The following is a 141,481-nucleotide window of genomic DNA, read 5'->3' on the forward strand; positions in this document are numbered from 1 at the left end:
GAGATCTGCAGCATTTGTTTGTGTGCAGATGCTCTCTCCAAGCTCTTTCTGTCTGCTTCTTCTTCTGCCCATGGAGTCAACAAGTGGAAATATGGACAACGCCACTCTGCCATTGCAACTCTAACCCTAAAACCATTTAATTTATTAATTCCTTATCATTTTAATTTATACATTTGCCAATTGATAAATACATATACGGTTCTCAAGAAATAATAAGCAATCGGTCCATTCCTAACAGGCACGTTTTGAACGGGCGCTGCACTAGTTAATTCAGATACCAAATCAGTGGAGTCATTAGTGGCCTGTGAAGTCTGGAGCAAAACGTTTTCAAAAACATGTTTAGCTGCAGTGTCATCTGAGAGCAGAAAACATCTCTATCAACAACTGTGTCCTCATGAAGTGTCACTTCTGAACCCTCCAACCAGTCTGACCAGTGTAAGGAACATAAACAAGAAGTACGAATAAATAATCCTGCTTTTTTCTGTTCTTTTTGTTATGTTCCTTCCCAGATACCAGTGGCCTTCACGTGGAATTAAAGTCCGATGGCAAAACTTTCCTTTTGACAATGATAGATCTGAACCAGAATCTGTACATCAAGGTAACTGCTCTGTCACTCTTCATGAAGTTCAATATTTTACACACACCATGTGTGATGTTCCACAGATAATAGTATACTATCACAATAATTGTCTCCATGATGCTCTCTGTATTATTTCTTGTTTCTTGACATGACACAGGTGTACAACTGTAAAAGGACAACTGATGACTTCATGGGCCTTGTTAGTGTGATCCTGAGTGATCTAGGGATTGACAAGTGAGTACCTCAGTGAGAGTATGTCAGTGTACACACTCTCCCAGACTTTTGACCTGTACTGCATGTCTGCAGCCATTTTATTGCAAAAATTCTTCTCGTAAACATCTGCTAGTTATAAGTTTTCCATGATAGTAAACTAAACATCTTTGGGTTTTTGACTGTTGGTCAGACAAAAACATTCATTTGAATATGTTAATTAGGACTTCAAGGAATACTCATGGTATTTTTGCACTATTTTCTGACTATTTATAACACACACGTTAACAACAAATAACCTCAATATAAAGTAGTGCTGCAACCATTAGTTGATTAATTGATCAACAGAAAATTAAAAATCGCAAACTATGTTGATAATTTATCGTTTTGGGTCTTTTTTTTCTTTCTTTTTTTATAAAAGCCAAATTTCTCTGGCTCTCCAGCTTCTTAAATGTGAATATTTTCAGGTTTCTTTAGTCCTCTGTAACAATAAATTGAATATCTTTGAATTGTGGACTGTTAGTTGGGACAAAATAGGACATTTTAGGTTGCATTTTGGGCTTTTGAAAACAGTGATTGACATTTTTGGACCAAACAACTAATCGCTTAATCAAGAAAATAATCAATCAATAATGAAACTAATTGTTAGTTGCAGCCCTGATATAAAGTAAAACAGTTTGAGTTTTAAAACTAAAATTTTGACACAGAGTCCCTCTTTAAGACCGAGGCCACACGATAGAGGATGGAGGCTAGTTGACATTGTATTTCAGTGCTGCAAATTGCATCAAATTTGCAATCGATCAAATTATGTGGTGTAAACTTGAGCTGCTGCAGCCCCCAGTTGGTAATCCAGCCTTAGTTAATAGCTTTAGTTTCATTTTCACTATTTGGACAATTTGGGACCATTTCTTTGCTAGAGAGTAGTTCCAATAAAAACTGCGAATGACCCAAAGGGGCACTGATTCTGGAAAGAGATGCTACTGTTGAATTATTTGGTACCACTTTCTGGGGCATCCTTTATAAAAGGTTTATACATAAGTAAGAGCTTTATTTGTGTTTAAAAATAATTTACTTATGCTTTAGAATAACTTTTGGGTTGCAAGGTACAGTGAGGAAATGTTTTTGAACTCACACTTTAAACCCTGATAAAGAATTCAAGTCATTCTGCTGTTGATCACATTGTTGGTTAATGAAATATGTCTTCTTTTTCAATTCGTCCCCACACAGACACTCTTCTGACATGGTGTTCATGCAGAACCTTAACCAGCCATACATTGGCTTCTTGGAGAAACGCCTGGCCGTTGTCTTGACATTTATTGAAGGTACATGTGAGGAAGTGATGTGGGTGACTGATGGAGCCAGACTTAACCGTTAGGTGTCAGAGTTTGCTTTTAGCTACTCTCCAATTTATCTTTCAATGGGTTTTTTTTTGAAGGAGCTACAGTGTTGTTATTACTATTTACTATTACTGTTACTATTTGCCTCCCACCTGATTTACACTATTTTTGCATATTTGTCACACTTAATTGTTTCAGATCTTCAAAATAACAACACCAACAACAACAATAATGATAATAATAATAATAATATCAGTGTCCAACATAACATTTTTTCTCCACTTGGCATGTAGATCAGAGTTTTATTGGTCCTTGTATGTTTTCACAGGTTCAACACCTAAAAAAGAAAATAACTCTTTTTTTCCACAATTTTGATGATTTATTATACATAATATGTACAAAAGTGAAGTTCCCTTTTGATTTGGTTGTTTTCCTCTAGTTATGGATATGTAACGTTGATATATTACACAAATATGCAAAATATAAAATTAGGTACATATTGGATGTAGGTTTCTCCATATTTTGTATAAAGTCAGAGAGTATGGAATACAAAGGAAGAAGAGAACAGAATTTATGATAATAGCATGAATGACCTTGATATCAAACTCTTAATAAAGAGCTGAGACAATGCTGAGAGATCTGCAGCATTTGTTTGTGTGCAGATGCTCTCTCCAAGCTCTTTCTGTCTGCTTCTTCTTCTGCCCATGGAGTCAACAAGTGGAAATATGGACAACGCCACTCTGCCATTGCAACTCTAACCCTAAAACCATTTAATTTATTAATTCCTTATCATTTTAATTTATACATTTGCCAATTGATAAATACATATACGGTTCTCAAGAAATAATAAGCAATCGGTCCATTCCTAACAGGCACGTTTTGAACGGGCGCTGCACTAGTTAATTCAGATACCAAATCAGTGGAGTCATTAGTGGCCTGTGAAGTCTGGAGCAAAACGTTTTCAAAAACATGTTTAACTGCAGTGTCATCTGAGAGCAGAAAACATCTCTATCAACAACTGTGTCCTCATGAAGTGTCACTTCTGAACCCTCCAACCAGTCTGACCAGTGTAAGGAACATAAACAAGAAGTACGAATAAATAATCCTGCTTTTTTCTGTTCTTTTTGTTATGTTCCTTCCCAGATACCAGTGGCCTTCACGTGGAATTAAAGTCCGATGGCAAAACTTTCCTTTTGACAATGATAGATCTGAACCAGAATCTGTACATCAAGGTAACTGCTCTGTCACTCTTCATGAAGTTCAATATTTTACACACACCATGTGTGATGTTCCACAGATAATAGTATACTATCACAATAATTGTCTCCATGATGCTCTCTGTATTATTTCTTGTTTCTTGACATGACACAGGTGTACAACTGTAAAAGGACAACTGATGACTTCATGGGCCTTGTTAGTGTGATCCTGAGTGATCTAGGGATTGACAAGTGAGTACCTCAGTGAGAGTATGTCAGTGTACACACTCTCCCAGACTTTTGACCTGTACTGCATGTCTGCAGCCATTTTATTGCAAAAATTCTTCTCGTAAACATCTGCTAGTTATAAGTTTTCCATGATAGTAAACTAAACATCTTTGGGTTTTTGACTGTTGGTCAGACAAAAACATTCATTTGAATATGTTAATTAGGACTTCAAGGAATACTCATGGTATTTTTGCACTATTTTCTGACTATTTATAACACACACGTTAACAACAAATGACCTCAATATAAAGTAGTGCTGCAACCATTAGTTGATTAATTGATCAACAGAAAATTAAAAATCGCAAACTATGTTGATAATTTATCGTTTTGGGTCTTTTTTTTCTTTCTTTTTTTATAAAAGCCAAATTTCTCTGGCTCTCCAGCTTCTTAAATGTGAATATTTTCAGGTTTCTTTAGTCCTCTGTAACAATAAATTGAATATCTTTGAATTGTGGACTGTTAGTTGGGACAAAATAGGACATTTTAGGTTGCATTTTGGGCTTTTGAAAACAGTGATTGACATTTTTGGACCAAACAACTAATCGCTTAATCAAGAAAATAATCAATCAATAATGAAACTAATTGTTAGTTGCAGCCCTGATATAAAGTAAAACAGTTTGAGTTTTAAAACTAAAATTGTGACACAGAGTCCCTCTTTAAGACCGAGGCCACACGATAGAGGATGGAGGCTAGTTGACATTGTATTTCAGTGCTGCAAATTGCATCAAATTTGCAATCGATCAAATTATGTGGTGTAAACTTGAGCTGCTGCAGCCCCCAGTTGGTAATCCAGCCTTAGTTAATAGCTTTAGTTTCATTTTCACTATTTGGACAATTTGGGACCATTTCTTTGCTAGAGAGTAGTTCCAATAAAAACTGTGAATGACCCAAAGGGGCACTGATTCTGGAAAGAGATGCTACTGTTGAATTTTTTGGTACCACTTTCTGGGGCATCCTTTATAAAACATTTATACAAAAGTAAGAGCTTTATTTGTGTTTAAAAATAATTTACTTATGCTTTAGAATAACTTTTGGGTTGCAAGGTACAGTGAGGAAATGTTTTTGAACTCACACTTTAAACCCTGATAAAGAATTCAAGTAATTCTGCTGTTGATCACATTGTTGGTTAATGAAATATGTCTCCTTTTTCAATTCGTCCCCACACAGACACTCTTCTGACATGGTGTTCATACAGAAGCTTATTGGTTCCTTGGCGAAACGCCTGGCTGTCGAATACAGATTAATCGAAGGTACAGGTGAGGACATGATGTGGGTAACTGATGGGGCCAGACTTAACCGTTAGGTGTGAGATTTTGCTTTTAGCTACCCTCTAATTTATCTTTCTCCTGATTTACACTATTTTTGCATATTTGTCACACTTAATTGTTTCAGATCTTCAAAATAACAACAACAACAACAATAATGATAATAATAATAATAATAATAATAATAATATCAGTGTTTTTCTCCACTTGGCATGTAGATCAGAGTTTTATTGGTCCTTGTATGTTTTCACAGGTCCAGCACCCAAAAAAGAAAATAACTCTTTTTTTGATTGATGATTTATTATACATAATGTGTACAAAAGTGAAGTTCCCTTTTGATTTGGTTGTTTTCCTCTAGTTATGGATATGTAACGTTGATATATTACACAAATATGCAAAATATAAAATTAGGTACATATTGGATGTAGGTTTCTCCATATTTTGTATAAAGTCAGAGAGTATGGAATACAAAGGAAGAAGAGAACAGAATTTATGATAATAGCATGAATGACCTTGATATCAAACTCTTAATAAAGAGCTGAGACAATGCTGAGAGATCTGCAGCATTTGTTTGTGTGCAGATGCTCTCTCCAAGCTCCTTCTGTCTGCTTCTTCTTCTGCCCATGGAGTCAACAAGTGGAAATATGGACAACGCCACTCTGCCATTGCAACTCTAACCCTAAAACCATTTAATTTATTAATTCCTTATCATTTTAATTTATACATTTGCCAATTGATAAATACATGTATGGTTCTCAAGAAATAATAAGCAATCGGTCCATTCCTAACAGGCACGTTTTGAACGGGCGCTGCACTAGTTAATTCAGATACCAAATCAGTGGAGTCATTAGTGGCCTGTGAAGTCTGGAGCAAAACGTTTTCAAAAACATGTTTAGCTGCAGTGTCATCTGAGAGCAGAAAACATCTCTATCAACAACTGTGTCCTCATGAAGTGTCACTTCTGAACCCTCCAACCAGTCTGACCAGTGTAAGGAACATAAACAAGAAGTACGAATAAATAATCCTGCTTTTTTCTGTTCTTTTTGTTATGTTCCTTCCCAGATACCAGTGGCCTTCACGTGGAATTAAAGTCCGATGGCAAAACTTTCCTTTTGACAATGATAGATCTGAACCAGAATCTGTACATCAAGGTAACTGCTCTGTCACTCTTCATGAAGTTCAATATTTTACACACACCATGTGTGATGTTCCACAGATAATAGTATACTATCACAATAATTGTCTCCATGATGCTCTCTGTATTATTTCTTGTTTCTTGACATGACACAGGTGTACAACTGTAAAAGGACAACTGATGACTTCATGGGCCTTGTTAGTGTGATCCTGAGTGATCTAGGGATTGACAAGTGAGTACCTCAGTGAGAGTATGTCAGTGTACACACTCTCCCAGACTTTTGACCTGTACTGCATGTCTGCAGCCATTTTATTGCAAAAATTCTTCTCGTAAACATCTGCTAGTTATAAGTTTTCCATGATAGTAAACTAAACATCTTTGGGTTTTTGACTGTTGGTCAGACAAAAACATTCATTTGAATATGTTAATTAGGACTTCAAGGAATACTCATGGTATTTTTGCACTATTTTCTGACTATTTATAACACACACGTTAACAACAAATGACCTCAATATAAAGTAGTGCTGCAACCATTAGTTGATTAATTGATCAACAGAAAATTAAAAATCGCAAACTATGTTGATAATTTATCGTTTTGGGTCTTTTTTTTCTTTCTTTTTTTATAAAAGCCAAATTTCTCTGGCTCTCCAGCTTCTTAAATGTGAATATTTTCAGGTTTCTTTAGTCCTCTGTAACAATAAATTGAATATCTTTGAATTGTGGACTGTTAGTTGGGACAAAATAGGACATTTTAGGTTGCATTTTGGGCTTTTGAAAACAGTGATTGACATTTTTGGACCAAACAACTAATCGCTTAATCAAGAAAATAATCAATCAATAATGAAACTAATTGTTAGTTGCAGCCCTGATATAAAGTAAAACAGTTTGAGTTTTAAAACTAAAATTTTGACACAGAGTCCCTCTTTAAGACCAAGGCCACACGATAGAGGATGGAGGCTAGTTGACATTGTATTTCAGTGCTGCAAATTGCATCAAATTTGCAATCGATCAAATTATGTGGTGTAAAAGTGAGTTGCTGCAGCCCCCAGTTGGTAATCCAGCCTTAGTTAATAGCTTTAGTTTCATTTTCACTATTTGGACAATTTGGGACCATTTCTTTGCTAGAGAGTAGTTCCAATAAAAACTGCGAATGACCCAAAGGGGCACTGATTCTGGAAAGAGATGCTACTGTTGAATTATTTGGTACCACTTTCTGGGGCATCCTTTATAAAAGGTTTATACATAAGTAAGAGCTTTATTTGTGTTTAAAAATAATTTACTTATGCTTTAGAATAACTTTTGGGTTGCAAGGTACAGTGAGGAAATGTTTTTGAACTCACACTTTAAACCCTGATAAAGAATTCAAGTCATTCTGCTGTTGATCACATTGTTGGTTAATGAAATATGTCTTCTTTTTCAATTCGTCCCCACACAGACACTCTTCTGACATGGTGTTCATGCAGAACCTTAACCAGCCATACATTGGCTTCTTGGAGAAACGCCTGGCCGTTGTCTTGACATTTATTGAAGGTACATGTGAGGAAGTGATGTGGGTGACTGATGGAGCCAGACTTAACCGTTAGGTGTCAGAGTTTGCTTTTAGCTACTCTCCAATTTATCTTTCAATGGGTTTTTTTTTGAAGGAGCTACAGTGTTGTTATTACTATTTACTATTACTGTTACTATTTGCCTCCCACCTGATTTACACTATTTTTGCATATTTGTCATACTTAATTGTTTCAGATCTTCAAAATAACAACGCCAACAACAACAATAATGATAATAATAATAATAATATCAGTGTCCAACATAACATTTTTTCTCCACTTGGCATGTAGATCAGAGTTTTATTGGTCCTTGTATGTTTTCACAGGTTCAGCACCTAAAAAAGAAAATAACTCTTTTTTTCCACAATTTTGATGATTTATTATACATAATATGTACAAAAGTGAAGTTCCCTTTTGATTTGGTTGTTTTCCTCTAGTTATGGATATGTAACGTTGATATATTACACAAATATGCAAAATATAAAATTAGGTACATATTGGATGTAGGTTTCTCCATATTTTGTATAAAGTCAGAGAGTATGGAATACAAAGGAAGAAGAGAACAGAATTTATGATAATAGCATGAATGACCTTGATATCAAACTCTTAATAAAGAGCTGAGACAATGCTGAGAGATCTGCAGCATTTGTTTGTGTGCAGATGCTCTCTCCAAGCTCCTTCTGTCTGCTTCTTCTTCTGCCCATGGAGTCAACAAGTGGAAATATGGACAACGCCACTCTGCCATTGCAACTCTAACCCTAAAACCATTTAATTTATTAATTCCTTATCATTTTAATTTATACATTTGCCAATTGATAAATACATGTATGGTTCTCAAGAAATAATAAGCAATCGGTCCATTCCTAACAGGCACGTTTTGAACGGGCGCTGCACTAGTTAATTCAGATACCAAATCAGTGGAGTCATTAGTGGCCTGTGAAGTCTGGAGCAAAACGTTTTCAAAAACATGTTTAGCTGCAGTGTCATCTGAGAGCAGAAAACATCTCTATCAACAACTGTGTCCTCATGAAGTGTCACTTCTGAACCCTCCAACCAGTCTGACCAGTGTAAGGAACATAAACAAGAAGTACGAATAAATAATCCTGCTTTTTTCTGTTCTTTTTGTTATGTTCCTTCCCAGATACCAGTGGCCTTCACGTGGAATTAAAGTCCGATGGCAAAACTTTCCTTTTGACAATGATAGATCTGAACCAGAATCTGTACATCAAGGTAACTGCTCTGTCACTCTTCATGAAGTTCAATATTTTACACACACCATGTGTGATGTTCCACAGATAATAGTATACTATTACAATAATTGTCTCCATGATGCTCTCTGTATTATTTCTTGTTTCTTGACATGACACAGGTGTACAACTGTAAAAGGACAACTGATGACTTCATGGGCCTTGTTAGTGTGATCCTGAGTGATCTAGGGATTGACAAGTGAGTACCCCAGTGAGAGTATGTCAGTGTACACACTCTCCCAGACTTTTGACCTGTACTGCATGTCTGCAGCCATAACTTTTACATCTTGATGACATATGCCATATTGGAAAGGGGCTTTACTTTAAGTTATTGCAAACGCATGCTGTAAAATGTGACAATTAAATAAACAGGTCACCACAACCTAATTTGAAAGCTTATTTCAATCCAATTTTGTCATATCCACCTGCAGATCTCCATGGAAAACCTTCCAAGTCGGCAAGTCGACCATTCTGCTCTGCTCCGCTGCGCAAGACAAAGCTTTCCACATCTGCTGGTTCTGTAAGGGTGGAGTGACAAAAATACTGTAAGTGTTAAACAGAAAATCTGTCCACCCCTGGGAGGATTCAACACACTGCACACATGTAGTACCTCATATTTGTTCTTTGCCTAGAAAGAGATATGTTGAATAGATGAGATGATATGAATTTTACAAGCACAGTTTCATGTCAGCACATCAGCCCGGATTCAATCCTGTATTTAATTTAATGTAATTGTTGTTGTCCTGGACTTCATTATAATGAATTTGAGAGAAGGAGGGATGACTTCTTGTCAAACTTGACAGTTTGAACTTCTGAACCTGACCTTGTCCTTCCGACCACACCCACAAAGCAATCAGAAAAGCCTTTACGGGAAGAAAAGATCTGTCCCCCTCAACTTTATCCGTAACAATGTGGAATACCTGGCTTTGCGTCAGGACAGCAGACAGGTTGTGACATGTTTTGCTTCTCTTGCCACATATTTCATCCAGTCTTCACGAAACTTGGTACATACCATATTTAGAGGACCCCTAACACAACTTTTCATTTGTTTTTGGATATCACTTACAGTTGGTCTGTTATCGGTAAGCAAAATTTTGAAGGCATGGTCTGATACACTTAATGGTCAATAACTCAATACTGAATTGGACTGCAATCAAATTTGGGAACGTTATACACAAGGTGACATTACAGAAGTCTGTAACATTTCATAAAATTCTGCCAAAAGGGGGCGCTAAAGTAACTTTATAACATGATATTTCAGCAATTCTGTTGTCTTTAATGAAATGAAACTTGGTACACAGGTTTTCCATGAGAATCTGCAGGACATACTGAGTCATGGCACCAATAGCCCCACCTTGTGGTCATAAATAAAACACCACTATACAACTTATTAACTGCTACATCTCTCAAATGTAACATGTCATGGTGATCAAATTGTATTCGTACAGATGGGGATCCTAAGCAAGTCTTTAGTATTTTCAGCAATGCTTTGCGATTTATTACAGTTTTATAAATTCATGCGCATTTTTCCGCGGGAAATGCATTTCTAGTGTCAGTGTTTAATTGTATTGGGCTGACCTTACATATGTGAGTGCAATTACTTCTTCCCTTGGTATCTTTACCTCTGATGCAGCTACTGTACCTATAACTAAGGCACATTCTCTCAACTGCTCTTGTTCTGCTACATATACCATGACTATTCAGGGAATAGTCATGGTATTTTTGCACTATTTTCTGACCATTTATACGCTAACACACACCTTAACAAAAAATTACCTCAATATAAAGTCTTCCGTCCTGGTGTTGCTACAACATAGTTCAAATCAGATACTTTCTCAGTGATGGTGTATGGACCTGCATACTTAGCCTGAAAGGGTGAACCAACTATAGGCATAAGTGCAAGGACCTGGTCTCCTGGATTGAACTCATGGCGCTCTGTATGACGGTCATACAATTCTTTCATTCAACTCTGGGACAGGCACAACTTTTCTCTTGCCATGCAACCAGCCACAAACAAATGATGTCTGAACCCATTCACGTACTCAACCAGGTTAGTAAGTGGATTCATATCCACACAGTCTTCCTTCAGCACAGCCAGAGGGCCACACACAGCATGTCCAAAGACCAACTCATTAGGGCTGAAGCCTGTACTCTCTTGTACTGCCTCCCTTGGAGCCAACAGAAGCCATGGCAACCCCTCCTCCCAGTCTCTAACTAACTCTGTACAATATGCTCGCAGAAGAGACTTAAGAGTCTGGTGGAACCGCTTCAAAGCACCCTGGCTTTGTGCGTGATAAGCTGATGATTGGTTCTGCGTAATACGCAACAGCTTCAACACTTGCCTAAACATTTTGGACAAAAATGTGACCCCTGGTCACTCTGGACCACCATAGGAATGCCAAATATCAAAATGAACTTAGACAACGCCTTAACCACAACCTTCGTTGTAATTGACCTCAAGGGATACGCTGCCAGATATCTGTTGCTCTGACACATCAGTCCACGATAAGGTGTGTAAACGGTTCACTCACAACTGAAATAGGCTGCAGTGGTGCAGGCTTGACATTCTGATTAGGCTTTCCTGTGAGCTGACACACGACAGGTTTTAATATAGGCAGAAAGATCCCACTTGACACGTGGCCAAAAGAAGTGTTTAAGGATGTTAAGGTACGTTTTGCGCACACCAAAATGTCCACACTCGTTGTGTGCCACTTTCAAGACAAAAGGGCAGAATTTAACTGGCACCACCATCTGGAAAACGTCAGCATCCACTGTTTTCACCCGCAGGAACCCACTTTCTAAACAGCAAGCCATTATGCAAGAAGTATCTGTTGGAGGCACTACTTATCTCAGAGGCCGGCAAAACACGTTCAAATACTTCTTTCAAAGAAGAATCATTACATGTGACAGCGACACAGGAAGCTCTGACAGCGATGGGACCTCCAACATCATATCACTATCACCGTCAGGTGATACGTCAGGGTCCGACTTGCTCATAGCGCACAAAATTACGCATGATGGCAAGACTTCTGGACTGCAACTGGAGCTCTCAGACACAAAATCAGATGGACAAGATGTAACCACAGATGAGGGAGTTGTGTCAGTCCAAACTCTGCCACCAGCCAGACCGTTGCCCAAGATAAAGTGCACACCTTTGATCGGCAATGCTGGCCGCATACCAACAGCCATCTCACCATTAACCAGCTCACAGTTCAAAATCATCTTATGCAAAGGAACAGGAAGAATTTTCAGCCCCATCTCACGACTGAGAAGTCTCTCCAGACAAAGGCAAAATCGAGTCAACAATGTAGGAATCATAAGCCCCAGTATCCCTCAGGATTTTTATCGGGACCTTCACCTCATCTCCTACAAGTGACACAAACCCATCCCGAATAAAAGGAGTATAAGCTGCCAAGACGCCAGGTTCACAAGAATGAGAGGCAGGCACCTCTGAAACACAGCAGCTTTTAACAGGGGCAGCGAGTGCAGCAGGCTAGCTCTCATTCCCCTGGTTTTAGCCTTAAGCACAGGACAATCTGCCTTCCAGTGCCCTTTCTCATGACAGTAATTACAAAGGTTACTACTGTCAGAGTTGCCACCTGCTTTAAAGTCAGATTTCAAAGCAACTTTCTTTGAATGTTGCATCTCAACCGGAACAGTATCAGAATTATTTCCTCGCCCACCAAAAACATCACGCCCCACAGAACACTCTCTGAAACTGCTCTTGAAGCAACATATACTCATCTGCTGATACGGCAGCAGCAGCAGCAGTAGTGACTTTCTGCTCTTTGATATATTTTACAATGCGTTCTGGAAGAGAATTCTTAAGCTGCTCCAGAATCATCAAATTACACACATTCTCAAACGTAATGACATCAAGCGCAGTTAACCACTGTTTAAACTGAGTTGATAGGTCCCTGACAAACTCCCAGGACCTAAAGTGCTAGCGATATGCCTCGGGCACAAGTTCATATGCCTTAAGCACCGCAGATTTTATTTTAGAATAGCTAGACCTATCCTCAAGACTCAAAGATGAATAAGCCTCTTGCGCTTTCCCTCAGAGGACACACTGTAGCATAAGGGAGCAGTCTGCATCAGGCCAGTTTCTAGACTTAGCCACATGTTCAAATAACAAAAAAAAGTGTCCGGATCCCTGTCATTAAACTGAGGTAGCAAGTGCAAGTTATTCACATCAAAGCGATGCGCAGAAGAGCTGGCCACCTGTCTGCCCTGATCCTCACCAGACAACATGCCATCACTGACCAAAGCCGAGCGCTGCCTCTCCAAACCTAATTTTGCCCTCTCAGACTCCTGGCGGATTCTCTCTACTTCAATTTGCTTTTTTATCTCCAATTCCTGTTTCATTTTGTCATGTTCCATTTGCAAAACTAAAATCTCTTTTTGCTGCTCGAAAGTTAATCCATGTGTCTGAAATGGTAATGCAGCAGGACTTGGAGACTCTTCTTTCTCTCCAGGCATTAGTCCCTCCTCAACTAATTTTGTTTTTATAGCCGCTTTAATATTTTCTTTAAGGCGTTTGTCTCCGACAACCACCACGGAAAAATGCTCAGCAACTATGAGCAACTGCTCCTTTGTAAACAAATCCAATAACTCCTGAGATGGAGCAGCAATAAAGTCCTTAATTTCAGACATTTTCAATGTGTACAAAGCTGAGAAACTGAGAAAATCAAACTTTACGCACACAACCGGACCCGACAAACACAGCGTTTATCCGTGGGCACCAAGAGGAGTTATCCTCAACCCGGTTTGGAGTTTCCCTGCTATTTAAACACCAGTCCAACTAACTAAGCTCCCCCCTAGTCTTCATGTGGCTACTTATGGTGGGTACTTATGCACTAAAGACCACTGGATCAGGAGAGCGACTAGTGGGCTAGTAACCCTCCCGAAACCACGGACATGCTCCCAAGCAAAGCTTCACCCATGTTCACCACAACACTACCCCAAAACCAGCTCAACGAACTCAAAGGAGAATGTCACTACAGCCTACAAGGGAAAACTCTGCACCAGTTCACATACAAATACGCACAGGGCAACACAATGTCATCAGGACCCGCTGCTACCAGCATAAACAACGAGCAAAGAAACTAGTCTCTCCGCGAAATCAGGCAAGAAACAACACAACAAACGTTTCACAAAACTTAAGCCTTTCACAAGTTGTTCAACTTACCCTGCAAAGCCATCCCAGATGCATCATCCTTTCCCTCAAATCCATACACAGTCACACACGAGCAGACAATAGCTTACCTGCACAGGTAAACAAAGGAGCAAAGGCCCTGAGGGCGCCACGAGTGCTCTGGCGCAAAGGGAACAAAGGCTCAGAGCGTGCCACAAGCCCTCCAAACTTTACGCATACGTGCAGTAAATCCCAAGGTCTGTAGCACAAAAAACACCTACAATCCGTGCCATATAGGTCACAATCAATATATAGTGCTTAATTTTTAACCAATCCAAAGCTGCAAACAAGCAAAAAAAAAAGGCACAACTAGGTACCAAATACCCGAAAGTAGTAACAAAAACCACAAACTCACAAATCACAAATCACAAATCAATATGTCATAACCCAGCTCCTAGGCCATGACAAATATGGAAATGGACACAATGGATGGCAATAAAGTAAAGATATTTATTATCTCAAAGTAAACAACTGAAGCAGTAATTTGCAAATATGGAGCGTGTCAGTCAGTAACATCAGTCGTGTAAGTGTGGGTGTGTGAGTGATGAAGTGTAAGGTGTTGTGGAGTAAAAACAAAACCAGAATCAAACAAAACAAAAGGCCTGCGGCTGCTGGCTGGTGAGAGAGAGCCCGAACAACGCTGGGAGTTGGCCTTTTATCCTTTATGGCAGCATTAGGCACAAGTGCTCCAAATCCGGCTGGCTGCCACACCCACACTCTCCCAGGTACCTTTATAGACAAAAATATGATAAACACATTACCACACCAGCATCAACACTCCTGAGACAGGTCAGGCAGGGGCCGTCACATTCTTCATATTCACATTTTAAGATTGTAATCAAGGGATGTCTGCAAGGTGCAGAAACACAGCTCCTCCATTGCCTCAGAATTTCAAGTGGTTGCCTAAGTTTTGTGATGTTTGTGTGTGTTATAGTCATCCTTGAAGGTTCAGTTCTAGTTCAGTACATGTTGCACAAATTGTGTAAATTCCTCAGAAATGGTGCAAGACATTAAGAACACAAACAAGGAGTATCCCTGTTCAAAGCCCACTGTATTTAGCACAGTCCAATCCGTTGAGGTGAGTGTTGCTTTTACGGCGAGAGGTCCTAAAGTCTCCCCTTCGTCCACCTGATAAAAACACACTTCATTTGCGCTATAGTTAAACACATAGCCCCACGTGCCTCCCGCATCTAATCTCCATTCCTCTTGAAGAGAGGTAGCCAGAGGCGTCTGGATTCGACACAAATGTATAATACGTTTCATGGGCACAGGTCAAGATTCTTGATAACTCGCCACAGGCGTCTCACTGATCACCGTGGCTAGGGGAGCTCTCTTGATCATCTCGAGTTTTCCTGCATATTCCCGCTATTTCTTCATTGCTCGTATCAGGAGCCAAGGATTCAGATGTTCTCTTTGCCATGTTGAGGTTTTTTTTTTGATGCAATCAAAATGTTCAGTTTCAGTGATAAATGCGGTTAAACCCTCTCCTCTTATTGAACTTTTTGAACGCCAACCCACTTTCTTCCTGAATGGTGCATAGGAGGGGTCGGACTTCAATGATGTTGCACATTCTGATTGGTTCGTGGGTGGGGTTGGAAGAACAAGCTGGAAGGTCTGGCCTGAAGGTCAAAGGTCAGGTTCAGAATTTCAACCTGTCAAGTTTGATGAGAAGTCATCCTTCCTTCTCTCTTGAATTGTATTATAATATTTTGTCCAGCCCAATTTCCAAAAGGAGGAGAGAATATTAAAATATCTTTCAGTAGGATGTAATCCAGCACACCACCAAGTGCACTTACCATAGAGTTGGTATATTGGCTGTTTACAGCTGTACAGCTTTATGTATGTAGGGAATCTTGCAGTTGAACAATTAAATAACATAATGTTTAGCACATCATTTTACCTGTGAATTAAAGTCGAACCTTTTTGTTTTTCAGGGTAGAGGACCAGCAGCAGAAATATCCCTTTGGGCCTGCAAAACCAGCAATGTATAACAACAAAGACAAGGAAAAATGGTGGCGTACTCTCAAAACTCAGGTCACTGGGGCTGGATTGCATTTTACCAATATTCAGGATTTGATGACTGCAATTCTTTTACCAAATTACAGCCCCACTGAATCCAGTACTGGGAATGTAAAACAAAAAAATCAGGAGTTTAAAGACTTCTGGATAGAAAAAATAAACTGTGACAAAGGTGAACTGTACCGTGAAATAATGGATTTTTATTCAGATAAAAACATAGAATTAAATATTGATTCATTATATGTAAGAGAACTGTGGGGGTATTTAGAAAAAGACATCCTTAAAAAAGTTGGTAACAGTCAATATGGATTTGCTGTTGTTGTAAAAGAAGATGGTGTGTGTATGATTTCTGAAGACGTTCCTCCAGATTATAGGCGTAAACGCCACTCTGAGGTAATTTTAATTGAAGGAATTAATGAACTTCTCAACGAATTTGGAGCTGAAGTGACACTTATTTTAATTTATACACGCAACAGCCCATGTAAGCGGTGGGACGGCTCTTGTATGTTTCGACTTAAAGAGAGTGCCGATGAATGGTGCGCTAAATATGGAATTAAGACTATTGTGGGGTTCACGGAGTTTTGGGGATTATATGGTCTGAAGGATTTTAAAGACCTTTCGTATTCTGACATCTCATCTCCTGAAAATCCATTCCATCACCATTTTAAAGAATACAGTAGAATCCCGTTTGACCTGCAAGACAATTTCATAGAAAGCAAGCTTGTTGAATGCAGTGATAACAAAAACCTACAACAAAATACTGAGGAGGCTAGACGGAAACTGATTGATCTGGCAAAAAGTTCTGCCGTGATAGAAGAACATTTTGACCGTGGGAGGGAAATGATTGCTAGTTTCAAATTTCCCCCACAAGTCAATGATAAAATTTGTAAAATTCTTACAGACAAATGGCATGAAATAGTCGAAGAGACTTTCATGTCACATGTAAGACAAAAAATATATGAAGATTACAAAACAAAAGTGGTTCCATTTTTTTTTGAACAATTTAAGTTATATTTTGGAAATGACAGCCCGTTAATGTTTTGTAGATTGTAGAGACTGTTTAATATGGCCGTGAGAATGTACTGAAATAGTAAAGCCTACTCAAATTTATAAGTCTTTTCTGGGATGTTATGGCTGCCATAAATCCCTGCCTTGTGTGTGTGTGTGTGTATGTGCGCAGTCATTTTGCAGACACCATGCCTCTCATTGTTGTTGATGTTGTGAGACTAGTACGAAACACCCGCTGTTTAACTGTGCTTCTCATTGACGTTGATATCTGTTGTGAGACTAGTACGAAACACCCGCTGTTTAACTGTGCTTCTCATTGACGTTGATATCTGTTGTGAGACTAGTACGAAACACCCGCTGTTTAACTGTGCTTCTCGTTGATGTAGATGTCAGTTGTTGTGAAACTAGTATGAGGCACTCGCTTGTTACTTGGGGACTGGACCAGGTGTCACATCTTGCCTGGACTTAAGGTGTTTTTTTGGTGTTATGTTGTGTTCTGTATGGTCTCCTGGTTTTGCACGTTTGTTTAGTCCCTCGGTTCATCACTGCATCATTGGTTTGTTGGGTTGTGTGCTTGGGTTTGTGTTTGGTTTTGGATGGGTTAGTGTAGATGGCATTCAGTTTGTTTTCTGGGTTTTTGTTCTGTTTCATTTGTGTGTTCATGTACTCCTCCACACCTGCCCTGCATTTGGACTCGTTAGCCCTGCCCTGCTGTCTTCCCCACACCTGCCCTGTGTTAGCCTCATCAGCCCTGCCCCGCTCCCTGTGTGTCCTCAGCCAGTCAGCTCCCTGTATGTTCATTCCCCTCTCGAGTTCTCCACCCATCTCCCCACCTGCATCTCATCTCCTTGTTAGTTCAGTTTCTTTAAGTTCTGGTTTTCTGTTCAGTCTTTGTTGGATTGTTTTGTGCCTTCTGCTAGTTCTGTTCAGTCCTGTTTACCTGTCCGTGACCATCCACTATTAAAAGAGTTCTTTCATCATATCTGCATTCCGGCCTCTGCGTTTGGGTCCACTCCTGCATCTCCTGAGCCCTGACAGAACAATCCAACCAGAAATGGACCCAGCAGAGACAAACTGTTTTCGGGGGACCCGTCTGGCACTGGGGGGACCTCGATCAGCCAGATGGGCCTCCAAGCTTGCCAACCACCAGCACTGCCATTCGGCTTCCACTCCGGACATTCCAGCTCAGATGACTTTGCTTAAGTACTTTTATTATTAGGCATCTAAGACTGCTAGCAAGGAGCCAGCTAGCCGGCAGCCTGCCACTCCTGAGCCAGCACCAACCCAAAACCCCTACCTGGGCACCCGCTTGGCTCTGGGAGGCCCCCGGAGCGCCAACCAGAGGTCCGGTCGTCAACGCAGACGACCACACCGTTCCTTGGGTCACCTTGCCACCTGGCCTGTCCTCTCCAGCGCCTCAGAGTCTCGGCAACCCTCCGTCCCTGCTGGCGTGCGGCAACCCTCCGTCCCTGCTGGCGTGCGGCAACCCTCCGTCCCTGCTGGGCCAGCGCAGCTATCCCTTGTTCCAGAGCTGTGCCAGAGCCTGCAGCATCCCCAGTGGCGTCGCCGCCCGAGCCTGCAGCAGCATCCCCTTCTTCAGCGGCTCCGGCCCCCCGAGTGTAGTTCTATGTACCACTGATTGCACATACACACATTAGTTGTTTCTTTGTTAGCCTCATCAGAGCAGGGTTGCTGCTGTTCCTTGTATTTGTTTTCTAAACCATCTCCCACCTCTCCCTCCCTTTGTATCCTGTGATCTCACCACTGTCAGTTTTATTATAATTAAAAAAAAAAACCTTTTCTGAATTAATACATTTTAAAATTATAATAACTTTGGGTACCAATTGTAATTAGACTACTAATTACTATTGTAACTCAAGTATATTTTTTGTCTGGATCATTGTTCATTGCTCTGTCCTGAAGTCAATGAATAATAAAAATATTGTGTGACAAAATGTGTCTTGTCTACTCATAAACTGCATGGGGTCCAGTGTACAAAGTTCCCTGTTATATCAAAAACAATGTGGTGGCTTGTTGTTTGAAAATCATTTTAAAAGTGTCACCATTTCCATCATTACGTCCTAGCAGTTATTTTCATTCATATATTGAAAAATGCAAGGGTATTCATTTCAAGTTGGATCATAACCATTTGGGTGACATTTTTAACAATAGTGACACCTATAGTACACTGTCATGTGTTAGAGTGTGATGAAAATGTGAAGGTATTCAATCTGCTCAAAAAATCCTTAAGACTGCTAGAAAGTTAACTTGGTCCTTGCAAGGATCATTTGGACCGAGGAAAACAGAATACTGATTCTTTCGTATTTCTGCCAGAAGTACACAACGAAGTTTGTCATATCAGTGAAGAATTGAACAATGCAGTAGTTGTTGGTAAATGGTAAAAGTTGTTTCTAGAGAAAAGCTGCTGGATGTGATTATGATAGAATTTGATTAACTTATAAATGTAAACAATTATAAAAACAAAAGTTACATTAATTCTGATTGTCTCCTTTCTGTTAATCTATAAAAATAGAATACTTCTAGAGATCAGATCTCTGTCAGATCTCTTATAGCCTTACATACCATACATGCAGTAAGTATAAACCCTGTCCCAGCTCACAGCGAATGTGCACATATTACACCCATGGCTTGATTCCAGATAAATACAGCAAAAGGGTACAGCTGTACTTTTTTATTCATAATGATAATTTAGACTCACTGACCTTTAATGAAGTGTTGTTTGCACAGAATACACACATTCTGTCATTAAAAATTATTAGGCATTTAGACAGGTATGTCTGCAGAGAACTGCAAAAGTAGCTACAATAGCCAAAACTGACTTGACTCATCAAATCAAGTTGTCCGTTATCAACATAGATAATAAAGATTGTGTGTGCATGGTATACCTGCGCTTTGCATCTTGTATGTGTGCATATTCAATCCTTTCTCCAGGTCTCCACTACACAGAGGACGTCTGATGGTCGACATTCTTACAGAGCCTTGTAGCACGTTAAAGTTACTCAACATCTTTGCTCTGATCCACAGTTTTTTTTTTCGCAACGGAAAAAAGATACTCTCTGCTGGATCCTGTATGACTAATGCAGGACTATAAAGCACTTTGAAAAAAACAAAACCTACCATTGAGAAGACAGTAGTTGAAACTGCGGGATTACACAAGGAATCTAAATTATTCTGCAGGTTGTGTAGCCTATAAACAAATATTACACATCGCTGTTGTCATTGTCATCTGTCACCAAAACCATTATAAAAAAAAAGCAGCGAAGAAAGAGGAAAGACAAAAGAAGCCAGAGACCAGGGGACACACAGTCACATCCACATCTAGTAACATGCCAATTTATATTTTGTTTCAGAAGCCAATCACTGATGGAATAGCAGATTAAACTCACTGTGTTAGTTGTACTAGGATTCAAGTAAGATGAGACCATAGTAAATGTTAAAAATGACTCGATAAAAGAAGTACAGAACATTTTCAACAGTGATTTGTCAGCATTAATGTAGCGTGTATTCAATAACTAACTAGATTTGAAAGCAATCTATTCCTGGTAACCTTTGTCATATATAGATGTCATTAGGTTCTGGCTGATGTATCTACAGATAGGTAAGTGCTGCACCCATCTGCTTCTGTGTGTTTGAGCACTTTAATCTGGCAATGATGCACCATTGTTACATGACATCCTTGAAATCAGTCCTGCGGCTCGTCTTGTAACCTGACACTGAAACTGTAAAAACAAAAGAGACAACAGAGACTGAATAGAAAGGTTTGCTTTTCATCTTTCTGTCTTTTCTCCTGGCCTCTGATGGAAAGATCAGCCTCATTCTGCTAAAGGCAAAAACATTCAAGACATTCCCAGCACAATAATAAATATGACATAGAGCCAACAATTATAAGAGCCACGCATTTAAACTATGAATACAGTTTGTAAGGAAATAAATCTAATGCTGTCAGTAATCATCAGATAATTATCAAGAGTAATAATGCAGCTTTTGACTTTGACTTCAGTCAGCTGACTTTGACTCTTGGTTGCAAAAACAGTCCTGCAATTATCTGAAATATTGGTCATGATGCAAAAGTATTTTAAGTTACTCACATATGAAACCTTGACCTTTTTTAATACATGTTTAGCTGCCAGAAGAGCTGCTGTATCTCTGTCTAAAATTCAAATAAGCTTTATTGGCAGATCGGAAACCTATATTGCCAAAGCAGGACCGAAAAATTATAAACATTGAAAGATTATTGATTAATAATTATACAATAATATATAATAATATATCAACAATAAAATTAAATACAATATAATAAAATACATTTTTTCAGATGTAATCACACAGAAACATCTACTACAGAGCTTGTTTATCTCAGATTATGACAAGATTGAACGTATTTTACACCTATTACTGCACATTGACTTTTCTCTGCACATGGATAGTATAGTTTCTGAAGATCAGGGAGGCAGGCCGGGACTGGCAATCAGGACTGAACACAACACTGCCCTGCGTGCTGTGACAGCCAGGCAGTAGAAGTAGAGATGGAGAGAGAGAGTAGTTGGCAGCTACACGTTTCATTAATTGGCAGCAAGTGCATTTAGTGTGGCTAAATGACTTAGCAGCAACATGAAAAAAGAGGAAGGGTGGAGCAGAGAGGGAAAGAGAGAAAAAAAGAAAGGTAACTAAACATTACCAATGCGTCATCATCATCCCCTGTCAATATTAAAACTGCCAAGAAACTGGACAATCAATAATAAACGTGGTTGTTCCCTTTCTAATTTTCTCAGAAACATTCATGGCATAATTGGCATATCTAGTGTAGTTAATGTGGTCAATATTATTTGAAAATTATTATCAAGCTCATAATTTAAAATTATTGAGACAACACAATAAATCTGCTGTCACACTATTCAGGCTAACTTACTGTAATATGTTGAAACTTAAAGATCTGTGTTATTTAATGTTCAGTCCGGGACTGGATCCAGTCAAACCATCTGTGTAACAATGTGTTTGTGAATCTAATAAGGTTTACTGTCTTTTTGTTGACAGTGACTGAAAGGTGCTGATTCAAACCTATATTTATGTTCAACCTTTTTCGTTTCAGGGAAGGGGACCAGCTGGATGAGGATCATCTCTTTTGGGTGAAGATCTCTTTTCTTTTCAATTCGTTTCAGTTTTTCAGTTTTTTCAGTCTCACAAATGGCAGCCCCACAGTTCTTAAAAGAAATGATTAGCTGTGACAGAACTGAACTCTTCTCTTATGTAATGCAGTTCTCTTCATATGTAGAAAAAGAATTAAACATTGATTCAGGCTGTGTAAAGGAATGGTGGTCACCTCACCTGAGAAACAAACAGCGTGGACAACATGCATATGCTGTTGCTTTAATGAAAAATGGTGAGACTGAATATATTACTGAACAGGTCATCAAACCACGTCGATCAAAAGATAAAAACGGAATTCCTATACACGGTGAGGAAATTGTGATCAATGACATAAATCTTTTTCTACAGAACAAAGGACACCTAGTGGAGCGTATTTTCATTTATACACTCAATAGTCCATGTTTAAAGAGAGAAAAAGGCAATTATGACTGTTGTTCATTAAAACTTTTAGAGTGCACCAATCGATGGTACAGTAAATATGGAATCTCTACTGCTGTGGGGTTCACAAACTATTGGGGAATGAGTGGCCCAAATTTTTTTCATTTTCTCAGATATTCTGACGTCTCATGTCCCAGCAGTGTTTATTTCTCATATTGTGAGAAATTCAAAGAAAAACCTTTCAAACTGCACCATAAAGAGTTATCAAAATATGTTGGAAAAAGTCAGACCTACCAAACACTTCCAGATGTTCACCTGAAGCAGAAGCAGAGGAAAGGAAAAGATAGAGAAAATACTATCAGTTCTGCTCTGGACCACCTTACGAAACTGGCAAAACAGTCATTCGGTCTGAGAGAAGAACATTTAAAACATGGGAGGGAGGAGATTTCAAAGTTCAAATTTCACCCACAATTCTGTGATGAAATTTGTGAAACTTTGATCAATGGTTGGGATGAAATGGTCGACAATAGCGCAATGACACCTATAAGAACACAAATAACCTCCGATTTCAACACCGCAGTAAATCACCTTTTTCAACTTGTTCTGAGGAACAACAGGTCATTTCAGCTTCACCGCGACCCATCTGCTTAATCGAAAATCGCCGATGAAAAACTTCGATTGGAAATCGCCGAAAAGGAACTTCGAACGGAAATCACCGAAAAGGAACTTCGATCGAAAATCGCCGATAAGGGACTTCGAACAGAAATCACTGATAAGGAACTTCTATCAAAAATTGAAAATATTTAATTGAAATCTAAAGTAAATCTAAAATTGCAGGAACTTTGGGCACCAATTATAATTAGACCACTAATTATCGTTGTAACTCAAGTAAATCTGCACATTTGTTGTCAATGTTGCTGCTGAGCTTTTGTCAATACAGATATTTACAACTAAATACCGCCTCATGGGTGTATGCCTCTGCCAACCAATCAAGTTGCAGTTTACAACTGCAATTGACATGCTAATTTTTGCTAGCGAAAAACAGGCCTAAAACCATTAAAACATAACGTACACGCCTGAAAAACTGATCATCCGACTCATTGATGGGTCTTTTATTAAAACCAATTGCTGAACAAGAGTTTTTTCGTAGATCACAATGTTCAATTAACTTTAGTGAACTGAAAACACACTGAAATAGCAGCAGCTAGGTGTATGATTACACTATGTAAGCAATGTTGTTGCAGTGGTAGCGCCTTGTCAATCACAACATAGCCGCGCCGCGCCCTTAAGGCATACCCTTCTTTATTGTCCAATTTAAATGAAATGGGACCATAATTTACGAAATGAACATCATGCTGTATTGAAGAAGACTTAAAACTACCAATTTAGATCATAAACTCATTAGGAAACAGTTTACTTAGGTAATAAATCAAGAAGGTAATTTTTCTCATAGACTTCCATACAATCGAACTTCTTTTTGCAGCCAGTGGAGTCGCCCCCTGATGGCCATTACATAGAATGCAGGTTTTTGGCACTTCCACATTGGCTTCACTTTTCAGCCCCGGAGGTTGCTGCTTGGTCATGACCTGATAAACACTAAGACAAATTTAAAAACTGAAAGTAACAGCCTGCAGAAGCATGAACAAACAAGGCCATCTTGAAGTATTTGAATTCATATGAAAGGAATAATTATTTCAAACTAATAATGAATTTGAGGTTTTATTTGAAGGTATTACAAAATAATCTTCAAATTAGTGATTTTCTTTACAAAAGGGAAAGCTGATATCTTAAATAGCGTTACATAATGGTGACTACAGTAATATCAATATTACTTTGATTTTCTACAGTAACGTAATGGTTACTGTGATTTTCTAAAGTAGTGTGTTCACTACTGTGATTTCTACAGTATCATTATGATTACTGTGTTTTAGGCCTAATACACAATACTATTGTGTAAAAATATTCACAGTAATTAACTGTGCAGAAACACAGTAAATTACTGTGCATTTCACAGCCATTTTTTTTTTACAGTGTATGATTCTGGTGATTATTTCCAGTGAGAAACATGCTGTCTTCACTTAGAGACTATGCTTACATAGTACAGAGGACTGATAGAGAGTTTAGTCACATAAGTGAAGGGCAGGCGTTGGTTCTTCACTGATGGTTTCTTTTCTCTACTTTTCAGGCAGCAGCAGAGAGCAGTGTGTAAGTGTGGAGCAGCAGTGGAAAGGGACACACATCTACAGAGCTATTGAACTAGAGAGGTGGCTTGTCGGCAGAGTGGTCGGATAATCGGGCACAGCAATGAACTGGCAAGCTCTGTATCAAAAGAGACTTAATTCCTTCACCCTATATTTATTGGACTTATCTTTTATAATTTTTTTAATGATTTTTTACAAGGCCTTGGTTTTAGATTATGAGTTTTAATAACCTTACATTGTGCATACATATTAATTGAGTAATTTGTAAATAAATTATTCAACTCAAGTCTGTTTCCCTTGGGTAATTTCTACTGCTCACCCCTGTTAAAACGTACTTACAAGAGTCCGAGGCTCTGTCCTAGGTGGCGTTGTCATTCAACAAACCTCTTCCCAGGCCACGAAATTTGGTGTTGTCGGCAGGATAACAGGATTGTGAGCAGTGTTTTTACCCAATAGGACTCTTTTAAAATGAAAAATGATGATGCCCATCTACCCTGGTGCACCGTGTGTGCCAAAATTTCAAGGACATGATGGTGACTTAAAATATGGGGAATGGAAGGAGCAATTTCAAGGCCTCTTAGACACACAAAACTTGGCTGAACCACAAAAGGTTAGGATTTTAATGGGGGCTGACTAAGAGGCAAATCAGTGTTTTAGAGGAGGACTAACGAGATAGAGCTGCTAAGATTTTTGCTGCCCTCGATGACCTGTATGTAAAGAAATGACCTCATATGTCACCATGAACAACAATGTGTAGTTTAAGTCCCACTATTAAGCATTTTAAGCAGTATACAAACTGTATAAGGTGTACAGTATCTTGTCAGCAATTAATTAAAACTTCCCTTATGAAGACATATTTTATATTATTACAACTTATCTTCTTCTTAATGGCCACACTTGATATTTTTGTGTATATTGAGACAGTGATAAGGCAATTTTGTAGTTTTTACAAAACCACAAGAGTGTAAGAGACATTAGATTTATGATTTGTAAATATAAAATGCATCCATCTTTTAAAATTCACAGTCTTGCATTCAAAATGACTGAAAAATAAGTATGATATTTAAACCATGGTGAAATGAAGTACATTTACCCATAAGTACTGTACTTTAATACAGTTTTGAGGTACTTACTTGAGTATTTCCATGTGATGCTACTTTATACTTCCACTCCACTACATTTCAGAGGGAAATATTGTACTTTCTACTCCACTACATTTATTTGACAGCTTTAGTTACTTTTCGGATGAAGATTTGACACAATGGATAATATAACAAGCTTTTAAAATACAACACATTGTTTTGAAGTTTTTCTGTTTCTGTTCTGTTTCTCGGTTCTCAATAATAAATAATAGTAATTAATACATTAAGATAAATGCTGTATCACATTACAAAGATAAACAGGATAAACTCCAGCCTCAAAACAGACGTCCTGGCCCTTTAACGGTCACGTGGGGAGCGTCGTAACCTAGGAGACGTTTTGTTTACTTCCGGGTTGAAACCAGAGGGACAACAACACACCCGCGACACCGAGCAAAGCGGATTAACGTCCCGCAGAGATGGCAGGGGAGACTGAGGACGACATACCGGGTAAATAACGAATATTATCTCAACGTTTAACGCTTCAACGGGGTTATAACTTAACGTTTTCGATCTTTAACGGCAGTTAGCCGCCACACTAGTTCATGTTAGCTTCTATTTTAGCTCGCTGGCTAACGGAAAATACAACATTTATATTCACTTTCTCCGTGTTTACCTGTCAGTTAATCTGTTTGTTTCACCCTCATGACTAATCAAGTGTTTGGATTTTTCTATTTAATTTGCCCTCATCATTGTGCAATTTAAAAGTTCGTTTTTAAAAGAGTTGATTAAATATTAATACGTTTATTAGCCTGGTTCATATTACTGTCTTATAATGGTTTGGTTTTAATAACACAATGTACACATAACTATTATTCAGATCCTTTACTTCAGTAAAAAAAAAATACTTATAAGTAAAAGTCCTGCATGAAAAATCATACTGCAGTAAAAGTACATAAGTATTATGAGCTTGATGTAGTTAAAGTATTGCAGTAAAAGTACATAAGTATTATGAGCTTGATGTAGTTAAAGTATTGCAGTAAAAGTACATAAGTATTATGAGCTTGATGTAGTTAAAGTATTGCAGTAAAAGTACATAAGTATTATGAGCTTGATGTAGTTAAAGTATTGCAGTAAAAGTAGTGGTTTGGTCCCTCTGACTGATATATTATTATATATGACATCATTAGATTATTAATAGTGAAGCATCAGTGTTAGAGCAGCATGTTACTGTTGTAGCTGCTGGAGGTGGAGCTAGTTTACACTACTTTATATACAGTTAGCTAGTTTAGTCCAGTGGTTCCCAACCTAGGGGTCGGGCCCCTCCACAGGGTCAGCAGACAAATCTGAGGGGTCGTGAGATGATTAATGGGAGAGGAAAGAAGAAAAAACAAAGTTCTGATATACATATATGTATATATACCAAATATTTGGTATTTTCATTGGATCGTTGACCTAAATGATTAATGAATGAATTTTCTGTGTGTTGATGTTTTTCAGCAGTGATTATTTTTGTCATTTTCTCACAGAATCAGGAGCAGTTTTCACATTTGGAAAGAGCAAATTTGCCGACAACGTCCCGAGTAAATTTTGGCTTAAAAATGACGTCCCACTTAAAATAGCCTGTGGGGACGAACATACCGCCTTAATAACAGGTAAGAGTCTCCCCTCATGTGATGATCATGACACATTTTTCAGCACAATATACTGAATATACTTTATACAAAGTAAAGCTCTGATGCACCTGGGTCACAATTTACTTTGTTTTCCTGCTAAATTTTACCATAAAAATTACAAGCAGATGCAAAACGGTCACATGTGGTGATCTGTGATCAGTTTACTCTTGAGAGCTCAGAATAAAAAGACATATTTACATACGCTAACCCTCACGTGCTAATGTGTACAAGCAAATCCACTTGGATCACTGAGCAGGTCTCATATATTTCTGTCTGCACAATTGTGTCACAGTAGGATTTCTTTTTAATGGATCCAGTTAAATAATCCAAGGTTCCTTCTTTAGGTGGATCTTTACAAATGTTGTGCTTCAGTGTTTTACTGATCTTTGGTTATACATGACCAGAACTTAGTTATTTAGGTTACTTAGTTATTAGGGCCACATCCTGATTAATTAAACATGTCTAGTGATAAAGTGAACGGCTTGAAGTATTTTGGACTTGTGCAAAGAGGAAAACCATCATTAAACCTCAAACACGTCTCAGAATCAAGCTTGAAGTATCTAAAAGTTTTTAAATACTTGTGTTTTATCGCTGGTCTGAATCTTCTTAACAAGCTAAAAAGTCTTTTTACATTTAAAAATGTCTGTTTTGTATAAATCTTAACATATTGTAAGTGATGCTCAGCACTGAACTGACGTCACGTTCTCACTTTAAACCGAATCCTCCAACTGAAGAACCATAAAGTCTTTCAGGAGCTGCTTTCTTTGTCTTCACAGAAAATGGGAAACTCTTCATGTTTGGCAGCAACAACTGGGGCCAGCTCGGTCTGGGAACCAAAGTGACCGTGAACAAGCCCACTTGTGTCAAAGGTTGGTGTTTAAATAGCTTTCTGTTCTTTATTTGAGTCACAAAGAGAGAGTGTTGTGTGTTAAGTGCTGCCACTGACAGCTGACGTCCCTCCGAGGAGACGGGAAACTGTTGTTGGCTGGAATTGAACTCAATTAAGAAGAATGACACCTCCAGATCTGCAGATTAAATGTTAGATACACACTAAACAGCCAGTGGAAATTTCAAGGACTACAACTAACGATTATTTTCATTATCGATTAATCTGTCGTTTATTTTCTTGATTAATTGATTCATTTTTTGGTTTATAAAATGTCAGAAAACGGTGAAAAATGTTGATCAGTGTTTCCCAAAACCCAAGATGACGTCCACAACCCAAAGATATTCAGTTTACTGTCATAGAGGACTAAAGAAACCAGAAAATATTCACCTTTAAGAAGCTGGAATCAGAGAATTTGGACATTTTCTTCTTAAGAAATGACTCAAAACCGATTAATCAACTATCATAATAGCTTGCAGCTCTAGAAATTTCCAAATCCTCTCACATCTGAGCTCGTTGATAGAGATCATTGAAAGATAATCCTTAAAGACAAAACTACACACTATAGAGACACACAGACATCCAAATATGCACATTCACACACAAATAATGATTCTTATTACTATACAGGTCTATTTATCCAGGTTCAGGTCTTTTAGTTTTTGTGTTTGTTATTGATTTAAATATTTTCTAAATGTGTCTGGAAATCAAAATTCATATACAAATGTCAAATATACTATAATTCTAGGTGTTTCCCTTTAATATTATAAAAAACGAAATAATTTCAAAGCTCAAACCGGCGCTGTGAAGACGTTGGTAAAAAGTTTTTATAATACTTGAGTCATATACGAGAGAAACCCAAAATATAAAAATATAAAACTATAAGAAAAGCATCAGTCATCATATTATTTAAACATCTAGATACTTTCAGCTAACATGTGTATATAATATGCAAAATGTTAAATAAATTGTGCACTGAATCGCAGAAGAAAGATTGTAATCCCAATCATTGTTTGTGTTTTGTGTTGTTTTTTTATCCATTTTTATCTTCAGTTTTTGGGACGAACATTGCAAACCAGCTCTAGATATAAATGCTGTTAAATGTTGCATTGATTCATGCTGCAGTATATACATCCATATAGAAATAAACATTAAATAAAAGTTAATAAATGTATTTTATGTGAACGAGCAACTCAACTTTGTCTATAGTCCATGTTTTAAATAATGTGTTTATGTTTTTTTATCTTACTAAACAATCTATTCTCAGTATGAAAGAACAGTAGAAAGCAGTGTGTATGTCGTTGGAGGACATCCCGCTGAGAGAGAGCAGACGGGATTTAGTAATGATGGGATTATCCTAATTTTTATTGAACATGATGAAATCTGCCAGGAGAATATGTTATTATTAAAGTTAGTCCAACACTGCTGTGGAAGTGTTTCTGTGACTTTATCTCACTGAGGAAACCCTTTTATATGTTATTAGATACAGTATGAATGTGTCCTGTCGATGAGGAAAGCTGCAGATTTGTAATCCCAGTCTGGAGGGTCTATAATCTGCTCTAATCTAGAGAGAGGGACAAAGAGAAGGAGAGATAAACTGGGAGACAGTTTGCAAAAGTTGCTCATCAGGCTTTTGTTCTTCACTGATACATAAAATAAAATAAAATAATATGAAATTAAATGAAATTTCTACATGTATCCAGGACTCCCAGTAAACAGTTGATACTGGGTGGATTATACTGGAGAAATAAAGATAAATTAAACTTAAAATTGAATTGATTTGGAGATAACAGTCCTTAAAAATCAACTGCAGCTGTTGTTTGTTTTATTACATGAAAGCTGTGAGAAGAGCCTGAGTTAATGAATCTGACGTTATTCATGCGTTTATGGTTTTGTTAGAGTTGATGTGAATTTATGTATTTACATTTCTTTTGTATAATTTCAGCTCTGAAGTCTGAGAAAGTGCAGCTCGTGGCCTGTGGAAGAAACCACACTCTCATCTGTACAAGTCAGTATCTGATCCTAACGAGTCATTAAAGTTTAATTTTAAACACATCTGGACTGGAAATCTTGCTTTTTTTGTTGTTTTCTTTGTAGCTCAGGGGAAAGTGTTGGCCGCCGGCGGGAACAGCGAGGGTCAGCTGGGGCTCGGCCACTGCGAGGAGAGGACGGCCTTCCAGAGACTCGACTTCTTCGACTCATACGGACCAATCAAAATGCTCGCTGCTGGTTCGAACACCTCTGCTGCTCTCACAGGTGAGACTCAGACGCTGCGGTAGAAATGATTAATGTCAGTGTTTCTGGAAACAGAAAAAACACTTTTATACAAGCTTTTTTTGTGTAAATGTGCCACATATTAGCGGTGAACAGAATAAGGAAATAAATGTGCTGTAAAATGTCCTGAAGCGGTTGAAGTTTGGGTTTAAAGTTTGAAGTTAATCTGTATTGTTTTGTAACTGATGACTGTGGTAGAGAGCGGTAAGCTGTTCATGTGGGGCGACAACACGGAGGGTCAGATCGGTTTGGGGAAGGAGAGCCACGCCTCCTCGCCGCAGGAGGTCAGCGTAGGACGGCCCATCGCCTGGGTGTCCTGCGGATACTACCACTCCGCCTTAGTGACAGGTGAGCGGAGACGAGAGCCGCACCAACAGGCTTTATAAAATAAAAAGGTCCAGCAGGGGAACATCAAACATCTACAGGAAATCTGTCAAATTTCACTTCTCATTCATTCCAGTTATAAAAATCACACATCCTGACTGTATTTCTACAGTAAAATCATCTGAATTAAGTTTTTCATTTTTAAAGCATTGCAATGTTGACAAAAAAGTCAAAATTGGAGTATGTTTTAGTAGGTTAGACTTGGCTGAAAGTCCCAGAAATAATCCAGAATGTGAACCTTGAGATTTTTTCCAAAATGAACGTTGAAGCTGAACTTGTTTGATTTTGTTTCTGGTTTCTAAACTTTTGGCTCAAACAAATTAAAACTAAAATGTACCATAAATTGCGTCCAGAGTGACGAGTACATTTCACCATCACCCGTCACTGCTGCTTTAAAATCAGTGTTTTTTGTGGGAGTCTCTGTGAAACAGTTTGTTTCCTCCGTGTTCGTCAGCGGCTGGAGCTCTGTACACGTTCGGAGAGCTCGACAGCGGTAAACTGGGTCTGGGCACCGACCAGCTGGCCGGACACCGAGTCCCTCAGAAGGTGAAGAGCATCCCGGAGCCGGTGACCCAGGTGGCGTGTGGCGGCGGACACACGGTGGCGCTCACAGGTAACAGTAAAGTGAAATGATCTGTGTTAAAGGATCATTCTGGTGATTTTCTATATTTTTCTTCTTGTCAACAAATCTCATGTTTGGATCCAAACCAACGATGAACTGATCTACTCACAAGTATTGTGTGTGTATCAAAGCCTGATATATCTTATTCCTCCGTTGTTGTCCAGAAAACACGTCAGTGAGCCACACCGCTGCACTGGGTCACATGTTCCTCCATCATGAAGAGTTAGAAATGGCTCCAAAGACTAATAACAGCGTCATGTTTTCAGTCTCTGGAGAGTAGTTCTGTGTACGGCAGGTGCTACTGAGCATGTGCAGGAACTTGGCTTATTTATCAGACAGGATACACACGTAAATACTTGTTAGTAGATTAAATCATTGTTGGTTCGGCTCCAAACTTTGTTGACAAGAAGAAAAATGTAGAAAATCGCAGCTTTATCCTTTGAATTATCTTAAAACATTAAAAGCAATAACAATAAAACTAAGATGGAGACTTGATTTATGGACGTGATGAATCACAACAAAGCTTCTGCTTCCTGTGTGTCTTTCAGAGGACAACGTGTACACGTTCGGCCTCGGTCAGTTCGGACAGCTCGGTCACGGGACGTTCATCTTCGAGTCACGGCTGCCGCGTCCGGTCGAGCACTTCAAGAAGGGTCGGGTCTGTCTGGTGGCGTGTGGCGAGAACCACACGGCCGTCATCACAGGTAACTGACCGCTGATGGACAGCTGAAACATGATACTGATGGGAGCTTGAGAATTAAAATGTTACTGTACGTGTGTTCTCTTCAGATGGCGGTTTGCTCTACACGTTTGGAGACGGCAGACATGGGAAACTGGGGCTTGGAGAGGAAAACTTCACCAACCAGTTTAAACCAACGCTTTGCCCGCGCTTCCTCAAGTATAACGTTCAGGCAGTAGGTGTTTCTGCTTTTATTCATTTATATATTGTAAAGGAAAATAATACCGAGGTATGAGATTCAGATGATATTTTTAAAAAAAGTGGACGACATTTCAGGCTCCGTGCGGCGGCTGTCACATGGTGGTTCTGGCTCGGCCGAGAGACCAGAACTGCGGTGATGTCACCCTGGAGGAGGACGACGTGACGGAGGATTACCTGGAGAAGCCGTACGTGGAGCTGCTGGGGGACACGGCCGACTCGTCCACCCTGCAGAGGAGCCTCTCTGCCCGGGTTCGCAGGAGGGAGCGGGTGGGTACAGAGCATGGAGGCCGATAAAGCTGGTGCTGATACTGTACATTACTCATTTAATACTCACTTTCTTATACTGTTCTGGCAGATTACATTGAGTATAATGATTTAAAGAATAGAATATTTAAACATTTTCACATTTTTTTCCATAACTTTCAAGTATTTTTTAAAAGCTCAGAAGGAGACTAATTACTCAATCTCTTAAATCTGAATTTTCACATTCTTGCCTATTTGTTTTTTGGACATTTTGTGATGCCTTAATTAGAATTTAAACTGATGTTTTGGACGATATTTGGCTGCACAAAATGTGTTTTGTTTCTACTGTGTTTAGATGGTTCTTAGGGAAATGGTGGTCTCTGATTGTCTTTTAATTCACTTGTGCAATGTGTCATCAGTCTGATCTTCTCGACTGTCATGTTTTAATTATGACTTTAGATAAAATATTGAAATATTTACATTGTCAATAATGTTTAAAAAATTGAGTTTATTGTTTTGGAGGAGCTTCCAGTTTCAGACCGATACAAGCGAGTATTTGGACACACTTGTGCAGCGATTATTGGCTTAAATGAACGTGAAACTGATTTGCATCTTTAAAGGTGGCAAAGAAATACATTTCCAGAAAAAAATGCAACTTTTGAACTTTGAAAACTCAACTTTTGTCTTCTGTAAGCTCACACCACACGCTACAGCACCGTGTGACTTCTGACCAATCAAACGCTCTCCTAATCTTTCCCCACAGGAGCGATCTCCGGACCAGTTCGGCGCCATGTTCCGCACGCTGCCCGCCATGACGCCCGGCTACCTCCACCCGCCGCTGCCCGTCTCCAGCCAGACCATCCCGCCCAGACTGCCTCCACCTGAGCTGAGCCACAGAAAGGTGCTCAACGGCACTCACCAACATGGGAACGCAGGGTCAAACCACAAGGGTACCTACCTCACCTCCACCTCCTCATGTGTCCTCCAGGTTTAGGACAAAATTATACACATTCAAGTTAAAATATAGCGAAATCTAAAAGGAATTAAATCGTCTTTCTTTTATTTCCATTTTTGCAAATGGTTTATAGAGAGAAAGACAGAGCTTTCATTCAACCTCTTGGTTTCACGACTTCCTAATCAGAATATTTTCTAACACACCTGCAAGTATTCAGTTATCTCTATAAGAACTCTTTGATTTGAAGGAGCTGGGTAGACAGAAGGACATAAAGCCTCGCCAGTCGAATCAAAATCAAATCAATCAACAATTGCAGACTAATGCACACAAATGAAAATACATATATTAAGAGAAAAAGAGAGATGAAAGATTAAAATGTAATTGAAAATGCTAAAAGTGAAAAAAATATAATTTTATTTAAAGGACCAGTGAGTAGGATTTAGTGGCATCTAGTGGTGAGGTTGCAGATTGCAACCAAATGAACACCCCTCCCCTCCCCAAAGCATGTAGGAGAACCTACGGTGGCCATGAAACTCACGAAAAATACGAAAGGCACTCTCTAGAGCCAGTGTTTGGTTTGTCCCTTCTGGGCCACTATAGAAACATGGCGGTAGCGGCCTCCTCACTGCTCACTGTGTAGATATAAAGGGCTCGTTCTAAGGTAACGGAAACACAACGTGTATTTCCAGGAGATTATACACTAATTAAAACATACTTATGAATATTATATTCCATTTCTGCCAAGTCTGTTCTGCTAGATGCCACTAAATTCTACACACTGCACCTTTAATATTAATTAATTTAATGAATAATTAAATAGATAATAAAAGTATTTACAAAGCAAACAATTAAAAAGAAAAATCAAGTAATGTCTGAATGGCAGGATGTTTCCAGCAGATTGAAACTAAATGCCGTCTCCCCAAAAATGTTTGTTTCAACTTTGAAACAACTCAAGACTTGGTTGTCCATGTTCACACATTAAAAGCATGTAGAGCTTTAAAGACGAGTAAACAAATTTAAAAATCAACACGAAAAAAGGAACAATGGAGCAATGGTTCATTTTTCACACTGGAATCAGAAGTTTTCTTTACATTTGTTGTTTTTGTAAAAGAGCATGAAGTGCTGCTTAAAACCGGACTGGATCTGGCGTTGATTTGGCCTAACGTGCTGTTTTCTCCTTCATCAGAGCAGACAGGGGGCGAGACAGACAGCGTTGTGGAGAGCCTGACCGACACCGACAGCGTTAGAGGACTGGGGGAAACAACAGACTTCCTCAACATGGTGAGAGAGAAATAAATCCACCCTGAATGCCGTCTGCTCCGACACGTAGAAGTGGAAATGAAGCGCTCATTTCTCTTTTTATTCCCTCCTGATAGACGCATGTGATGAAGATGGACCCCAGTGATAAAACGCTCACACTGTCTCCAGTTCAGAAGGTAACTGAGTTTATTATCGACTCTAAGCTTCCCAGTCATTCTCCTTTCATCCTGTTTCTACTTTATTCCAATAATTTCACATTTTCAGAAAGCACACACTGTGAAGAGCATCAAGTCGCACAACTCTTCACCAAATGTTTACATCTATGATATCTTGCCTTTGTCAGGGTGGCGTCTGAAGTTGCTTCCAGTTTCCAGTTCACCAGTTTTTTAAATTCATGCATAGCTTTGTCTTCAAAAATTCAAAATTTTCTCAAATTGTCAGTAAAAAAATAGTAAATTTCTTACTCTCTAAACCTTTTTTTTTTTTTAAAATAAACCATAAAGCCATCAGTAATATCTTAGTCGACATCAACACATTCCTCCTTCAACTGAAATTCATTTTAAACTGAAAAATATGATCTACTACACGCAACACAAACAACCTCAAATCTACTTTTTCTTGTAACCCTCTCAGGCTTTAAGTACCCAGTTTAAAAAACTAAATCTAATGAATCTAAATATTTTTGTTGTCGATAAAGAAACCTTCTCACTCTCTATATATTTAAGGAAACAGACAACACCAAAAGGTTTGAGGAAGAGTTGTGCGACTTGATGGACTTTGCTCATTAATCCATCATAATTTTCTGATTTCTTTCTGTCTCTTGATTTTTCTGCATGTCTCTTTTCTTCTCTAATGCATGCCTGTTTTTCATCCTTTTCTTGCTCTCTCGTGCCCGGGATAGAGGAAGGGTAAGCATGGTAAGGCCTTAAAAACACAGAAAGAGAACCCAAAAAAGGAGAAAACGCTCTCAAAGCAGAGCAGTTTCTCTTCGACGTCTCCGTCCCGTAAGAGCGAGACCGTCTCTCCTCGCCGGGCGTTACCCACCGAGCTCCTGAAGAGCCACAGCGCTCGCTCTCTGGTCGCTCAGAGCCCACAGAGACAGAAGACAGCTGACCAGAACAAAGAGAATCTGATCATGGCTGTGGAGGAGCTGGAGGGGAGACGCAGTAAAAACAAACCTCCGAGCGTCGGCGACATTAGGAAGGCAGCGTCCAAGCAGCGGCTCAGGCCAGTCCAGGCGAAAAGCCAGCTGATAGAGGTCGGCAGGAAACTGGTGCCAGACTCTAAACAAAGTAAACACCCGGAAAGCAAAAAGACACGTTTAGGTTTTGGCTCTGAATCTGCTGAGGTGAAAGTAAAACAGTCTAAAAGCAAACCGACAGCCGTCAAAAGTGAACACGCAGGAGTGAGCTCGCCAGGTGGACGCAGTCAGTCAGTGAGCCCTCGACGGCAAAAATCTAAGGAGAGCACAGAAATATTAAAAGATCCTAAAAAATCAAAGAATGAGAAAAATAAAAAAGAGGCTCAGTCCAAGAAATCTGCTAAACAAACACCGGAAGGAGCTTCAACTCTCGGCCTGCTCGCCGGAGCTGCCTCTGTGGCCGCAGGATCAGCGTTAATCCGAGAGGTGGCGTCAAGAAGCCGCTTTAGCTCGCCGTCGCTCGCCGCATCTGAGAGCAGCCGCGGCGTCCGTAAAGACAGCGCGACGAAATCACAGAGCGAGGATTCTGGATCCGATGCTGCCGATTTTAGCAACAAATCCGCCGTCAGCATCAACATCATTCCTGCATCTGAGAGTCAAGAAGTCGGGACGAGTCAGGACGAGAAGAGTCAGGATGAAAGTGAAGACCAGACAGACTCTGCGACAGCCAAACGAGAAGAGGAAGAGGAGGAGGAGGAGCAGGGGCAGAAAACAAGTGCAGAAGGAAGCGATGGAGAGGAGGAGGTCAGCAAGAGTATTGAGAAAGACACAGAAGAAGAGGAGGAAGAAGATGAAGATGACAGCGACACTCTTCAGCCAGAAGATAAGTCAGACACTGATGTAGACGAGGAGGGAAGCAAGGGTGGCGAAGAAGATGAGAGCGCTGCTGAGGAGGAGGAAGAAGCAGAGGAGGAGGAAGAGGAGGAAAAGAGTGGGACGGCAGGAAGTGAAAGTGAAGATGAAGAGAAAGAGAGCAAAGGAGGGGATGTAGAAGAAGAGGAGGAGGAGGAAGGTGAGAAAGTCTCGAGTCATGAGTCAGAAAGCAAAGCAGGAGAGTCTGAAAACGAGGAGGAGGAGGAGGAGGAAGATGAATCTTTGAAGTCTTCGGAGGAGAGAGAAAAGAGTGACGTAGAGAGTTTGACAGAGGAAGAAGAAGAAGAGGCAGAGGAGGAGGAGGAGGAGGAGGAAGAGGAAGGTGAGGAGGACGAGGGTGAATTGGAAGAGGAATCTTCAAAGTCTTCAGAGGAGAGAGCAAAGAGTGATGAAGAGGAAGAAGCAGAGGAGGAAGAGGAGGAGGAGGAGAAAAAGGAGAGTAGTGCTGAGGAGGAAGAGGAGGCGAGTAGTGAGGAAGCAGAGAGTGAAAACGAGGAGGAAAGTGAGGAAGAGGATGAAGAAGGAGAGGAGGAGGAGGAGGCCGAAGAGGAGGAGGGGGAGGAGGAGGAGAGTGAAAAAGAAGAGCTGGCTGAGGAGGAGGAAGAAGAGGAGGCAGCAGAGGAGGAGGAAGAAGAGGAGGCAGCAGAGGAGGAGGAAGAAGAAGAGAACGAGGAAGAAATGGAAGAAGAAGAAGAGGAGGATCAAAAAAGTGAGGATGAGGCAGATGAAGAGGCAGAGGAGGAAGAGGTTGACAATGAAGATGAAGTGGAGGAGGAGGGGGAGGAAGAAGAGCAAGAAGAAGAGGAAGAAGAGAAAGAGGAGGAACAAGAGGAAGAAGAGGAGGAGGAGGAAGCAGAAGAAGAAGAGGAGGAGGAGGAAGAAGAGGAGGAGGAGGAAGAAGCAGAAGAAGAAGAGGAGGAGGAGGAGGAGGAGGAAGAGGTTGTCAAAAAGAAAAAGTCTGCAGAAGTAAAAAGACAAAGTGCTAAAACTGCGACTAGAAGTAAAAAGAGGTCAGGGGTCAAAGGTCAGGCAGCCGGAGAGTCAGAGGAGTTCTGGGACGATGTTTTACCTCAATACCTCAACCTGAAATAACATCAATCATTCAAATCTACTAATGATCATTTCCATTATTGATGAATCTTTCAATTAATCAGTTTATCATTTAGTCGCTCGTCACCAGTTCACCAATATTTTTTGTCGAACCAAATGTCCAAGATTTACAGTGATATAAAACTGCAGATAACCCTCTGGTTTTTATTTGATAAACGACCTTTTACATCAGCCGACTAATTGATTGATTAATCATTAACTGTTTCGGCACTAAAAGAAAAGTAAATCCGTGTATTTTTTCTGTAAAATAGTCTTTTGTCATCAGCAAAGAAAATCTTTTGAAATAGAAGGATGGACATAAACTGGAGAACTAATTGCTAATTAAAAATGAAAAAGTGAGAAGAGCGTTGGGAAAACATTTGGGTCGGGTCTTACCAGAAACACATATTTTAAAGTCAAAGAATTTTAGAACTGTTACGGTTTTATGGAAAAATGTTTGTTTAATCATATTTTCAGATCAGGGAAAGTTTTATCTCAAAAACTGTTGTTTTTTTTTACCAAATTTTCAGGTCAGATGTTACAAAAAGTTTCTTTTTTTACCTGAATTTCTGAGTTTTATCCAAATTGTCATGTGTTTACTTGGATTTTGTGCTTCTGAAAGCTACAAGAATCTGTTTACAAGTCTTTTAGGAGGCAGCAATTCCAAAACAAAGAACCACATCCCTTCAGTGCTTTCAGCCACTTATCAACAGTGCCTTTCACCTCATACTTCTTTAATTTTAATAACATTGTCTAATTTATTTCACATTTCATTAATGCATTTCTATTTTTATTTGTTGTTTTAGGAATGTTTTATTCAGAACTGCTTTTTCCACCCGTTGCTCATGTAGTTGCTGTAAAGTGAAATCTACTTGTTTCTTCTTTCTACTTTCTTTATCCACGTTTGCTTTATTAATTTCTGTGTTTTCTAATAAATGTGTTGTTTGTTTTATATTGTGTTTGTGTCTTGTTCCACAAATAAGTTTAAGAAACTCAACAAACTCTTTAAATTGAAATCCTAAAAGAAAATGTGCTGGTTGCTGGTTTTATATATATGTTGATATATATTATATGAAAGTAGAAAATATTATTTTGAAGAAAACCTTACTTTATTGTCTCCTCCCTACGTTAAGCTAAAAAAGCTGAAAAAAAAGGATTTTTGTAAATATTTGGATATTTTTGTCTCTTAGTTGTTTCCAATCTTTTCTACTTTGCTGTTTTTTTTTATTCAAATGTCTGTTAAGCTACTGTCAATGAACCTCAACTCTACATACACAGATACTTCACATTAAAAGCCTTCCAGCAGCTCAAATGGCACAAATGTTTCACAATTTTAATGTGAAACATCTGTGCAGGAAGTGTTGAGTTTCATTGACGGTAACAAAACAGCGATTGAAAAAACAACAAAGTAGAAGAGTTTGGAAATAATTTTGGAACATAATGAAGACATGATTTATTTTATATAATAACAGAGGATAAGACAATTAGTAAATGAAAATAATGTTTCTGTTATAAAAAGAAAGCAAGTACAGCAGACTGTATTGAATTTTTGAAGTAATTCAACACTCCCTGTATGTGGCCTTTATCAGCAACCAGCCTTTATTTGTTAGTGCAGGGTATTATTTGAATACTGTTTATTTTATTTGAGAATATATGTTGAAGAATGTCTTTATAAGTCCTCAAATCCAGTCCAGGAAACTGGATAAACACTTTTATGTGAAAAATAACTCGCCATACCGCAACACTTTCCATCCGATTACACTCTTTTCCTCTGTCTAAGTGTTTGATTGGCCGGTTTCAGGAGCAGGTGGGGCTTGTTTTCTTTTTCCAGTCACGTCATTGTCTTTGTGATTATAATCCTTCCTCCTGTAATCCTCCTATAATCATTCCCTGCTCTAGTCTGCACTGCTTGTCTGTTTACTGTCTTCATTCAGCACTTAAGATATTGTGAAACTGTTATAGAAAGCCTCCAATTTCTGCTCTTTAGTTAAAAAAATGTCCCAATTTTATAGCGTTGTATTTTAGTATTTTATTTCCTGCCACACTTTCCTGCTTTCCTCTTGTTCTAAATCCCATCCCTCTGTCCGTTTATATATCAAGTTCAAAATTATACTTCTTGTAGTTTTAAAAATATATTTATTTTAAAAGAAGATGAAAATTTGCCAAAAACAAAACATCTATTAAACTTTTTGGTGGATATTTTATGTCTTTAATTCACTTTTATCTGTCAGGATTTGACAAAACCATTTGCTCAGACGTGGAGTAAAGGTAAGGAAGAAGAAGACGAAGAAGAAGACGAAGATGAGGAGGAGGAGGAGGATAATGTTGATGATGAAGATGTGGAAGATGAGGAAGAGGAGAATGATACTTCGGCGGAGACGGAGGGACCGTCCTCGCAGAGTTTGGAGGAGTCGACAGAGAAACCAGCAGAGGAGACTCTGAGTCTTGTAAATAAGTATTTAAATCATTAAAAATCTAGTAGTGAACATTTTTTTTGACATTTTTTTAATTTCAAGTGATTTTTCCAGAAACCTGAAGAGCTGAAAGAAGAATCTGTACCTGATGGAGAGCAAAGAGGTAAACATTTGTTCTCTCTCAGCAAAAAAAACTACATAGTTTTCCTCCGATTCTGCATCCACAAAACACACAGATTTGCTTTTTAACAGCAGCAGAAATCACAGAGGAGCCGGACACCACCGCTGAAGAAAAGACAAACGATGGCTCCAAACCAGCCAATGGGACAACAGACAGCAACTCAAAGAGCCAATCAGGTTCCAACAAAAAGGTAGAAAAACATTCCTGCAGATAATCAACATCAACTTGAGTGAAAACAGCAGCTGTTTTTTTTTCTCTACAGAAATTTCAAAGTATGAATGATAAAGAAAAAAATAAGATAAGACACTTTATTAATCCCCAGGAGAGAAATAATATACAAATAACTAATAAATCAAAGTTAAAAAGCCACTGTATAAACATAATTAATGTTTTGTATATACAAAACCAAAAGTGTGCCATTAATTTCTGAATAATATAATAGATTTTTTGGAAATAATATGAATATTACAAGAAAAAATAACTATAGTATTCATATATAATATACATATATTTTTATGTTACATACTTTTTAGTCTGATCTGCCTAAATGCTTCTGCAATATATCCACTAATAAAAATCATCTTTATACTATAACAAGGTTACAAAGTGCAAACAAGCATACTCAGAGTAATATAAACATTAAAAAAATAAGAATATATACACAGAAGTTTTCCCGAGTTTTTATTTTCTTTAAACTGTCTTGTATTTCTGTTTTTATTTATTTATTATTATATTTTCTTTTATCTTACATTGCTGTAATTGGTTTAATCTGTTTCATCATAAAATTATAAATTATTTTATAATTTGTCGATCTTAATTTGCTGGCTTTGTAATTTGAGTTTTTAAAAAGTGCTCTTTAAATAAAAATATTATATAATATATTATTATACACAACACCAAAAATGAATTGAGTAAAAATATAGATACAGAAAAAAATCAAAAAAGCAATTTTATAAATAAAAGTAGGTTTAAAAGAGTATTTAAGAATCTGAGAATCTAGACCTGCAACGATTAGTCCAATAATCAACGATCGATGATTAGTAGATCAACAGAAAACTAACGGCATCTATTATGGTCATCAATTAATCTTATAAGGAGATTTTTTTTAAAGCAAAAATGTCAAACATTCCCAGATCAAGCAAGTCATTTGCGAGGATTTGCTGCTTTTCTTAAGTCTGATGTGTGAAACCAGGGAATTTCAAGACGTCTTTTTGGATTTTTAGGAAATTGTGATGAATTCACTGTTTTATAGAGGAAACAATTAACCAAATAATCAAAAAATAATTGTTGGCTGCAGCTCTATAAAACAGTATGTGGAACATTGGACACTTTGGTGTTAAGACGGCTAAAATGTTATGACTACATTTGTTCTGTTGCCGTCATGGAAACTACACAGGAAATTGACTGTATTTTATGGGTCTGTAATTTCCCAACAATTTCCCACGTAATCCTGTACTATTAAAAGGAAAAAGTTCTGAGAGTTATTTGTCTTCAAACACAGATCTCTCCTTTGTCGTCCTCTCAGCTCTCTCTCTTCAGACGGCTGTCCTTCTCCAGGTCAAAGCAGACCAGCGACAGGGAACAAGCCCCGGCGGAGGGCACCGGCGGCGGGGACGCAGCCGTCCAGGGAGAGCCTCCGCCCCCAGCTGCTGCCGGGAGCAGCGACCGGGGAAAAGCACAGCAAAGGCCTCGCTCTGAAGCCTGCGCCGTCCTGTGATTCCCAAGAACTAAACTCTCAGGTGGCGTCGGTTATCTCGGAAAGTGAGACCAAAGTGTGAAAAGGTTCATTCACAGCAGTTACAGTAAACTCCAATAGAGACCCAGAAGGACAGTTCAGCACTGCTTGTCTGTTTACTTTCTTTATTCAGCACTGAAGATAATGTGACACGTGCACAGAGAGCACCCATTTTCTGCTGTTTAGTTAAAAAAAACACGCCGATAAAGGTGGGAAAATTACCGCAATGTTTTTCTTATCCACAGGTCATTTTGAAAAGTACCAAGCCGTCCTATTTTTATAGTGTTGTTGCAGGATTTTAGTAATTTTCTTGACTTTTCCTGTCATACTGTTTGGGTCTTTTCCAGTCATAATTCCTGCTTTCCTGTTTTTCCCAGAGTGACAGGAAACACAAATGTGTCAGAACTGGCTGGACTACCAACCCAGCAAAGTGGCCCCAGAACCCCAAAAAGCTCCAGGTTTACTGTGTTTAAACTGATATGTGCTAATTTATTGAAAATTTGGAAGTGTGCTCTACTAAAACACATTATCAGCTGACATGTAAAGGTACCCTGTGGAGCTTTTGACCACTCGTAAGTCTATGGAACAATGTTGTTTTACAACTGCGTACCTGGGTTGTTCTTTTAAACCTGACCTTTAGGCCTTGTCCCTGTGCCGAAAAAAAAATCTGGCTTTAAAACCTTCACTAATTCAGTTTAAAGTTATATGTAGCATATTCCTAAATGATCATGCTAATATGCAGCAAATCAGGGGCTATCATCAGAATATCTATAGAAACGTCCGTTTCTAAATCAGTAAATACACTATTTCTTTCAACATGCTATTTTAGTGTATTTTAGCTCTGTCGAGGAGAAACTGTGAGTGTTTCAGGGACAGAAAGTCACTGTTTATAATAATGATTTCATATCAAACGCTCATGATTTCTACATTTATTTAAATTGCTTTTGCTACAAATGTCTATCTAACATCTATCAACGATACTGTTGACCCATTATGTGAAAATGTTAAGTGAGACTTACTAAAAACTTCCTATCTGTACTCTAAAAAGCTTCATTATTATTATAAGATAAGCCAGGGTTTATCTTATAATTAAAAAAAAAAAAAGTATAATCAAGTCACCACATCGTAACTTTATGCCCAATTTTTCCACATTATGAACTGCTGATTTTTATAAAGCGCCCTCCACCCCCTGTACTTCCTACATCCATTAAATAAAGTTATAGATCAACAGTGGATAATGGAGTATGTTGCAGGAGGGGTTTGATGAGTTTAGGTCTGCAGCTAATGATTAAAGAATAATTAATTAATTAAGCTGATGTTCAATAACCCTAAAGATATTTAATTTACTATTATTGACATCTAAAAAAAATCAGCAAAACTATAAATTTTCTGCATTTTTTTGTGTAAAAAAAACAAAAACAAACTACTAATATGTTATCAAAATTGTTGCAGATGAATTTTCAGTCAATCAGCTAATGTATTGATCAAGTTTCTGTGGATGTTTTGATGCTTTTTTTAAAAATCATGTCTCCATTTGAATCCACTGTAACTGCTGTGAAATGTGTATTTTTTTTATTCTCTAATGATTTTAAGTGGACTATTCCTTTAAAAAGTGATACACAAAGAAAGAAAGCTGGACTGACAATATTAGATTTTTATTTCTTTTACTGACTATATTTGGAGCCACCAGCATGCTACTTTAACCACTATCTCTTCACAAGTGACCTACAGCTGAGCCTCCTCCTCCACCAGTATGACCAGTATCACCATGTTGCTGGGAGGGTTTTGACTTTTTTATTATTATTATTTGTTTTATTGTGTGGCACATGTTTTCTACTCATCAGCTGAGCCTCAAAGAGTGTGTGTGTGTGTGTGTGTGTGTGTGTGTGTGTGAGTTTTAAACTGTGAGGATGTAAATATTACTATTTATTGTGACATGGTCCTTGAGCACATTTGCACTTTTAATGTGATCTGTATGCATTTCAAGGAGATGCATCTGTTTTATATACTGACATGATAATCTCATTTATCTCATGTTTATGTTTTTTTATGATTTGGGATTTTTTTTGTGATATCAGTAAAGCATTTTGATATAAAGCTGAGTGTGATTCTTCCTTTTTATTTTATTTTATTTCAGGGGTTACACATCACAGCTTCACGGCTGTTTTACTCAATTTTTTTAAGTACTCAACTCTTGTTTGATTTCAGGGTAACTGCAGGTTTGGAAAAGTCTTAAAAAGCATTGAATTCAGGCCTTAGAAGGTATTAAAGAGTCTTAAATTTTATGTACAAAAGTCTTATATTGATCGCTGGCTGTTGAGAGACTTTACTAGAGCTGCAACGATTAACCAATTAGGCAATCAACAAAAAATTAATCTCCAAGTATTTTGATAATCGACTAAGTGTTTTGAAGCATTTTCAAGTAAATAATATTGAAATTTTCTTGTTCTAGCTTCTTAAATGTGAATATTTTCTGGTTTCTTTTGTCCTCTATGACAGTAAACTGAATGTCTTTGGGTTTTGGACAAAACATTTCCAGTTGCATCTTTGACTTTGAGAAACACATTTTTCACCATTTTGGTGGAAGTAGTTTGAACTACTTTATATACAGTTAGCTAGTTTAGTCCAGTGGTTCCTAACCTAGGGGTCGGGCCCCTCCAAAGGGTCAGCAGATAAATCTGAGGGGTCGTGAGATGATTAGGCTAATGGGAGAGGAAAGTTTTTGGACTTTTTCTCTAATCTTTGATTTTTGCTGAAATATTGGATCATTTGAACATTTATTGAAATGAAAGCATGTGAGAAGTTTAGAGGGAAAAATCACTATTTGGTGGAGCTGTTAACAACTCATAGACATGTGAAATGTGACCCCGACTACACACTGCTTTTTGTAAGACGTCAAAAGCCAAAAAGGTTGGAAACCACTGGTTTCATCTTTAACAATGTGTTGTATTTTAAAAGCTTGTTATATTATCCATTGTGTCAAATCTTCATCTGAAAAGTAACTAAAGCTGTCAAATAAATGTAGTGGAGTAGAAAGTACAATATTTCCCTCTGAAATGTAGAAAGTAGCATCACATGGAAATACTCAAGTAAAGTACAAGTACCTTACAATTATACTTAAGTAAAGTACTTAAATAAGTAAAGAAAGTAATTACTTTCCTCCACTGCCGCCAGTAATCCAGATGAAGAACTGATACATTCAAAATGGCCGCTGTGAAAAAAAGATGAATTCCGTTAAAATTTGGTTCTAAATGAAACTTGAGATGGCGGCAGTGAAGGACGACACAACAAAAACCACGTTTCAAGAGTCAGAGGTGAGTGTAGTTAAAAAACATTGGTATTTTTCACCTATTTTAAGGTTTATTAATCGACTAAAGTGAAGTGAAGTTAAAAGTAAGATATGTTTTCCTACCAGCGGGTGTCAGCAGTCAGCTAACCGCCCTTCTTGCCCGGGTTTCGGTCGCTCTCTTCGGTCGTCGTTGACTGTGTTTGACGGCTGGCAGGAAACGAGCCTCTGTGATTTTTCTTCGAGCAACTACTTCGTTGTTTTTCCTTCCACTGTTGTGTGGAAATCAAACACTGTTAACCACTTTGGATCTGCGATAGATGACAGGAATGGAGGAATATCATAACGGCAGCGAGGTTTGTCCCTGAAGAGACTTTTTAATTATCTATGACGGTAGAAAGAAGCTAGTCAGCTAACGTTAAAGGCTAGTTAGCTTAGCCGCCCCGAACGTTAACGTTACACCAAACATTATCAATACAACTGTTTGTTTCGGTTAAAATCATTATTTTACGTTGTATATTATATTTGTAACTAACTATACACTTGCACATGATACTTAACATATTGTTGAAAGCGATGTTATTATTCTCAGTGATGTTTTAGCCTCTGATATTTAACTACTTTAGGATTTAAAAATGTTGTATATTTTCAATCCTTAACCTCAAACTGAACCGTTTAGAACATACTCTTTCCTACGGTGTAGTTTTCTGATTAAACTGTGGATGTTTTCATTATCGTGAGATATATAATAACCTTCGCTGACTCATATTTGTCTGGTATTTCCATTTTTCAGGGCGCTTTCAACTCTGAAGAGGCTGATAATATTGTCAAAGAGGTAATATTTACACATCATTATCAAGTTTACTGTTATTTCCCCCTAAGTAGCTTTTAAGGTTGTAAATATTATATATTTTACCTATAATTAGAGCGTAATGACGTAGTTATTTCCAGGAAGCTACCAAGGAAATTATGGACATATAAAATAATGTGTCACCATTGTTTTCCACTATAATTTAAATGGATTAGTTTAACTTATTGTTTCATTTGGCGCAAAGTATGCCAAAATATATACTGTAAATATATCCACTGACATTCAATCATTAAATGAACAACAGAAAAGTAGTAAGAACAACACAAACATACCAATAACAGCCTGAATGAACCCTCAACACCTTTACACCCATTATCCCCGCCTACATTTAACTTATATTTGTACAATAATGTGAAATAGAGCTGCACTGATTAGTCAATTAATCCACTGACAAAATTAAAAAACACTATTTCAATAATCAAATAACTGTTTCAGTGATTGTTTTAGGAAAGATGCCAAAACATTTGCTGGTTGCAGCTTCTCTAATGTGATGATTTGAAGCTTTTTTTGTGACACACATGATAATAAACTGATTATATCTTAGGATACGGCACAAAACAAGACATTTGAAGATGTCATTATGAACTAGAAATTAACTTTAGAAATTATGACGGCATTTTTTACTATTTTCTGGCATTTTATAGACAAAACAATCCTATTTTGAGGCCTATTTTAAGGCCTATTTGAGAAAATAATCATCAGATTAAGCGATAATGAAAATAGTTGTCAAAAATTTTGGAACACATGATAAAATAATGACTTAAAACATTTGTCACATACAGTATGAAAGAAACCTCTGCATAGATAGTGTACTGAGAGTTGTTAAGTGTTGTAATGTGACACACTAAAGAGAATATATAAGAATAAACTCACAGAAACTACCTCTAATATTTCTGCTACACTCTGGTTTTCAACAGAATATTTAGTGACGAGCAGAACAGTGTTTTCTCTTCATCTGAGTCCCCTCCAGTGAAACAGCACCCAGTGACTTCCACATGACTGTAAACACTGCTGGGCTGTGTGTGTGTGTGTGTGTGTGTGTGTGTGTGTGTGTGTCTCTCTCTCAGTGTATCGAGGGCGTCGTAGGCAATGACGACTACAACCAGACTCAGGTGAACAAATGGACGGCCAGCATCGTGGAGCGCTGCCTCACACAGCTGGTCAAACAGGGGAAACCGTACAAGTACATCGGTGTGTGTGTTTGTTTTTTGCAATAAGAGGAAAATAAGACAACGAGCTCTTTTAACTGCCTGCACTTGTCATAAATCGCTGGTTTCATCCTGACGAACCTGTTCACGAGGAGACGCTCGTTAGTGAGATCATGAGCATAATCCACGCCCCTAAAACTGCCGTATAAGGCTTCATGTTCTGCTTGTTTGTGGGGGAGTTCACTCATAAAAAGTTCCCAAACAGTAAAAACACCACGCAGTAACAGTAGGACACCTGAAATAATTATAACACATGAATCCAGCTAACATGTCATCAGAGCAGCTCTGCAGATTTTCCTCCTCAAAGTAAATCATACACATCGTCCAAATTTAATTTTTAATCTGATCTCAGTTCAGTTAAGCCCTTTTTTCATGCGGGGCGTCTCAGGATGATTTCACAATAGCAGTTAAATATTAAAAATAATATACCAAATGTAATAAAATGATTAATATTTCTCTTTCTCTGCATTTGTTTTCCACTTTTAACAGTCTTTCCTGCTGCTCTGTTCTTGTTGTTGTGTAACTTCTTTTTGCTAATTCATTATTTGAGTGCCTTTTTCAAAAGCGCTCTATAAATAAAATGTGTTATTATATTATTTAAATGTTTATTGTGACTGTTTTGTCCGTGCAGTGACATGTGCTGTGATGCAGAAAACCGGAGCCGGCCTCCACACAGCTAACTCCTGCTACTGGGACACCGCGATGGACGGTAAGCAAAACCTCCCACAGCCAGAGAGTTCTCAGTCTGATCAGGTGTTGTTTTGTCATTAAGGAGGTCCTGATCAAGTTTTTCTGGCCCTGATCCGAGACCTTTCATTTCAGCTATCTGCTGATATCAAAGCCGATCTGATACTTATATTTACATGCAGCAAAGTTGATTTAATGTGTATTTGTCACATTGAAATAACAGCTGCAGCCTTCTGACTTTGGCGCATGTTTTATTACGAGCTACTTCATCCGAATACTGAAAGTCCTGGTTCAAAACTGTTAAATTGATCAGCTTAAATTATGAATGAAAGTTTAACTGGAGAATGTGAGTCCTGGAATTGATGTGATGTCCAGAGAGAAGATGTATCACTCTGTTGGAGTTGTTTGAACCACAAAAACGCTCAATACTGAAAAAATAGGATATAATAATGATAATAAATAATTGTAGGTCTTATTGTCCCTATTGGTTTTTCATCATACTTTCATACTTTGGCCGATATTATTAAATTGCATTCTGTGTAGAACTAAAAGGTCTTAAAGTGGACATATCAGCTTCTTCTAGATTATCCTGTTATCATGTCAAAACTTAAGAATATACAGAAATCTTCCCTGCAAGTCAAAAACCAGGGCTTCAACCCGCTCTGAATGCTTCGTTTGCAACATTTTTTTACTTTCCAGAGGATTTTATTATTGTTTTGAAAATTACATTATGCACATCAATTTTGGGAAGTTTTTCCACAGGTTCATTTGGCATCAGGTACAAACTTCTGAGCCGTTGAAGACCTTTAGCTCCTGTATAATTTTCTCTTTTAACACTCGTTTTATTGTTTTTGTCTCTGCAGGAAGCTGCACCGTGAGATGGGAAAACCGCACCATGTACTGTGTGGTCAGTGTGTTCGCTGTGGCTGTCGCATAAGACACACACACACACACACACACACACTCACACGTGTATATATATTAATAAATGATCGTCACTACCACCAGAAGAGGAGTGCAGTGTGCTCCTTTGAACAGCAGGGGGCCACCAAGTGCCACAGAATCCACATCCATGCTGCCTCGTTGTAGCTCGACCTTTAACCTCTTGAGGAAAAGCTGCAGAGAGGACGACAGCTGTTATTTGTTTTTCAGTTTTCAGCCTTTAAACATCAACATCTCTTGTGTATTTATCTTCTCATGTCACTGCAGTGCTTTAATAGCTTCACAATTAACTGTATTTATCACTCACTAACGCCTGACTGCATGCTGCAGCTGCAAACAACACATGAAGTTATCTTCTTCTTCTTCTTCTTCTTCTGCTATGTTTTGTTATCTTATTATTCTGTGCATCATGTTAAAGAGAGAAAGAGGAGATTTTTGTACCTGGAGCGGTGTGCTGCAGGATAATAAACATGAAAAGATTTATGATCAAACAGCCGTCATGTCTTTCAAATCAAATAAAAGGCAGATAAATATTTCAATCAGCACCACCGGCAGCTGAATTCACTCATTCTTTTATTTGATTTTCATCCCTGTAGGTGAGAATTCTGACTTTGTTTTATGGATCCATGATATCCTCTTCATTTTGATGTCTCTATCTAAAATCTTTACACATTTTTACAGACTAGTATTTGTCCAAAAGCATTGAGGAATTCATAAAAATGTGTATTTACTTGGGTTCTTGAAGTAAAGGCTGATGGAGCTGCTCTTTATAAGGACGTTCTCTTCAAATAAACTCATTTAACTGCCTCATAAAAGGCTCAATTTTACCACATTTACACCAAATTACATAGCTCTCTGTAGGAAACAGTAAGATTTTCATGTTACTTCATATAATAAGAAGAAAATTGTCCTTTATTAGTTATAAAGATGTGTTACTGCAGTGATAAAAGGTGCTACTTTTAGCTTCTTTCAGCTATTCTCTAGTTGAAAGTGGAGTTTCTTCAATTTCTAAAGGAAGTCCTTGAAGTTAGATGTGTGTCTTTGGCTCATAAAAGAACTTGTCCATCGCATGTTGATTGTGCTGGATGAAGGTTTTTATTTGCTTTTGTGCACAGAAAGACATGTTTGTGTCTTGAAGCAGGACCACATTACACCCAACTGTAAGAGAATTGGTTTTTATAAAAAATTACATGAAATTCCTCTGGAATTCTCTATTAAGTGTGATGTAAAGAGAATATCGTAACTTATGAGGATGGGTCACAAAGTGTCAGGAAATGTAAAAACAGATAAGTTCCTTTTTTGGTTACACAACAGGTTACAACATTCTTAGACTGAAAATTGCTTCAAGATCTCTAAAAGATTGACTTAATTATCAAAAAAAAAGGAAGTTCACTTGGTCAGCGGAGCAAAAAAAACTCAAAACAGTAAAAGATTTCATGGTGGAAAAGAAATGTCTTTGCATTTATTATAAAACTTTCAAAACCAAGATGACATGAACACTTCTCTCCAGCCTGTTTATCCTGTGCAATTGCAGGAAAAACATGAAAATAATCTTAAATTGCTTTAATTTTCCTGCATCTTCTAACTACTTTCCTGCCTTCTTGAGGTTTTTTCTTTTGACTCTTGTCAATGACATTTCTTACACTGACACGTTTAGTTTACTTGTATTTCTGTTCTTGATATAAAGAGAAATTTAAGCTCATGTTGAGGCATTAATGGCTGCTTTTTTTTTTACATCATCCGACAGTTTGAGCTTAAAAGTTCATTATTTACTTCATAAATAGCAGTTGGACTGAAAAAAAAAGAATTCTGAAGCATAAAGTCCACCAACCAGAGATTTTCCTGAGCTTTCAGCCACATCTCATGGTCATATGACAACAAGTGAACCATCTCCATGACAACTGAGCAACCTCCATGCACTGTGGTCATGCCCCGGAAGAGTTCTAATAAGTGGACCAGGTGCTAAAAATTTATAGTCAAATCACAGACAATCATTATTTCAGATTGACTGTCACTAACCATTAGTTTTATTATAAATGAATCTGTCAATTAGTTTTTTTTGAATAATCATTTCATCTATGAAATGCAAAAAAAAGATGAAAAATGAAATATATAATCTGTATAAATACACATAGCTGTACTTTTGCAACACAAAAAGCATTAAGCAGCTTGTTTCTGATGCTGCTTTACTTCCTTTTATTCCTTTATTTTTCCTGAGAGGTTTGCTTTTTTTTTTTTTTAGCTCAGTCTCACACTGTGAGCTACTCGACAGCTGCCATGTAGCAGCCAAAGTTTCAGTACCTTGCTAAAAAGCGATTCGGCTCTTTTAAGCATTATTTTCCTCACCATGTTTAAGAACCTCCTCAGACATCGTGACCTTGTCCAAGCACAGAGAAAAGTAAATGAAATGACAGAAACAGGAAGGACAGTTTTGAAATCAGCAGAGCTTCATCTTTTGATGTAACACAAAAGGAGAAGAAGGAAATGTGGAAAACACCGCAGCGTTAATTTTCTCGCTTTTGAGCAAGAACGGTATCTTTGCAAAACGTGGTGAGGAGGAGAGCGGTTGGTGATGAGCTGCCAGACATTTTTAGTTTTGATGGAGAAACACTGCAGCCTCCAAACTGAATTCTACAACATTCAAAAAACATCAAACAAGACAAATATTGTGATTTAACGTGCTGGAGCCCTGATGACCCCATGACCCCACTGCTACTTGGGAAGTTTCCTCGCCGTTTATGTTGTACTGGTCGTCGTCCAGAAGTTCTTTTTTAGAAGTTTTCTTTGTTGAAGATGAACTTGACGTCGGCTTCTGAGTGAGACCGACACTGTTTCCCCAGAGATTTGCCCAACTGAGGCGGACCGCACAGGAAAACTCCAACTTTAGTTCTGAGGAAACAAATACAAGCTTATTTATTATTATTAAGGTTACTAGGTCTATATAATTGTCAAAGAATCACTGTAACCATATATTACACCTTGAAGTCTCAAAGTGATTTTAATGGTCGCCTCCACAAGATGGACAAGGTTTTAATTATTCTTGCTCACTTGCCTTGCACATTACGTCCTTAAAAATATGATGTTTCAATTGTATTTTACATTTTTGCAAAGGAAAAAAAAGGATTAAAATCACGAGTCATCCTCAAACTTGAAAAATATTGAGTAGTAGTAGAAGTAGTAGTAATGGTAAAAGAAGTGGTAGACGTAGTAGCAGTAGCAGTAGAAGTTGTAGTAGTAATAAAAGAAGTGGTGGTAGTAGTAGAAGAAATAGTAGTATAAGAAGTGGTGGTGTTAGTAGTATTAGAAGTAGTGCTGTAGCAGTTCTATTAGCCATTTACACATCTTCAGTAGTTGTAGTAATAGTGTGAGTAGTGTAGTTAAAGACATTTACTTTTATCATAAGGAAATGAAATCATTTCCATTAGATATTCCAGTCAGTGATTATTGTGTAACTGGGCGTATTTGACATCATGGACTGAATGATGAAGATAAAATGTGATTGGGTGATTGTGTGTGTAAAATAATGTGATAAAGAACCTCACCCCGGATGCTTTGTGGCAATATTGGTGAACTCATTGTCCCAGTTGGGTTTCCCATAAAGAGTCTTCTGTTTGAGCCCTGTGATTGGATCGTTTTCTGCTTCATGGTGAACACGGAAGTGAGCAGCCTGAAAAAAAACATTTCATATTTCAGCCGACAGAGACAGTCTGAGCATATAAATCTTGGTTGTTGGATGAAAATTAGGACTTTTCAAGCAGCAAAAAACACATTTAATCTTAGTTAACAAGCACATATATTCATTTTTCATTCATATTTTTCTTCTTGAACAAGTCTTGATGATGGTTTCTAAAGCCTGAAAGGTCAGAAAAGTTCCTCAACACATACAGAACTTCAATTAAAGTGAAACCAGAAAACTAACCCCCAATTTAATGGACACTTTATAGCTTTATATTCTTGGTTTAATACAAAGAAAGGAGTTATTTGTTGTATCGGTCAAAGATCACATGAGAAGGTGTCCCTCCTACCTCGGTCTCCTTCCAGCGGGTGAGGTAGATGTTGTAGCTGAGGAAGTCGGTCATGCCCTTCTCCGCCATCTGGCCCTCCAGGACCTGCAGCAGGTCTGCAAACCACTCGAAGGCCTGCGTCTCCGGACACAGCCAGTAGAAGTAGATCTGGGGAGGACAGCACCACATGAGAGTCACTTTATTAACCAAAATCTACTATTATTTACTGATAACAGACTGTCATATTTACTGTGGGAAAGAACGGCAGTAGGCTGAAGCTGATTTGGGTTTACTAATAAGGTCAAAAATGAACGTCCATGCTTGAGAAGTCCTAAAGGTGTTAACAGATTTTATCTCCATGATGTTAATTTCACCCTTTTGGTGTCTCTCACCTTCTTGGTGAAGACATCCTGGTTGTTCTGGATGGTTTTGTACCACACAGACTTGAGGATGGAAGCGAAAGGAGTCACGCCAATTCCTGCACCAACCAGCATGACCACCTCATAACGAAACACGTCCTCACTGGCGGTACCAAATGGGCCGTCTATGGCCACCCTGAGAGAGAGAGAGATAAACAGAGAGATCGGTCATGATGGTCGACAGATTATACTATACACCCACAGCACAAACAGTGACTCCTTTTTGTGATATAGCATGATTAGTGCATGATTTGTAGCACACCCTTAATGTGAATTTTGGAGTTCCTCAAAGAAGCGTTCTGGGCCCTATTCGGTTTTTGCTCTTTTGGGTCATCTGCAGACGACTGTTATGCAGAGGATGCACAATTATATATATGTGTTTCAGCAGATGACCCAAGTTCTTTAACTGTTCTTATTGCTTGTCCCGGTTTCATTTTTTAAAAGTAAATAAGCAGAAAAAGGAGATTCTACTCTGAAGATTGAAAGTAGTAGTAGAGAAGCTGCACTCAAAAACTGTTCGTCTGTCCAAACAAATTAAGAAAATACAGATATCTATCTATATTTTATGTCTCAATTTTAAATCGCAGATCTTTCACATCCTTTTTAAAAAAAAAAGTTTCTAAAGTTTATAACAAGAAACTTGTTGGTGAGACCGGTTCCTGTTTTTCCTCCCTTAAACTGTGATACATGTTTCCTCTTGAGCTCAGAATCTGAGAACAGCAAGTTCATTTTTAAGAATTATTATATTTGTACTCTGGCTTTTAATTTAGCTGTTTATTTATTCATTTTCATTTGGTTATTTCTGTTCCTGTTTTCTATGAAGCAGTTTGAACTTTGCATGAAATATGCTATACAGATAAACGCATTATTATTAAAAGATAATGCAGAGCCAGTTTCAGTAAATCCACCCACCATACATGACAACCGTTTTCACTTCTAGTCATTTCCACTTCATCTAGTGCAAACAACCGAAAATGTGAGGCATTTTGGAGCATGTTTGCAGACCTGATGGTTGCTTGGGCCATTTTTTTTTAACAAGAACAGTCAAAGTGAAACCAAGAAAGCAGCAAATGGTCCTGAAGGTAATTTCATCAGAGGCAGCGGCTCTGAATAAAGGTGTTGTTCTTTCAGTGTCTCACGAGAACTGAAAAACGCTCCAAATTGCTCACTGGGACCACCGTGGAAAGCTAATTTGATGTTGAGAGGATAATATTGTTAATATTGCAGGATTTCTACAGTCTCTTTGCTTCTCTGTTCACTCCTGAAAGGGGAAGAATTACAGCCACACACAATGAACCACTTAGGGCTGTAAATGTGACCCCCACTGCCAGCTATTCAAAAGAGTGCTGCATCGAGGAAGCAGGAGGGTGCAATCAAATATAATTACAGGCAATTTCAGGCACAGTTTTACTCTTTTCTTTCACCCCTTCCCCTGTTGTCATACTTGGGTAAGTTCCAGGCCTCCTGAGGCTCGGTTTTGTCTCCTCCGCAGGCCTCGTACAGTGCCTGAGTCCAGTCGCCGACAATACGGATGTGGGCGCTGAAGAAGTCCTCCTCGGGGGCCGAGGTCAGGGTGAAGGGGTGCCACTCCAGCCTGGAGACGGACGGACACTGGATGAAGACGTACTGACCCACCTCCATGTGGAAACCTTTCCTCTTCATCTGCAGCTCCAGAGTCTTGGAGGGGTGCATCACCACCTGTGGGCCAGGTACAAGGTACGGTGTTATTAGAGTTATGATTTGGGTTATTTGTCAAATAACAAGTATTAAATAAAACCTAGGGCTTCGACTAGTCATTATTGCCATTACTGATGAGTTTGGTCTATACAATGTCACAAAATGGTGAAAAATGCCCAAAGCCCAAAGTGATGTCTAAAAATATCTTGTTTTGACCGACCAACAGTCCAAAACCAAAAATATTCAGTTTACAATAATAAAGAACTGAGAAAAACAGCAAATCCTCACATTTGAGAAGCTGGAACTAGAGAATGTTTGACACTTTTGTTTGATAAATGACTCAATTGATTGATTAATTTACTAGTTGCTCAACAAGCTGATTCATTAAAACTAATTAACTCAGGGCTGCACAATCCTCTGAACTTGTTAATTTAATACAGTTTTTTAATCTGTATTTTAGACAATCATTCGGATATGTATATTTTTGGTAATCCTGTACAGAAGTATTTGTTCTTATAAGGATGAGTGTGCTGTATTGTAGTCTAATTTTTTAAAGCAAAATGCCAGTTTATATGTTCATGTGTCATCTAAATTTGTTAGTGACTGCACAATGTGTTCATGAGTTATGGCAGTTTATGTCAAACACAACTGGCCTGCAAGAATATGCAAACCAACTAGAAAAACTGGCATGACATATTAATAAAAACAAATTAATCATTGTTCTTCATGGTCATCCTGTTGTGTATCAAATTTGATGAAGAGTGGATGAAATGTGTAGGAGTGGAAAAATAGGAGGTTTTGCTTACTCAAACTAGCAATTCAAGAAAAAAAGTTGCTTTTTATGCCACATGGTCGTGCTATTTGCATTGGGAAAAAGACAGCTTCTTTCTTGGTCCATGGCTAAACTTTTAAAAAGTTTTTTGAAATCTGCTAAAAGTCAAACAGACCTCCAGGATAGAGAACATATCCTTATCTTTTTCAGATACAGTAAATATAAATAACGATAGTCCTACAAGGTAACTTATGTCTTTTTACAGACAGGTGTGGTTTAGGGACATTTAAAGCCCACTGGAGGTTTAACTCAGTTACATTTCAGGAATTTAGTTTAAAAAACATATGTAGGTCTTCAATGTCTTGTTCAAAAAAACTTTCCTTTATTACAGGTCCTAACTGTTTATATCCTCTTTTTAGTTTTAGTAATTAAACACACACACCTTGGTGATGACGACTTTCTGGTGAGATCGATAGATGCGGACGAGCCTCTCGCAAACATAGAGGATCATTGGGGCCAAAACCCACTTCCATGTCTGCAGAGAAGAAATATATTAAAGAATTTACAACATTATTACTGATAATTATAAAAATTATATTAACAGCTCAAAAGAACATGTAACTCTCTGACGGTTTTTTGATTGGTAGAAGGTTTACAGTCCTTTTCAAACATTTTAACCAATGACTGACATAACAACTTGGGAAATCAATAAAATAAAGTAGTTCCCATTTGTTCTTAACAATGACGATAGATGAAGACTACAAGGCCAGGCAGATTTCATAGCTTACCCCCGGCGGGTTTCCGGCAAACACTGGCACAGCACAGTCTGACCCATTTTTCCCCCAGTCCATAAACTGGGTTTCACACTCGTCAGGCTTATTTGTCTTCAGGCTAGCTAGTGTCTGTCCTCGCACAATCCGCCTATAGCCACAAAACACATGAATATTTAATAATCAGCATTATTATTATTATTGTTATTATAAGTAAAACTGGGGGAATCTTAAATCTTAAATTACATCTGCATCTTAAATTACATTACACATTTACATTTTCAAGATTATAATCGTACTGCATATCACATATATGTGTATATTTAATGGTATATTTTCAGTCACAACAGGAGCGTAGCTTTTGGAAGCCCAGACTGAAATATCTCGACTACTGGTTGGCTTGTTAAGAAATTTTGTACAGATGTTTATGGTTCTCTCAGGATAAATTGTAATAACTTTTGTAATTTCTTGACTTTTCATCTAGCGCCACCAAAAGGTTAAAATATAGATATGTCCAATACTTTGGTTATTGACTAATCACCCGCAAAACTAATGACATTCCCATCAGCCTCAACTGTACTTTGTGTTTAGTGCTACATAGCAAAACATCAACATTTCAACAAACTGAGATGGTGAACATGGTAAACGTCAACATGTTAAGATTTTCATTGTATGTCAGTATGCTGACTTTACCATGTAGACAACATAGTTTTTAACTGAATCATCTGCAGATTGAAGTCTCCTCAGTTGTTGAGATATTCATGAAAGGTCCAAACTTATGTGATGACAACCAAGCCAACAATTTGTGGATAAAGATGAGATGTGGTTGAAAGCTCTGGAAAAAGCTTGTAATTGGACCTTGAGTCAATACTATTTTGTCTATCTACTGTTTCCAGTGTCAAGAACACACTTACTCAAATGCTCAAATTTATTGGGGTTTGGGGAACTTCTAAAGTGGTTTCACCAAAACTAAAAAGTCATAACACTTTCAGGTATTCCCCAAGAAGAAACGAACTTTGGTGGCATCCTACCCGTAGCCATGGAACACCAGTCCGATGAAGAAGATGACAAAGAGGTGGTGGGTGTACCAGAACACCTCGAAGTACGACCTTCGGATGACCTCCATGGATGAAGTGATGATGAGGATGAGGGCCAGCGTGATGGCCACACCCGTCAGTCCGGCGATGGTGGTGAACATGACGATGGTAGGGTTCTGCATCAAAATACAGCTTTAAGTGTTTAAATCAGACATTTTGTTCGCCCTCTCATGGTTTATATGACACATATTTACTGGTGATCATTTTTTACACCGTAATGAAGCAGATTTTATAAGTGATTCTATTATAAAAAATTAGGGTTAAACTGATCTGATTTGTCAATATATAAGAAAATGCGTGTTCTTGCTCCTGAAATGTTGCAGTCGAACCATTTAAAATACTGAAAGAAGTTGAAGTGGCAGTCAAAATACAGTTAATGCAAAAGTTTAAAAACAGTTACAGTGAAAGTAAGTAATGAGAAATATAACCAACAAAATAAAGATAAAGTGTCACTTTAAGTGTTGAGTGACGTGAAGTTCAAGCACTGAAGGGAGTTGAAAGTATTGGACCTGAAGTGTGAAGTGAAGAAAAAGTCCTGAAAGAAATTTGTGAAAGTGTATAAACTGAAAGGAGATGTCAGTTAAAGTGAAACCTTTCGAAGAAAGAGAGGCAAAATCTCAAATGACAAAATATCTGCAAAGACAAATACCCCCATAGAGGAAGTTGGTCAGATGAAGTAATGCTACTTTTGCTATTTTTACTTTTTTTTTTTTAATGGTCACAAGTTTTAGCAATAAAGCAGAGGGAATTTAACAGATTTCAGCAACACGAGAAGTATCCAACCAATACAGAAACGAAAACAAGCTGCATGTTTTTCCAGTAACCATAACTCACCGTCTCATTGGTCCTGATGGGGTTTAGGAAGGCGGCATTGTCTCCGTTACCAATTTCAGACAAGACGAAGGTAAGAAGGCTGCTGTTGCGATTCAGTTGGGCATCCATGAAATACTCAAAGTTAAACAAGTGTGCAACAATGTGCACGGCTGCAAGGAGGTGAGAAAGGAGAAGTATGTTAGGACAAAGTGACTTTACATAAATAAAATCATACTTTGAGTCATGTGGGAAGCTGTCACGCTGCCAAGTACTGCTAATAACTAATAAAATGTAATAAATGGGGAGTTTTAGGTGCAGTTGTAGGAAAGGATGAGATTTAATCAAACACAATGAATTCAGTAGTTCAAAGGATGCCCAGAAAATAAGAAATAGTTCAATATTATTCAGGATCAGTACATAATTCTTTTATGGCGTATGAATATGTAAACTGATATATCATCCTAGATATATTGGCAGAAATGCAGCTATAATTGTTTTACAGTCTATGTTTTTATGTATATTTGATCTTCTGCATTCAATTTCTAATGCAAAAACCCCTGCATTGTTGTGTTTTGTTGCACAAATTGATAATGTGTAAACATGTACAGAAATAGGAAAAGAAATGGCTTAAAAATAGTTATCTGGGTTTTGCAGTGCTTTATCTTCTCTCCACTCTTTTCCAGAATTGATTTCTATTAGTCTCTGTTTACTTGCCAAATGTTAAAGCCTTCACACGTCTTTACATTAAAATAATACCTGTATGAAAGGCGATCATATAAGCCACCAGTTTGTGAAAAGTGAGGTTTCGGTCCAGTTGGCGAGCAGCTGTGCGGCTACATAACTAAACACAAAGCAGAAAGACAGGGATAGCAATCATCAAATAATTAGAAATGAGGAAAATGTTGTTAGAAGGTAAAAAACTTGGGGATGAAAGCAATCAGTCTGGATTAAAGTTGAGTTTTTATACCTGAATGGTGCCACGGAGGAAGGAGAGCAGGTTTCTGCAAACTGGCAACAGGATGAGCATACAGTTGAAGTTGAGGCAGGCGGCAGGAGCTCTGGCCCAGGAGAGAGCTTGCTGGGGGGTCAGAGAGAGTGTTGAGTTACTTCACAATGTAATCAGTTACTTTATAATGTTGATAAATGCTTATTTATAAATTGATAAATTGATGGGATCGATTAATCTTGAAAATAATGGTCAGTTGCAGCCATATTATAGTCTTGCTGATGAACTTCATACAGGCTAAATACATCCCCGACTCTCACCACTTCCTTTACTTTAAACATGTGAATCTAATATTATCTTTAACCTGAAACCCAACCTAAATCATCTCAACCTCAACCCCTTAGCTCAACCAAATTTTCTACCCTTAACCTTTTCACCCTTTTCTTCACCTTAATCATAAAAGCTCCGTAAAGAATAGCAACTTTGGATATTGTTTGTCATATGTCTATAAACTGGTGGTGAAATATCATCCCTACAGGTGTTAAAAAAAACGCCTTTAAGAAAGTGCAACAGAATGTAAAAGCCTCATTGTTTCACTTCTGCTGACTGGAAGCCAGCTGGGCAGCCAGTGACATTGACTCAGTGTATCATGAAACCAGCCATGACCACAGAGCAAAATTAAACTCACATCAGCCCGACTTCTTCCTCCTAAAAGAGAGTTTAACTGTAGATACAAGGTGGTGTAGATAATGTGATGTGTGATAAGATTTATTTATCGATTCTAGACATAAAACTGTGTGTACATAAGGGTCATAAGTGCAGACGTGGACGTGTGTATCACCTCTCAGGTGCCTGTGAATGATTTTGTTTGGATTTTCTCTGTATGAAAAACTCATTAAGATTGATTACACTGTGCCAAGTTTGACTACTACAGTAGCCAAGATAGGTCAGTGTGCTGCAACTTATGAAAACACAGGCAAATACTGTAGACACACACAACACAAGTAAATGAAGAAGCGTGTACAGTAAGCACAAGGAAATAGCAGGAATTTGTGTAAATTTCACAATGATCATGTCATGTGTCATGTTTATTTTAGTTACCAGAGCAACAGCCTGGGCTCAGTAGGAAAAAAACACCTTGACAACTTTGTAAATCAAAAGTAAAAGTAAAAACACATATGCATGCACAGTAATATACATAATACAAATATAAAACATGACACAACTGTATGAATCAGATCAAACATTGTAACTACTGTGCATGATTCTGACATTACTAGCGACACGCCTAGCGTTAGCATTTTACTAATCGAAAAGCTATTTGTCAGTTTTGAGTGTTGTGCCAGAAGCTTCTGTTGTTGTGTGTGAATTGCTGTGTTTCTGTAGTTGCTGCATATCTGCTGTAAAATCTGTGAGTATGTGTCTTATATTCTGCTTATATTTTATGTGTTTGCAGCATTTTTCTTCATATGACAATAACAATTTACTTTGCGTCCTCGTTTTAGTGTTAATAATCAGTATATCAACAGTAAATGGATGGTTTATAACATACTACAAAGTAGTTATAAGCAGATATAAGCATTTATTAATGTATACATTAATGTATTTGTCAACAACTATAACTCTCCAGTGGTCACCCATAAACAGATTATGAATAACAATTGTAAGAAACCCTTTAACTGGAAAAAGGGTATTATGTCCTTAAAGGGTATGTATTATGGGTCCATACTTATGATGAAGGAGCAGAGCAGATACCTCCAAATTAGACATTTAATTAACCAGGATGCTCAAGTGACCCTGTCAAGACTTGATACCCGTAGTGAAATACTTGCTGTCTTCAGTAAGAGCAAGAAAGCCTCAAATGGCCTTGTAATGAGGAATGGAAACCCGTAAAAAAAATCTTCTCGCAGGATTAGGACTAGATTAGTGCAATTTAAAATTCTTAATAGGGTTTATTGGACCCCTGCAAAACTGCATAGGGTGGGGTTAAGAGAGGACCCAGCATGCTGGAGATGTGGGGAGGCCACCCTTATTCATTTGTTATGGTCCAATCCCAAGGCTCGGAGATGGTGGACAGAAATTCATGAGAATATTAAACTGGTCCATTTCTACCTGGCTTATATGTACTGGGGGACTCTCCCTGAACCCCGGACAAGGTGGATCCACAAAGTCATCATGCAGGGCTGAAAGCTTCTTATTAGGGAATGCAAATCGGTGGTTTATGGTTCACTTAATTACATACAGTAGTAGCCTATGAAGAGTTGACATACAGGATGGTAAACGCTCCATATGAGGTTAAGGCAGGTTTCTTCTGCTAAACAATCAACCCGCCATGCAAGTATCTTGAACCTATGAAGCGTGACTCATCTTAGTGTGGTGATGTAGGCTTTGGTCATAAAAAAAATGAATCACAATATAGTAAAATACAGTTGTGATAATATAAAATAGGTCTTCAGAGGATAATACTGAACACTTAAAATGTCCTTATATCCGCTAATAACTCATCATGTGTTATGAAATGTTCATATACTGCTACTAAATTCTAAATTTAGCAGCAGTATGCAGTGGGTGGGCTTCAGTGTCTGTTATTAATGCAGTGTGATGTTGGTAGTGTTGGGAATTTCTAGGACAGCAGCCGCTACATTTTTTGAGGAAGTGAAAAGGGCCGGGTCCTGTTTTCACAAATAACTAATTTCATTTCATTTGTCCTACAACCGTCTGTTTGATTCTTGACTCTCCGTTGAAGCTTAAAGAAAGAAAATCACACTCAGTGATCGAGTATCAGCCCAGACTTTATTTACTAAACCAGTCATAACCGGCGGTTTCTTTCTGACTGACTTTCCGTTCTCTGTGTGAAAAATGAAGCAGAAGTGATGCTGCAGGACAGACTCACCCCGAGAAGCACTCGAGTGTAAAACCACCTCTCGACCAGGAAGTTCATGTAGAATTGAACAAACAGGTACGCGTTGATCCCCAGCCAAACCAGCTGAAACACACAACCAAACACACGGCGGATTAAATCAAAACACAGCATCAAGTCAGTCTTGCTAATGAAAAGCAACTTCTGTTCATTCATGCATGAATCAAGAAAGTCAAGTCAGATTGATTTATATAGCACATTTCATACGACAGGCAATGTGCTTAAAAACAAAAGCAAAGAAATAAGTAAAGATCATACATGACAAAAACATATAACATTACATATATAAAAACATATAAGACAACATATAAAATTAGAAGGTACGACGGTATTAGAAAGATTATAATGAAATACTTATAAATGTTTACCAATATCGACACAATAATGTTTTTTGGAGACAAAAATATGAGCAATTTTTCATTTAAAATTAGACATATTGGGGGTTTTTTTGACTCGATAATGTTTAGACTAAGAAAAATGAATAAGTACATCACTTCACAACACATTTTCCCTCCAGAAAAGCTCAGAAATCAGGTTTTGGACCACCATAAAGAAGAACTGGCATATATAGTCAGGCATATATAACTGTTTATGGAACAAATTAATGGATTGAACATTGAAAAATATCCAGATTAACAGAAAATTGTTCAGATTTTCTCAGGTTTCTGATCTATCAGCCTAAATATTTCTAAAATTCTGGCTTTACAATCACTTTTTTTTCAGTAAATGTGGTCTAAAACTATAGCAGGATACAGACGCAGATGGTGAAAGCAAACACGTAAAAACAGTAGTTCTAACACTGAGAATTGTAATAAATAAAGCAAAATATACTCACAATAACAAAGATGGAGAGTCCCTCATTTGCAGCAAAGTTCCCCATGGTGAAAAATGTGTCTGTGTGTGTGTTGTGTGTGAGTATTTAATGTGATATTACAGGAGGAAGCGGGAAACAGTAAAGGAGGAAAGTACAGAGTGCAGCAGACTGATTACTCTTTTTATAACCTTTGTTAGGAACAAATAAGGAAGTGGCACTTCGCATTTTTTTAAAGGGAAGGTCTGTCGTCCTGCCAGCTGCTGATTTTCTCCTCCAATAATTCCTCCAGTCATAAAAATATACACTCTGAGAGGTTCTTTATCGAGCCTGAGTCACACAGTTGCGCATTTCGTCAGGGAAATTGCACCTTAAGCTGAACTTAAGTACTTTATATCAACTAAGGTGTGTCCTGCATTATGACCGTATCTCTTGACCCAGTTTTGTACATGAGTCAAAGACTAATTTTAAGTTGAATTTAAGGTCGTACGACAGAAAATGTGTGAATTCTCAGCCAGTAGAAACACTGATGCAGTGTGTATAAACAAATAAAGAAGTTATTATTACAATATTAAGTAACCCTTGATTAATAAATTTCCCAGTAATTTGTCCATTTCTGATATGAAATTACGACAAACTAGTGTGAAAAAAGTCAGAAATTTCCTTGATAAATATGTAAATTGACTAATAATTACCCAGTAATTTGTCTGCAATTTAAACAAAATAGTAAATAACTATATACTGAATGACTGGAAACTAGTGGTGAATCTAAGTCCAATACTCACTCTCTTTTAGCTCTGTTTTTACTCTCTACCAACTCCTGAGGGAAATATCTGGCTCTTTAGCTGCTAAATGCTCCACTATGTTCACCAGCTAGTCTACAGCTAACTGTGTCTGTTTGCCGTTTGGTGCTGAGCAGGTAGTGTTCAACGGCTTTTTACAGCTTTTTCCCTGAAAATGATGCTATGAGATGCTGAGAGTGAACCAAAACAGTAAAGTAGCAGCCGCACAGATAAAGAAGAGCTAAAACTCACATAAAGCTCTGTAAAATATTCATGATAAACAAAAACATCTTCAGGTATTTGTTATTAAGACTTAAACACAGCTAGTCTGCTTCTTCAGGACTGTGGGTGCGGTTTCACCAGGTTTGCTTGACAGTACCATCTCCTTGGCAACAACCAACACCACAGCTTTCATCAGATTCAAACATTGCTAAATTCTGATTGGTTGCACAGAAACGTGTCATCACATTTCTCGTGAAATAACTGCTTCAACTTTTGCAGAAAAGTTTTGCTTTCATGTTGGACTGAATTACTCAAAAAAAAGTTTCTCAGGGACTTTAAACTTCAAAACATCCTCAGCTTGTTAGAATTTTAATATATTTGTAAGTGTAAAGCACAAACTGCAGTGCAACTTTGAAAAAAGAAGCAACAAAATATAAAATAATGTCACGTTGGTATAATTTTGGTATAAGTTTTAAGACAAGTGCAAACATGAAGAGCAGCAGCAGCAGCAGCAGCAGCAGCAGCAGCGGTTCTGGATCAGTCCTGGATGTGTTAACGCTCGAGGCCAGGTGACCGTTTAGGAGGAACTTGATACTCAACAGTGACATTGTGAATTTCAGGCAGAGGAAGTGGCAGATTTCTAAACGTGAAGTAAAAGAGAAGATTAATTGCCACACGCTTCCTGTTTCAAACTAAACTGCAAAAAGGGAAACACCTGTACCATCAGAAACGTTCAGTAAAACAACGCAGAACAGTGCAAAACTTCATGATTTGTTTTACTAAATTAACAGTTCCTGACCTCATCATCACAGTAGGATGGACTGCTTAATTAGAAAAGTGCTGCAGCCTTTTAGTTTTCACTCTGTGTAATGAAACAAGCTTTCAGCAGAGACAGACATTTGCTGCTGTAAATGAGCTTTTCCCTGCTGATAAGGTGGTCCTCGAAGGGGTTTACAGGATTTAAGAGGGTATCATGAGCAGTCCTTGAGGTCAACATGCGGAACTTTTTAATTTGGTTATAATTTAATTCGATAGAAACAACCATAATTAAAATTAAATTATCCCAAACAGAATGATATTAACATTTTTGAGAAGCCCTGCACTAGAAAGCACGAGCTTGATTCCTGCTAGTGCACTTAAAAGCATCTTTATCTCCTCGAAACCTTTCAGTTTCAGTAAGAAAAGTAAATTACTCTACATGAATTTTCATCTAAGCTCCTTCTACATGTTGACATGTAAGCTTTTGGAAGAATATGATAAAATATATAAAATACAGAGCATATAAAATGGTGAAAATGTCACCAGTGTTGCATTTTTTTAATTTTCTTGGGTCTATTTTATGCTGCCACTTTAGTCCAAGTCACCCTTGTAAAAGTGTATCTACAGTATAATGTATCTCAAGAGACGTCCTGCAGAGATGAAGGTGAAATTACAAAAAAATCTGGTTGTATCTGGTCATAAAACGGTGTCCAGTAAAGCGCTGGAGCTTTCAGCACAGATTTAATGTACTGAAATCCAACTTTCACTCTGGATTATTGTCAATCAGATGACTGCTGTCTGTCCGGAGGGATTTAATGTCAGTGATTACATCAAACCAATTGAGATTAAATCTTAAAATGGCGAACAGAATGCTACAAGTACCTGAAATCCTGGACTAGTGAACTAGAAAATCTCTCTTTTCCACTAGAAACGAGGCTCAATCTGCTGTCGATTGTCTGATGCTCAGTGAATTTGTGATTTATAAAGTTAGATTTAATGAACCAGTATTATAGTGTATTCTGTTGATTTGTGTGTGTGTGTATTTTAATACTCTTTAGGCCTATAATCTCTTGAAAGGTGCTTTCAAATACACACCACACAAAGATGATTAAAATGACATGGAGATTAGTGTCTGCCAATGCAACGGATCACATAACGCAGCCGGCAGGAAGTGTGATAGAAGAGAGACTACAATCAGAAATAAAGGCGGTACTTTGACCAAGATGTTTTGTTGGTTTCGTTTAGTTTTTTATTAACTAGCCTTCGTATCGTCTTACCATCGACTGTGACCTGGTTTGACTGCTTATAAAGTCAGTTCCATGTTACACCTTTTTAGCCAACTTCTCATTGCCACAAGTTTTACACTTCTTTTTGGAATTTATGGTCAATAGACCTCATTTACATGAAATTATACCTCATTTTTGAGTAAAATAAGCAGAAATTATGAGTCACTTTGGATTATCACAGATTGGTATGTGTCAACTATTAACCTGGAAATTCCCAGGTAAACAAATATCACAGAGCAAACAAAGAGCAAAACATTTTATTTACACAAGAACTTGAAAATTTAGTTTCAACTTTTCAAAGCCTTATCTTTTCAGAATAATTTCAGTTCATCTGGATTATAAATTCAAAAACATAGAAAAACAGTCTATGTGTGTGTGTGTGTGTGTGTGTGTGTGTGTGTGTGTGTGTGTGTGTGTGTGTGTGTGTGTGTGTGTCATACTACTTTCAGGGACAAAGTTCAGACTAAAGACCAGTTAAATGGGGACATCTTGTCCAGTTGGGGACAAAAACTGTGTCACCAATTGGAAAAAAAGCTGATTTTTGGGTCAGTGGTTAATGTTAAGGTAAGTCTCTAGGAAATGAATGTAAGTCTGTGTAATGTCCCCATAGGTGACCTAGGTCGACGTGTGTGTGTGTGTGTGTGTGTGTGTGTGTGTTCTGCTGGAAAGTACAATCATGTGCCCCATTGCACCACCTAGTGGTGGCCGGGTCATATTTGACTTGGGAAGACCACAGATGCTATAAATTTGAATAAAAGAGCTTAGTATGGAACCATCCGTATTACTTTATGGCAATTACATGAGAGAAACCCATATTTCTGATATAAAAACATTTTAAAATGGGTCACATTTGGCCCGTGGACAACAAACAGGAAGGCAAGACTCTGGTGTTTTGTGAAGAAATACTGTCAAGGAGCAAAAGACGGGTCATTTAAAATAATTCATGTCAAAATAAACGTTGAAACTCCATCAAAAACATATATTCTTTATTTTAAATTTTAGTTGAGACCATGAAGTTTCCAAAGATACTAAATAAACCAAACTCTGTATTATTAAGCTTCAATGAAATGAACCAACAGATACACAGTCAAAGACATTTCTACGACAAATTTTATTTATACAGCACATTTCATTCCAAAGGAGATTCAATGTGCTTCATTCACATTAAAAACAAACCAAAACAAGACAAAACAGAACAAAAATATGTATTGTATACAGCATATATAAAATATAAACATATACTCATTCAGAACATACACTGAATGTAGACGACTAAGTAGAACAATCTGACACTTACAACTAATACAACACAATGAAACTAATCAAATACACGGAAAACAGGAAGGTTTTCAGTCTGCTTTTAAACACTGTTGCATCTAATCTGCAACATCACAAAAACTAAAAGCTGCTTCACCAAGTTTTGTTTTAACTTTTGGAACAAATAGCTGAGAACAGATGTGATGTGATCAAATGTGTTATTTCTTGCCAGGATGCTTTTTGGATGGACGTTAGTCCAAACGACAAGAAATGCATGTATACGAGACAAGAAGCCTCATACTTCAGATATATTCTTTAAATGATAAAAGGCAGTTCTTGGTGACGCCCAGATTTCTGACCTGTGCAGAACTGCGTCAGAGAAAAGAGGCTAGGAGAGCACATACTTCCTGTTGCAGAGGCTCAGCACCAATTACAAGGACTTCTGTGTTAAAGAAATCTAAAGGAGAAAAGCGGGAGTTAAAGAGGTCACAGGTCTTAAAATGTGTGAGAAATTAACCAACTAAAGGACAGAAATGTCCAAATATTTATAGGAGCATCCTTTTTTGAGCCCTACTTTGTTCATTTTTGTTTTGTTGAGCTGAGAAATACTTGGATGTGCAGGTTTAATAAGTGCTTTCAGACAAAACAGTTCTTGGGATTCCCTGAGAGGACTGGGAGGCTTCCCTCGAGATCTACGTACCTTCAAGGGCTTTTTTTCTGTTTGCATTCACACCACCAACGGGGACGCTGAAGTGACGTAAGCCTGTTGGCGGTTGGTATAGCAATGTCACTTATGTGCAAGATACAACAACAACAACAACAAGATGGAGGACGGTGTGATCGGAGCTGTGTGTTTGTTGCGTGTCACAGGTTTCATTTTTCAAAATGGCAGTTGCCAGTTCTGCTGCTGTTCGACCAATCAGCGTACACTTATGTCTCTCAAGGTCCCTCCTGTGCTGGGAGAGAACATACCCTGAAGCTAAAAAGGTCCCTCAAAACGGTCTTCTAAGAACTACAATCCCAGTTCCTGCAGTGCAGAAACAATAAAAAGGTTGTAGTTCCTCCAATTCTTAGAACTATGAAAAAGTTCCTCCGGTCTAAAAGTGCCTTTTATCTCATAGCACAGTAACACTGGCAATGAAAAGAACCTAAATGCCTGAAAAAGTCTGATCAATGAAGCAAAAAAAAACAAGGTCTCTGAGGAAAGTGAGACACATTTTGTATATTAACGTAAGCGTGTGTGTGTGTGTGTGTTGTGCAGTATTGTTCTCATTCTGTCACATCTCGTGTGTGTCACTCTGCTGTTAAACTCCAACCTGGTTCAGTCTGAATAATGTATTTCCCCCACTCAACCCCACAACCATCTGTCCGCTTGTTCAACACTGGAAACTGACACACGCGCGCGCACACACACACACACACACACACACACACACACACACACACACACACACACACACACACACAGTAAAGATGTACTGTGGAAAACTTGAACTTTCTCCCTATTTACAAATTTACAAGTATCTATACTACATTATAAATTTCTCAAATACTTCAGTACAAAGTCAAGATGTTGTGATATGTAGCACAACATGCTCAGTGGCGTCTGCCGTACAAGGAACCTGTTAAAATCTTACATCTGTTATTAGTCTTTGGAGCCGTTTCTAAACAAACTAACGTGACCAAACTCTTCATAATGAATGAGCATGTCACCCAGTGTGACTCACTGACATACTTTTAATAGTTTTTGGACAACAACAGAGGTCTACGGCAGAGAGGAATAAGATATATCAGGCTTTGGATACACACACAATACTTGTTAGTACATCAGTTCATTGTTGGTTTTGTGAGATTTGTTGACAAGAAGAAAAATATAGAAAATACCAGCTGTATCCTTTAAAGAGAACATATTCTGCACAAACCCAGGTCTATATATCTATTCTGATTTACAGTTAAACTCCTTATTTATCTTCTACTGGTCCTTTATGCCGCCCCTCAGTTCAGCCTCTGTCTGAAACAGGCTGTTTTAGCTCCTGTCTCTTTAAGATGAGCCCACTCTGTTCTGATTGGTCAGCCTCAGGAAGCTTCCTCTGGCTCTGGAGGCTACGTAAACGAACTATAGTAGCAGGATTTCACTTCTTTTTCTCCTTCAAATGTCAACTTGTCAAATCCATCCATGAATGTTGGAGCTGAATCAGATCTGAAATGTGAGTGGACAACGTGAACAACACATGGAAACACCTTAGCAACCACCTTAGCAACCAAGGCTACAGAACGGACGACTGTTTGTGGGCATGTGCGTGTGACGTGTGTAGAAAAAAACCTCACAAACAAAATGTTCACAGAAGGTTGAAGCCCTGGCCTTTGACTTGCAGGCAGCGTTTCTACATACGTTAACCTCAAGTTTTGGAGCTTTGACCATGTCTAACATCCGACATCAGATCCGACACAGTATATAAATAACAGAAAACCACAAAAAACATAATATGTCCCTGTTGAGAGGCCATGCAGACTTTATGAAGTGTGTATTTGGACTCTCTAGAAGTGGCGAAATCTGTGTGTTTGGTTTCAAATAAATTCTGCCACCGTTCACTCCTCAACAAGGAAGCGTGTTTTGTTCTTCTCCTGATTTCCAAAAGTATGCAGCTGGATTCATATTCACATCCACATTTGAGCAAATTGCTCTAAACTGGCATGAATTCTCAGATGACTGAGGTCCATCCTGTGAAGGACTCCTTTTTTAGTGAATAATCACGAACCCCAAAATAGCTCCTTTCTAGTAACATGCTCTCAGTTTGCCTGGAAACCTTTGAGTTGGTTCTGAAGTGTCTGTGAAGTAAATCATTCCTGCTTGATATTTTCTTTAGCTGTAACAATAGTACATCAGTTACCCCCACCTCGTAGCAGTGAAGCAAGCACATTATGTAAAATGTCAAAAGTTAACATATAGGGTGAAACATTGCAGCATATGTTAGAGTAAATAATGAAGCCCACTGCTGGAGGTGAAGGTTAAAGCAACTCTCACATGGCTTGTAATTTAAACAAAAGGCCTTCTAGTGATTTTCCCTCCTAATCTGAACGGAGGGGATTAGATTAAATCTGTTGCATAGCGACAGTGACATCACCACCGACCCATTTCACAATGCATAATCACGACGTGGTGCGCCTTGTTGTGATTTTCTCCTTTTGTACGTCTGAGCCACCAAGGACGCTGCAGCTGAGACTTCTGTCCTATCCGAACACAACCAGAGCAGATTCTGGACATTTAGGTGATCCAGACCTGAGGTCGGGCTCACAGAGTGTCATTTCTCATCACCTGGAGTCCTCCTAAAAGCCTTTAACAGTTTAGAGTTTTCACAGAGCTGCTGACAGAAACATTTACATCCTAAACTAAGATAAGTAAACTTACTCACTTTGTCTACAATGACAGACAGGTGACAAGTCTGTCAATGTGAAATAACATGTTTATCAAGCACAAGGAACTAATTTAATTAGATTTAATTAAAAGACAGGTTCACAATTTTTCAAGTGTGTCTTAAACCAGCAGTCAGGTGTCCATATAAACATTGAAAGAGGTTTTCCTCGCTGTAATCATTCTTCCTGTTCAAATGTGCTTTCAATGTGAGTGATGGAGGACAGAAACAGTCCTCGTTTGTGCAAAAAAGCATTTAAAAGTAGATGTGAAGCTTATATTCAGCTTCAGCAGTCTGAGTTAGTCACATCAAGTGGATATCTGACACATTTACAGTCTTTTTAGCATCAAATTCCCTCTTTGTGTTTCCTCGGACAGTGTTTCCTTGTTGAGCTGCAGGTGGAAGTATAGTAACAAAAAGAGGAACTTTGGCACTAAAACGACTGTAACGTTGAAAGATATCTACTTGATTTGGACGCTGAAGCTTCATATTAGCTTCAGATCAACTTTTAAATACATTTTTTGCACAGAAGGAGGACTGTGGAGGAATCTGTGTGCTGGCTGCATCTTGTTCACTGCAGTAACATCACATCCAGTACCTCTCTCCCTGATCTCAGCTCGTTATATATCTCCCTAAGAGAGGAGGTGGGGCAAACTTTAAGTGACCTCGCTGGCCTTATCAGTCTCACCAGCCCCAGGCAGGAGAGAGCTATTTTCTCTTTGTGACGTGTTTATTATTAGCAAGGTCGGTGTCAAAGAATGTGCTCGGAAGCGGTGGCGGGGGATGACGTGGCAAAGCTGAAGGGGTGAGTTTAATGCCAGTGTTAATAAGATAACTGATCTACGAGATGGTTGTCAACACACTGACCCCGAGGCGGTGCTGTTTTCTCTTCATGGAAAATACCAACATCCCCACAACAGATTAAAGTTATCAATGAAGCTGAATCCTTTCAGGCTGCAGGTTTTGCTGAGCCATCAGTGATGAAAGTCTACCAAGGCCAATAAACACTTCTGTTTGCTCTCTGCAAACACATGTAGGATACGTTGATTCTTTTATTTTAAAGTGTATATTTCTGATACACCATAAAAATTGTGATTAATGGTTACTTTAAAAAATATAGTAATAAAAATATTGAGTCATTTATTTATTTTTCTCTTCACATTTAAAGTAAAAAAAAAAGATTAAAACACAGTGAATCTGGAAAAACCTGATTATGATTTAATAAAAATCAGACAAAAGTTGATTTACATTGACAAAATGGCAGAACTTTATTTATATTTACTAAATATCTGTCAAAAATTGATTTAAATGTACTAAAAATCAGGCAAAAATGTGTTTAGATTTACTAAATATTTGGCAAAAATAGATCTACTCAAGTAATTTAATAACTTAAATCAGTATCAAAGAACTACAAATTAAGTCATGTGTACAGCTCATAGATAATGACAAAATAGCTTAGCATAGCATTTCTCCCAATGACTTTCAATTATGCAAAATGCCTAAATAAAATTAAACTTCATCAATATTTTACAACGGTAGGCTACAAAAAGAAGAAAGCAAAACAAGACAAACACAAGTGTGTATAGCGACGTCTCCTGCAATCAAAGTTGCGGGTTGAACTGTCGCTCTGTTCCCGTACGTGCCTTTTTTTTGCCTTTTTCCTTCATAATTCCTGTCTGTTTTTAATCAGTTCCCATCTCCATTTTGGTTTCATGGAAATTTATTACTGGTTTAAACCTGTTCTTTGGTTGTAGTGTCGCGGGTGACAAAGACAACACAAAGTAAGCTAGCGGGGATCGTTTTTAGCAGATGAACATAGAACGTAACTTCACTCACAAAGTTCGTCCTTTTTTCAATCTGACATATACGGTGGATGTGGTCGCGTAAAGTCACATGACCTCCTCAAACATGCTCTCCAAGCATTGAGGAATGTATTGCAGCCTCAAGGAACCAATCAGCTCTGTTTTCCGGAATGACACGAATTCCGTCTGACGTCATCAAAGCCACTTTGATGACGTCACAAAGAACTCTGGGTGAAAGATCTCTTAAGGTTTGCACTGCCAAGCTTACATTCAGTTGGCTATTTGGTGTTGAAGTTGAGCACGCAGGATGAAGCAAGAAACTAGTTTGCCGAAGCAACAGCCAGAACACAAAAGAAAAATGGCGACAGGAAAAACCGCGAACCTTGACCTCCGTGTGCAGGCCTACATGAAGAGCTGGGTGACCGAGGTCAGTCAAAAACTGCAGGCCAACAAGGCGAGGCTCATGATGTGTACCCCATGTGAACGAGCTGGCATCAAAAGCAAGATTCACACTCTGAGTGTTGTCCTCGAACACCTCGAGGGTAAGAGAGAAATACAAATACAGTGCGAAGGAGAAGCAGCGATGAAGGAAGAGATCGCAACTCTGAAAAAGAGGCTGGAGGAATCTGAAATCAAGCACAAGGACTTAACTAACAAGGTGCGTGTCTCTAATAAAATTATTGGAGACCTTAAACGCCAACTTGAGAAAGCTCGCAAGAAGCAGATCCAGTCCAGGGAAGTAGAGAGCAGCGTGAAGAACCTAAACCAAAAGTTAAAGGAGGTGCAGTGCAGCTCTGCCGCCATGCTGAGTGTGGAAACTGCCATCAATCGAGACCTCACGTCCAAGCTGGAGGATGCCAAGAAGCAGCTGCAACAGCCTCTCCGTCTTGCTCACAGTGCTGCAGAGGTTCCAACGGATGGTTCAGAGCTGCTGCTGCATCTGCAGAAATCCACAGAGGAGCTGGAGAAGCACGCCCGCAGCATGCAGTCCAGCCAGCAGCAGGACGAAGCGGCTGGATCGGATGTAGAAGAGGCGCTCCAGGAGGTGATTAGAGGTATGGATCTCTGCACCAAGCTGCGGGAGGCACAGGTCAAAGTAATGGAAAAGGTCCAGGAGTTTGTACCTGCTGCAGAGACTGGCAGGAGTGTTCAGAGTACTGACACACCTGTTTCAGAGCTCCAGAAAAAAGCTCCAGAGAAGGAGGAGGAAGAGCCTAAACCAGACCTCCATGATGAGGAGGAGAACGTAGTTTGCTTCACGATCAATCAGTTAAAGACACATTTCAATAACTTGGCCAGTGAGGCTTGGAAGGAGCAAAAGGCTAAACTGAGGATGCAGAGAGTGGAGATCGCCAAGCTTACGGCTGCCGTTAGGCATGCAGAGGAGCAGCTGGAGGTCCAACGTCAAGAGTCCGCCAAAGTCCTGCAAGGGAAGGAGCAAGAGTGGGTGCAGACGTTAGAGGAGATGTCAAAGTTTAAAGAAAAGGCCACCAAGAGGCCCAGGAGGAGAAACTGGTTCCTCCGGATGTTCACATCTGCCTCCTAATCAATCAGCTCAGATGTTTGAGGGGAGGGGGGGGCAAGCCGTCTCGTTTTCCTCGTCTTCTCGGAGAGCTTGGGCTTGTGGGGGAAACATTAAGGTTGGTAGAGGGTTAAATTTTACCTCAACATTCATCAAACAAAGAAGCACTCTAAAACTAGAGCTAGAGAGTACAAGTGAGTGAAAAAAACAAGTGAATTACGGACATAAAACTGTCTTTTCTGATGGTTTAATAGTTGCTTCCTTCCAAAGCAGAAAGAAATGACCATGAAGCACTCAGATCTACTCGTCCTCCATCTGAAGAATGAAGAGGAGCAATGAAACACAAACAGGAAAGTACACAGGTAGGTTTAAAAATAAACTATAAGTAATAATAAGTCGATAAAGTATGTCTCACATTAAAACAGCTGCACTGAGGAAATGTTGGAGACAAAATATGAAGCAGAAAAAAATTGTTAATGCTGGTTCTAGAGATCAGTAAAGAACATACAAATACAATCTGCCCATCAATCAACTAAAGACATGACATCAATCATATTCACATCGATCTCAAGCAACACTGAAACTCAAAACCCAGATCTGAATTGGAGCTGATTCTAAGTTATGGGGAACAGTTATTGGCGCCATACAACCTTTGCAGGTAAAAAAAAAAAAAAGAATTAATCAAAACACCTGTTCAACAAGCAGACAAGTGATATTTTCATCTGATTGTCCGCAGTCTCCCATCCCCCGCCGGGACCACGACCACAGCACGCTGGGTAAGTGAAGTAGCGTCATCAGCCACAGATCTTAAAATGGAACAAATCCGTTTTGAGTTCCCGGCAGAGACGGCGCACACGTATTTTTTTCTATTAAAAAGCTAAATAAGTTCAGTTTAACAATGAAAACAGGAATATGAGTTGGTTTAGTCTTTTTTTCTAATCATCTCAGTTTGAGACATTTTAGGATGTCTAAAATAAAATCCGATAAATCACAAAATCTCTTCATTGGATCCTCAGTTTATTGTAACGTTGCTGCTTCTCGCTTTTTGGTATTTTAAATTTTAAGGAGGTAAAAAGGTGCAACTTCTCTAATTATTCTATTCTGCATCTTATCGGTTTCTCCAGCTGGCTTTACTCCACATGTCAGCGATGGGAGTTCTTCTTTGCATCATCCATGCAGCGCTTCAAAGTGCATGAATGATGCATGAGCTCTTTGCTGCTGACAGAGCAGCATATTATTGTCATTGCATATGTGTTTTTGTGTGAGAGTGTGTGTGAGAGCAAGTATGTCAGTGAATCTATCAGTGATGCAGACTCACTGAATTAACACGAAGCATGAAGAGTTCGCTAGAACCTGCTGTTAAAATCACTAAAATAACGACACCTTTTCCTTAAGGAATATCAGCAGTAGGATATCGGTGCAAATATTCACTTATATATCACTTTATTAACGACATTTCGGTCTAGTTTTATTACAAAAATATGCTGTTGGTCTGCTTTGTTTCTCTGTTTAGAAGCAGCATATGTCACCATGTTTATAGGCTATTTAAGGCTGCAATTCACAGCAACAGCAGCTTTATATGAACTGCGGGGCAGATTAGACGTGCTCTGAGGTGTTTGTTATTTCCGTCTACAGCACCACTCAACAGTTTGGACACTTTCCCATTCACTTGAATAAGTCAGTGTGTCCAATCCTTTGATTCTGGTTCTGTATTTCATTCTCCAGCCAGAGACTCACTCAGATGTAGTTTAACTTTATTTTCTGCACTTGACATCAAAAACAAAGCATCATGTGTTTTCTCTGCTACTAAAAACTACTAGTTTTGTGCAAACAACTGCATTATACAGTGGCAGTGGTGTAAAATAAGTAAACACATTTACTCAAGTACTGCACTTAACTTGAGTATTTCCATGTGATGCTACTTTCTACATTTCAGAGGGAAATATTGTACTTTCTACTCCACTACATTTATTTGACAGCTTTAGTTACTTTTCAGATGAAGATTTGACACAATGGATAATATAACAAGCTTTTAAAATACAACACATTGTTAAAGATGAAACCAGTGGTTTCCAACCTTTTTGTCTTTTGACGTCTTACAAAAAGCAGTGTGTAGTCGGGGTCACATTTCACATGTCTATGAGTTGTTAACAGCTCCACCAAATAGTGATTTTTCCCTCTAAACTTCTCACATGCTTTCATTTCAATAAATGTTCAAATGATCCAATATTTCAGCAAAAATCAAAGATTAGAGAAAAAGTCCAAAAAACTGAAAACAGATTTGTGTATCAGAACTTTGTTTTTTCTTCTTTCCTCTCCCATTAATCATCTCACCACCCCTCAGATTTATCTGCTGACCCTTTGGAGGGGCCCGACCCCTAGGTTGGGAACCACTGGACTAAACTAGCTAACTGTATATAAAGTAGTGTAAACTAGCTCCACCTCCAGCAGCTACAACAGTAACATGCTGCTCTAACACTGATGCTTCACTATTAATAATCTAATGATGTCATATATAATATATCAGTCAGAGGGACCAAACCACTACTTTTACTGCAATACTTTAACTACATCAAGCTCATAATACTTATGTGCTTTTACTGCAATACTTTAACTACATCAAGCTCATAATACTTATGTACTTTTACTGCAATACTTTAACTACATCAAGCTCATAATACTTATGTACTTTTACTTAAGAAGGAGTATTTTGACATTGCTCAAGCCTGCTCCAGTGTAATGCAGGTTTATAGTACAACCACAAGTGTTTTAATGTGTAGCTTTTACATAACTGACATGTTTATGTTTCAGCTGGTAGAAAAATGTTTTAAACAGACACTATTGTCCCCGCACTCCTTCACATCAGCTTGCATTTAACCGCCTGGTCGCCTCCGCCGCTGCATCGCAGGATCTAAATCTGTTTGATGAATCATTCAGGGGAGGATGCACTCTAACTAATTTGAGTCATGCCTCTTCGCTCCGGGGCATTGAGCAGTCATGCTGTTCTCATTGGTTAAACATCAGCGAACGAACAGAGCAGCATAGACTCCCAGCACAGGAGCCCTGAACCAAACAAGCTGCTCTCGAGAATAATCTGATTATTTTTGTCTCTGTGGGGCAAAAGCTAATGCAGATCCGAGGTGACTGCTCTTTCACGCATCGTATAAGGACGACAGCGCCGCCGTAGGATTGAAGTTTTTTCCTTAAAAAAACATCACAACATGTCGAGAGTCATCCAGAAACAAATACTTGTTGTTGATGTTCATGTTTACATTGTTTAAACGTATCTGAGATTTGAGTTGTTGGCCCACTAACAGTTACACATTAAGAAGGATTTAAAGTCTATTTTTGTTCTGTATACATGACATTATCTGCCAATTTGCTGGGATCCTGTGATTGGATGGAAGATTTAGTCATTAAAAATTCCATTATGACATTTAAAAAAAAACACATTTTAAAACAATAATAGTTTTTCATCTGAGGTTAGAAGTTCAGTTGGTCTATTTAGTGGCTGTTCTGGAGCTTTCAATTATCAGCAAGTGAAAAATCGAAGTAAAACACATTAAAGTGCTCAGAAAAAACAATTATAGTTTAACTGCAACTCCATCTGTTGATGAATATCATGTCATATGATCAAAAGCTTGTCAGAAAAGCCATTAAATGGACCTTGTTTTCTCAAAGGCTGTTATGAATTAAAAATGAGTTCAAGTAAAGCTCGTTACCATGACAACAGGAATGACTAACTCAAAATGTGATTGTTTCTTTTATAAATGTTTTATTTGTTTATTTAATATTGGCAGCTTTGGCGTCTCGTTGTTTTGGTTAAATATTGTACTGGACAGTAACATCTGAACAACTCATCATTTTAACAAAAAGAAATTAAGAGAAAATGTTATTATTAAGGTTTTTAAGATCCTGTTTTAACCTTTAAAAAATACATATATACATGTATACATACATAATACAATACATAAATAATGAAAATATTATAAATGATTAAAGTTTATTGATAAAGCTAATATACATAATGAGCCCTAATAATGGTCCATTTCTGCAAACGAAGTAAATATACAATTTTCTCTTTTTAATTTTTATTTTATAGCATGTATGGAAGCCTATTGCTGCCAGAAAAAAAAACAAAAACAGATGGAAAATTAGGAATGATAGAAAATAAAACTTCTTATTGTAAATCAAAATTATGAGATTGTAGATCAAAACTTTCACATTCAAAATTATGAAAGAATTCATTTTATTAAGATTTTTGAAGTCAAAATTATGAGATACTAAGAAATTTTTTTACTGTTCTTACTTTTTGTTTTAATTTTTACTTAAGTCATGGTTTCGGACTTATTATAATCTTGTTTTGTATCTTGTAATTTTGAATATTTATAATATTTAATTATAAATATATTAATATTTATATATTAATATTTATATATTTTCTTAGAATTTTGACTTAGAACATCAGCATTTTGACGCAGTGTCTCTTTAATCATCATTACTATAAAAATCTGAATTTTTACTGTACGTCCTTTAATTTTGACATAGCGTCTTGTGACTTCCTCATACAAGTCTCTAGAAAATGACAATTTTAGTCTATTTTAATATATATTGTCAAAAAAGCATTATTTTGTGCTTGACTTAGCATATTGATCAGTGGTGGCTGGCTAATAGAGGGAGGGAGGGCAGCTGGCGTGTTTGATTTTTCTTTTTAAAATAAACAATAATTACTTATTGTAAGTATGTGTGTGTTTAAAATGGACAATAACATGCAATATATAATATAAATCATTATGTTTGGGGGAAATTAGCTTCCTGTTCATCCCTCCCTCTCATTATCTCCTCTGGAGCAATAGAAACATCGCCCAGTCAGCGCAGTAGTGAAGCTGACACAAGATATACACAAAACAACATAAATTCAGCCAATCAGGGTCCTCGAATCTGATGCTTAGGGAGTAGGGACACCTGACGTTCAATAAGATTTCTTTAACAAAATCTATTTGAGATGAGAACTTTGGTGGAGGAACTACAAGTCAAAGAGCTTGGCTCAGATCAACCTGACATCAAAATCAGACAACAGGTTAGCGGACACGGTAAAACATACGTGGGAGGCTTCTCCTGTAATTGCTACAACAGAATGGCTTGGCGAGCTGGATGCAGTAAATGGTCAAATAACTAATTAAAAAAAAAAAAACATAAGAAAAATGAGCACTTGAGCATACTTCAGTGTGATAAAAATGACCTAAAATGACAGGAACTGTCTTTGGGAAAAATTTATTTGACGTGTACTTTAATTTTTTTATTTTGGATCATGTCCTATCTGCTAACATAGGGGAGCGAGACTTATGACCTATACTGCAGCCAGCCACTGGGGGGCGATAGGGATGTTTTGGCTTCACTTTTGGGGAGCCGTCAAGATGTCCATATTTATATACAGTCAATGGTTGTAACTTATAAAATCAAACATTTGAAGCAGCATCTCATAATTTTTACTTAATTTTAACTTAATTTAGAAATTTATTTATTTATTTATAGTAAATTATAATTTTGTCTTTAAAATTTTATTAGAATGTTTTAGTCAGTGTGTCATTTTTAACTTAACATATTTTATTTTCATTTTTGTTATTCCCTACATTTTTTTTTTTTTTTTTTTTTGGCGGTAATGACCTTCCATACATCCTCCACCAGCGCAGACCGCAGCAGACTGGAAGCTGGTCCGGTTCACAGAGGGGAGGCCCGGAGCTCCAGCTGGTATTAGGTTGATGACGCGGGATCAGGTGGAGGAAAATCTCCTTACGGGAGGGGGGTAGAAATACACAGCGACGGCTGTGAACGCAACACTCCGCTGCGGGCACACCAACAAACCCAGCAGCTGCAGCCCCGCTTCCGTCTCCTTCACACGGACTTCACGCGGACTACCGGCTGCATCTACCGGTTGCTGGCCGGTCCCGGTCCCGGTGTGGGTCCATGTTTGAGGAATCGCTCTCCAGGCGGCTTTGACGCAGCGGCAGGCGGCTCTTCAAGCGGTTTATACAACTGGAAGGTGAGAATGATTCATGTTTTATAATCTGTAGTCAAACAGAGAGCGGAGTGTGAGTGAACAGGTGAACCTCATTCATTTAAAGTTGAGAAAAATGTTTAATCAATAAGTTCAATGACTGTTAATTAGGGACATCGTGGACGCTAAATAATAACAGTGCTAATCCAGTTTTTGTCTATATACAGAAATAATACTTGACTTGTTAAATTTTAGATCAATCCTCACATTTGAGAGACTGGAGCATTTAAATATCTGGACTTTTTACTTGATAAAAGACTTAAATGATCAATCATGAGCTAGTTTTCTAATTAAACGTGTCCACCTGTAGATCTTACAGCGCTATAACCTGTAAGAGAAGGAAATAATACACAATATATTTGCGGTTTAACAATCAATTTAAGTCAGTTTTCCATATTATCATCACAGAAAACAGCTTTTTCTCCCTGTTTCATGTTTATTTGCTCTGATTTGTCATACATACAGTACATTTCCTGCTTTGTAACCTCTAAACGAGATGATATTGACATTAATCCACATGTAACCTGCAGTACGTGACACTTGACACCTGACAAAATTGTGAGCCAAGTAATCAAATTTTTCTCGTTTGCACATCTTGACCTTTTCTAGAAAAACACATTTGAAAGGAACATACATCATTACGAGTCTCTTAATGAAATAGTGACTCATGCATGTCCGCATAGACTCATTAAACAAGACGTAGTGATGCATAAACATACATTTTCCCTAATGATTGAGTCATATACACTAATCTAGTTTGTAGATGGACGTTAGCATGCACCCATTGCTGATATTGTAGAGAAAATTGTGCAGAGATCTTGCAGAAAATGCTGAAAATATGGTCATGAAAAATTATGTTTACTCTTTCATACTTTCCTCTAATCTTTGCCTTCATTAACAAATAGACTTTGCTTTGTTTTTAAGGTGTCACAAGCTTTAAAGTTTGGGAACCACTGACCTAAAAAACCTAAAATTATCAGAAGAGTTCAGCCCAGTTTTAATAGACAGTCTGTCTGTTCCCCCTTTAATCATCTACATTAAAATCCTCATGTTGCATCTAAAACCAGACTCTCTCTCACAATTTTATATATTTCAGATTTTTTATTAAATGACGTGTTTGTGTTGCACCAAATCCTGTGACCCAAAGAGCGATTTCAGCTGTTTGTTTTTTTTGTGTGTGTCAAACTTTTATCACATACTTCACGCTGATAGCATCTGTCTCCATAGTAAATGGATAAGATCACATACTTTGCTATGAAGACAAACATTTGACTCCACAAATATAAAATCTGATTGTGTGTTTGATTGAGTGTTTAGGTCTGTTTGGTGGAGCACGAACACCTCCACCCATCTTCATACTATGGAGGTCAATATATAAAGATATTCAGGTGACGAGCTCTTGGAAGCAATTAAGGTACTTTTAAAAGCTTTAAATCTGAACACACAGACATGATAAACATATTAGATTCAGTGTGATTTACACTTTCAGATGATGTTATTATGTCTGATCTCCATCACACATAAATGTCCAAAAACCTCCTTAAAAAGACCTTAAGCTCTTTATAACTGCAGAACTTGACTGAGAATCTTCACCTTTTCTTCAGTATCAAGGTAATGCAGTTACAGTTGTTTTAACATTCATGGATCCACTGCAAACAGGAACTGATAATAGTGAATTCAGCATACTGATAATGGTGCCAATTTGACAAAAAATGTGAACAAATGTTGGCCAAACTAACTAAACTGAGAGGAGAGGACGTATAAAACAGAGAAAAGTGTCCTCACATTAGAGAATCTGCAGCTATTTTGTTAATCAACTAATTGTTATAGATATTTTTCAAGTAAAAAATGCTAAATATTCACTGGTTCCAGCTTCTTAAATGTGAGGATTTGTTGCTTTTCTTTGTCATATATGACAATAAACTGCTGTTTGAATAAAATGGATACGTTACCTCGCTGTTTGAAATGATAACAGCCTTTTTTTTTACTGTCTTCTGACATTTTAAAGACAAAACGACCAGTCGATTAATCGCTAAAATAACTGACTGATTAATCAATAATGAAAACAGTTTTGTCCACGTTATAACAGATAAGAATGGCGAGTGGTGTAAATATGGCCGCCACTAGAACGTGTAAGAAGCTGCTTTTTCTTGAGTTTTTGCACATTCAGCACCGTCGCACATCTTCATCACCCGGATTGAACTAGATAGGAGTTCGGTCTCGACCTGCTCGATGTGAAAAGTGGAGCTATATAAATAAAAATTGATTGTTTGATTGAATCGTAGCTGGCTGTGATTTGAAGAAAAGCTAAATGAGGATGAGATAAAAAAAAATATTGATTGAGAAAGTGTTTTGAGAGAGTTTGATTTGATTTTTGTAGAGAAGTTTGTTGGCGAGGACTTTTAATCATCACTCGGTCGACTTTTCAAAGCACAGTTAAAGTCAGGCAGAAGAATCATCACTTTCCCTGAACTGTTATTTTTTTCTTTTGTCCATTTCAAACATGCAGTTCAAACAGCCATAAAAAAAGCAAATGAAACACATAAATTAAGCATCTCCTCTCATGTGTTTCAGATTCGTACTGTTAAGAACTGTTGATGCTGAGATTGTGTTGCATAACGATGAATAAAGTGAGTGAATCTGCTGCAGGGAAGGCAGGTGATGCTTTTTTTTTTTTTTTAAACTTTCTAAACTTGTCGTTTTCTTAAAGTAGATTTGTATTGGGATGCCACAGTTGATGCTTTAATTTGTCCCACTTGTCTGGATTAACCAATGAGCTCACCTGTTTGTTAAAGTTGGCGTCATGTCGGTTTAATTTGATGGCTGAAAGACACAAATACCTTCGACTGCAGATGATGTCTGAAAGCTGAAGCAGTTTGCTGGATGGTGTTTCAGCTGTTTATATTCTCCCACTGATCGCTTTAGGTAACGTCTACCTCGGAGCGGGAATGTTGACATCTTAAACGCACAATATGTAATTTCAGCCGCTCGGCGTCTCAATCAAAACAATAACAAAAGACGGAGTGTGATGACGGTGTGAAGTAGCAAGGGATCATGGGAGTTGTTGTCTTCACCGGGATAGGATTACTCCAGTGTTCATCTGGAGGTCTCCTCTTCTCCAGAACAAACGGACCCGGAGATTAAAATCGTTAAAATACTAATTAAAGCTGTTTCACCTAAAAAATCAATATTTCTCCGACGATGTTTGGTGACCACCGGACTTCCTGGAGGGGCTGTTAGCCGAGCTGCTGCTAATCTTTGTCCAGTTTATTTCTCTGATAACTTAAGATCCAGACGTCCAATGACTAAAATCCTTCTTCCGGCTAAAAGATATAGTTAAAAACCACCTAAATTTATCATGAAAATGTGTCTTAAAACTGAATAAAAGTCCATTTATAACAGTTTGTGTGGAACAACCACAACGCCGATGTATTATCTTGTATGTGTGTAAGTTACTCTTTGGTAGACGCCATTGTAGCGGACAAACACAGCGCCGCCGTGTGCATCTTGTGCGTGTTTACTCTTTGGTAGAGGAGGTATGACGCCATCGACAGGCGACCAAATGAAATGGTCCATTACTTTGATTAAATTACAGATTTCTCTGAGTTTGAACATTGTTGGAAACATTTGGGATAATGTAAGTACACAACTCAACAACATATATAACACAGGTCTAGTTGTTTTTAGACATTTTAATGTGGAATAATTACATATTATAGCTTTAAAGCTGAGATGTATTCTCAAGAGAAGTGATCATCAAGCTAAAACCACAGATGTATTTGATATAGAAAATGAGCCTCATGCAATATTTTTGTGAATGAACCGGAGCGGAACACGCCTCCTTATATGGATGTTTTAGGGGCGTTGATGATGCTAATGATGAAATCTCAGCTCCTCGTGAACAGGTGTTCTTCATCAGGCTGAAACCAGAGATTTACTACAACTTTTTGCAGTCAAGAGAGTTTGTTGTAAGAAGAAACCGGACTCAGCTGTCCTGGATCTGGTCTCTTACAGTGTAGCATCAGAGGAAGATGGATGGCAGAAGCAGAAGGGAATTTCCCCCGCAGTGTTTAACATAACCAGCGTTGTACAGTACTTCCTGTCCGCTTGCACACTGGCGTGGAAAATCAATTTGAACGTAAACATTTAGTGCTTTGTGTATATATCGCTAATCATGTGTCATATGACCTTTTAACGTTATGTTCATTATCCAGAGCAGAACGAGCCTCAGGCATCTTGTTTTTCTCAGTACGAGGGAAATGTCGTCTCTGTGTGGGCCTGGCCCGAGATAATTCAATTAACTACATGTTAAAGGGCAAACACAAGACTGTTTTAACTGCTTATTAGCTGGACATCCTGCAATTTAACTGGTCTCTGACTGAAGGACGAGACCAGCGCATCAAAAACCACCGATATTTGAAAAAAGACTCTGTTGAAGTTTGTGAAGGTTTCGATCCTGATTGTGGTTAAAGGTGGTAACTACAAGTGTGTATAAATACATTTATTCAACACTTCAACACTTTATTTTTCCTTTATATTATATGTATATTTATAAAAAAGGATTTTAAACCTTTAACATCACGTCCCTGTGGATGATTTTACACTTTTAACTCTGGATCTGATGGTTTCTGATGCTGTACTCGTATCTTTCTTGCGATGAAAATTTTTTTTTTTTCCAATATATTTTATATACAGTACTAAATATTTATATAAATTTTCCCCAATTTACATTTTTCACATTTTTTTATATATGTATTTACATGAACTACAAAGGATTTTAAATTTTTAACTCCTGACGCTGTACTTGCATCTTTTTTGTGAAGAAAATTCTATATTTTCCATATATTTTATATACATTTATAAATATTTATATATAGTTTCCCCAACTTTTTATATATATTTATATGAACTAACTTAAACATCCCTGTGGATGATTTTAAACTTTTAACTGTGGATCTAATTGTTTCTGATACTGTAGTTGCATCTTTCTTGCAAAGAAAATTAACATTTTTTCAAAAAAAATTTTCACCAATTTCCATTTTTTCCATTTTTTATATATATATATATTTACATGAACTACAAAGGATTTTAAACTTTTAACTCCTGACGCCTTACTCGCATATTATTTGTGAAGAAAATTCTGTTTTTTTCCATATATTTTATATATATTTATAAATATTAATATCCAACTTACATTTTTTATATGTATTTATATGAACTAACTTAAACATCACGTCCCTGTGGATGATTTTAAACTTTTAATTCTGGATCTAATTGTTCCTGACGCTGTACTTGCATCTTTCTTGCAAAGAAAAGTAACATATTTTCAAATATATTTTCCCCAAATTACTTGCAGTTCTCTGTCAGACCGCAGCCCGTATGTAAAGAAGGACGCAGCGAGGTGTGACGTCACCCGTTAAAAGCCCAGAGTCGCAGCTTTCAGTCGGCGGCATCTTTTCTGTTTGGAGCCGGTACGGATCGTCTGCTGTTTCCTCTCACGCTCTGGAAAAAAATCAGCTGTCAATCAACATCCATGCGGCAGACATCAAAGCTACTATAAGTCTTCAAATCTGATTAACGGAGCAATAATTTCCAAAATGACCACCAGCGCACTTATTACAGTGCCTGAATTAAGAGACTGAGACTCGTTGGAGCAGCTGATAACAGCACACGACAGTTTTTTAGATTATTATGTTTTTATTTGATGACTATGTGCATATTTTCAACATATAAGCGCCTCTACAGAACTGATTTCTTGGTAAAAGCACAGAAAAAGTGAATCCTTTACATAGATTACAGTGTTGAATGCAGGTTTATAAGTGAGGCGTCACTACAATAACCTCCCCTCACAACCTGCTCTCTGCTTTACAAAGAGGAAAATTACACAATACAACAATGATGTCCTTAAATAATATCTTATCCGTTGTGCACTGCAGGTCGGTTTGACTCTAACAGAGAAAGCAATTATTCAAACATTATCTTTGTGGCTGCGCTGGTTGTTTTTGTCTGTCAGCATGTTTCAGCCTCTTCACCATATGATATCTGCCTGTTAATTAGTTACAAGCTAACGTGGACATGCAGGATTATATAAGGCTGCATTGTTTACGCCAAACGTAAACCTCGGCTGGCGTCAGAGCATGTGTGTGTGTGTGTGTGTGTGATTGGGCTCAGGCAGCGATGCATGTGACTCCATGTGGATCGAATGCCCCTGTCTGTTCAGATCTGTGTTTCCTGTGTGTGTGTGTGTGTGTGTTTGTGTGTGTTGCCTGAAGCGCTGTATGAGCTGTGATGGGTGGAGGCTTTGACCAGCGCTGGAATGGAGCTACAGAGCTGCACCACCATGTATCCTTCAGATAAGACTTATCGCTGCTGGATCTGCACATGACAGTTAAAATCGGGGCCACAAAGTTCAACAGTGAGTCTGACTGTGAGATCCTGCTGCTCTGTTGTTTTTTTAACAGTTTAGAGAAACAAACTAATATTGAAGCCTCGACTGTGAGGAAGCAGTTTCAGAGCTTACGTCAGCCGGCTTCATGTTGTCTTCTCTCAACGATCTCTACCGGCATCAGAAACCTAACTAAGTACATTTACTTAAGTACAATTTGAGGTACTTGTACTTTACTTGAGTATTTCCATGTGATGCTACTTTCTACATTTCAGAGGGAAATATTGTACTTTCTACTCCACTACATTTATTTGACAGCTTTAGTTACTTCTCAGATGAAGATTTGACACAATGGATAATATAACAAGCTTTTAAAATACAACACATTGTTAAAGATGAAACCAGTGGTTTCCAACCTTTTTGGCTTTTGACGTCTTACAAAAAGCAGTGTGTAGTCGGGGTCACATTTCACATGTCTATGAGTTGTTAACAGCTCCACCAAATAGTGATTTTTCCCTCTAAACTTCTCACATGCTTTCATTTCAATAAATGTTCAAATGATCCAATATTTCAGCAAAAATCAAAGATTAGAGAAAAAGTCCAAAAACTGAAAACAGATTTGTGTATCAGAACTTTGTTTTTTCTTCTTTCCTCTCCCATTAATCATCTCACCACCCCTCAGATTTATCTGCTGACCCTTTGGAGGGGCCCCGACCCCTAGGTTGGGAACCACTGGACTAAACTAGCTAACTGTATATAAAGTAGTGTAAACTAGCTCCACCTCCAGCAGCTACAACAGTAACATGCTGCTCTAACACTGATGCTTCACTATTAATAATCTAATGATGTCATATATAATAATATATCAGTCAGAGGGACCAAACCACTACTTTTACTGCAATACTTTAACTACATCAAGCTCATAATACTTATGTACTTTTACTGCAATACTTTAACTACATCAAGCTCATAATACTTATGTACTTTTACTGCAATACTTTAACTACATCAAGCTCATAATACTTATGTACTTTTACTGTAGTACATACTGTGCTCCAGCTTCTGTTAATCTGTACAGATTGTAAATCCCCTCCGGAGGCAAATATGTGATTTGTGATATCAGACTGTACAAATAAAATTGACTTCTCTGAGATGAGTTTTAAACTTTTGGTAAAGAAAACATTGATGAAAAGAAAATGATGTAGCGTTATTGTGTTTTTATCCTCCACAGGCTTATATGTACTTTTATTGTTGTTATTATTGTCAAATCTCTCTCTCTCTCTCTCTCCTTACTTACTGCAGATTAATCCACTGTAAAGGTCTCTAGTTGATATTGTAGCTCCAAATGATGATTGGTGATGAGTTTTCTTTAGCTTTGACCAGCAGAAAGTGTCAGTTCATCAATTATTTCTCACTAAAAACGAATAACAACAAAAAACGACTGAAGTTTAATTTTTAGGAATGAAAATAAGATAAACTATAAGAACCACGACTTCCATAGAAACAAAGTCCTTCTGTTGAAACTCAAACTGTATTAGCAGAAAACCAATGAACAGAATAGGAACTGGTTAAAAACACAACCGGGACTCTTATTCTCTTATTTGAGATAAAAATGTACACTTCATTTTTAAACTACGGTGTCTGGTGTAAAACTGTGGAAACCATTTAAAACGTTATTATTTGATTCTCCATTCTTGGATGAGTAGTTTTGTCTGCACTTGTTTGAATGAATTAATTCGACTGATCCATAAATACTCTCTCCCTTTTTAAGTGACTGCATTTCTATTAAACCTCTTTCTCTGTATGTGTGTGTGTGTGTGTGTGTGTGTGTGTGTGCGTGTGTGTGTTGGGACTTAATTAGAGTCTTTGTAGTTAAAGGTCAGAAACTCGCCTGTGGGGGAACGGCGCCGTGATGCAGCAACAACAGCTCCACTCTTTAAATAAGCCTTATCACTTATTTTAAATAGCTTTTTTTTTTTAAATGTCTGCTCTCAGGGTGAATATCTCGTTCTCTCTCTCCTGATATGCCGCCAAATAATCACACTAATCAGAGTTTTGCAGACGTGCTCCAAAGGACAGAACGTCATTGAAATATCTAATTGTTTTAGAAAAAACAACCAGCTGTACTCTGTCAGGTTAATGCATGATTCAGTCTGTCTTTTCTTCTCTTGACGTTACCGTTCGGTGGCTCCTCACATGTCAAGTAAATCAGTGACCGGCTGGGTCAAAGACCAGATGTAAAGTCAGTGTGAGTGTGTGAAAGTCCTGTTTCTCCAAGCATGTTATGGCTGAGTCCATCTTACTAACCCTCTTGAAAGAGTACTCCACAGATTAAAATTGATTTGGGCTGCAACTAGTCATTATTTTCATTATCAATTGATCTTTCAATTATTTTCTCAATTAATTGTGTCGTTGTTTGGTCCATAAAATGTCCAGAAATGGTGAGAAATGTCGATCACTGTTTCCCAAAGCCCGAGATAACGACCTCAAATCTTCGGGTTGTTTTGTCCACAACCCGAAGATATTCAATAGAGATATTCACAAAAGGTTTTATACAACTTTTTTTTTTCTTACATAAAGACGAGGTGGAAAATCACAGGAGTTCCCCTTTAAAGGTGCAATATGTAAGAATCAGAAATCCCTTCTCATTAATGACACCGGTGGCCGTTAAGTGAGTTGCAGTTGCTCGCACGCCTGCTGCTCCATCAGCGTGAGCGAGCAGCAGCGCTAAAATTAGCTAAAACCACAATATCACAATACTTTTCACACGTGACGTTAGCTGTCCAATAGGAAGAAAGCCAGCACGTGTCGGATGTTAGCAGACTCTGTCTCTAAGCTAACGTTAGCTAGCGTTGCCCCCTGTCGGCGCTGTAGGGGGAGAGAGAGTCGAGGCACTCGGGAGCACACATAAATGTCACATCCTTTTTATTTTCCTGGCAAAACCGAGTCCCTTACATAGAAATCAGTCCACAGGCTGTTATAGACAACCGAGAAAGTCGGGAAAGGTCTAATTTAATTATTTCTTGAAATTCTGTTGATAATTTTAGTTTATTTTTGAATGTTTTAAACTAACATTCTTACATAATTCTTATATATTTCACCTTTTTAATGTTAAGTGGTGGTTTTCAAATGCATTGAAACTTAAAATGCTCTTACAAATTATTGTAGATTAACGAAGCTCTGGAACCTGCAGGGGGAACCAAAAAAAAAAACCCAAAACGTTTTACTGTTAAAAGATGGTTTCATTGTAAAGAAACACCTGAGCTGCACATACACATGAACCAGAGTAAAATACTGTACATCCTGTTTTAAATTTGTATTGCACTCAGGCTAATCCTTTGACTTCTTTGATGCTCAAAAGCCTGAGAAACGTTGAGAAAAATGTTGAAGACTTTTGACAATCATGACACAGAACCCAGTAGAGTTTGGTGGAGGATCAAACCACCAACACGCTGTACATCTCTGCTCATAGTTCAGCATCTTTTCACATATCTGAGATCCAGACTTCACTCTGCTGCTGCGTTCAATAACTTTTTAAGCTCTAACACCTCCAGAGAGGTTTAACACTCGATATATGAAAGTGCAAACTGACTCCTGGTTCAAACTGAGTTCCTGTGTTGGCAGATGTGTCAGCTGTGTGATTTATTTTTGAGAGAGAAAATGAAATCCTGACGATAGCGGGTGTAGTTTTCTATGATTTCTGGATGTGAAACACAGTTCATAAAATTAAACACTTGTTAAATTCTGTCCCTTTTACAGAAAAGCGTACAAACTCTATTCCAACATATTAACTCCCATATAAAATACATTAGCAACACTTCAGGAAGCATATGAAGTAGACGGAGGATAACACAGCAAGTGGCTGCATGCACCATTCAAAATCAAAGTCCCCACTTAATATCCATATGATTTTACAGGAATTTATAATGCCCAGTTCATTATTTTGCACAAAAACATACACACAACTACGTAAAAATGGTCTGAAGTATGTGTGAGGTTTATACAGTGTATTCATACAGTATTTATACATATAGTTTATACATATACATCAGTTTTACACATCAAAGAGAGAAAGAATTCATCTGTAAAGTTACTCAGGCTCCAAGTTCACCATCATGTAAACAAACATCACGACTCGATCGATCAGAATGACGTCAGTAAACGTATTTATGCGTACGCTGATGCCGATCAGTGAGCGATCAAATCAATACGTGTTGAGACGTCACTAAGGCTCAGAACGTCTCATCAACATGCTTCGTATATCGCTGGAACGCTGACAGTCTCCTCTATACACTCATGTATGGAGATTTGTGCTGCATTAAAAAACTTCTGGACATAAAGACAAACAAAACAGACAACATTTACATTTTTATTAATGTTTTACACAAAAAGTCTCGTAGAGAATCTTATAGATTCAAGAGTCAAGAGACTTTATAACCATTTGCACAGGAACAAAGTACATGTGCATTTAAATTCTTGTGCGGTTCATTCAGTCCAATTTCTTTAATTAACAAATTTATAATAAATTAAGTTTAAAAATTAAATTTAAAGAAAAGAATAGCAAAAGTCTGAGATCATTTCTAGTGAAGTACTGGAAGGGCAGCTGGAAGAACAGAGTATAAGACAACTTACTTGTAAAATGATGGCATTTCTAATTAGAAATAGGCTGATATATGACATGACTGGGTGACACATATAGTGATTTTAATTATCTTCTACAGCCAGAAATGTCCAAAGTAATTAATTGAAGTTGATGTTAATTGGCTGTTTTCTTTCTGTGGATCAAAAACCAATTAATGAATGATTGATTGATTGATTGATTGATTGTGGTATCTGAGGGAAAGTGTCTATTCCTGTCGTATCATCTGAGTGCACGTCATCCTTTCTTCATGTGTGTGTGGACTTCCTGTTGAGTGTGTTCAGTCTGTGTGAACCGGCGTGCGCCGTCGCTTCACATTAAGCCTCAGGATGTGGTCGTATAGATTTACCTGTCAGTCTCTGGATCCTCAGTACGCCTTTCAGCAGCTCAGGACCTCGCTCCTCTGAAGCCACAGGGAAGCGCGGGGGGGGGTAGAGGGCGACATGTAGGTAGAGAGCTGGTCGTCATGGCAACAGGTGAAGCACGTGAGGATCAGATAGAGATCACATATTAGGCGGCGATGCTCTTGTGGCGACCAGCAGCAGGTGTTTCTTATGTCATTTGTTTTAAAAGTTTGTCTCCACGGTGAGTTTGATCCTTTTCCTCTTTATGTTTTTAAAGGTTTACTTTTGACGATTATTGTGAACTTTGCCTGGAGTTACCAGCTTTCCCAAACAATCAAGCACATGTGTGAGTTTCACCCTGGATTACAATGGAACCGCCAGGACCTGGATGATCCCATTGCTCTCTTTGTTGGATCAAAACCTGAACCAGGAAATATTTATTTGGACCGATAATAACTTTGGAAAGTCGCGTGTCGCATGTCAGGAAATGAGGAAAGAAAGACGGTGTGTGTCAACGCATCAGGAAGCGTGTTCCTCTGCCTCCTATAATCCTGGCAAATGTTCAAACCTTGAGGAACATGTTGACGAGTTACGAGGAAATGTCAAACATTTACACGATTCTAGGGACGCCCTGTCTTATTGCATTCCCCGAAACTTGGCTCACCGGCTTGAACACAGACTCAACTTTGTATATTAACAGCTTCGGGGCTCCTGTCTGGCTGGCGGGGGGGGGGGGGGGGGGGGGGGTTCGCTTGTACATGAACCGTAGACATGACGCCAAATCTGCTGCTGACACCATCTTTAAACTGACACAGATATTGCAAGGAGGGGAAACAGAAACGTCAAGGACATCAGCGTTGATTTTGACCAATGAAAACAGGGTTAAGTGAGCGAAACTTTGCAAAAATAGAGCCAGGGCAAGCGACATGTCGCTCAGCCTGGTCGCTGACACACGTGGCAGGTTAAGACATTTTTATTGGGAAACACTGAAATAATCTGATGTTCGCATCGCATCCAGTTAGAAATCGGTGTTAGTCTAAGGCGGGACCTGCTCTGGGTTCTGGGGAGGGAGAAGACGATTCAAAGGCAGGTCAAGGTCTGGACTAAGGACGGTTCTCTTGCCCTCCAGGGGTGTTTGGACTCCTCTGATACTGATGAACATTCGGATGTTGTGTGTAGCTACATCTCCTTTTGTCAAGACTCTGTATTTCCTACCAAAGAAGATTTTTCCGAACAAACAACAGATTTCCAAAGACATTAAAGGTCTGATCTGTAGAAGGAAAAATGCTTTTAATGAATCAAAGCAGGAGGTGAGGGCTGAAATATAAAAAAGGCTCAACTGAGGTATGAGGATAATACTGAGGCAGAGCTCAGCAGAAACATCTTAAAGAGAGCCTGGAATAGAGTGAAAACTAAGACAGGATCACAGGATAAGAGGTGGGGGAGGGGGGGGGGGGGAGGGGGTTGCTCGGGATGGTTTTAACTCCTAGCTGATTAACTAAATGGTTTTTATCTACAGTAATCTTGATTTTACTGCACAGATAAAAGAGATAAAAGACCACAGCTTCTCCAGCATTTGATCTTGATATGAAGAAAGTGGAAAAGCTCTTCAGACATACTGAGACTAAGAGCTCAGGACCTGACGACATCTGTGGCCAGGTACAGAAAACTTGTGCAGACCAGCTTTGTAGCATCTTTCAGTATATTTTTATACAGTCTGTTAAGCTGCAGAAGCTTTGGAAACACTCCATTATTTAACCCCTAAAGTGTTAAATGATTTCAGACCAGTAGCTTTTTTTGGGGGGGAGGGGGGACTTTATTAGGAGTAACACCTTGAGATGTACCATCTCATTTTGAAGGGGGTCCTTAACAACAATAATACAATATAAGCACAAAAACATTTTAACAGATACAAGATAATTAAACCAAATGTGACAGAAAACAAAAGCTTTAATTTCTTTAGTTATGAAGTCATTTGAGAAGCTTGTCAAGAATGAAGTTTTAAATGCAGGTTGAAGGACGACTAGATCCGTCACAGTCTTCGTACAGGCCTGGTAGAGGTGTGGAGGATGCTGTCGTTACGCTGGATCCTCAAAGTCTCGTACAGGACTCTTATGTATTGATTTCTCTTCAGCACTCAGCACCATCAGGCCATTCCTGCTCGTAAAGAGGCTTATCTGTTGTTTTAAACTCGATCCTAACCTGATTAGTTGGATTATGGACTTTTTAACTGCTAGGTCACTGTGTGTGTGTGTGTGTGTGTGTGTGTGTGTGTGTGTGTGTGTGTGCTCTACTCTTCCACCGGCTCTCTCTCTCTCTCTCCGTCTTATCTTGCATCCTAAAGTTTGCTGATTATTCTGTTATTGTCAGCCTCTTCTTGAAGGGAAGAGTGTTCGATGAGTCTTTCCTCCATCTAAATGTGTCAAAAACAGAAGACATGATCACCAAGCCTTCACATCACACACAGCTACACATATCTGGGTATTGTTCTTGATAACAAACTGTGTTTCTGTGCCTCTAATAAGCTCCAGCAAAGAGATGATGACTCTCAGAAGAAGTTTCACTGAATCTGTTTAAACCTTTTTATGTTACTGCTTGGTTTGGAAACTTAAATCTGTCTGATAAGAATAGACTTGGAAGTCTTAAAGTTAAGTACTTTTAGTCATTTATAACAGGCAGGTCCTCAGGTTGCTATATTGGACTCCAGAGGGAGTTTAAGCTGTTGCTCTCCCACCGTCGTGTCATGGTTCCTGTTTGGAGGACTAAAAGATTCAACGTCTCCTTCATCCCAAATGCTACTGACATGCTTAACGGCAAATAGCACTCCTTGCACTACTGTGGCACATTTGTACTTGGTATTAATTTCCATTTCCTTGCACTAGTTCTTCATGTGAACCCTGTCTGCAAATCAAATATCCCCCAGTGCTGATGTGGCCCTTTCACCGAGGGACACATCAGCATAACCGTCGCCCTCAAAGGGCCAGATGTTAAATAACTCTGAATGTATTACTTATTCAAGTTACAAATATTATTATTATATGCCCTACTGGGACAATAGAGATAACCTGACATAACCCAGGAGGCAGAGCAGAGCGGACGCTGCGTTCATGTATCAGATGAACCTTTTGAGAAATGACTGTCAGCCGCAGGCGTTTATTACAGCTGCTCTTTAGACTGTGTCGGCGCTTCTGTCTCTGTTGTGTGCGGAGACATTTATTGACGCGTTAATGTTGTGCTCTGGTGTCGTTTTGACAGCTGGGATGTCATGTTTTCCAGCTTCAGCTACACACACACACACACACACACACACACACACACACACACACACACACACACACACACAGACACACACACACACGCTTAAAATCCTGTTTTCCTGCAGGTACTTTTCTCCAACCATGTCTCCTAGAAAATACATGCATACACGACTAAATTGCTTTCTTAATTACATTGTCTAATGCCTGCATTATGTTCACAGGTAATGTTTTATTTAATGAATCAAGTCATAGGATGGATGGATACAAGATGCAGGATTCTTTGCATCCTGAGTCCTGTGTGTGTTCAGGTTGATGAGAGATTGCATGTTGAGCTTCAAGTCACTGCAGACTTTCTGTATTAAACAGAGACCAGGATCTTTCTCTAAAATGGAAAAACTCAAGTAAAAGTATCTCAAACTTGTACTAAAGTACAGTTCTTGAATAAATGTACACAGCCACAGCAGTTTAAATGAACAGCACATGTCTTTTCCTCATTAACTCGGTGGAACCAAATTCTTATTTTCACATTTCGATTGAGAAAACAAATAACAGAAAAATGTTTGTCAATCTTGAGATTTCAGTCCTGTTTTTGGGATCTCTGATATTGAATTAAACATAGAAAACACAAAAATTTTTAAATGAATTAAAAGACGTCTTAATGAGTTAACGAGTTAATTTCTCCAAATTGATAAATAGTATTTTGGAAGCTATTTTTGGTTCAGAGCGAGCAGCCGGCTAAAACTTCCTCCCACGTCTCCTTCATGGAGTCATGTAAACATCATACGGCGTCTCAGAGTTGATTCATGAGCGCGTCCGTCACACCGACACAGGTCACGGTTAATCTAATCCAGCGTCATCCTGTCCGACCCCTCATAAACAGTAATGTGATCAAGTTATCACGCGTGATGCTTCATTAAATCAAAATTCTTAACATTCAGGATGAAAATACTCGTTGTCTTTAATTAGATGCGTGAAGGCTCGGCGTGTGCAGGATCATTTAACAAAACAATTTTTTTCTGAGGTCGCTCGACTCTCCTCTTGAAAATATGAATGAATTCTTTAAAATATCTTAAAGGTTTATGTTGTGCGCTCAATTGGAAGCTTCTCACTGCTGTAATTAAGTAGTCACTTCCACAGGTTTGTTTACTCTTTAGACGTGATGCCTTTTGATTCAATGAAGAGCAGAAGAGTCGAGGAGATAGTGGCCATCTTTGTCTTGTGCCTCTTGGAAGTTGAAAAGTTCAAACCATCAGCTCTAAAACCAGTGACCGCATTCCTGGTTGCCTTAAGCATGTTAGCATGAATAATAAAGAAGAAGAAACGATGACGTACACGAAGCATGTGACCTTAAACGTCACCGAAGAGCTGAAAACATCAGATCTGACTGTAAACTTCCTCACGTCAATACATGAAACAAACAGAAACGTCATATTTCCATCATTTGAGCTTTGACTGACGCTCTTTTAATGACGTCATCTCGTTGTGTCCTCTTCTTCTTCTTCTCTGGATTGAAACGAGCATTAATTCACATTTTCTTTAGATTTTCTGGAAATCTTGAGGACTTTGAACAAGCTGTAACTCATGTTTCTGATAATATCAAGGAGTTCGGGTCCTGATAATATGTTGACTGTCAAAGTCCTGCCGCTATTGTACACAGATACAGTTTGTCCTCTGATCTGTGTGTGTGTGTGTGTGTGTGTGTGTGTGAGAGTATGAGGAGTATTCAGTCAAGGCTTCAAAGTCCTCAGCCTGTAAAGCTACATAATGATCCACTCAGAAAGAGTAACACACACCATGTGGCTTTACAGAGCTGTGATGAACGATCTCAATTAATTGGTAATCACAAGTGTAAACAATTCTAATCCAAGTGGATGTTATGTAAGTCACACCTCATGTAATATAGCTTTAATAGAAAAATAAACCGTCGCAGCTACAATGTGAAAGTATAAATCCGTGACTTCACACTTAATTGAATGAAACCTTTTGATGTCTAAATATCTTTACGCTGCATCAAATGCCTTTTTTTCAGTATTTCTGGAGCACGAACGGACAGCTGCAGACATTCCTCAGTTTATACGAGTCGTCTGGGGTATTTCAGGTCAAAAAAATAAAGATTCAGAAAGACGGAGGAGTCACATGTAGGAGACGTCGTACGGGGGTTTTTCCCTCTGCAAAGTTAAATCAGTTTTGTAAGACAGGAAGCTGTGAATTGAACTTCATTCGCTAACAAATTGTTCCCCCGTTAAATGAAACATGTGAGTGGGAAACATTTTTTTCAAAGTAACATGTTTCAGTGGAACTGAAATCCCACATGGGATTACAAGTGCAGCTGCAACAATAAGTTTATAAACAACTATTTTGATAATCGATTAATCGTTTTGAGTCATTTTTAAGAGCAAAAATGTCCAAATTCTCTGATCCCAGCTTCTTAAATGTGAATATTTTCTGGTTTCTTTAATCGTCTTTGACAGTAAACTGGATATTTTTGGGTTGTGGACATTTGAGGACGTCATCTGTGGTTCATTTACTGACATTTTATGGTTGAACTACTAACAACTAATCGATTAATGGAGAAAAGCATCAACAGATTAATTGTCAATCAAAATAATCGTTAGTTGCTGCCCTAAACTATCATCTTACATCCTATTCGCTGTTCAACTCGCTACTTCAGGCTGTGGCCGACATCTTGATAGATGTGGGGACAGTGACACGGCTAGATAGCTAGCACGTCTCGTTGTTGTTAAACATACTGTCAAATTATATTTCCTGTTTGTCAACCGTACGCAACATTATTGATTTTGAGTCTTGCTAGTGTAACGTTATCGTATCTAAGGTTCATCCTATTTACTGGAGTAGTGAACAACGTTTCCATTGCAGAACCTCATGAGCCGGTAATGATTGTTCCAGGTATTAGTCAAACCCTCAGGTGTTACCAGGGAAACTGGCTTGTAAAAAACTTAACGTTTTGATTGCAAAACACATGAAAATATAAATTAATGGTCTTTTTCTTTGGCGAGCGACCGTGGTATCCGTGTGGTGGACACTGTGATCCGGATGGTTCTGGCCTCCCCGTCACCCATTAATTCCTGATAACGGACACCTCATCAGGCATTATCCCTTACTTATCTTGTGTTATCTTGTGTCATCTTGTGTCGTTGTGGCTTGTGGATTGTCAGTGTGAGCAGAGTCTTCAAGATAAAACCCAACAAGGCCTCGTTTTAATCCTCCTCTCCTGCAAGATCAAGGCCGGGATTATTCACTGTGCTTGTTAACTTGTTGCTTGAGGATCAGCGGCGGCTGCAGCTGCTGCCGCTGCATGTCATTTCTGTCGTTCTTCCCCTCATAAGAGCAGTCTTTTAAGACCCCTAAGCTCCCATGTGACTTCATAACTGTCTCCAGCTCACACAATCTTCACGTTGGTCATTTACGTAACGCTGGTTTCGTTGTTTCATGTCTGGTATTTTCTGATCTCGGCTGATGCTCGAGCAGCTCCCAGCAGCAGGTGGTTCTTACATCCTTCACTGAAGCAGATGCAGCGAGTCCAGAGAAACACACGAGTACATTTTACTGCTTAAATATGAAGTATCCACAGAAAAAGTACTGATGATTTAAAGAAGAATAATACATTTTCCAGTTTCTGGGTATTTGCATGCTTGAAATAAAGGACAAAGAATAAAAGAGAGAAATGAGGAATGATGATGATGGATGAAAGCAAAGAACGAAGGACCAGAATAAAGAAGGAAAAATGAAGAGGATGGGAGTAAAAAGAAAAACAGAGAAAGAACAGAAAATGAAAAGAAATGAAACTGAAAGCAAGGAAATGTAAAAACGCAGAACAATGGAAAGATGTGAGGAACGAAGAACTGAAGAAGAGAAGGAAGGAAGAAAAAAAGGAAGCGAAGATAAAAAGGCAGCAGTCAGGAATAATTAAAGGAGATGAAGACGTAGAGAAGAAGAGATATTAGATATTTTATCATCAGGGAAACAAAAGTACAAACAGTCAGTAAGAAGAAGAGCAAGCAGCTTTCAGCAGATGGAGGATGGAGGGTCTTATGAGCCTCAGAGCTCTGAGATGAACGTCAAAGACGCTTCAATAACCAGATGAACTCCTCTAAACCCGTTTAATGAGGACTATCAGTCACCTTAAACTAACAGACCGCGACACAGAGGTGTTTTAAACCCCCGGCTTAACACAGGCTTACACACCTAACGATCAATTAAAGACTCAAGAGACAAGAGCTTCCAACTTATATTATTAATAAGGTGTGTGTTACATTACATAGATGAGTGAAAAGGTGTTTTAATTTATGTTGAATAAAGGGGACATATTCTGCTGTTTGTGATTTTCTGTTATTTATATACTGTTATGATTTCAGATGTCAAACATGGTCAAAACTCCAAAAGTTAACATATGTAGAGATGCTGCCTACAAGTCAAAACCCAGGGCTTCAACCTGCTTGAAGGCTTTGTTTTAGACGTTTTATTCCACCTTGCTGAGGGTCAGTATGAGATAAACAAGGATTTATTCCAGTAGAGCCCCATAATATAAATATAGACCTAGAAATGTGCAGAACATGGCCCTTTTTTATAATACTGTATATTATATTATATTAAGTAATAACCTGCATCAAGCCCTTGAAGCTTTTCACCATAGAAACAGCTACAGCAACACAAACAGAGAGAACCAGGACAGCAACTTTTTATTTACTTTAGCCAGCGATACAAACACAAGTTAAGAGAGAAAACAGGAAATGGAACAAGCAAAACATTCGCCGAGCAGCTGAGGTCAATAACATAACATAACCAAATGTGTTTATACCACATGGCTGCTAAAAATTCTATGTTGTGATTGGCTGGCAGGTTCTACATTAATTTCTTGGAACAGGACAATATAACCGGACACCTACAGTATGATAAAGACGTAGAGAAGAAGAGATTATTATATATAGTAGATATTTTATCATCAGGGAAACAAAAGTACAAACAGTAAGTAAGAGGATGGAGCAGATGGAGGAAGGCCTGATGAGCCTCAGAGCTCTTAGATGGATGTCAAAACACTTCATGGGCCAGATTGACTCCTCTTAATCGGTTAATGATCATTTTGTCACCTCCGAGACATAGACATAGTGTGACTGAAAGGAGGACGATGCAACTTGGAGGTGATTTAAGCCCCTGGCTTAACACAGCTTAACACACCTAGTGATCAATTAAACACTCAAGAAATAAGAGCTTCCACATATTCTGCTTTTTGTGATTTTCTGTATTTATACACTGTTATGATGTCGGACTGCAGCTTTTTACTTGTATTTACTTTAGCCAGTGATAGAAACCGCAAGTTAAGAGACAAAACAGGAAATGGAACAAGCAAAACATTTGCTTAGTCCAAATGTGATTATACCAAGGCTGTGATTAACTGGACACCGACAGTATGATTCAGGTGTTTTGCTCTTACAACTGTTGAATGTAAAACTTGTCAGCTATTATCTGCTATTATGTAGTTATTTAGGTAGTTTTTTGGCAGGTGAGCTGACAGGTCACTTTTCCTGGAAATCTGAGCAACTTGCAGGTATTTAACAGTTAATTTTACAGAGAGAGTGGTGCAGTTTGGTACAAATTATAAGAAAAAAAAAGTTAAGCTGGTTTAGTTAATAAGATTGGGTTCATATTTAGTTGCTAATTTGTACAAATTCCTAATAAATTAGACTGACAGAAAATATACTTTCTTTTCAGTGTGCAGTTTTGTGTGTATTGGCATATTAGGTTGTTTGAGTGACTATGTAACTGTTCATTCATTGGTTTGAAAATTATGCAAATTAACAACTACATATGACCCCAAATATAATGAGTCGGCACTTACCAACCACTTAGAAACCAACTTAACACCTTTTTCTGTTTTTTCTTACACATTAAAAATCACAACATTAAAATTTTACCAACACGATACTGGGTTAATGAAAATAAGGGGTTGCTTTGACCTAGTTAATTTTACTGTTGTTTTTTTATACCCAAACTAAAGCTTATTATAATCTGCTCTACTATTTTAAAACTTACATGTCACAGTTTGTTATTGATTGTTAATAACTTGTGTATCTTTGAATGTCATATATGCACATTGTTTTGTGCAAGAAACAATCAATTAGTGAGCTGAAGCTTGTCGTGTGTAACACTGGGCCAAAATAATAGATTGCTACTGAGTAGAGGTAATCCAATGTTGTACTGACCCAAACTGGGTCAAATTTTAACCCAGTTATTTTGAGTGTTAGTATAATTTGTACCAAATCGCACCACTCTCTCGGTAAAATGTCAAATTACCAGGAAATTTCGTTAGAATTAAAGCACCTGCCAAATAAAGCATAATCGTTGTTTTTGGGCCATCCAAACCTCCAGAGCAGAGCCTCTTTCTTTGGGTTTGAAACTAAATTTAGTGCAGGTAAAGCTCCTGGAAAGTTCCTGCGGTGGCTGAAAAGTATGCAACTCTTCTGGCAGCTTAAACTTATTCATGGCGGGTGGTGAGCTGAAAGGTTCAAATACCATTTTATAGACGTGAGCTTACTTCTGTTTTTTGGTTTCTTACAGTTATTTTACAATGCAGGAGGAGCGGAGTTGCAACCTTTTTGTGTCCACCACCTAACATCCATTTGATCAAACACCTGATTTTAAGGAGATATTTTCGGTTGATTGATGGGAAACTGGCATGCAAAATCCTACCTATAAAACACTTGTACGACCTTTTTATCGGTGTGGTCATGACTTGTGCGGTGTGCCCTCACATGCCACACATGTTCAATAGTCTCTGGCACAGTGGTTCACTGGACTAAGCCGATTAGAGTAATGAGCTTTCAGCAGACCCTTAAAACCCAAAGATCTCTGGCTCTGACAAGCAGAGGACTAATTAATGTTGAGGGACAGATGAAGACCTGTGCTCTGTCCCACTTCCAGTCTACGCACTAATAGTATACTGCTTGTATTATATCCTAGGGTATTGTGAGACCATAAAATGTCAGAAAATAGCAAAAAAAATGTCCATTGCAATACCCCAGAATCCAAGGTGAAGTCTTAAAATTACATTTTTTGTTTGACCAACAGTGTAAAATCACAAAAAATTAAATTTATCATAGAAAACCAAAAAAAAACCCAGCAAATATTCAAATTTCAGAAGCTGAAATTTGAGTTTTTTTCTTAAAATGTTTTAAATAATTTCTTGTTTACTTTCTTTTGATAGACTTTCTTCTGAAACGACTAATCTATTAACCAATTTGTCAAGCAACAGAAAATGAACCAGCAACTATTTTGATGATCAACTAATTTTTTGTCATTTTTTAAAGCAGAAAGCCAAACATCAACTGTTTCCAGCTTCTGAATTGTAAATATTTGCCACTTTTCTTTGTCACACATGACAGTAAACTCAATATCTTTGGGTGTAGACTGTTGGTTGGACAAAACAAGACATGTAGGAAATTGTGGTGGCCATTTGTCGCAATTTTCTGACAATTTATCCACCAATTGATTCATTGATAATAAAAATAATCAGTCCAAAGTGATATGACTGCATGATAGGGTGTTAAAATGCTGTAAATCTGTTTATTCTTTAATGTTCATATTTATTAAATACTGTCATTCACATCCTGAAATAATCAAAAATCAATTAATAGTCAAAATATTCTCACAATTACACACATGAGCAGGGAGATAAAAAGCAGAAATAAGAGCTTTTAGTTTTGTTTTCTGTATTTGCAACATGTTTGTGACCACCGTACATTTCAGTCTGATTTAAATGATTTAATTTTAATATTGGCTGCTTTAGACTTCCATACTAAAGGGATTTTTTTCTAGTGGTCTTACTACTTTTACACACGGGAAGAGCCGGCTTTGAGGGTGTCTTTCACCGGTGCTGTACAGTGCTACAAGCGTGGGAATCAAGCAGGAGGACGTCCCACCGATAAAACATCTTGCGACATTGTCGGTGGACAGGGGAGGATTGGTTTGAGGGCTGAAAAGAGGGCAAGGAGGCCTGGAGTAAGGGGTTTTGTCCCTTGTGATGTGTCTCATGACTGGAGGAAGCGATGCTGTGTCGCTGCTGCAGGGTGAACACTCATCTGTCCTTTAAAATCTAAATGTCCAGTTCTCTTTGGGTCACATGTCGGTGGACTCATGGGTCACATGGGAGCTAGACTTTCCCACAGAGAGCAAAGCACTGTAAGATCATGAGGTGGCGTGGGGTTTTTTTAAAAAAGATTTTTTGTCTGTGGGCTCGGTATTTATGTTTTTAAATAGAAACACACTGACCAGGATTGTTAAGACAGCGGGGAAGATAGCAGGCTGCCGACAAAAGCCATCAGATGACCTTTACAGCACAGCTGTACACAGCTGTCAATCACCAGTGACAAAACACATCCTCTCCACCCTCAGTTTGAGTTGCTCCCCTCAGGGAGGCTCTATAGAATAACCCTGGCAAAGAAGAAGATCTACAAGGGTTTTTTATATCCCAAATGTAATAAATATGTTCAGCAAACTACAGTAAACTTAAATATGGGAGTCTTCTGTTAATGTGATGTTTTTCTCTTGTGGACATGTTTGTGTTTATATTTTCCTGGGTGAGACCAAGGACAATTTTCCTGCCTCAGCTGGACAATAAAGTTTATTCTAATCTATTCTGTTCTGTTCTCGTTTGTGTTGACAGGTTGACAGAAGGCGGGAAGGATGCTGTGGCTGCTGCTCTGTCTGCTTCCTCCGCTGGGCTGCAGCAGAATCGTCGCCCAGAACAGTACGTTTAACGAAGGAAACGGCCACGGTGAGTCCGAAGGTGTGAATGTTGCTATTTTTAGATTTATTGTCACATGAAACCAGACATTAGGGTGTTTTTCAGTGACAGTAAACACAAAAATGACACAAAATCTTCCATAACCATTTAAAAAAATATAAGAAATCTGCAGATATCCTTTCCAAACTTCTTCACTCATCAGTCTTGAGGCCCTGTTAGTAGGGGTTTTTTTTGCTTCCACTAGATAGCTGACAGTAGAAAGATGACAGGAAATGAGGGGAGAAAGAGATGGGAAATAATGGTCAGCACATTAACCCCTTTTTTGAGGCACTTGTCTGTTTCGTAGAAGAGATTTGCTTCCTTTTTGTCAAATGTACGGCAACGATGATAACGAATTTGACCAAAAATGGAAGCTACATTCCTGCTTTGGAGAGACATAAAGCACATCAGCACAACACATATATAGCTTCTACTGGCCAATCAGTTATTGGTTTAGAGGCAGGACGATAAACTGTATATGAAGATGGATGTAGCAAGGTGTGACGTCACCCATTGGTTTGCACTGGAGTGGTCAATTATGGTACAAAATTGTGGGTTTTTTTTTAAGGAGTCAGTGGATCATATTTATACAAACTTTCACGCCAATCCATGTAAATAGTCGTTGAGATATTTCAGTCTGGACCAAAGTGGAGACTGAGAGAGTGATTTGGTGCAGTTATATTCATGCTGGGGTCAGTAGAAATGTTTAATTTTGTATTTGTGGTCATGTAAAAATGAATTGAAGGCAGCAGCAGCAGCTCTGACTGACAGGATTGGGCTCAGGTGGACATGTTGACACCTTATTGATACTACAGTGGGGGGAGAATGGGGGGACGTGACTCACAAATCTGCTGCTGCTTTTATTTCTGAGCTGCCGTCAGCTCTTTGATCGGACTTTTAAAGGCAGTTTGGACGTCCGTGTGTTGACAGAATTAACAGCTTGTGAGTGCTTGATTAAGATGTTCATTTTCATTGTGAAAGGCACAAAGATTCATACAATGCGGAGAGGATATATGATTGTTGTTACCATAGAAACAGTCTTTTCAAGTCAATGAATTGAACTTCCTGTGTTTTATTTTTAATCATTTGATACTTTTAACAAAAGGATAAAATAGGAAGGTAACTTCCTGTTCTTCCAGTGTTACAAAGAGTGACTTCTGTGTGAAACATGATGCACACTGCAGTTTAGATCAAGAATAGTGCCGATAATGTGTCGTATTCAGTGTGTAAAGTCCTCTAACTGCAACAAAATAGTCAATAACAAACATGTCTGACAGGGGACGCTGCTTTATTCTAATCATAAACTGTATCGACCCAATAATCACCCATCTGACAGACGCAGAACATCTGGAACAAGAAATGTAGTGAGTCATAGTAGAAGTGGGCTCCACAGTCCACCAGGTTGCTCTCATTAATGGTTTCAACTGTAAAATGTCAGAAAATAGTGAAAAATGCCCGTTATAATTCCTTAGATTCCACTGTGAGGTCTTCAGATGTCTCATTTTGTCTGATCAACAGATTAAAATCCAAAGACATTCAGTTTACTGTTGTATGTGACACAGAAAAGCTCCACATCATCACATTTAAGAAGCTGCAACCATCAACCAGCATTAAGAAAATGACTAAAACAATAATTCAGTTATCAAAATATAAAATATTGATTCATTCATGCAATTTTTTCTTCCCTTTTTATGCCTTTTCAGTGAAAATTGCTCTGTATGTAAACAGCACAAGCAGCTGGTTGGCGTCCAAGTTTGTTTAAGTACAAGAACATGTGATAAATTGTTGTTTGCAGGGTCGTCTGCAGCCAGAACTCCAGATGTTACTGACCAGATGTTCAGTATGTTGTCTGTGTGATTCTCAACTAGGGACGTGCAGGTATCAGATATTCACGTTACAATTATCGTTAGTAAAAACGATATTATCATTATAATCATCAAGTTTCCTGAAATCCTGCTGTTAGTGCTAAAATATAGTTAAATGACCAACACAGTAAAGTGCGTTAATAAACCTGCCTTGTTTCTTTATTCTTTCACCTGTTTAGTTTGGACAAACATGTTAAAACAATGTGGAACAAACTCAACATTCATAGTAGCCAAACTCCCTCCTTTATTATAAATATTCATGCAACAAGACGTCTCATTTATTGGATTTTGAAACCACATTTAAGGACCCTTCAGGATTTGTTACGTAAAAGTTTCTGTATTGTACTTTTACTTTCGTTCTCTCAGCTGTCTGTCTGTGTTTTCTCTGCTGACATCGAGCGACTGCAGCAGCCGTTAGCTGGTTTCCTAAAGCAGATGACAAAGGTGCAAACACACAGCGGGATATAACAAATCACACCTTTAATGCATCTCAGAGTTTACGTTCAAGTCGGTGAAAAGAGCTTCTAGTAAAGAGAAAGAGTTTCTTTGCTCAGTGACTCTCACCTCCTGTCATTTAGGCACAAAAACCACTTGGTTAGGGTTAAAACAGAAAAATGCAGTAAAAATATCCCGATGTGACGCTAATAATCACCGGCTCAAATGCCCGACGTGAATCTAAAAATGTAAAGATGTGCAAATTAGCTAGCCGTCCACCCAACCCGCCTCCTCCTAATAACCAAAAACATCTAAAATTTGGAGTAAAGAAGGAGTAAAGAAGGAAATCCTGCTACTATAGTTTGTTTACGTAGCCTCCAGAGTCGGAGGAAGCTTCCTGAAGCTGACCAATCAGAACAGAGTGGGCTCATCAGGAGGCGGGCCTTAAAGAGACAGGAGCTAAAACGGCCTGTTTCAGACAGAGGCTGAACTGAGGCGCTGCATAAAGGACCAGTGGAAGATAAATAAGGAGTTTTTAACTGGAAATCATACAAAGATCTTCCAGTAGAATATAAATATAGACCTGTAACCTGTTAGTATTTGGTTAAAAGTCATCTTATTAATAAAAGAATCATCCTGTGACATTATTTCCACTTTGCGCCCTTGTTCAAAACAAACTGGATGTTACAGATGCTGTGCAGCGACCGCAGTAAATCCGCTACGCTCAGGCCAATCTGATTTGAGCAGGTATAAATGCGTCCAGCTTTATGCGCGCGTCCTTTTCTGAGAAGTGGAGGTTGTTGATTAGAGAGTCCCTGCGGCGTTGCTTACTGAGCTCCTTACAGCAAACACAACACGCCTTTGTTTTCCCCCCCCCGCTGCCCTCAAACTGCAGCTCCATGCATTCTCCGATGGATTACTGCTCGCCTCCCGCTGTTACGATCTGCGGCGGGCACATGATGTCTCTGCTCTCTGCTGCAGTGAAGTCGCAGAAATCATCGTTGTTTTTTTTATGTGAAGTCCTTACATGTACACATAAAAAAACATTTACTAGTGAACACAGTGAGTAGTTTACTGCAGCTTCTTTCCAGCATATTAAACACATTTTTTGCAGCTTTTTTAGATGCTTTTTGGCTGATCAATCAATACAGCTCATCTGTGCTTTTGCTTATTTTGTCTGCAGCACCTTGATAAATGACTGCAGGTCAACAGGAAGTATTTATGAGCTGTGAACTATATGGTGAATCGTTCAAACTTCATTAAAACACAGAGTACGTCAGCTGGTCTGGTCTCTAGACTTGTAACGTAAAGCTGCACATTGTGGCGCCACTACTGACTAGAAAACAGGAAATGATGCTTCAAAATAAAGGCGGTGTTCTGGAAATTGGCAAATTTGTTGACCCAAATGCTCGCGACCCCACTCAGTGGGCTGCGATCCACCAGTTGGGAACCACTGGTGGATGTGTTATTGATCTCTCTCTCTAATAACAAACACATTGTTTTGATGTGTATGTTTACAGTAGGGCTGCGACAAACAATTATTTTCATTATCAGCTAATCTGCAGATTATCTTCTCAATCAGTGTTTTATCCGATAAAACCTAAAGATATTCAGTTTACTGTCAATCGACACATCTGAGAATCTGGAATCAAAGGATGTTTTAGCTTTTTTTTTTTTTTTTTTTTTTGAGGAAAAAGCAAAGATAAGTGGAAAATGAAGCTTAATTTGGTGCAGAAGTAAAATGTCAGAAATAAAAACGTCAGTAATTCCTGAGGAAAAAGCACAGATAAGTGGAAAATGAAGCATAATTTGATGCAGGAAGATGTTTTTTCCGCTTTCCTGTCCTGTTAATTATCCGCCGACTCTTCAGATTTGTGTTGCGACTCACAAGTTCAACCTCAGCTGCGTCCGTTACTGAACGCCATGTTTTTGGCATTTTACAGTGAGACCTTTAAATGAATAAATAGCACAATCTTCCTCTTACAAAGGTTTGTTTTATGGAACAAAAACACTCACAAATACCATTTAACGAGGGTGAAAATGCTTTAAAATAATAATAATCTTCTTAAATAAGTCTCAGTTCAGTCCAGAAATGTTTAGAGATGTAATGTAATGACGTTATTTCCAGCACCGCTCCGACTCTCCTGCTGTTTTCAGACGCCGATCAATTTGCCACCGCCGGTCTAAATCACAGTCATGCAGTCATGGGGGACGACGGTCCATCAGACAGAGATGGATTGGATAATTGAGTGTGTGCATGTGTGTGTGTGTGTGTGTGTGTGTGTGTGTGTGTCGGCTTGTGTATTTGAGGTGGAAAGAGATGAAATTAGGAAGAGGGGTTTTATAGAAGTGAGAAAGATGAGAGATGACAGTTGGGTAATTGATTTGTGTGTGTGTGTGTGTGTGTGACCTGATAATCTGGCTGAAGGGGCCATTTTTTCTGTTTTTTTTTATCTGCAGAGGAGGAGGATTTGATTTTCTTTCCAACAATTTGTTAACAACGTTTAGTTACATTTAGAACAACAAGAAAACTTTGTTTCAGGTTAGAGAAATATTGTGTTTTCAGTTAAATGTTAACAAGGTAAAGTCAGTGTTGACCATCTTTCTCTGACCTCAAGCGAAGTGTTTTGACTTTTATAACCATAAAAAACATCAACTTTCAACATCTTTAAGTTGCAGATATTTAGGGAAAAGTGTCAACATGCTGCAACTTGTGAGATACGTTCACTAAGAACGTTTCCTTCAAAACTTCAAAAATCTACCGTTGCAGATTAGTAAAAGTAGAAAAACAAAGCAGACAGGGTTTGTATATGTGTATGTAGATGTTTTTAATTTGTGAGTGTCATAAACGTGCACACATACATTAACAATGACAGAAGCAGCCGTGTATCAGTTGAAAATATAAAAAGAAAATAAACATCATCAAAAGCGCTTCATAAGTAAAGTTTTATTGTGATTTATAATCTAAATATCTTCATAAAAGAAGCACTTTGTGAGTTTCTGCAGAATATTTATTTATAAGTTAGAACATATTTAAAATGACAAACATGATTTTGTGTGTATTATATCTAAAAATCATAGTATTTAGCCATTAGAGGCCTCATAAACTGGTCAAGACAGTTTTGATATTTCATCATCATTTTTCATCATTTCTATATCGTTATGAGTTTATTTATCACTGTTTTAAAGTTTGAAGTGAAACAAACAGAAAAAAATTAAAATTAAAATTAAAAAAAAAATTAATTAACATGCAGGGCTAAAGCCTCGTTTGTCCTTTCATTGTGTGTGTGTGTGTGTGTGTGTGTGTGTGTGTGTGTGTGTGTGTGTGTGTGTGTGTGCTGTCTCCGTGTCGCTGCACCAGTGCGTCCGTGGCAACGGGCTCACATTCACTTTGACTTTATAGTTTGTGTGTTTTTTTTTGTTTTGTTTTTTTTTTTCTTCACAGAGGAGGTTGCCGTGACAACGAGGCCTCACATCTACTACTGCCGCTCGCCCAACATGGAGACCTTCTCGTGCTGGTGGCATCCGCTCGACAACCTGACGGACGGAGAGGAGGTCTCCTACGTCCTCACCTACTCTAAAGAGTACGGACACATCACACACACACACACACACACACACACACACACACACACACACACACACACACACGTTGTGTTTCTATTCTTATAAACTTTAACATCAACCCTAAAACTAAAAGTCTTTAACCTCCCTACACTGTTCTGCCGTTTATATCCAGTCTGATTCCACTTCACGAAGCTTTTAAAACGTCGATACATTTCAAAGCGGCTCTGAAATTCTGAACGCAGCCTCACGTGGCTTCAGACAAAAGCCAGTCTGCCCACTTGGCACACAAAGAAAATCCTCCCAGTAATTAGGACAGATGGGATTTTACCTTTGACCTGTCGTGACATTGTTCACGGCGTCATTGTTCGTCCTGCTGCTCTGCACTGGTTTGTCTGTGACAACCAATGGACGTCTGGGATTATGTGATTTAAAAAAGTATAAATCTTTTTTATAATAAATATATTTTAATGCAAAAAAAGATCTCTAAAATATTAAATAAACAATAGGGATTTTGTATTTGACTCATAGTATTTAGATCATAGTGCTCAAAGTCTTACTGTGTATTCAGATCCTTTACTGCAGTAAAAGTACATAAGTATTATGAGCTTGATGTAGTTAAAGTATTGCAGTAAAAGTACATAAGTATTATGAGCTTGATGTAGTTAAAGTATTGCAGTAAAAGTACATAAGTATTATGAGCTTGATGTAGTTAAAGTATTGCAGTAAAAGTACATAAGTATTATGAGCTTGATGTAGTTAAAGTATTGCAGTAAAAGTACATAAGTATTATGAGCTTGATGTAGTTAAAGTATTGCAGTAAAAGTACATAAGTATTATGAGCTTGATGTAGTTAAAGTATTGCAGTAAAAGTACATAAGTATTATGAGCTTGATGTAGTTAAAGTATTGCAGTAAAAGTACATAAGTATTATGAGCTTGATGTAGTTAAAGTATTGCAGTAAAAGTACATAAGTATTATGAGCTTGATGTAGTTAAAGTATTGCAGTAAAAGTACATAAGTATTATGAGCTTGATGTAGTTAAAGTATTGCAGTAAAAGTACATAAGTATTATGAGCTTGATGTAGTTAAAGTATTGCAGTAAAAGTAGTGGTTTGGTCCCTCTGACTGATATATTATTATATATGACATCATTAGATTATTAATAGTGAAGCATCAGTGTTAGAGACACAGACGGTAGACGGAGGGTGTTGGGGCGTGGTCGTGGTCGTGAAGCTTTGTCTCCTCATGTTTTTCTTTTCTCTCTAACGTTTGCAGTAAGGGGCCCAAACATGAATGTCCAGACTACACGACCGCAGGTCCCAACAGCTGCCACTTTGACAGCGGCCACACATCTATATGGAAGGTCTACTGTATAAACGTCACAGCCGTCACCGCCCGCAGGAACTACACCTCCCAGGAGCACTGCCTGGACGTGGCAGAGATAGGTAAGAACAGCATCCATCGCTGATGAAATGTTCACGCTCGGTCAATCAGAGACCCCAGCAGAGCACCCGGGGGGGGGGGGAGCCTCGGAGAGAGGAGACGGGTCACCTTGGAGTCAGAGCGGCGGGTGTCTCCGAGTGCAATCGGCTGGAGAATAAATAATGTGCAGAAAGCGGAATCCTTCAGGCCTCGCTGGCTTTAATTCATGCTGCTCAGGTCGGATGAAGAGGATTTAATTAGCAGGCAAACGCAGAAAAATCACAACAAAACTTCCCTCCAGGTTAACTCCAGACTGATGTTTCCGCAGGCTGTTGCCGTGGTAACGTTCAGTTTATTCTATATGTTTGTTTGTTTCAGGATGTTAATGTGAAAATTATGATTTATGATTTAAAGAATTATAAATAAGAACACAATGAAGTCAACCAAAACAAAGAATGCATGTGATGTTCACATTATGATGTTAATATAACAAAAAAAAAAACCCACATTATTTATTCATATAGTGGTTTAATTAAAGGAGTAGTTCCACATTTTGCTCTCAGACTGGAAACTTCCTCCCAGCAGCACCTCTAAAACACACAGATTCAAATGTTTAGGGCTGCGAGTAATGATTATTTTCATTATCAATTCATTTTCTTGATTAATTGATTCGTTATTTGGTCTATAAAATGTCAGAAAACCCCCGTCTTTCTCCTTCACGTTTCCTCCGGCGGTCCTCGGCGTCTGAATGTCAGCTAGTTTGTGGCAATTTGATGAAACACAACTTTATTTTATTTAGGAGAAAGTACCGAGTGAGCACAGAAGACACAAGATAACCGAATCACGCAGGATATTAAGCTTCAAACGAACGGCTTCATTAAGAAATCTAATGAACAAAAACTACGATTCTTATCTTCTGTGATGCAGAATCGATTCACAAAATGTCAAAAATCAATTTTCTTAATGTTCTTTAGTAACATGATGTTGACAGAAAGAAAAAAACCCAACAGTGAGGCAGCGAATCACCTGCAGAGTCTACAGCGTGCAGACTAGACTCACCCTGCAGGTTATCATCAAGAAAGGCAGCGTGTGGGCACATTTAACAAATCAATAATTACCGTTTGGAGACAAACGTGAAGTATATGTTAATATTTTCTACACGTCTGACCAGAACGCACAAACAACTTTAACCAGCATAATAACGGTCAGTGACACTTTCAGTAGAATATAAGATGCTTCCAAATTAATGCACTTATAAATTAAAACACTTTTCTCTGCAGTGACCTTCATCTTTACTGCCGTGAACTGTTTGGCACTGAAGTGAACTGGAGTAAGAGACTGAATATTGCGCCTCTTTTTCTATTCATTCAGTTTAAGAATCTGAATCGAACTGTGAGAATCATTACAAAAAAATGATTTGACACAAAGTGTTTTGTTGGAAATAAAAGAGCCAAATCTCTCTATGACGCCTGAGAGGCAAAACTCAGGGCAAAAAAAAGGAGATTCAGATGCACATATCAACGTTTTTACCACCTGTCCTCGTCTTTTCAGTTTGATTTTTAGCATCTGGACATCATGAAACTAAAACTGTCAACTGTAGACAAAACTACATCTTTCTATCTGTTTTCGATCTAAACATCCTCCCCGGTGACGACTGGTTTCACACGTTACTTGTGAAATTTGTCTTGAAGATGTTCAGCATCTGAATGGACTCTCTCTGTTTCATCACTACTTTGTGCGTCCACGTTTCATATTTTACAGGGTCGTTGTCGTGTTTAATGAGGGTTTTAAATATTAGTGAAGTACTAGTGAAAACCCTCCTCTTATTAATGTGAAGAAGACAACAGCCTGCAGCTCGAGGACTCTCTGTGTGTGTGTTTTGTTATCCAGATGTTGCAGATTTTGATAAGTGCAGCAGAGCAGAGGTCTGCTCCGTGTCGGGTCCACGTGACCGACGCGGTGTCAGCGGAGGTCAGGGACGTCGCTCTTATCACGGCGCTGCAGGGAACGCAGATATACAGCAGAGTGCGGTGGCGGCGGCCTCGCCATTATACACGCTGCATCTGAAAGGCCACTAGATCAGCAGCAGAGACTCTTACAGTTTAACTTGAGCTTTATGGAGCCGGAGACATGTTGGAAGATAAGCTCGAGGTCAAAGACGACGTTTTCAAATGTCATACTTATTCAGTTCACAGTGATATGAAACACAGGCTGCAACTATCAGTTATATTACTGATATATATTACTTTTCTCAATTAATCGATCCATAAAATACCAGAAAATGGTTAAAAAATGTTTCCCAAAGCTCAACATTAAACCTAAAATGTTTTATTTTGTTCCAACCAAAAAAGATATTCAGTTTACTTAACTGTCCCGTCATGCCTTAATAAAGGTTTTATTTTGTCAGACCTGCTTGACAGAGGTGTTGATTCATCTTAACTCTTATTTTGAAGGCTGTAGTTTGTGCTGCTAATGATCTTGATTAATCGATTAGCTGTTTGGTCAGAAAATGGTGAAAAATGTTTATTCAGTGTTTCCCAAGATGACGTTTTGTCCACAACTCAAAGATATTCAGTTTACTGTCATAAAGGACTAAAGAAACCAGAAAATATTCACATTTAAGAAGCTGAAACCAGAGAATTTAAGATTTTTTTTCTTAAAAAATTATTCAAAATTGTTGCAGCTCTACTCGATTCGTATTGTGCTGCTTCTCCTCTCCGTGCTGTTCATGGTCAATATAATACTCAGGTATATTTTCAGTAGCGTTGTAACGTCTAGAGAGATTTTGGAGACTTTTTTGGGTTGTTTATGGAGAGATGACTCAGAGTCACTTTTGGTCCACGCGTTACAGACATGTTGAGGGAAGGATGAGGCAGATTTCAGCCTGATAAGCCACATTAACTCTGACTTAGAGTGTTTTAAAGGTTGTTTAACCCCTTAATAATTAAACCGTGATTGGTCTAGAAGTGAGAATAACAGACTAATTGAAACTGCAGAGTTTAAATATGTAAATAAATGAGTATAAAAATGTGAAAACGTGTAAAATTAACCATAAAATGAGCCCTAAGAGGTTATTAAAGTTTAATAATTGAGGTTTTCTTTGTTGCATAAATATTATTATCTCATTATAACAGCCAGAGAGCTGCATTGTGAAGTTTTTTGATTCATGTACAGTATTAATTAATAATGATTCAACATAATAACAGAGAATAAACTCATAATTATCTGCGCATCTCTGCCACTGATGATTTATTGAGAGTCTTTTGACATAAATCTGATTAGAAAGCAGCATCCTGTTAACATTTCCTACTGTTCTCTGTGTGTTTGTGTCGTCCGCAGTTCAGACTGAAGCTCCGGTCAACTTGACCTACACGTTGACGGACGCCGGCGGGGATGAAATAGGTCACGACGCGCTGCTGTCCTGGACGTACCCGGTGCCCTCCGACCTGCAGTACGGCTGGATCACGCTGGTGTACGAGCTGCAGTACAGACGAGTCACCGAGCCCGACAACTGGAAGGTAAAAGATACAAACATCTGTTTACTGAAGAGAAGAAGTATCAACAGTATCCAGACGGGAACAGATGCGTTTATCTAAAGACATCACAGTCAGATGAATGTGAAGTTAAAAGTAGAATATTAAATTAGCCCTTATTTAGCTAATCAAGCAGAATAGACTTTCCCCTTCATTTATCACTTTATGGTTTTTGGGTTGTTTTTTTTTTTAACTTATTTTATTTCCTTTTCTCGAGTGCAGTCATACAGTACAATCAGCTTTTCAAATATTTACATTAATACAGGTGTAAATGATCCATACAGCCATTATCAGTGCATAAGTAAATAAAATGAACAATAATAATAATAATAAATTAAATAAAAAAATTAAATAAATAAATAAACAAATTTTAAAAAACAAAGCAAAATAAAAAAAAAGGTACAAATACATACATACGTATATATACACCAAAAAAAAAAAAAAAAAAAAAAAAGTCAAACTTGTTCACATTTAAATAAGAAGACGAATGGGAACATCGTTCTCCTCAGAGGGAGAAAAGAAATAATAGGTGACCGTTTCGTCAGGAACACGTCTGTCTTTAGTTGTAACCTCGCTGTTATGTTTCCCATATAATAGACATCCTTTATCTTCTCTCTCCATTGTGTCACTGCGGGAGGTTTCAGCCATGAGACCGTCATCATTTTTTTGGCCACTAAAAGAAGAATTCTCAGTAATCATATCTGACTATTGTTTTCTAACACTTTAAGGTTATTTTAAGGCATAAAAATTGACCAAATGACATGAAAAACAATGAATTTTTGCCTTAAAACAAACTTAATATTTCAATTAAGGTTTTTTTTCATTAAATTTTTGTGTTAACAAACTATTAATCCTTCCAGATTTGGAAGGATTAATAGTTTTTTAATGTCCATACAATATACCAAATAGCATTAAAGCCCCTTTAACACCTTGATTGAAATGAATAATAATAATAATAATAAACTTTATTTATAGAGCACCTCTCTAAAACAGGGTTCACAAAGTGCTTTAAAGAAGAAGAAATTATTTCCAACAATGAAAAGAATAAAACAAGTAAAGACAGACAGAAGAATAAAAACAAAATACACCATAAAACACAATAAAGACAGTAGAACAAAAACACAAGTTTAAGAGGATTAGTTAATAGATTTGGGGGTTTTTATTGTGTAAAAACCCTTAAAATGAGCAGAAAACACATGACACTTGATTAATTACCCCATTTATTATTACATTACTTTCAATGGCAAATTTGGGGTATTTGCAAGGATAAAATTTGGGTATTTTGGGTAAATTTCATAGTATTTATTAGTATGAAAAAGTAGCAAGTTTCCAAAAATGTAAATACTGAAGTAAAGTGTAAAGTACATTTGTAAAATAAAGTAAAATTGTAAATTTATTGTAAATATGATAGTAATTGCTGTCCTCTACTGGCCAGACCTGGTAAAGAACAGTTGAATCAACATACAGATGGTCAAAAATACAGTAAAAAAAATAGCTCATTATAAATAAATGATGTTGTTGTTTGTTTGTTGTTGTTTACAGGTGAAACATCCGCTGCGGGAGCCTCACGTGGAGCTGCTCGGCCTCCCCGCCGGCGACTACGTGGTCCGAGTTCGCTGCCGGTCGCGTAACCACGGTCTGTGGAGCAAATGGAGCGCCAAGCTGTTGATGAGCTTCCCCGCCAGGCCGCCCACAGGTAACCGCTGACAGGAAGGGTTTCCATGACAACAGCGTCATCACCACCACTGTTTATTATTGTTATAATTAGTCGTCCAGCTGTTGCAGTTCTTGATGTCGTAGCTGTGGTTTTAATTGTGTTTTTAAACTTTAACCTCAAGTCGAGAAGATGATGACTCACAGCGTCTCAGAGCTGCTGACGTCATCCTGAAGAATAACAGCTGCACATAATCAATCAATAAGAATCATTAAACCTTCGATTTCACATCGTTATTTGATACGTTGGCTGCTCTCGTCTAAACATGACGAAACATAATGTGACTTTACCCTCAAAATATTACAACTTTATTCACAAATATTTCGACTATATTCTCAAAATATGATGATTTTATCCTTGAAATATTTGTAATATTAACAAGTATATGAACAAGTATAATAAGTATATAAATACTTGAAATATACTTTTTTCTGGAAATATTACAACAACAAATATTTTCAACTGAACTGTAAACACATTTATATTTATTAAATATTCTTTTGTTTACGATAAAAGAAATATGTTCCTTCTACAGGAGAATTAACAAGCGAATAAAATAAAACTGAAACTGAAACTGTTGTGAATATTTCTTGTTTATGTTTTTATTCTCTCTTCTTATTATTTGAATCTATTTTTTCTGTTTGTTTGGACAATTATAACGAGAAAAAGTTGAAAAAAGATGATTTTAGTTTAGAAAGAAGAAGAAGAAGAAGAAGAAGAAGAACAGCTCAGTGGGAGTAAAGTTGCCAAACAATTAGAGAAACTAATCTGAGCTTCCCTGCATGTCTAATTAAGACGTTTAATTTTCTTTTTCTAATTAAATATGCAGCCTTGAGGGTAGAAAAGGCTGCGGAGGAGAGAGGAGGGAACGTGTCTGTGATTAAATATTGGTTTTTTTTCTGAACCTGTGCTGCAGGTAAACTGCTGGTGCTGATTCTGGTGACGGGCATCGGTGTCGCCGCTCTGCTGGTCATCGCCTTCAGTGTCATTCCACAGAGCAAGAAGTGAGAAAACACACACACACACACACACACACACACACACACACATACTGATGTCATTATCCTGGATTTATGTGCATTTTGTCAGACAACATTGTGATTAGAAAATAATGATTTTATCAGCAGTGTGTGTGTGTGTGCGTGCACATGTATTTGTTACTCTTTCAGACTTCCTCTCTTTATGTTTTCACCTTCAGGATAAAAGACTACTTCCTGCCGCCTATTCCGAAGCCGCGGATCATCGGCATTGACCCGATGCTCCTGAAGGTAACACACAAACACACACTCATGTCTTTAAATATATATATATATATATATATATATTTATCTTCATTCCTCTTTGCGTCATTTTCTTTTGTTGTCCACTTTCCTTTCTTTCCTTCTTCTTTCTTTAATTTCTTTCTCTGATTTCCTCTCCTTTACCTTCTTCTTGCTTCTTTTTCTCCCGTTTCATCCCTCCCTTTCCCTCCTCTTCCTCCCCTTTCTTCCCTTTCTTCACCTCCTTTCTCTCCATACTACTACTACCTTTCGCTTTTATTCCTAATTTTTGCCCTCTTTTCCTTCTCTTCCTTTTACTTGCTTTTTATTACTTTCTTCAATCCTGCTTTCCCTCTTTCCTCCTTTTCTCCATGTTTACCTTCCTACTCGTCCTTCTCTCCGTGTCATATTTTGGTCCCGCTGCATTTTGTTTTCATTTTTCTCTTTCCTTAATTTTCCCTTTTTCTCCTCTCCTGTCTTTTTATTTTCTCTTCTTATTTTCTGTCCTTTCCTTTTATTTCTTGCTGCATTTTCCCAAAACTTTTCCTTTCTCTTCCCTCCTCCTCTTTCCACCTCTCACTGTCTCTAACTTTCTTCAAACGAATCTCTTTTCCTTTCTCTTCCATCTTTCCTTCATTTATGTTTTTGTTGACCTCCTTTGTTTTTCCTTCTTTTCCATCTTCTGCATCTCTCTCTTCCGTCCTCAGAAGGGGAACTTGGATGAAATCAACCGTCACTTCAGTAACTTCCACAGTTACAGACCTCCCAGCTACAGCGAGGAGGTGTGGGATCAGGTCAGCGCCGACAACGTCTATCTCACCACGCCGAAGGCGTGCAGCGTCCCAGCCGACCCCACTGACCGGGAGAAGGACGCCCTCATGGTGCCGTGTGACCTGACGCCTCTGGCCGCACATCATCAGTTCATGACACAAAACCCGATGTCGTACATGCAGAGCCTGTCGCCCTACTGCTCCGCGCCTCCTGACGCCTTCATGGCGCCGCTGGACAGGCCCTCCCTGTGGCCGAGGCCAGAGATCGTGTCTCTCCCGGGAACGGACTACAGCATGATGGAACATCCCGGCCTGCCCAGCACCATCCCTACACCCAACCCAGCTGCCGTCACCGCTAACCGCTCGCCACAGGATTTCTACACCTGCGTCCAGCTCATGAATGACAGCGGCGAGGTGCATCTGGTGCCGTGCTTGCCGCCGGCGTACTGCCGGGAGTTCCCGCCTCTCCCGAACGTCGATTTAGATGCGGAAGAGAAGGAGGAGAAGAAGAAGAAGCTAGCCGACTACCAGGCCAGGAAGAATGCAATGAACGGCTCGAAAGACAACGGCGAGGCAGAGAGGAGCGAAGCCGTCGTCCCTCTGCTGCCTGTTGCCGTCGACAACAAGGGCTGAACGCACATCTAGAAAAACACTGTGAAAACTGCTGAACGTGCTGAAACATGGAGACTGTTCCCATGTGCCGGTTCGACTGGAGACTCGAGAAGAGTTGAATTCACAACAGGAAGTGAACCTGCAGATCAGCAGCCTGCAAATATCCAAAAACAGCAAACAGACGTTGTGTTCGTGGACGACGCGGACTCTACAAAACACTATTACTGGTGCAATAAGCAGCGACAAGAACTTTTTTTTTTTTTTTTTTTTACTTTTTATTTGTGCCATATAATTCATACATTCCATCATTTAGTAAATAAACATCTCTACGTTCTCTTATATATCTTAACATATGAATTTCATGGAATAGAGACATATGGATAGAAAACAAAAACCAAAGAAACAACAACAACAACAAACCTGATATAACTGAAGAAAATACTAAACAAACAATAAAATAATAACTAAAAAAAAAAAAAACACACACAGGAGACATAGCAAATTTCTGTTGTAGTTCTTTGTTTTTTACTTGACTAATATCCATGGTAACCGTGCAGTAGATCCATAAAACCGTCCATGTTCAGCTGTGACCTTTTCTATAATGAACCTCATTCACCCTTTGTTGCCATTGTTTCATGTTTAGGGGCTTGTGGCTGCAACCACAGGACTATAACAGGGTTAACATCCTCCTGGTACCGCTGCAGGTTTGGATGGACCCATTATATATATATATATATATATAAGAGAGGTCTCCTTGGTGGCCACAACCCCTCCAACATAATCCTGAACATTTTCCATATTTAGCCGACCTTCCAGTCAAACTCCCTCCAATTTGGGCCATTTGTTAGTTTATGACCACCTCTTAATACAATCCAAATCTTTATTCTTAAGGGTGTTATTATCACTCCTAAATGTCTAAACCCTTTCTTGGTCCTCTGAAGCTTTACTTTATCCTTACGCTACAGCTAGCTGCTCCACCGAGAGCATAAAGAAGTCCTTTTAAGCTCTCTTTGCAAAAGTCTGCTCACCTGTTCAGAGCTCATAACCAAACCTGATGTTGTTAAACCTGCGGTCGGCTAGATTTTAAAGTAAAAACCCCCGTATGTTCGAACAAATTTCAGGTGAATTAAGAGCAAAATTCAGAGTTCTCGCTCTGACCAGAAAAAGGTTGGACCTGCCGATGAGTTCAACTGTGTCACATGATGTGATTTATGGGTAATGAAGTCCACATTTACCACATGCTGCTTCTCTGCTAAAGCTACACGTTCAGGGTTGTATGTCTTTCTCAGGAAAAAAGAAAAGTACGACGCCGTTTGATGTCGAGGACTCGGGTCGCTTCACGTCTAAATGAGAGAGACTGATTACCTGCTGGGTACATTTAGCATTCAGACCCTCTGTTACATACGTTAATATTTCATTATTAGCCTTACCTTGCTGTAGTTGGGATATGGTTTTTAATATGAGACCGTTTTAAAGCTCCGACTGGAAAAGAAACCAGATTTTGTTTTTATATTCTAGAAAATGGTTCATCATATCCCAGCTAGCCTCCACAGGATTTCCATATTCAGGATTATTCCGTTATTACACATGCGGCGGCACTTACATGTGCAGACTCATTAAGGAAATATTTGATTATCCTGAACATGGTTGGAATATTAATCTGGGTGTGAAGGCTCTGCATCTCGTTATTATCTCAGCTGCAGTGCAGAGATTTACCTGCTGCCCCACAGTGATGTTTCACAGATTTATTCCTCTTTAAAAAACTCTTAAAAACACTCATTAAACTCGTTAAAAGAGGTCAGGAATAAACAAAAACCAACTGCACCCCCTCAGGAAGACGTAAGCTGTGAATTTAAGCTCCCAGCTGCAGAAGATGTGTAGATTTCTGTTCATGCTCAGGAGGTTTAACAAACTTCTAACCAGTGTTTTAATATTATTATATGTCAGTCACTGTCCTGTTTTCTGTGTATTTTCCAGAGAACATGGAAAGATGTTTTTATTACTCACAATAAGGTAAAAGCAAGCTCCTCTCCGACTATTCTTTATAAAGTATATAACATATTTTTTTATAATAGACCGTTTTCGTCCTGTCTTACAAGTCTAACACTGTAATAAAATGTATATTGTATATTTTAGAGATGCTGAATGACCAACCAACACACCTCAAGCAGTGTTTTGTTTGCTTGTTTTTTTCTACCAAATGCAGGTGATGCATTTTGCAAAATCAGAATTTCAAAAATTTGCCAATTTGGACAACAAACTCAAAGTTTGTGAATGTTTAGTAAGATTTTAAACTGTTCTCCAGCTTCCTCCTGGAGGATCCTGAGGTGTTTTCCCATGTTTGGGTGGTCCTACTTTCAACCTTTTCTGCAACCCTGTCTCTTACAAATGACGTTTATATACTACTAAATTGCTGTCCCATTTATTTTATTTTGTTTTGAATGAGTGAATTGCTAAATTTATATATCGCTCTGGGGTGGATGGAGGGAGACGAGATCAGGATTCACATCCGGAGTCCTGTATGTGTTCAGGTTTAAGCAGCAAAAGGTTAGTGAAAGAGACCTAACCAAAAGCTGCCAGAGTCTGAACACAACCATAAAGCAGTTTAATATCCTGTAGTTTCTCCTAGGAGATATTTTCCTCCAAGATCAGACATTTTGGTGCAAGCATTTCAGGTTTCTCACCTTACGTTTCTGCAGTTTAGTTGTATATGCATGTTATTTACTAGGAGACGGGGTTGCTCTCTGAATGTCAGAACTCCTTAGACTGTCCTTCAGGTTGAGCCCAAACATCCAGAGACGGAAACTCTCAATCTTTTAATCCCTACTCAAAGTTAATGATGACAGCTGCTGAGACTCATCAATCTCACACTCAATCTTAAGGCTTAAAAAGAAGCACAAGGATTGTCGTAGAGTGTCTAAAAACAGACAATCACTTTACACAGCCGTTTGCCAGCTGTGTAAAGGTCGGCAGGGTTTGAACTTACTTCTCAAGCTCACTACTTCTGTCACTTTTTTTTGTATAATTTATGGCACAAAAAAACGACAAAGACACACAAAGAGATAAAGGAGGCCTTTGGATGCAGTGAGAGGAAGCCATGATGGTGATCTAGATGTTGTAGGACGATACGTCATGATCTAGTTTGAAAAACTAGGAAAACGTTTGAACTCCTGTACTTGTGGCATCGACTCTGAAAGGGTAAATCCACCGTTTTCAGTCTCAAACAACGATTAATCGTCGACGAAAAAATCATCTGCAATTATTTCAATTACTGATTAACCGTTTTAGTCGATTTTTTTCAACTAAATGTGAGGATCTGCTGCTTTTCTTCGTCATATATGATAGTAAACTGAACATGCAGCAGCGATGTTGTGTCGTCACTGTATTTTTCTCGATGTTGCAGTTAGATGTGGCGCTGTTATCTATTCCTGTGCCTGTATGTGCCTTTTTTTTTTTTTTTTACAGACCAGTAACTGTTTTCTGATTCTCTATTGTGTTGAAATCTCAGCTGAAGACAAAATGGTCAATGAGTAAACTGAGAGTTGAGACCTTGTGTTGAGCATGTATACAACCAGCTCAGTGTTAGTTACTTTTTCACCTTTTTATTGTGACAAAAAAACCACTACACAAAGTCTCCATGCAACGTGGGACTTTCTTTGTGTCAGACTAAAGCACTTATGATTATTATTCTTTTATGCAATAAAAAGTGAAAAGGCAAATAAAAGTGTGCAGGGTTTATCATTTATAACAAACACACAACTTACGGCAGATGGAAAAGAGTCAACCTGTCACGTTTGTTGGGTTCTGTATCTTGTTGTATTTGTGCAGCTGCTCTGCTTTAGCACCATTTATCAATAGCAGCATTTAGTGCCAATTAATGCAAAGAGCAGTGACATTTCTATAATTTAACCATCTTTTCTTCACCTTTACTAATTGGTTTTACCTACATAAACCTTAAATTAACCATATTTGAGTCTACTTGAGTGGATAATAACTGTAAGAACTGTAAAACACAGGCAATAAAGATTTTTGGAGAGGTATGTTCAAGAATGTTCTGATATGTTAAAGATAAATAAAATGTGGTGTTACGTTTCCCTCCAAAACATATCCCATGAAATGTTGGTTCTTTGAAGTTTTTGTGCACTAATGATGCTACGTTTGATTTCTCATGAAATATTTTGGCACATAACCTCACGCAAAACTTTGGTTTTCTGTACAGATTAAACAAAACAAGATATAAAGTGTTAATCAGAGAGTTTTAGTGGGGCTGGTAGCTGGATTTTGTTACCTTTGGACAGAGCCAGGCTAGCTGTTTCCCTCTGTTTCCAGTCATTATGCTAAGCTAACTTAGCTAGCTGTAAGTGGTAGCTTCATATTTAGCATATCAACATGAGAGCGCTATCAGTCTGAACATCTAAATCACAGCAAGAAAGAGAAGACGAGGATTTCCAGAAATGTCAAACTACACTTCTAATGCTAATGTAGCATAAAATGCTAACATGCATTTAGCTTGTAAACATTTGTTTTTTTAACTGTATCAGACTGAACATCTAACTTTCAGAAAGAAAAGCAAATAAGTGTATTTTCCAAAATAACTTTTACTTTAAGTTTGGATAAGTTTAAGTCTTAGTTTTGGTTAAATAAAGAAAAACTAAATTGTTTGTTTTTTCATATTTTTGCACTATATTTATTGCTTTACCACAAAAATGACCAGATGAGCCAAACCAGAAATCATCCTAAATTCTATTAGATTTCACAGAAGCGTTTGATGAAACAATTTGATGCCGGAAGCAGCTGTTTGGTTTTTCTTTGTTGGATTCACTGAAGAAAGATGTTTTTGAAGATTTGTAACCTTCTTAAAGCACTTTAAATAACGTTAATAAAACCCTGTCTTTATGCATTTAGACTACAAAACTAAAAACACAGAAGAAGCTAAAGTGGTTCAGTTAATAACAAGCTTTTCTTTACTGCCTGTAACATTCAATAATTGGATTTAAAGAGTCTCATCTGAAAGTAATTCATAAGAATGTAAAATGGCAGTTCACCACAATACACCAAGCGACCTCAGGCTGGTGTGTAAGTGTGTTTGAGTGACCTTGTGACTTACATTTGGCTGCATTTTCAGGTCGTAAACAGGCAGGATGATTGTCAGCTGACTGTAGATAAACAGGAGTTAATGTCGTGGACCTGCAGACATGTTAGAAAAAGTAAAAGATTTAAGTGAACAGAAGTTATTTAACGGCCTCGTCTTGCTTATCAGAGACTTCTTTGTCTCTATGGAAACTGCAGCTCATGTGGACGTTTACATGAAAGTAAACAAACACTCATTTCCTTAAAGGGACAGTTCACCACATCACAAGAATAACGAGGTCTGTTGATTATCTAAAGTAACCAGGATGCCGCTAATGGAGCAAATGTAATTCACTAAAAACAAAAAGAATTCAGGAGTAAAATAAAAGAAAGAAAAGAAGCAAAGAATGAAAGTAAAGAAATCAGGAAATGAAAAAAAAGGAAAAGACGGAAAGAAATAGGAACAGACAAATGGAGGAAAAACATGAAGGAAAGAGGACAGAAGAAGAGAGGGCAGGAAGGATGGAAAAAGGACAAGAAGAAGGAATGAAATCAGTATAAAAGGAAGGACAAAGGGAAAAAAGAAATGTAAAAGGAAAAGATGGAAATAAATAAGGAAAGAGGGAAGGGTAGAGGATGCACAGAAAGGGAGGAAAAATGTGTGGCTAAAACAAGAGAGTAAAGAGGAAAAAGGAGAAAGACGGAAAGAAATGAGGAAAGAGGCAAAAAAATAAGAAAAAGGATGGAAAAGAAGGAACAAGAGGAGGAACAAAGGAAGATGGAAAGAGGAAAAGACAAAGGCAAATAAGAAAGAAAGGATGGATAGAAAGGGAAGAAACAGATTGAAGGAAGGACAGAGAAAAGCAGCAGGAGGAGTAAGAAAGAAGAAAAGAAATAATGAAAAGGGGAAAGGACTGAACTAAATGTTTCCTCGGACAGTGTTTCCCTGTTGAGCTGCAGGTGGAAGTATAATAACAAAAAGAGGGACTTTGGCACTAAAAAGACTGTAACGTTGAAAGATATTTCTGAGCGACAGTCAACACTTCAGTGGAGAGAAGCTCACAGGAGGCTTTGATGTCTTAATACTGAGAACAGCGAACATCCAAGTTGTTGTAACTCTCTTTCCGTTCTGTCCTCTGAAAGTCTTTATTCTTTAACCCGAGCAGATCAGCCTACAATATGAAAAATTAGTCTAATTGTTTCACTAGTTTCTAAACAAAGGACCCGTGACATCTTAAGTCACGTTGCATTGAGCCTCAAGTCATTATCAACACATTTTGGCTTCACATCCCACCTATCTGTGTTGTCTAGAAGGATCCTCTCTGGCCTTGGTTTACCACGGCAGCGCTGATATACTCTTTATCAGAGAGGTTTCTGCTTTCACCAAAACATCACAGACAGCTGAAGTCTGGAGGACAGATTAAGAATTACAGTGTGAGTTTTGACCCAATTTGTGACTCGATCTGTAACCCTTAAAGATGGAAAACTCCATAACACTTTAAATACATTTATGGACATTTAATCCTCCATCACTTCCATTGTAAGTGCTTTATGAAGGGATCTTCTAATGGTCAGTATGAACAGGAGGCAACAGCAAGAAAAACATGTTTCACTGCTGTTTTAAGACACTTAAAAAAAACTGTGAACGTGTCCTTTAACTCCACCTGTACTCGAGTAGAAATACTCCGTTACCTCCGGCTGGTGTCGGGTGTCCTGCATGTTTGGGGGGGGGGGGGGGGGGGGGGGGGGGGGGGGGGGACAGGGGGGAGGACTCTAACTGTAGGACCCTGAGTCAGTCCGGCCGCCACCAGCTTCAGACACACACCACCTTCAACAGCGAGGTAGGAAAACACACACACACACACACAATGTTTCATATAAAGTTTGTCAGCAGGAAACAAGGAGGCAGATTTTCTATTATTGTGACTTTTCTCACCTCAGATCAGTGTTGTTGTTTTGTTACTTTTAAAGTGTGAAACTTTTTGCGGCCTTTCAGCCTTTTGGCCTGCCTGTCAGCCTCTGAGGCAGCTGTCTCTCCGGTTATAAATAGACCTGCTGGAAGGCCTGTTATCACCCACACACACACACACACACACACACACACACACACACACTCATACAAATACACAGCAACATCAGCTTTTAAAACCTCATACATTTCTCATTTTTCTCATGAATTCAGAAGATAAAAGTGTCTTTCTTCCCTCTCTGACCTCATCATTTCTCATATTTCCTGCTGTGTAAACGACATTTATTTCCGTCTTTAAGCTGAACAGATCACGCTGTGGTGCAAACGTGTGCTGTGAAAGCACTGCCAGGTTTATATATAAGATAACTCCACTTTAAGTCTCCTTGTTTAGCATTTATAAGCAGCATATAAACAGTTCATAAATGGTTTATAACACTGTTTATCTGCACATCAAGGTGTTAAATGTGAAGTATTTTTCATGTTGGTCAGAGCACCACTATTAAGCATTAACAATCAGTACATAAAGAGTTAATAAATGGTTAATAACACACTAAAATGTAAGAGGATATAAGTGTGTATTCATGTATTTGTCAACAACGACAAGTGGAGGCTGCTGTATAATCAGATGTAATAATGACTTCATAGGAGAGCTTATAACCGCTGACACATGCTGTACATTAATAAACACTTTAAAACGTCCTTAAATCTGCTGATGACATCATTACAGTGAGTCAAATGATTATAAACTGCTCGTAAAGACTTAAAGTGTTATCATCAAACCACAGCTGCAGATTATTCTCATCATGGATTAATCATTTGCTTTATCAAACATCAGAAAACAATTTAAAGCACAAAGTGACATCATCCAGTGTCGTGTTTTGTCCGACAAACACTCAAAAAATATTCAACTTACAATCATGTAAGACCAAGAAAAGCTGCAAATTCTCAATTTTAAGAACCTGGAAGCATCAAATGTTGAGCATTTGTGCTTGAAAAGTGACTTGTTGAATTGTTAGAGATTCATTTTCTGTTGATCGACTCATTGTTGGAGCTCTATAATCATAGAACATGTCAGAAATATCAGAAAATTAGTTTCCTGCAGCTCGAGGAGATGTTAACAAACACCAAGAAAGCAGCAAATCTTCAATATTTAAAGATGAAACTGGTAAAAATTTGGCATTTTTTGCTTAAAAAAATTACTTAAATGACTAATCAGTGATGAAATAGTTGCAGATTAATCGACCAATCGTTTCAGCTCTATTTATAACTTTGCTAAATAGAAATGTCTGTTGTGTTTACACAGTATAAACAGTTCAGGCCTTCAGCAAAATCTGACACTAGACAATCATCTCGCAGCTTGTATCATAATACCGTCCAACACTAGAGTCAGAGACAGCTGCAGCAGCTTTTATTCAGAAGAATAACAGAGTTAAAGGACAGTTTCACCTGTTTGCTTCTATATTATCACGATGATGAGGAGCAAAATGTGTTCACGGCATCATCAAATATCAAAAACTGTCAAATATTAAAAGTTGGCATCAAGATTGTCTTCTGTTAAAATGAGGAAATCTGGAAACTTTGCTAGTTTCAGGCTGTATTTTATTCAGAGTTCTTGTTTCTTATTATTAACATTCCTCAAACTCACAGGTATAAAATAAAGTATTTTGGTATCAAAACGTGTCAAATAATTCCCGTCAAAAAGGACGTGAAGACATGCGGAGCTGTTTCCTGTAACCTGAAACATGAACATGAATCAAAGCGTCTCTTCATCAGTGTTTCTCTCCCCGTGTGTGTGTTCGATAGACGGATCCAGTTTTGCTTAACAGGAGGCAAGGATCTTGGTTGCCATGGCATCAACCAATGAGAGCGGAGAGCGCAGGGATCAGACGGTTCCCAATGGAGACGAGGAGGAAAAGGAGGAGGAGGAGGAGGGGGAGAGCGTCCGAGGAATCCAGTCTCATTATCTCCGCTGTGCGTCTCCCAGGTAGAAGACGACCTGTTTAAAGAACTGTTGATTTAACATGAAAGAATATGTGAAGCACATTTATGCGTCTTTAAAGCTTCGCTGGATTCCACATTTCATCCAGTCTTCATCAAATCTGTAGATTGTTTCTTGCAGGAGTTTAAACTTTTACATTTTCAGTCATAAAGAAAAGAAAAACAGGATTTTGCAGCCTCATGAAATCATCAGTCTGAGTTCTTCTTTCATTTGAGGCTTTAAATATCTTCTCAAAACGTTATTTTAAAGGATTATATTGATTATTTTTCCAGTTCCAACATGTTTAATTTGTTTATTTTGCTGTTTTTGTCTTTATTTTAGTCATTTTTTTCTATTTCATTCTTTTATTTGACATATTTTGTTCAATTATAGAGCTGAATTGTCTTAATGTAGTTTTTCCCACATTAGACACTTTGTAACATTGTTTATTATTATTATGATATTATAATTATTGTTATTATTATTAATGTTATTATCCAAAGCAGTGAAATAAGCTGCTATGTTTTGTTTATGTAAAGATTTGGCTGTCGAGAGTACAAAGAATGACATTTACTTGTGATCGTTTTACTTTTCTACCTCTATTCTTTTCTATTTGTGCAAATTTGTACAAACAAATAATTACAACATTTTAAGGATTCGACAATTATGGGGTGCAATTGATCAGAAATTTGCAATTAAGTAAAAAAAGAAAATGCAGGAAATGCAGGCAAACGTCTATTTCTAAGAAGATTTTTAGAATGAAAGTCATCGACCTGTCACTGGTGGTTTTTTGATTTGTGATGAAAATTTATTCTATTTGTTGTAAATTTACTACATCAGTAAATAAAAAACAAATAACAGAAACAGAAGAGTTACAATCTCAGCACAGACACTAACATGATAAAGTATCAGTCAGTGATGAATCGCTGAGGAAACATGTTTAAAGAAGCCGAATGAAGACAGAAAACAAACATGGAACTTTACAGACAAAGTGGAGCATGAAGAGGATTATTGAATTAAGCAACAAGGATAATTTAAATGACGGCATTTGAAGATGAGTTCAAATGAAAATGAAATTGACGTCATGTATCAAGCATGGTGCGTAATAAAGACCATCTGCAGACCCTGTTATATATATATGTTTAAATAAATGACACTGAGAGGAAGAAGATCAGTTTTAGAAGCATTTTTATAAACAAAGTCCAGTATCAGTGATGTGATTTTAAGCATTTTTGTGTATGATACATTGCTGTTCATACACTAGCAGATAGAAGTTTTAGAACACCCCAATTTTTCTAGTTTTTATTTAAATTTAAGCAGCTCAAGTCTAGTAAATAATCTTAAAGGGTACAAAGGTGAGTGGTAAAAAAACCTTGTAGGTTACCAAAAACTGTAAAAGTGTTAATTTCAGAGTTATAATCAAGTTCTGTGTTAATAACTTACAGCTTTTCTGCAGCAATGGAAGTAATTTAAGCCTTGAAAGTTGATGCAAACAGTTCCTGCAGGTCTCCCAACTTTAATTGAACATGTGTGTCCAGGAAGTGTGACGGTCTGCGGCTATTTGCTGGATCCAGAGGTGGTGATTTGTTCTCTGCCTGGTGCAAAACATTAGTGGGAACTTCCAAACAGTGTTGGGAAGAACTTTCCAACAATGTGTTCAGCTGTTAAATCTGCACAGTATAACAACTGCAAACTGTAAATTTCAATGAAACCTTGAAACCTTCTTTCTCTCTGTCTCCAGTTTCTCCATGGTGTCAGACTCCAGGTTCTCCATGATCTCCGGCTCCGACGCTGCGAGCATCTTCATGGAGCCCATCCACCTCTCATCAGCCATCGCCGCCAAGAAGATCATCAACGAGGGTGAGACACAAGAAACAGTCATGTGATCAACCAAAGAGAGAAACATGGTCTGAGATTAGATCCCAGAGTGCGATTAATTGTTCTTCTCATTATTTTAAGTCAACAAATAATATAAAAATAATGACAAATGTCCATCAGAAGTTTCCAGAAGTGAAAATCATGTCTTCAGGCTGCTTTTCAAACACTGCTGAAATGATTATTTGATTAACTGATTAGTTGATGGCAGGCAGTGTGGGCTCACTGTGTGTAAATTAGATTTTGGTAATAAGATTAATTTAATATATTTAATAATAATTTTCTGTTATTTATATCCTGTTCTGATGTTGAATGTCAAACATGGTCAAAGGTCCAAAACTTGAGGAGAACATATGAAGAAATGCTGCCTGCAAGTCAAAATTCAGGGCTTCAACTGTCCTGAATCCTTTGTTTGCAAAGTTACTTCCTGCTCGTTATGACATCAGATTGTTCGCACGGCCGTCAGGAGCTAAAACGGCCTGTTTCAGACAGAGGCTGAACTGAGGGGCTGCATAAAGGGCCAGTAGAAGATAAATAAGGAGTTTTTAGCTGTAAATCAAGCAAAACATATTGCAGTAAAGCCCAAAAATATAAATATACACCTGGAAATATGCAGAATATGTCCCCTTTAAGTTATTCATGAGAATCAGCCTTATCTTTAGTGCTCTTCACTTCTCATCCAAATACAGCATTTGGAGTAATGAGCTCTGAGTTTCATATAATCCTCCTCATTTACTGAGAATCCATATTTCATTCCTTCAGCTCATTACCGGACGGAGAGATCGAGACGTCTTCGTTGTCGCTGATTGAGGAAATTAGTTGATACGACGCATCACAGAGCGCCTCCTGTATCACATTTCTCTTCTGACATTACATTACATTTGGCAGCTTAATGGACGATACATGTTTCATCTGCAGGGGTGAATACAGCTGTGGTGTCTGCTTTCTGTATTTGTAGAATATGCATGCCTACAAGACTTATCTGTATGCAGTTTGTCCTTAAGGATGACAGTGAAAGTATGAGACATGAAGAGGGTTTATTCCCACCAGGAGCTGAAATTGTACGTTGCAATATGAGCGGTTTGTCAGACAGTCTGTTTCACAGCACTTAATATCTGGAAAAGATGGTTTTTACTTTGCTAATGGAGCACTCATAATCAATGCATGCATGCCATGTGGGGACTCGTTTCCAAAGAAACAGAAGCAAAGTCAAAAAAAGGTCCTCATCCTGCTCTCAGGTTACTAAGACGGACGGGAACATTTTAAAATGATTGTGGTAAAGATGTTTTGGCAGGTATGAAACATTTTGGGACTTTGCAGATACATTTGGTACCACCTTCTGATGAGTCTAAAAGTTTATAAGCATTAATTAATGGCTTTAGTAAAGGTTAATCAATCATTAACTGAGTTCTTCTCCTTTCCAAGCTACCAGAATTGTTTGCAAAGCACCAAATTTATTGTCTTCCCTCCTCAGAGCTGCCACCTCGTGGCGTGCGCACCGAGTCCATCCCGGAGTCCATGCTGGAAACCGCCGAGCAGCTGATGGTGGAAGACCTGTACAACCGCGTCAGGGACATGATCGACGACCGCAGTCCCTACAACACCCCCTGTGTGCTGGACATCCAGAGGGCCATGGTGCAGGACCGCCTGGAGGCCCCCTCCAACCCCGTGGACGAGGTGTGGCCCAGCATCTTCATCGCCGAGAAGTGAGTCTCAGGGAGGAAGAGAAAGAGTAAAACATCACTGTCAGAATTACCAACATATCTCTAAAATAAGAAAAACAGACTCATTTAGATGTAATTTTCTCAACCCACAGAGACTTAATCCTTCACTTAACTGAGAACATCAAATCACACGGACAGTGAAAAGGTTTCCATCTTAATGTAGCACAAATTTTTACCAAATTTCCAGAAAATCTGCAAAGAGAAAATTGTAATTAATGTGTGTTTCCATGCACTGCCTTTATGCAAATATTAGTAGTTGGGTTGTTGAGATAAACAGCTGGTGGCAACAGTGAAAAACAATGTACAAAACATGATGGAAATATGGCGACTCTCTCTGTTTCATATATTAATTTGAGGTATTTTTGCAATATTCAGAGAGGTTTATTTTAAATTTCAGTGTTTCTACTCAGATTTTCTTATACACAAACTGTGAATAAAAACAGATGGATGGAAATGTGCCTTGAACCTGAGAGATTTCAGTGAAACGTGGTGCAGCAGGTTATGTTATGTGCAAATTTAAGACCATAATTCACACATAAATCCAGTCACAAAGAGGATTCTGCATGTTTCTTCCCTTCTCTGGAATTACTGACAAAATCTGGGGGAATCAGTGAGATCCAATTTAACATTTTTCTAACAAAAAACAAATTTAATTAAAAATCTGATCAGTTTTTCTTGCTGAAATCAGAGTTTCTTTAAAAGTGACTTTGAGCTTTACGATCAGGTGAAATAAAAACTAAATATAACATCCCAGGCGGTCGAACAATCTCACCCCTCCTGGTTTGACAAAGTAATCTCAACTCAAGGTCCACTTACTAGCTTGTTCCCAACTTTCTAATGAATCACACGGTCTTCATCAGTGGATAGATCTTCACTTTTTGGGACTTCTTGTTCATGTTGGATTCAAAGTTGAGCTTGAAAATTTACTTTTGACTGTAACTGCAGTTTGACAAAACAATCTCAACTCAAGGCCCGCTTACTAGCTTGTTCCCAACTTTCAAACTCACCACATGGTCTTCAACAGTGGTTGGAGTTTATGGAAGTGCAGATCTTGAAAAACAATCTGAACTCAAGGTCCACTTATTAGCTTTTTCTGAAGCAGTGGAATCACATGGTCTTCATCAGTGGTTGGAATTTGCTCACTTGTTTTGTGCAGATTAAGCTGATAAAAAGTGCTCAGAAAAATGTAAAGTTTTGGTTGAAAGCTCCAGAACGAGCCAGACGGGTGGATCTTAAGGTCAAAAATAAACTTGCGAGCTCAGTGATATCCCTGCTGCGCTGTCTCTTAAAGTTAAAGTTTGGATGTCTAATTTCATGCACAATAATAAGACGTGACTTTTCTTCTTCTTCTTCAGATCTGTTGCGGTCAACAAGGCTCGTCTGAAGCGAATGGGAATCACCCACATCCTCAACACCGCCCACGGCACAGGGGTCTACACAGGGGAGTCTTTCTACGCAGGCATGAACATCCAGTACATGGGCATCGAGGTGGACGACTTCCCCGACTCCGACATCTCGGTGCACTTCAGGCCCACCGCCGAATTCTTGGATGAAGCTCTGCTGACGCACAAAGGTGAGATGTGGTTTGTTTGTCTCCATTTTTTATTTGCCCATGACCATTATAAAATGTTTATTATCGTTAAGAAAAGACAATTCAGCCGATTAAAGTCGTGAACCATGAGATTTTTTTTTTTTTAGTTTGTGAATGGTGAATTTTGTCACCAACTATGTGATGTTTCTGCTCCACAGATCACATGAAATTTATTTTCTTTTTGTTATTTTATTTAACAAGAACAATACACAATGCACTTATTTCACCAGATGTAGCTAAAAGCAATTTTTTTTCATCTGTATGTCCCTGGGTGGGGTCACCAGCGATGCAGTAAAAGATAAAAGAGAACAGCTGACCTGAAATGTCAACTTACAAAACTTCCCAGTTTCTAAGAAATGTGTTATGGACCACACAGAGTTCCTGGAAGAGGAGCATGTTACACTGGCAGTGTTGACTGTCTCCATTCATCGCAACTGCAGCTGATTCACAAAGTGTTGCCTCATGACGTCTGCAGCAACAATTGTAGTTCTCATTGCCTTGTATCATGAAATGCTTTGAACAATAACACTTTCACTGCCAGCACAAGTATAAACCATTTTTAATTGTTTCCTTATCAGAAAATCATTTGATTAATTCACTAATGAAATGATAAAATCTGCATCAAACATCTATTTTATTTTCAACTTTTGCTGACACTTCGTTTGCTTTCCATACATGGAATATTTTGCAGTTAGATTCTGGCCAATAAATCTATGATTTTGTTCTTTGATAACTTTGATATTTTTTATATGTAAATAAATAATGACTGTTAATTTCCAATAGCTGTGCACCTACATATGATTTGTTTGCTAACAAGTTCAATATATCAACTTAAAAGTGTCCACAACTTGTTTCCGCTGCCTCCAAGTGGACAAAAAAGTCTGTTATTGTAGGTTTAACTAATATAAGCTTGTCACAGATATATCAGTTACAGCATATAAGTGCCAAGCAATGTGAAGATAGATGTCCCAGTATATATCTTGACATAACAAACTTTCAATTATTGGCCTCAGAAATCCAGTATCAGACTATAATTGCTTTCTTGTTTGTTCACAGGGAAGGTTCTTGTGGTTTCCATGATGGGCGTCAGTCGCTCTGCTGTCCTGGTGGCGTCCTACCTGATGATCTTCCAGCACATGTCCATCATGGAGGCCCTGACCTCCATGAGGAAAAAACGTGCCATCAACCCCAACGAGGGCTTCCTGAAGCAGCTGCGAGAGTTGAACGAGAACCTGATGGAGGAACGCGACGACGATGACGAAACACTCAGCCAGTGTTCTGTCATCGACGCTCGCACACGTGCTCGCATCTTTGGCGAGGGCGGGGATGATTATGATGATGATGATGATGATACAGATAAAGAGGAAGACGAGAGCATGATCGAGGTGAAAGCGCAGTCCATCATGATGGAGGAGGAGGAGGACGGAGCCAGCGTGATGAGCAGCGTCGCCTCTTCTGCAGCTGCTGCGGCGCTCAGGAGTGGATTGATCGGAGCACAGAACGGGCTGGACAACCAGGCATCAACCGGCGTTCAAGAAAAGCTCGTTCTCCCCGAGCAAGAGGGTGGCGAAGACGGAGACGATGACGACGGTTTGGGCAGCATGATCCGTGAGTGGCAGCGGAGAAATGAGGTGTACCAAAGTGACGAGTGGTGGGAGGCGCAGTTGAACAGCGACGGGGAAGATGGGGAATCTCTTGCCGGGGGCCGACCAAGGAAGCCCGGAGGAGGTGGAGATGCTGACGTGGACAGCGTCACCAGCGAGGACGTACGAGCTGTGAAGGAGCGTGTGAAGCGTCGCAACAGACGTCCTCCCTCCGACGCGATGTCCACCTCCAGTTGCACAAGTTACTCCGACCTTTGGAAACAGAGGCTGAAGGAGATCGAGGAACAAGCCGCCGCTCGCTATCGCAAGAAAGAAGACGACGAAGGCAGCGAGAGCACCGCTACAGAGGAAGGAGAAGGAGGAAAGAAGAAGATTAATGATGATGTGGAAAGCCTCCTCTCCGACACCAGCTCCATGTACAACTTTTGCCAGAGGAACAAGGAGAAGATGACGCCTTTGGAGCGCTGGCGCATCAAGAGGATCCAGTTTGGCTGGAACAAGAAAGATCGGGAGGACGGAGAGAAAAGTTCAGTCGGCGATGGTGATGGCGAGGAAGAGGCCAAGACACCATCCTTCCAAGAGGTCAACCTGACGGCCTATCAGGCATGGAAGCTGAGGCAGCAGAAGCGATACGGGGAGGAGAACACGGATGAGATTTTGGAGATGAGTCGGGGTGAAGACTCTGCGACGGTCAAACGGAGGCAGAGGCGTGAGGAGATTCTGGAGCGTGCAAAGAAGAATCTAGAAGAGAGTCAGTCCATGTGTGGCTGGGAGAACGAGAGCTGCGTCAGCGGAGGGACGATACCGCTCTCGGCCTTCTGGGCCGGAGCCGGAGTCATGGGTCCGCCAAGCGTCGCCAACGATGACAACATGTCGATGCTCAGCGGCAGGTCATCTGTCATATCTTCAGTTTCGCAGGCTCGCAGCACGAGATCTGCACAATCTGCTGCCCCAGTTAATCCACTGACACCAGTCCCTCCCATCCTCCCAGTTCCAACTGCACAGGGCCCTGGAGGTGAGCCAATGGTCAATCTGGCCAGCATCCAAAACTGGATCGCTAACGTCGTCTCTGAAACCATCAAACAGAAGCAGAGTGAGATGAGCCTGCCTCCTCCATCACGTGCGGGATCGGAGCTCAGCTTCGGCGGTGCATCAAGCGTGATTTCTGGTCGGGGCGTAGACGATGACAAAGCATCAATGTTGAGCGGCGCTTCCTACTCCAGCGCTCTGTCACAGGGTCAAGGCAGGGCGGCGTCGGTCCTCTCAGGTGGCGGGTCCAGCAGCATCTCCGGCCTCACTGGAAGAGGCTCGGCGCTGGGCTCCACACTTGGCTCCACACTTGGCTCCACACTGGGCTCCAGCCTGGGCTCCAAGAAGAAAATCACCACCACCAGCGTCCCTCTTTTCAGCCTCTTCCAGGACCAAGTCAACCTGAGCAAACTGGATGCCATGGACAAGGAGATCAAGTCCGAGATGAGGGGCAAGATGGCAACCTATGAAAAGAAGAAGATCCTGGAGGACAACAAGCGCAGCACTCTCTACAAGAAGAAGAAACCGAAGGAGGACGAAGACGAGGAGGAGGAGAGAAAGATGAAAGAGGAGGAGTTTCTTGAGGAGGCAAAGAAAAAGGAGAAACCTGTGAGGACTTTCGGCCTCTCTGGGTGTCTGAATCTCAACCCAGCGCTGGAGAAAGATAAGAACACCAGCATCGACGACTGGCTGAAAAGCGTCAGGCCTCCACCGAGGAAACCAGCCTCCGGATCAGAAGCAATCCCAGAAGAGGATCCCTACGACGATCTCGACGCCTCTGCTTCTGAATTTGACTTCTCCAGCCGCAGAGCGTCCTACGCTGCCGATGAAGAAGACGAGGAGAGGTACGGCGTCACCTCCAGATACAGATCAAGATTGCACAATGATCTATCAAGTGAGGACACTTCCTGCAACGGGTTCACACAATCCCAAAGCTACAGCCGAGCGGGAAGGTCATATGGCGCTTACGACGAGAGCGACGAGGGTACGGAGAGCTACCACGACTTCTCCACCAAGAGAAAATTCACCCATCATTCACGATATGAAAGCAATGACACGGAGGGGAGGAGCAGCAGGAGGGAGGACACCAATGACGAGGAGGAGGATGACATTGCTGCCTTCATCGCCCAAACCAGGCAGAGGGCAAGAGCTCGGGCCGCCGCCGAGGCCGAAGACGATGAGGTGCTCTCCGCCTGGAAGGTGCAGCAAGAAACAAAGTCACAGAGTAGAAGTGAATCTTAGAGGAAATCTACTGATTTAGGAGGTGCCAAATCCTTTTTAACACAAGAAAATACAATAAGAGGGAGTAATTATGCTTTCTGAAGTAGCAGCTCTTTGACATTTGAAGAGTTTTGTTTCCCAAAACGTTTCATAAATGAATTATTGTCAGCAAAACTCCTAAAATCTTGAGGAAACATAAAGTGTTGTGAGGTTGATTAAGGACTTTTGTTATGCTCTACTGAACGAGAAACACTGGAATAACTGTGCTGTTAGTGATTTTGTGAGTAGATATCACTTGTGATGTGTTTGGGGAAAAAAAAAAGCACTTTTGCCTTTCTTGTCATGCATCAAAATCTAAAAAGGATTCACGTTTATCACTTGTATTGTTAATAACGACTATATTTATGAACAGTTTATCCCCAAATTAACATTGTAGTTGCACAATTGTTGAATGTAAAACTGCTTATAAAACACATGTATTCATTGCATATTTTCATAAAAGATTAATTATTTTATTGTTGCAATAAATCTTCTGATAAATTATAATTTGTGGTTCATTTTCTTGTTTTTTATTTTAACAGACAGCTGCAGGCTTAATGGGGAAGAGTCTGCTTTTACTTTGGATAATTTTTGAGAATTTTAGGACACAGTTCCTATTATTTTTTTCTTGTATAATAAGAGAGGAGTAATTCCTGGAAGAGTCCTAATTCTGCTAATTTGTTTTGGTTTACTGATTGTGAAAGACTTGGGAGTAAATTTAGATGGCTGTTTGTTTTTAGGAACAACAGTAAGCTATTGAGATCAAATCTAAGTGTTATAGCACCATCTAGTGGACACATGGGGGAAGTGCTTTAAATATTTTGAGATTTTTTTTATAAATCTGAGGGACATTTTCAAAAAAATAAGGAAGTTTTATGATTCTCTGATAATTCCTGATTGCCTTAACAGCTGAGGTAAAAATACCGTAATACCTGTATGATTCAAAAGATTATTAAAATTATCTCAAATTTCAAGTTCAAGTGTATTTAATTGTCTCATACAGCAGAATGAGACCAGGAAATAATAAAAATAAATAAATAAATGATAAAAAAAAAGGAAACAAAAGCATAAAAAATCTCAAGTGTGTAATGCATAAATGTATATTAAAGTGCAGTGAAAGAGATCTGAGTTAGTAAAAAAAGAAGGTGCAAATGCTGTAAAAAGAAGAAAATGAAGAATTATGAAGTTTCTGTCATTTATTTTTCATTTTGCAAACTATTTATCACTTTGTCCTTCAAAGGTCACTTGTATTTAATTAAATTTAGCACTTAAATGTGTAACTCTGATTTGAGTGTTGCCTGTGTACAGCAGCGAGGATGGGAAACGGTGACATAATGCAAACACATGTGAGACTTTAACACACATTACAGCTTATTGTGAAGCTTTACATACCACAGTTGGATAAACCGCTCAGGGAATGTTGATCGTAATGCAGTTATACACTCAGAGAGCACTTTATTGGGAACACCTGCAGTCCAAATACAACAGCTCAACATAAATTCTACTTTTATGAAGCTTCTACTTTTTTAGTTTTTGTTGACATTGTCAGAAAGGTGATAATTCTACTTTATGTTTATTATTGAGGTCATAGTGGGTGATAAAATGGGTAATAAATTATTTAGTATTTTTCCACCAAAGGTTTTTTCCTGGAGAAGGCTTTGAAACAGCATTCAGACCTTCGTGCAGTAATTAAATTTTATTATTTAGAAAATATAATTGGACAATTAACTGAATAATTAAATATGAAAAATGTTCTTTTTGGTTCTGATTGAATGTTTCTTGGTCTCATGACCTCAATTTTCCACAATCCTACAGCATTGTTTTTGTCAGTTGTCAGTGATATTAGAATATCATAGAACTTATTTTGTAAAGGTTAATTCAACTTTATGCTCATTTTTGAAGCTGCAGTTTTTGCTGGTGAATGAATTATTTTATACTGACAGGTGTTTCTAATTTTTCATCCTCGCAATTTATATCAGTGATGATGGAAAAACACCTCTCAGTGCATCATTAGCTGCAATGATTGATTGATTAATCGATAATCAAACTATTAAATTAATCGCCAGCTATTCCGATGATCGATTCATCATTTTAAGTCTTTTTTTTCTCTGGTTCCAGCTTCTTAAAAGTGAATATTTTCTGGTTTCTTTAGTCCTTTATGACAGTAAACTGAATGTCTTTGTGTTGTGGACAAAACGTCATCTTGGGAAACACTGAATAAACATTTTTCACCATTTTATGACCAAACAGCTGATCGATTAATCAAGATCGTTAGCAGCACAAACTACAGCCTTCAAAATAAGAGTTAAGCTGAATCAACACCTCTGTCAAGCAGGTCTGACAAAATAAAACCTTTATTAAGGCACGACGGGACAGTTAAGTGTATTTTTGCTTTTTTTGTTGCCCCTACATTTTCATTACTCCTTAAAAAAATACACCAGTATTCAGCATCTGACGTCCTTGCAGACTTTACATGAGCTCAGCATATTTTAAAAGTCTTTAAATGACACAAATATGCAGGTGGTGGGACAATATATTTCTCAGTAGAAATGAGTAAAACTTGGGTGGAGCGTTGAAGTGAAGCAGAAAGAGAAATCACACCTGAGAGATTAAAGTATTACAAACAACAGTCATGAAGCATGAGGCTGAAAACGTGGCCTTTGAGTCACCGGACTGCGGATTGTAGAGTGACGTGTGGGGGGGGGGGTTTTCTGCCAAGCAGCACAAATTAAATCCTCTCTGAGTGAGTGTGAATGCTTTCATAACAAGTGGTTTGAGTGCAGATTTTCTTTTTCAGTGTTTCTTTTTCTCTCTGTTTCTGACACGTTAAACAAACTGAGCAGTGAAAGAGCAGTTTGCCTTCGTCTCGTCACATGATGGCTAGCTGGTGGACGACTGCAGACATGCTGGACAGTCTGGACCTGGAAGAGAACTCGATCATGTCTCGGGTTATTCAGGCAGTCGGGCTGTTTGGAGATATTCTGTCACTGGAGGACACGATGGCGCCGATCTTGTCTGAAAGCAAAAGAGAGGACGGGTTTGTTAAAAGTCCTGATAACACTGAAGGGACTCCATCAGGTGAGGAGGAGGAGGAGGAGATGGAGAAAAGTGTTCAAAAAGCAGACGATGAAGCAGAAGTGATGATGGAAGAGACGGAAAAGGAAGCAGAGGGTCAACAAGTTCAAGAATGGAAAGATTGTGAGAGCAAAGGTGGAAAACGAGAGGATGGGGAAAAAGTGGAGAAAGATGATGGAAATGTTGAAACGGAGGAAGAGAGGACAAACATGGAGGAGGACAAAGCTGTGAAGATTGAAGAAAAGGAAACAGAAAGCGTAAAGGAGGAGTTGGAGGAAGATGAAGGGCACCACAGGGACAATGAGGAGGAGGCAAAGATTGAAAAACAGAAAGAAGAAGAGGTGCATGAAGTAGAAATGATGGAGGATGAAAAGGAGACAGAGGAAAGAGAAGAAAAGCAGGAGGTTGAGACGGAGAAGAAAGAAAATGAGGGAGAGGAAGAGAAGGAAGAGGAGAAAATAGACGACGAAGCAAAGACTCAAAGAGAGGAGGAAAAGAGCGAAGAAGAAGAAAAGGCGGTAGAGACGGAGGCAGATGATGAAGAAAAAGTGATGATGGAGGAGGTGGAAAGGGAAGCAGAGGATCAACAAGTTCAAGAACGGAAAGATGAAAATGAGAGTAAAGGCGGAAAACGAGAGGAGGAAGATTCGCGAGGAGGAGAAAACGTGGTGAAAGATGATGAAGGAGAGGAAGAGGAGGAAGAGAGGACAAAAAACATGAAAAAGGATGAAGCTGAAAAGACTGAAGAAAAGAAAACAGAAACTGGAGAGGAGGAGGAAGATGAAAGGGGAGAC

General features: G+C 38.5%; 6 protein-coding genes and 2 long non-coding RNA genes across 11 annotated transcripts in view; 5 read left to right on the plus strand and 3 right to left on the minus strand.

Moving 5' to 3' along the window:
- Window positions 1-8,882: 8,882 nt before the first annotated feature.
- Window positions 8,883-16,833, minus strand: LOC137176778 (uncharacterized). The gene is made up of 3 exons (XR_010925863.1): window positions 15,900-16,833; window positions 9,231-9,323; window positions 8,883-8,990 (listed from the first exon to the last, which is right to left on the minus strand). It is a non-coding gene; the product is annotated as an uncharacterized lncRNA (long non-coding RNA).
- An 8,931-nt stretch (window positions 16,834-25,764) lies between these two features.
- rpgrb (retinitis pigmentosa GTPase regulator b) lies at window positions 25,765-39,208 on the plus strand. The gene is made up of 14 exons (XM_067582657.1): window positions 25,765-26,363; window positions 27,383-27,508; window positions 28,306-28,398; window positions 30,361-30,423; window positions 30,513-30,671; window positions 30,888-31,037; window positions 31,528-31,686; window positions 32,244-32,399; window positions 32,485-32,609; window positions 32,711-32,902; window positions 33,642-33,828; window positions 35,020-35,114; window positions 35,210-35,269; window positions 35,995-39,208. The coding sequence occupies exons 1-14, from the start codon at window positions 26,333-26,335 to the stop codon at window positions 38,257-38,259; spliced, it is 3,861 nt and encodes a 1,286-aa protein (XP_067438758.1). The 5' UTR covers window positions 25,765-26,332; the 3' UTR covers window positions 38,260-39,208.
- Window positions 30,604-46,090, minus strand: LOC137176777 (uncharacterized). Its single transcript, XR_010925862.1, has 3 exons — window positions 45,999-46,090; window positions 45,742-45,797; window positions 30,604-30,685 (listed from the first exon to the last, which is right to left on the minus strand). It is a non-coding gene; the product is annotated as an uncharacterized lncRNA (long non-coding RNA).
- Window positions 46,091-46,093: 3 nt separating this feature from the next.
- On the plus strand, window positions 46,094-50,071 carry LOC137176775 (dynein light chain Tctex-type 3-like). Its single transcript, XM_067582695.1, has 5 exons — window positions 46,094-46,228; window positions 46,666-46,707; window positions 47,811-47,934; window positions 48,583-48,660; window positions 49,502-50,071. Exons 1-5 carry the CDS (start codon window positions 46,193-46,195, stop codon window positions 49,573-49,575), a joined length of 354 nt encoding a protein of 117 aa, XP_067438796.1. The 5' UTR covers window positions 46,094-46,192; the 3' UTR covers window positions 49,576-50,071.
- Window positions 50,072-50,656: 585 nt separating this feature from the next.
- cybb (cytochrome b-245, beta polypeptide (chronic granulomatous disease)) lies at window positions 50,657-63,990 on the minus strand. Its single transcript, XM_067582668.1, has 13 exons — window positions 63,834-63,990; window positions 62,972-63,064; window positions 60,100-60,210; window positions 59,889-59,973; window positions 59,154-59,302; window positions 58,254-58,435; window positions 57,241-57,373; window positions 56,895-56,987; window positions 55,448-55,701; window positions 53,977-54,139; window positions 53,606-53,752; window positions 53,123-53,247; window positions 50,657-52,469 (listed from the first exon to the last, which is right to left on the minus strand). Exons 1-13 carry the CDS (start codon window positions 63,876-63,878, stop codon window positions 52,352-52,354), a joined length of 1,698 nt encoding a protein of 565 aa, XP_067438769.1. The 5' UTR covers window positions 63,879-63,990; the 3' UTR covers window positions 50,657-52,351.
- On the plus strand, window positions 58,305-121,262 carry LOC137176762 (growth hormone receptor-like). Of its 4 annotated transcripts, none has more exons than XM_067582671.1 (12): window positions 58,339-58,427; window positions 75,123-75,510; window positions 75,589-75,628; window positions 80,541-80,895; window positions 104,216-104,326; window positions 110,081-110,219; window positions 111,478-111,647; window positions 114,964-115,142; window positions 116,700-116,853; window positions 117,788-117,875; window positions 118,070-118,139; window positions 118,838-121,262. In XM_067582671.1, the coding sequence occupies exons 5-12, from the start codon at window positions 104,236-104,238 to the stop codon at window positions 119,531-119,533; spliced, it is 1,587 nt and encodes a 528-aa protein (XP_067438772.1). In that variant the 5' UTR covers window positions 58,339-58,427; window positions 75,123-75,510; window positions 75,589-75,628; window positions 80,541-80,895; window positions 104,216-104,235; the 3' UTR covers window positions 119,534-121,262. The 4 variants fall into 4 exon arrangements, with proteins under 4 accessions (XP_067438775.1, XP_067438772.1, XP_067438773.1 ...); XM_067582672.1 differs by having other exon boundaries at window positions 75,123-75,214; window positions 75,342-75,628; XM_067582673.1 differs by having other exon boundaries at window positions 75,123-75,214.
- Window positions 121,263-126,346: 5,084 nt separating this feature from the next.
- dusp27 (dual specificity phosphatase 27) lies at window positions 126,347-138,119 on the plus strand. Its single transcript, XM_067582661.1, has 6 exons — window positions 126,347-126,423; window positions 128,355-128,535; window positions 130,271-130,389; window positions 131,879-132,110; window positions 133,484-133,701; window positions 134,776-138,119. Exons 2-6 carry the CDS (start codon window positions 128,399-128,401, stop codon window positions 137,592-137,594), a joined length of 3,525 nt encoding a protein of 1,174 aa, XP_067438762.1. The 5' UTR covers window positions 126,347-126,423; window positions 128,355-128,398; the 3' UTR covers window positions 137,595-138,119.
- A 2,369-nt stretch (window positions 138,120-140,488) lies between these two features.
- The window catches only part of LOC137176743 (uncharacterized), a 7,690-nt gene continuing 6,697 nt past the window's right edge, over window positions 140,489-141,481 (plus strand). Inside the window, exon 1 of the mRNA XM_067582638.1 lies at window positions 140,489-141,480. Within this exon, the coding sequence (XP_067438739.1) occupies window positions 140,489-141,480 (992 nt within the window). The remainder of the gene's footprint in view (window position 141,481) is intronic.

The sequence above is a fragment of the Thunnus thynnus genome, chromosome 24, assembly GCF_963924715.1.
Source record: "Thunnus thynnus chromosome 24, fThuThy2.1, whole genome shotgun sequence".
NCBI classification, from domain to species: Eukaryota; Metazoa; Chordata; class Actinopteri; order Scombriformes; family Scombridae; genus Thunnus; species Thunnus thynnus.

Bases quoted from the DNA above. Each gene is read 5' to 3' on its own strand.
- LOC137176775 (XM_067582695.1), top strand. From the start codon at position 46,193: ATGACAGGAATGGAGGAATATCATAACGGCAGCGAG. The intron at 47,935-48,582 runs GTGTGTGTGTTT...TTGTCCGTGCAG, and splicing joins GAAACCGTACAAGTACATCG to TGACATGTGCTGTGATGCAG. The intron at 48,661-49,501 runs GTAAGCAAAACC...TTGTCTCTGCAG, and splicing joins CTGGGACACCGCGATGGACG to GAAGCTGCACCGTGAGATGG.
- dusp27 (XM_067582661.1), top strand. From the start codon at position 128,399: ATGGCATCAACCAATGAGAGCGGAGAGCGCAGGGATCAGACGGTTCCC. The intron at 132,111-133,483 runs GTGAGTCTCAGG...CTTCTTCTTCAG, and splicing joins AGCATCTTCATCGCCGAGAA to ATCTGTTGCGGTCAACAAGG. The intron at 133,702-134,775 runs GTGAGATGTGGT...GTTTGTTCACAG, and splicing joins AGCTCTGCTGACGCACAAAG to GGAAGGTTCTTGTGGTTTCC.
- cybb (XM_067582668.1), bottom strand. From the start codon at position 63,878: ATGGGGAACTTTGCTGCAAATGAGGGACTCTCCATCTTTGTTATT. The intron at 59,303-59,888 runs GTATTATTTTAA...ACCTCCTTGCAG, and splicing joins TATGATCGCCTTTCATACAG to CCGTGCACATTGTTGCACAC. The intron at 52,470-53,122 runs GTGAGGTTCTTT...TTGTTTCCTCAG, and splicing joins ATTGCCACAAAGCATCCGGG to AACTAAAGTTGGAGTTTTCC.
- LOC137176762 (XM_067582674.1), top strand. From the start codon at position 104,236: ATGCTGTGGCTGCTGCTCTGTCTGCTTCCTCCGCTGGGCTGCAGCAGA. The intron at 117,876-118,069 runs GTGAGAAAACAC...TTTCACCTTCAG, and splicing joins GTCATTCCACAGAGCAAGAA to GATAAAAGACTACTTCCTGC. The intron at 118,140-118,837 runs GTAACACACAAA...TTCCGTCCTCAG, and splicing joins TTGACCCGATGCTCCTGAAG to AAGGGGAACTTGGATGAAAT.
- rpgrb (XM_067582657.1), top strand. From the start codon at position 26,333: ATGGCAGGGGAGACTGAGGACGACATACCGG. The intron at 31,687-32,243 runs GTAACAGTAAAG...TGTGTCTTTCAG, and splicing joins ACACACGGTGGCGCTCACAG to AGGACAACGTGTACACGTTC. The intron at 35,115-35,209 runs GTGAGAGAGAAA...CCCTCCTGATAG, and splicing joins CAACAGACTTCCTCAACATG to ACGCATGTGATGAAGATGGA.